At 41.6% G+C, this 144,179-nt stretch overlaps 1 protein-coding gene across 1 annotated transcript; it reads left to right on the top strand.

The window, feature by feature from the left end:
• Positions 1–40,012: 40,012 nt before the first annotated feature.
• On the top strand, positions 40,013–143,947 carry wdr36 (WD repeat domain 36). Its single transcript, XM_078214675.1, has 23 exons — positions 40,013–40,303; positions 44,015–44,042; positions 44,754–44,854; positions 54,396–54,513; positions 62,688–62,820; positions 66,131–66,185; positions 73,785–73,917; positions 74,288–74,463; positions 87,797–87,917; positions 89,350–89,415; positions 95,720–95,803; positions 96,083–96,237; positions 102,374–102,488; positions 108,351–108,516; positions 115,143–115,251; positions 116,972–117,051; positions 120,659–120,766; positions 124,471–124,568; positions 124,810–124,955; positions 125,435–125,554; positions 126,171–126,252; positions 126,712–126,899; positions 143,377–143,947. The coding sequence occupies exons 1-23, from the start codon at positions 40,154–40,156 to the stop codon at positions 143,524–143,526; spliced, it is 2,682 nt and encodes an 893-aa protein (XP_078070801.1). The 5' UTR covers positions 40,013–40,153; the 3' UTR covers positions 143,527–143,947.
• The last annotated feature ends 232 nt before the right edge of the window (positions 143,948–144,179 follow it).

Below are 144,179 nucleotides of genomic sequence, written 5' to 3'. Positions count from 1 at the left end.
CTCAGGCGGGGGATCCCTGGTTCTGAGATGGTCCAAGTGCTTCTTTAAGGTCTTACCCTGAACTTTGACCTTGTAAGGTACTGGTCCTGTTTTCTCCATAACGATCCCAGGGTCCCATCTGGGACCATCCCTGAAGTTCCTCAGGTGAACCAGATCATCTGTTGCAACAGTACATTCTGTCCTTGCAGAATCGTAGTTTCATTTTTGATTTTACTGTTGGGACTCTGCCCTCCTTAGTAGGTTCAATCTGAAAAATGTGAGGTGATGCATTTTAGGCGAACTAACAAGACAAGGGATTACACAACAAAAGGTAGGATGCTAGGGAGTACAGAGGACCAGATGGACCTTGGGTGCATGTTCATAGATCCCTGAAGGGAGCAGGAAAGGATAAGGTGGATAAGTGGTTAAGACCAGAGGCACATAAGAGCGACATCTGCGAAAAGCGGGGGAAGATGTCACACCCGATTGACAACACAGGAGGTATATACAAAAGGATGTGTGAAATGCGTGTGGTTCTTGTGAACACTAGATATATGTGTTTAACAACTTTGCCACAAATGTGATTCCACTATCCTTTTATCTTCCTAATCTACCACGTTTTGGTTCTTCCACAACATCCACAGCAGAGGTGGAGGCAGCCTGCTGACTGCTATGCTCTGTTGTCTGGGGTGACTTGGCGGCATCCTCTGGAAGGCCGAGATTTGGAAGGGCCCAGCCTGCTTTGGGACTTCAGCTGTGGGCAGGGGACACCCTCCTCCGGCTGATCAGGTCACAGGAAGAGGGGATTGGGATTGGCTGGTCACTCAAGGGTCACCCTTATCAGTGCCTGAGTGTTGCTGGCTGACTCCCTGGGAAGAAAGGTAAGCTAGAATGAGATTGAGGTGCCCCAGACCCATCTTGCGTAGCCACTGATGTATCCCAGCCAATACTGATGAAGTGCAGCTCTTGCCGCAGTGCAGGCTCATGTCGTGGACCAAGGTCTCCATGGCGACTGTCATTCTACCAGTGCTGACATCCGTGCATTGGCATGCCGGTGCTATTAACTAAGACTGAACGTGGACAGGCTCCTCCATCATGCATTGATATCTGAGGAATGCAGCTGACAATCATCCCATGATTGTCTCTGCAACTACACCAACTGAGATAGGACTGAGTACAGTCATGTCATATGTGTCGGACTCAGCAGAATTCTGGCCCCAGCAGTCCTCTGAGTGCCGGTGAGCTCAGATGTTCCTGCCTCTGCCAGCTGTGGACCAAATTGTGCTGTGCTCACCAGATTGTGACCCCAAGGCTGCTCTAGAATTAGGTCCCACCGAGGTGTGTGCCTCTGCACTGGTGAAGGGTGTGGATGAGCGCTATGATGGGTCTTCAATGGTACAATCCTCACTTTCCTCATGTAAGGTGTTGTCAGGGTTTGATCTGGTTAAGTGCCTTGGGTGCTTGGCAAAGGTAACTGTGGATGAAAGTAGAGGTAATTAGTGCATGGCATGCAACTTGAAAAAGGGTCAATGCACTCACAGTATGGTTTTCTGAGGGTTGCACTGATAAGGATCCTCACTAGGATGTTTGTCACTGGCTTCACATTCACCCAAGGCATGGTTCACATCCTCTTCAGCCAGCATGATGAGGACCTTGATCTCAGCACTCCACCCCTGGTCTGGGACCTCTCCTTCCCATTGTGTGACAGCTTGTGCTGTATGAAGACAGATGGAGAGAGTGTGAGCAGGACACGTGTCAGGGCAGATGATAAGGTACCTGGCATGTATGGTGCTGAGTGGAACCATGGAAGGTTTGAGGATGAGAGTTTCAGAGGATATGAGCCCAAATGGAGATGTGAATCTGTAATTGAGAGAACAAGTGATGAGTTCCCTTGAACTGGCAGCATGTGAGATGCTAGTGAATGTTTGATGAACTTGTAAGTGTGTGAGTTGAGAGTAATGCAGTTGATTACCCTGACGGAATGGATCAAATCATTCATTCTCTTTCTGTACTGGATGGCTGACCTCATCTGAACAGTGTTGGCACTGACCACCTCTGCCTTCACCTTCCAAGTCGGAATGGTGATGTTGGTGAATCTCCTCCAGCCAGGAAAGGAGTAGAGGACATCACAACGGTTCTCCGTGGCATTCAGTGTGTGGCTCCAGGATGCACCACTAAGCCCCTTCAAGGCCATGCCTTCAGTGGGGCAGTCTTGGGTTGCATGTAGTGAGACAGTTATGTGCAAGAGCTCTTTAAATATGGCACCCGAGAAAGGTACCGATAAGATTATGGTCGGTCGGGCGAATCAAAGCCCGTGATCCGACAACATTTTTCTCATGTTTGCATTATTAATGAGGTGGGAAGCATACAACACGGCGCATAAACCTGTCGTTGCAGCCAGCAGGAAGACACCAATTTTCACACTGCACGGAGCAGAAAATCTTGTCCTTGGAAAATCCTGCCCTTTGGAAAATCCTGCCTTTTGGAAAACTCAGCCCTTGGATGTGCAGAGCACACTTTCAAATTTGCTGATGACAACAAACTTGGAAGTAGTGTGAGCTGTGAGGGGGATAGTGATAAACTTCAAGAGGATGGAGGCAGGTTGATGGTATGGGCAGATACATGGCACCACTGCAGAAAAGTGTATACGTTTTGGTAGGAAGAATGAGAGAGGAAATAGAAAATGAAAGTAATAATTCTGAAAGGAGTGCAGGAGCATAGGGACCTGGGGGTGTATGTGCACAAATCATTGAAGGTGGCAGGACATGTTGGGAAAGTGGTCAATAAGGTATTTGGGATCCTGGATTTTATAAACAGAGGTACTAAAGAATGGACGTCATGGTGAACCTTTATAAACACTGGTTCAGCTGTTGTGGGAGTATAATCCTCGGCATCACACTTTAGGAAAGATGTGAAGGGTTTAGGGAGGATGCAGAAAGGATTTAAGAGAATGATTCCAGTGATAAGGGACTTCAGTTATGTGGATAGAAGGGGCAATTTGGAATTGGTCTCTTTACAGAAAAGAAAATTGAGAGGGGGTTTGGTAGAGGGGTTCAAAATTATGATGGGCTGGGACAGAAACTGTTCACATTGGCAGAAAGGGTTGAGAACCAGAGGACACTAATTTAAGAGGAATGACAAAAGAAGCAATGGTAACATAAGGCGAAGTTTTTTTAAAACAGTGAATGGTTAAGATCTGGAATGCATTGCCTGAGGGTGTGGTGGAGGCAGATTTGATTATAGCTTTCAAAAGGAAATTGGATATGTTATCAAAAGAGAAATAAACTTACAGGGCTACAGAGAAAAAGAGGGCGGCATGGTGACACAGTGGTTAGCACTGCTGCCTCACAGCGTCAGTGACCTGGGTTCAATACCAGACTCGGGTGACTGTGTGGAATTTTCACTTTCTCCCTGTGTCTGTATGAGTTTTCCCCGGATGCTCTGGTTTCCTCCCACAGTCCAATGATATGCAGGCTAGGTGGATTGGCAATGCTGAATAGCCCCTTAATGTCAGAGGGATTAGCAGGGTAAATATGTGGGGTTATAAGGATAGGGCCTGGGTGGGATTGTCATCGGTGCAGGCTTGATGGGCAGAATGGCCTCCTTCTGCCCTGTAGGGATTCTATAAAGAGTGGAACTAACTGAATTGCTCTTGCAGGAAGCCGTAACAGTCAGGAAAGGCCAAAATGTCTTGTTTTGTGCTGGAACCATTCTACGATTCTATAGTAAATAACCCATAAAAGGCCTCTATGCTCATGACTGTTTCAGCACTAAAACTAAAGTTTCATCTGAGCCCCATCTTCATCTGTCATTTTCAAGGTTTTCCTCCAACTGAAGAAATCCTTTTGGTCTCAGTAATTATCCATTACTCTTAAGCCAACTTGCCTTTTAAATTAGGTTAGCTCATTAAAACTTGACTTTGTTAATCATTCTTGATTTCAATTGGCATTGTCATGGTGGTCAACCACAAACTGCATCAATTCTCTAATCTTTTCTTCTCTTTCCTAACTGGTTTTGTTGTATGTTTCCTATCTGTAATGTGTTAGCGAATGTAAATGAGCTACATGACTGCTTGTGTTTAAATGTGACAGCATTCTATTATACCCCAGAGTTTGAAAAATCTATGAAGCCAAATTGGAAGAATCTTTCTGGCCACCCAATTCCAGAAGACATTATTTTAGTTCTACGAAGTGAATGTTGAGGCACCGAAGTAACTGCAGCAGATTAAAACTTCAGCATTCAAAGTTTCCTGTATGGGTGTGATAATTCCAGTTAGGTAAATAACAACTGCAACATTTATTACAAATAACTATAATAGAGGTTTGCAGCCTCATTGCTGCCAGTCAGCTCCCGAGAAAGTTCTGGAACAGAAACCTAAGCTTCCCAGGGTGATCCCCCAACCCTGTTGCCCAATTGGCTCCTCTGGTCATGTGTTCCTGACACTACAGATGGATCCTTAAAGGGACAGTTACCACAATGGGCTCGACTCTGTATCCTCACAGGGTCTCCTGTTCTTTCTACTGATTGATAGTATATTAGCCACCCAAAGAAAACACTGTTTTCACTGCCTTTTTTTTAACTCAGAGGATCAGCAGTATGTGTGGAATTCTAGATTTCTAACTCGCTGTCTGTGGCAAGGCTGCCATTAGATCATTTGGCGATTATGGGAATCACTGATATTTATTTGCCAATTTACATCACCAGTTTTGTGTCTGAGCGAGGAGCCTGTGAAGATGCCATGTCACAGTCCATTGAGGGAGGAAGCCAGGAAGGTCCTTCTGGGAGTTAACTAAACAAACAGTAAGGCATTAGGTACTTCACTTTACCTTGCGCTCAATCAGCCTCCAGCCAGGTCTGAAGTAAAGAAAGCGCCCTACAACACCCAAGTTCCAGTAACAGAACAGTCCATGAGGTAAGCACAAAGGAGGAACTGGGGAATGTGGTATGTCCTATTTGGCCAATGATTGTTGCTTTTGTGTCTTTATATGCCCTGTTTGTGAACAGAACTCCCACTTACCTGACAAAGGAGCAGCGCTCCGAAAGCTAGTGGATTTTGCTACCAAATAAACCTGTTGGACTGTAACCTGGTGTTGTGAGACTTCTTACTACACTTTTTAGAACAACAGGAATCAATCGTTGAGTAGCCTGTCAATTGGGATGGTCTTCAGATCAGATTGGCCACTTTAGACACTGACCATCTTGATTAACAGAGGAATTGACCAATTGACCTGAGCCTCCCTAGAGCTTGGGCCCCAATATTAAGCATCTTGTGCATCGCATGCCCTCCACCACATCCCATCCCAGAACCTGGCACAATGTATGCAGGTGACTGCAGCAGCATACCCTCATGATGGCTTGGTTGTGCTTCTCTACGTTTTTACATTCATCGCTTCATCAAAGTTCTTATTTGGCCCATGTTTACTGACATATTCGGGGGGAGGGGTGCGGTGATGTTAATATTGAGAGGGATCTACCGGCCTTAAACATGGCCTGAATTTCCTTTAATCCAACATGCACTGTTCTTCCTCATTCTCTGCCATATTAATGACATACAAGTCCATAGGGAATTCAATGCTCTTGAGAAGCCCTCTCTATAGGTCAGGTGACCAAAATCTTCAAATAGTCTCATGTTTTCAGAAGCAAGGCCAGGTGTGTATAGGTGGAATGCCAAGACATTGATATAAACAGTCAACCCCAGCCGCAGAAATCAATCTTGAAACTCCCAACTTCTTCAGGCTTAGAACCTCCACATTTCTGCCTGTCTCAGCTGATGCTGAACACAGCTGGGACTTATAATTCTCAGTCTAACTTCACTCGAACACAGGGTTGCCATCCTTCCATCTGCAAGAGATGATGGGATTGTAGATTCAGAATTTGGTGAGGTTAGATGAAATCACCAGCTGCATTTCTTTGATGGCTGAACAAGTCAATTTTGGAAAGGCAAAGTTTGCCATAAGTGCCATATATGGGGCTGGATTTTATTTGCCCCCTCCAGGCGTATTTTCAGCAGCAGAGCATGTAAGTAGATTGGGTGGAAATCCCACTGTCTTCCTGCTCACTCCCAAGCTGAACCCCATAATATGCTAGGTGGGTGCATACCGAAATTGGGAGCCCAACTGACATCTTTAAATAAATAATTAAAAGTCAATTAGTTTTTTAGTAAACCTGTTGAACTGATTAATATGTTTTCCATGCTATTGCATACGGACAGGCAGATGGGAGCAGGACGGCTACTTTTTGGGGCCCTACTAGAAAGGGCAGGAAGTGGGATGCGTCATTCAGGGGCACCCTGGATACATTTTAGGCACCCTCCTCAAGATGTCACCCCTTTTTCTTCTGCACCACCTGCCCTAAAAAAATCCTTCCCACCCTAAAATCCCAATACTTATCTATCCTGGGCACTCATGGTCCTTTTTGACCATTTTCCTGCTGCCCCAACAGCACCAACTACTGAGCTCTGGTGCTGGAGGTCTGATGGAGCTGCTGTACAAACAAATTTGGGGATCTGATTGGTCAGCAGTTGCGAAGGGTGAGAGTTCCTCCTACTGAGGGATGGAAATCTGACTCTCCACCAATTTAGCCTGCCCCCCGGCATGTTATGGCTGTGGGATAGGCTTCCCTGGCACGTGTCAGCTACAAGACAACTTCCAGGGGAATGAACAGGTCCACTCCTCCCCCATCCCGCTGCGCTCCACCTCACTGTAAAATGCAACCCATGACATTGTCCCTTGCTGGTGGTGCAGGATGATTTCTGCTGATGACTTGTGCGGGACTCGCATCTGCTTTGGAGTTCTTCAAACCAAATATCGTGCCCACAGCTGGTGTCATGAGATAATATTTGTCACTTGTCAGGATCCAGTGCATAGTGAGCATAAAAGCAGGAAGCTAAGAGCTTAATGCCAGAGGTCCTAATGATAATATATGCAAATAGGCTATTCATGAGACAGACCTTTAAGGAAAGAGAAATGCGGGGCATTGCTACAATGGACTACTGATGTAAATGAGATGCATGATTTGACCAACAACCATTACATGAGATTTCTTTAGCGCAATCGAAACTACCTACAGCCCCAAAAACTCAGTGCCCAACCCCACTGCTGGCCAAGAATAAGACCATAAGACCATAAGACATAGGAGCGGAAGTAAGGCCATTCGGCCCATCGAGTCCACTCCACCATTCAATCATGGTTGATTTCAACTCCATTTACCCGCTCTCTCCCCATAGCCCTTAATTCCTCGAGAAATCAAGAATTTATCAATTTCTGTCTTGAAGACGGTCAACGTCTCGGCCTCCACAGCCCTCTGTGGCAATGAATTCCACAGACCTACCACTCTCTGGCTGAAGAAATTTCTCCTCATCTCTGTTCTAAAGTGACTCCCTTTTATTCTAAGGCTGTGCCCCCGCGTCCTAGTCTCCCCTGCTAATGGAAACAACTTCCCTACGTCCATCCTATCTAAGCCGTTCATTATCTTGTAAGTTTCTATCAGATCTCCCCTCAACCTCCTAAACTCCAATGAATATAATCCCACGATCCTCAGACGTTCATCGTATGTCAGGCCTACCATTCCTGGGATCATCCGTGTGAATCTCCGCTGGACCCGCTCCAGTGCCAGTATGTCCTTCCTGAGGTGTGGGGCCCAAAATTGCTCACAGTACTCCAAATGGGGCCTAACCAGTGCTTTATAAAGCCTCAGAAGTACATCCCTGCTTTTGTATTCCAAGCCTCTTGAGATAAATGACAACATTACATTTGCTTTCTTAATTACGGACTCAACCTGCAAGTTTACCTTTAGAGAATCCTGGACTAGGACTCCCAAGTCCCTTTGCACTTTAGCATTATGAATTTTGTCACCATTTAGAAAATAGTCCATGCCTCTATTCTTTTTTCCAAAGTGCAAGACCTCGCACTTGCCCACGTTGAATTTCATCAGCCACTTCTTGGACCACTCTCCTAAACTGTCTAAATCTTTCTGCAGCCTCCCCACCTCCTCAATACTACCTGCCCCTCCACCTATCTTTGTATCATCGGCAAACTTGGCCAGAATGCCCCCAGTCCCGTCATCTAGATCGTTAATATATAAAGAGAACAGCTGTGGCCCCAACACTGAACCCTGCGGGACACCACTTGTCACCGGTTGCCATTCTGAGAAAGAACCTTTTATCCCAACTCTCTGCCTTCTGTCTGACAGCCAATCGTCAATCCATGTTAGTACCTTGCCTCGAATACCATGGGCCCTTATTTTACTCAGCAGTCTCCCGTGAGGCACCTTGTCAAAGGCCTTTTGGAAGTCAAGATAGATAACATCCATTGGCTCTCCTTGGTCTAACCTATTTGTTATCTCTTCAAAGAACTCTAACAGGTTTGTCAGGCAAGACCTCCCCTTACTAAATCCATGCTGACTTGTCCTAATCCGACCCTGCACTTCCAAGAATTTAGAAATCTCATCCTTAACGATGGATTCTAGAATTTTGCCAACAACTGAGGTTAGGCTAATTGGCCTATAATTTTCCATCTTTTTTCTTGTTCCCTTCTTGAACAGTGGGGTTACAACAGCGATTTTCCAATCCTCTGGGACTTTCCCTGACTCCAGTGACTTTTGAAAGATCATAACTAACGCCTCCACTATTTCTTCAGCTATCTCCTTTAGAACTCTAGGATGTAGCCCATCTGGGAAATTTATCAATTTTCAGACCTTTTAGTTTCTCTAGCACTTTCTCCTTTGTGATGGCAACCATATTCAACTCTGCCCCCTGACTTTCCTGAATTGTTGGGATATTACTCATGTCTTCTACTGTGAAGACTGACGCAAAGTACTTATTAAGTTCCTCAGCTATTTCCTTGTCTCCCATCACTAGATTACCAGCGTCATTTTGGAGCGGCCCAATGTCTACTTTTGCCTCCCGTTTGTTTTTAATGTATTTAAAGAAACTTTTACTATCATTCCTAATGTTACTGGCTGGCCTACCTTCATATTTGATCCTCTCCTTCCTTATTTCTCTCTTTGTTATCCTCTGTTTGTTTTTATAGCCTTCCCAATCTTCTGACTTCCCACTACTCTTTGCCACATTATAGGCTCTCTCTTTTGCCTTGATGCATTCCCTGACTTCCTTTGTCAGCCATGGCTGCCTAATCCCCCCTCTGATAACCTTTCTTTTGTTTGGGATGAACCTCTGCACTGTGTCCTCAATTACTCCCAGAAACTCCTGCCATTGCTGTTCTACTGTCTTTCCCACTAGGCTCTGCTTCCAGTCGATTTTTGTCAGTTCCTCCCTCATGCGCCTGTAATTACCTTTATTTAACTGTAGAACCTTCACATCTGATTCTGCCTTCCTTCTTTCAAATTGCAGACTGAATTCTACCATATTATGATCACTGCTTCCTAAGTGTTCCCTTACTTTAAGATCTTTTATCACGTCTGGCTCATTGCATAACACTAAGTCCAGAATAGCCTGTTCCCTCGTGGGCTCCATCACAAGCTGTTCCAAAAAGCCATCCTGTAAACATTCAATGAATTCCCTTTCTTTGGGTCCACTGGCAACATTATTTACCCAGTCCACCTGCATATTGAAATCCCCCATGATCACTGTGACCTTGCCTTTCTGACATGCCCTTTCTATTTCGTGGTGCATTTTGTGCCCCTGGTCCTGACCACTGTCAGGAGGCCTGTACATAACTCCCATTATGGTTTTTTTGCCTTTGTGGTTCCTCAATGGAATGGAGAGGTACTCATCAAGAACAGCGAGGCAGTCAGCGCCCACTGGAAGGAGCACTTTGAAGACCTCCTTAACAGAGACTCAATGCTGAATGTGACTGTCCTCAACTCTATCCCGCAGCATGTTACCCACCACCACCGCAGCACAACCTCAAACCGGCACGAGGTAGAAAAGACCATGTGACAGCTAAAGAACAACAAAAGATATCTGGAGCAGATGGAATTGCTGCCGAAGCACTACTGGTACAAACAGATTACCTAATTTCCCTTATCTGGAAGGAGGAAAATATGCCAAGAGATCTGAGATGCTATAATCATGGCCATCTTCAAGAAAGTTGATAAGTCCGACTGCAGTAACTATAGAGGAATTTCTGCTGTCGGCTGCAGGGAAGCTCATTGCGAGAGGCCTCCTTATGGTTGAAGAGCTTCTCCCAGGGTTGCAATGTGGATTCCGTGCACTAAGGGATATGATCCTCACTACAAGAGAAATTCAGAAAACAGCACAAACCCTTGTACGTGGCCTTCTTTGACCTCATAAAGGCCTTCCACAATGTCAACCACGAGGTATTATAGTGACCTTGTCCATTTTGGGTGCCACCAAAAGTTTGTCAATATCCTCCACTTGCTCCACAATGACATGTGTGATGATACTGTACCTTTAAGAAATGTGTTTGAATCATGTTTCTGTGCTGAATGTGTTTACTGGTCCCTTCCATTTTATCGGAGCCATTTTGTCTGTATATAGCAGCACTGTGTTGTTTCTGAAGCAATATATAATTGAACTTAATTGATACAATGTTTGTTTCGATCTGAACTAATGCAGAGTCCTGTTGTTGTGCATTTTCCCCTGGAATATTGCAGAGTAGGGCTTGATTTGGTTGATTAACGGGTAAGGTATAGCTAGGCATTCACAGAGAACTCAATGCAGCCTGCTTTTTGGGATCTTTAGAGAGAGGTGTCACTTTCTCTATATCTCTTGCTCTCTCTGATTTCTGGAGACTGGAATCTGCAAGGAAATAAATCTCTTTCTCGGAGATTCTACTGTCTGGGGGTGGAGCTTTCTTTGGAAGTTGCTGCATGAGAATTAGAAGACAAGTATCTGTCTGGATCACTCGCCAGAAGTGTTAAAAGGCCAAAAATTTAGTACCCACTTAAGCATCTTTAGTTTCTGTGCTAACTGGTTCTAAAGAATGGATTTATGTCTCTGGACGATACTGCTAAATTGGAACAATAGAGATAGCTAACTGTTAAAAAATATACCTTGTCATGTTTAAGTATTTTTATTGGTAAAAGTTATGCTAATTCTTTTTGTTAAATTCTGTGCTCATAAATAAAGTTTGTTTTGATAAAAGCTTCCTAGTGGGTCACTGGAATCATACCTGGAGTGAAACACTTTAGGGACGATGCTCCCAAAAAAGTTCTAAGTGTCAAATTTGTGGGAAAACTGGAGTAATTCACGTTTTTTTTCAGTGGGAGTTCACACTAGAATCTCCCACACTCTGTGCATTGCAGAGGCCGCCAGCGTGAAGATCATTAAATTTCAGGGCATGGGGCCTATTCCCACCCAGGAGGCTGAACGGGCCTCTGCACATGCCAGCCCCTCCACCCCCGCCATCCCAGAGCACCCCGATCTCCAGCCCCCACCCAAGCAGTGATGATCCCCACCCTACTCTCCTGCAAGCAGATTGCCCCCTAAGCCCCGCACCCCACCAGGCCCTGTCCCTTGGCACTGCCCGGCATCGGGCAGTGCCAAGGTGCCCCCTGGGCATTGGCAATTTGTCCCTTGGGCAGTGCCAGGGGCACAGCTGGCACTGACAGGGTGTCCATGCCCAGGGGACACCACTCCCCCCTTCACTCCAGCGGGGTCATCCCGATAGTTCCCCAAAAGTGGGGAGCTTTTGTAAACCCCACTAGAGTGAAATACTTTGGCGGGGTGGGAGAGGCTAGCGGGCCTGGAGAATTCAGTCCCGGGCCTGCTAATCACATTAAAAGAGACTCCCCTGATGAAGGAGCAGCACTCCAAAAGCTCTTGATTCCAAATAAACCTGGTGGATTTTAACCTGGTGTTGTGAGACTTCTTACTGTGCCCATTAAAAATAGATGCAAATAACTTACCGGGTGTTCCCGCTGGCTTCCAGCGCGGATCTGACGGTGCCAGAAATCCAGTGCTGGGAGATGCACGCACGACGGGAATACATGCACGAATGCTGCGCAGGCCAGGACACGAGATTCTCCCACCATGCTGCACCAGAAAACTAGCGTGGTGGGGTGGGAGAATCGCCCCCTTTATGCTCACCCTAATGCAAAATCAAATGTAAAAGTTAGGGTCTACACTAACTTCATAAAATGTTGGAGTTTCTGATCTGGTCCTTAGAACATGCGAGCCGTGATCCTAACCAATTGGTCCACCACAGATCCAGTTCACGTTTGGTCTGGGGTCTGGGATAGTTGGAGAATTTGGTGGGGGGATGGGAGGTGGTCATTGGGCGGGGGGGGGGGGGGGGGGGGGGGGGCGGGGGGTTGCTGGTGGGGTTGGTCATGGGGATCGGGATGGAGTTTTCATCCTTTGAACTATTCTGCTGAGAGACTCAGAACCATCAGAACTCTCCAATTTATATCAGAGTTTAGGATGGTTCCCAGTGCAGGGTATTTACTGAACAGAGGTCTGAACAGTCCTAGCGTGTGGGTCTCCAGGGGATCCCTCATAACATCTCCTGGGGTACCTCCAGGCTGTGACCCTTCTGAGGTCAGAGGTTCTGGGCCCTCGGTTTTAAAATACTCAGTATTGTTTTGAAATCTCTTGCTGGCCTCTCCCTACCTCTGCAATCTCCGATAGCTCCATAACCTTCTCAGATATTTGCCATGATATAATCCTGGCCAGTTGAGAATACCTGCTTAGAATTGCTCCACCACTAGTGGCTGTGCTCTTCAGCTGTCAAGGATATAAGTTGGGGAATTCCCTCCCTAAAACTCTCTCTTTCTCTCTCTTTCCTCCTTTAATGTGCTGCTTAGGACATAACTCTTTGAACAAGCTTTTGATCATCTGTCTTAATATCTCCTTGTAGGAAACTTTGATAATGTTCCTCTACCATCATGGTGTTTTACCACATTAAAAATGCTTTTTATACATAAGTTGTTGTAGTTAATTGATGCCAACAATCAGTGTTCTTTTAATGCCATACCATTTTTGATTACTTGTAAAAAAAAGATAAAGTCGCCATAGTCCCAGATTACCATTGGTTGCATTCCCCTTTGAGGTGGTAATTTAACCACACCTCATGAAAGGGGCAAGATTGAGAATGATAGAATCATAGAATCCCGACAGTGCAGAAGGAGGCCATGTGGCCCATCAAGTCTGCACCAACTCTCTGATAGAGCATCTTCTCCAGGCCCTTTCCCACCCTATCCCCATAACCCCATACATTTAATATGGCCAATCCAGAAAACTGGAGCACCCCAGGTAACCCATGCAGACAGAGGAAGAACATGCAACCTCCACACAGTCACCCAATGCCAGAATTGAATCCTGGTCTCTGGAGCTGTGAGGCAGCAGTGCTAACCACTGTGCCACCATGCCGCCCAGAGCTGAACTTTAGAATCCTCAGCAGTAACTACCCCAAAAATATTTCAAGTGGGGCGGGCGTGGTTAGCACTGCTTCCTCGCAGTGCCAGGGACCTGGTTTCAATTCTGACCTTGGGTTACTGTCTGTGTGGGTTTCCTCCGGGTGCTCCGGTTTCCTCCCACACACCAAAACATGTGCGGATTAGGTTGATTGGCAATTTAGCCCTTTAGTATCAGGGGGATTAGCAGGGTAAATATGTATGGTTACAGAGATAGGGACTGAATGGGATTGTTGTTAGTGAAGGCTCAAAGAACACACAATTACAGCACAGGAACAGGCCCTTCGGCCCTCCAAGCCTGCACTGACCATGCTGCCCGACTGAACTAAAATCCCCTACTCTTCTGGGGACCATATCCCTGTATTCCCATCCTATTCATGTATTTGTCAAGACGCCCCTTAAAAGTCACTATCGTATCTGCTTCCACTATCTCCCTCAGCAGCAGTTCTAGGCACCCACCACCCTCTGTGTAAAAAAAAACTTGCCTCGTACATCTCCTTTAAACCTTGCCCCTCGCAACTTAAACCTATTCCCCCTTGTAATTGACTCTTCCACCCTGGGAAAAAGACTATCCACTCTGTCCGTGCCCCTTATAATCTTGTAGACTTCTATCAGGTCACCCCTCAATCTCTGTCGTTCCAGTGAGAATAAACCAAGTTTCTCCAACCTCTCCTCATAGCTCGATGGGCCGAATGGCCTCCTTCTACACTGTAGGGATTCTGATTCTAAGTGTTTTGAACTTAAATAAATTCATTTGTTTACCTTTAAGGCAACAGTTCTCTAATTATTTGAGGAGGGACAGACATGGAATTTGCAAATTTCAGTATTCAAAAGCAGTAGCATCCTGATGGTCTCTAGCTGCCCTGGCAGTGGCTGGAACTTGGGCCTCCTCATATGCTCCAGAAGGCATCTGGCTGCACACTGCGCTCCTCCATTTCTGACACTAAATCATCTTCGGGGTGAAGTTTCAGTCCTTCCTGGAGGGCAAAGTTGTGCAATGCACAACATGCTACTACAATCTTGGAAACTCTCACAGGTGCCCCCTGACCCAGCTGTCAAGGCAACAGAAACATTTAATCCCCCGATTATCCTCTCCACTACCTGACGCATTTCCACATGTGCACATTAAAAACCACCATAAACACCCAAATGGCATGAAAAAGATATTTAAAAACATGATATTTCTAGCTTTTTTATAATCCTGCAGAGTTACAGATTATTAGAAAATCTATTAAACATCAAAAAATAATCTTCACCCACCTTCACAAGTTCTTGCTGATGTAGACTATGAAAAAGTCAAAGGAAATTCCTCTAATTACACTTTGTCGTCCAGGCATCCACCCAATGTCTGTGCTGCTGTATACTTTTAATGACTGTCTGTAAAAAGCTTGGGTACAATTGGGAAGTTTAAAAAGCCCAATTGGAAATTTAAAACTCACACAGATCTTTTGTGCATGCCTATGTACCAGGACTGACCAGAATAGAATATTGGCCTTTATAGCTAAAGGAATAGAATATAAAGGTAAGTGTAACCCCCTGCTGACCACTATATGGGGCTACTATTTAAATAGTCAATCAACAGGATCCCGAATTCCTAGCGGTTGATGTTGATTTGGCTAATTTCCTGTTTACCCATAAATGTCAGTACTGTAATCGGAATAACAAACAAATATAATCAACAGACATACAACGGGTAAAGAATCCCAAACCGAAGATCTTCCCACCAAACAGTTTCAATCCAAAAAAAAATGTTCAAAACATCACCAAGAGCTCTGATCTATAACCGTTGGGGCCCATCCATTGGTGCACACATGGGGAACCACGTCCTCAGTAGCACACTTCTAGATACTGTTCCAGTTGGATTGTATAGTCCCCACCAATTACTCATGACAAACACACACACACAGTCCAGAAGAGACACAGGTATGGAAGATGATGCCGCAGGAGGCAGAGGTGCCGCGAGCTATCCGTGCAGCAATGTAGGTCCAGTGCGCTGAAGGCTGTCCTCGGCAGTAATGAAAAGAGCAGGCAGGAGAACGCCTGGCTGCCTCTCACTCCAAACCGAATTCTCACCGCCTGGGAAAAGCTCCCCTTCAAAACGTGGCTATCTCTCTCTGCACACTCCCTGCCTAACTCTGCAGCTGCTTCACTTCCTGGCACTTTTTTTCTTCCCGCCCCCAGAGCAATCCGATTGGCCCAGCCCACATCACTCAACAAACAGCATCCTGTTCAGCAAACAGGACACTGAAAACCACAAGGGACAAAGAACACTTGTAAATGTCTTCCCCACAAATCCCCATTTTTCTCAGTCTCTTACATAAGGAAATACTGTCGCAACTACACAAGGCATTGGTGAGACCGCATCTGGAGTATTGTGCACAGGTTTGGTCCCCTTATTTGAGGAAAGATGTAGTGGCATTGGAGGCAGTTCAGAGGAGGTTCACTAGATTGATTCCAGAGATGAGCGGTTTGTTGTATGAAGAGAGATTGAACAGTTTAGGCCTATACTCTCTGGAATTTAGAAGAATGAAGAGAGATCAAATTGAGGTATATAAGATGATAAAAGGTATGGATAAAGTAGACATGGACCGCTGGTGGGGCATTCTAGGACGAGAGGTCACAGTCTTAGGAATAAGGGGTAGCAAATTTAAAACAGAGTTGAGGAGAAACTACTCCCAAAGGGTTGTGAATCTCTGGAATTCGCTACCCCAACGTGCGGTGGTTGCTGGGATAGTGAGTAAATTTAAGGAGGAGTTAGACAGATTTTTAATTGGTACTGGATTGAAGGGTTATGGGGAGAAGGCAGGAAAATGGGGATGAGGAGCATATCAGCCATGATCAAATGGCAGAGCAGACTTGATGAGCCGAATGCCCTAACTCTGCTCCTATATCTTATGAACTTCCGTAGGGTCCCAATGTGCAAGTTCAATGTACACTACTGGAATGATGATCTACCCATCAGGAGATCTGAGTCATTAACTCTTTCTCTATTCCACAGATGTTTCCTGACTTTCTGAGTATTCCCAGCATTTTCTGTTTTTCATTTCATGCTTAATGTGTGATTCTGTAAATGAATGATGGGTATAGATAGAGTGAATGCAAGCAGGCTTTTTCCGCTGAGGCTAGGGGAGAAAAAAACCAGAGGGCATGGGCTAAGGGTGAAAGGAGAAAAGTTTAAAGGGAATATTAGGGGGGGCTTCTTCACGCAGAGAGTGGTGGGAGTGTGGAATGAGCTGCCGGATAAAGTGGTAAATGCGGGGTCACTTTTAACATTTAAGAAAACCTTGGACGGGTTCATGGATGAGAGGGGTGTGGAAGGATATGGTCCAAGTGCAGGTCAGTGGGACTAGGCAAAAAATGGTTCGGCACAGACAAGAAGGGCCAAAAGGCCTGTTTCTGAGCTGTAATTTTCTATGGTTCTATGAATGCCAGATTGAGTAATGATCCTATCCAACAACCAGCTTTCTGTGTGAGAAAATCAGGGGATTGGATTGGATCAGCATCCCTGGAAGTGTCACCTTAATTTGATTAACTAAGTTTCCTTTAAATATTTTAATTATTTTGTTATATGTTACTGGCATCAAAGATTGGCAGGTAAGGCAATAAATGAGCAATGGCTGCCTTCTATTAGATGATACTTTAGGTACAGACTAGATGTATTCCCACAAGGTGGAAATGAGGAGCATTCAAAACTAAGGCTCACAGGATGAGACGTGTTCCATCCATTTTTGGTTAAAAAAAGGGACTATTTATTCAATGTGTATCCTTTCAGAGCAAAGTGAGTGCCAGATTATGCAATCCTGCTGGATGAATAGCATTCATGTGAAACATGCCTGGATCAGATTGGCTTTCACATCCATGCCATCCTGATGGGTGCTTCAACTCATAAAGTGGCTCCGGCCATGATGAAATCATCCCCACACTTTGCAGCGGTGTATAGTATTAGTGATCTCTGGCAGCAGCCACCCTAGATGTCACAATCCTGATGTACTGCTAGAGTAGGTCCTGGGTTGGTTTTGTCCATTAGGAGATGTATTCTTCCTGCAAGGCGAGTTCGCTTTAGTGCAGAAAGTGGGGAGATGTGATGGAAGTGTTCAAATTCTTAAAGGCTTTAAATAAGGAGAAACTGTTTCCAATGGCAGAAGACTTGGTAATCAATGATTGCATATTTAAAGTGATTGGCAAAAGAACCAGAGGCAACTTGCACACAGCAGGTTGTTATGCTCTGGAATGCTTTACCTGAAAGGGCCATGGAAGCAACGTTAATCATTTTCAAAAAATAATTGGATAAAGATCTGAAAAAGAAAACTCACCTATGGGGAAATACCAGAGTAAACTTGCAGGTAAACTTGCAGGTTGAGTCCGTAATTAAGAAAGCAAATGTAATGTTGTCATTTATCTCAAGAGGCTTGGAATACAAAAGCAGGGATGTACTTCTGAGGCTTTATAAAGCACTGGCTAGGCCCCATTTGGAGTACTGTGAGCAATTTTGGGCCCCACACCTCAGGAAGGACATACTGGCACTGGAGCGGGTCCAGCGGAGATTCACACGGATGATCCCAGGAATGGTAGGCCTGACATACGATGAACGTCTGAGGATCGTGGGATTATATTCATTGGAGTTTAGGAGGTTGAGGGGAGATCTGATAGAAACTTACAAGATAATGAACGGCTTAGATAGGATGGACGTAGGGAAGTTGTTTCCATTAACAGGGGAGACTAGGACGCGGGGGCACAGCCTTAGAATAAAAGGGAGTCACTTTAGAACAGAGATGAGGAGAAATTTCTTCAGCCAGAGAGTGGTGGGTCTGTGGAATTCATTGCCACAGAGGGCTGTGGAGGCCGAGACGTTGAGCGTCTTCAAGACAGAAATTGATAAATTCTTGATTTCTCGAGGAATTAAGGGCTATGGGGAGAGAGCGGGTAAATGGAGTTGAAATCAACCATGATTGAATGGTGGAGTGGACTCGATGGGCCGAATGGCCTTACTTCCGCTCCTATGTCTTATGGTCTTATGGTCTTATAAATTGGGTTATTTAGATACGTCTTTCAAAGTGCTGGCACAGGCATGTTGAGCTGTTTCATAATAAGATGGTCTGGTTAAGGCTCCTCCCAATGAGTCACCAGAACAAAGGAGGCATCCACTCCCTTTATATTCAACTGGTGATTGATCACTATCTGTGAGTCATGCAGGACTGTGTCAAGTTCCCTGGTTAATGTCTGCCTTGGCTCACTCTCTTCTGAATCAAAAGATTGTGGATTCAAGTCCCACTCCAATGACTGAGCACAGAATCTAGACTGACATTCCAATGCAGTACTGCAGCATTGGCAGAGGCATCATTATTTGAGGAGATGTTGAACTTATGTGAAATGTTTGGTGGACTAAAAAGGTCCCATGGGGTTATATTGGAGAACAGAGAAAGAATTCAAGAAAGGTGGTGGTGATGTAGTGTTGGGTGGCATTAGAATATAGGTGGAACCTGATATGTTTTGGATGATGATGCTGAGAGGCAGCATGTAGAAAGTGGCTCAGCAGCATTATTATTGGCTTTCTCTGGTAATCTAATACGTTTGGTCCTTTATTCTATTTATATCAACCTCGCATAAATCGCAATATTCAAAATCAGGTAATTATAAGAACATGCAAAACACTGTCATTTATCATTTACCAAAAAAATTTCAGCCCCAAAATAAAATTTTTATGGAAAGCACATAATGTTGTTTTAATTTCTAATCATATTGCATGATGTGGATTATTGAGAAGACCATGACTCATATGTAGAAAAGTACTGTTTGTATCAGTAATCTGATGGTTGCAAGTCCACACCCTCTTTTGTTCCTGTAGTAAGGACAGAATATTTTTTTGTTGCAGCGTCTAACTTGCTGCAGCATGACAAAGTCCATTTTGTTTAACTGTACACTTTCGTCTAAAACTACCTCAGTCCCAACTTGAAGCCCAAATCCAGAGGCAAATGGTAATCATTGTGCTAAAGTTGCTGGCATGATGAGAGTGCAACAGTCTGCTAGGAATGACAGTCATGCCTCATGAGGCAGCACGCTGGTTGTATATAAGAATGGCCGGCAGAGACACCAAACCAGAGTAACAGTGGAACCCAGGGGTGGATAGTAATAGATTGGGAATGGCTGGGTACTGATCAACAACTGGCCAGAGTTTTAATGCTCAGCCATGAGAATCATTCCTGCACCTCGTGGTTCACATCCAGATAGGTAACCCATAATCCAGAGGACTGATTGAAAAATGTAAATAGGTACTGCAGTGTAGTACTGATAGAGTGCTACACTATTGGAGCTGGCATGTTTTGGATGGAATGTCCAAACTGAGGCACAATCCACCCTCTCAATTAGATCTGAAAGATCATATGTGTAAATTGGCTGCTGCGTTTTGTACAACAGTGACCACATTGCAAAGACATTTAATTGTCTCTAAAGAACTTTGAGACATCCTATGGTCATGAAGGTGCTACATAAAGGCATGTCTTTCTTTCCTGAAGTACACATGACTCTGCCCTTGTCCTGGTGTGAAAATTAATTGCATTATATTGCATGTTCTCTGAACCAATTTTAACCCCTTCCAAAAATATATTAAAAAATGTATCAGGAAATTTCTGAAAAGGATATGAGCTGAAATTAACTTTCTAAAAGAACAAAGGACAGAGTTGACCCTGTTCTGAAATTTCTTCTTTAGTTAACATCTTGTGGAATCAATTTTATCAGTCTGTGCTGTCACTGGGTAGCTTCACCTGGCTGTATGAGCCTGCTCATGCATTTAAATGCTAAAATTGTGTGCAGCATACACCTGAATCTTTGGTATGTGATCCCACTGCGTGTGATCCCCTATCTGTAGCATAGATTTTTTTATGTCAGCATTTTGGAGCAAACTTACTTCTATGATTCCACCTTACAACAGGGAAGTCATGGCTGGTATCCCATGACTGTCAATAAATTATAACTAATGGAGGCAAAATCACTGGTTGTACAACTAATGGGTAGAATTTAACTGATCCACGGATGTCAGGTTGGGAGATGGTGTGGGTTGGTGAGACAGCAGGAGACTGGGTCAGGAGATTTCCACAACTCTGCCACCAGGACATTTCCCAGCAAAGGGCTGGGAGCTGGATCAGCTGCCCGCTCCAAGGGAGCAGACACCAATTTGCACAATTGGCCGCCGCCCCAGCTCCATGGAGGTGGGAGCCAAATGTTTGATGGCACCATGAGCCGGGAAGGCAGAGCCGCCACACCGTCCCTCAGCCCCCTGAGTTTTTAAATTTTTAAATCATATTTACCTGGGAATGCCGGACACTCCTGCAGGCTTCAGAGCTTGACAGCTGAGCCTGTCCCACTGCCAGCAACTGCAGACGTGACACCCGCTTTTTGCCCCTACTTTGGTCCCAAAGCCCACAATAAAATTCACTCCACTCACCTCCTATGTGAGGTGATGCAGTTTGGGAGGATAACAAGGGAAGGGAATACACAATGAACGGTAGGACGCTAGGAGGTACAGGTGACCAGAGAGGGATTTTGGGGTGCATGGCCAAAGATGCCTGACTGCAGTAAAACAGATAGATAAGGTGGGTAAGAAGGCATATGGGATACTTTCCTTTATTAGCAAAGCATAGAATATAAGAACAGGAGGGTTACAATGGAGATGTGTTGTGGGAAATCACCACTCGGAGTCAGATTTAAAGATTCAACATGCAGTTTATTGGACAAAGCTTTGGGAGAAGCGCTGGGCACTCCGCAGTGCTCACAGTCACCTTCTCAATTTTAAAATGGCAGCTGAGCTTCTTTTATACATTTCAAAGAGTCGACAAGTAAAGACATTAGCAGTTATCGCATCATTAGCCAATTTCGACAAGTACAGACATTAGCAGTTATCACATCATTAGCCAATTATGCCGCCCTAGCAACGACTGACCTCGTTAACAAAACTTATTGTTTCGGTTCTGCTTTATCTTAAGCTAAGTTGATCATCTGGACCTCAAGGTCTGGTTTTTTGTCTGTTCCGTAGTAATTAGACAATAACAGGTTTTAGCTCAAAGGTTAGTTCGTTGTGCAGTGTCTATGCCTAAATCAGCACATTTTAATGTCTTTCCACAGAGTCCATTTTGTACCAGGTAACCATCTTGTATCTTCTAATTTCGGGATTCCCTCTGGCAGCGTCTCACATTTACTCCAACAATTCCCCCTTTTGGTCAGGATTGTGCTCTAATAATCTGATGGACCAACAATAGCAGCATTGTGGGTCCGGCAATTGATATGCCTGATCCGTCACTAACAGGTCACGCGTTCACAGGTAAACATTCAGCTTCTTGCCCTTTCCTTCATTGTCGTCGTCTTCCTCGGCGTCTTTGGGTGTTCCCATTAGATGTTCTTCTTTGGTGACCACAATGGCCCCTAGCACGATCCGAGCCATCATGACTTTACAGCAGACACCAAAACATCCGATAATCAGGCAACAATTATTATTACAACGAGAATAATTAGTCCATGCATTAAATAAGACCCCCAGGATCCCCCCAATACCCATTAGAGCCAGCTATTCCCCTTCTTGGGGTCTTGTCTAAAGTCATCGAGCTGCTTTCTTATGTCATTAATGGCTTGGGTGATGTTGTAAGATTAATCTGTAACATGCGTTATACATTTGTCTCCTATTATTGTGCACACTCCCCCCTGCTGGGCTAACTGATAATCTACGGCATAGCGGGTCTGCTGCGTGTACAATCTTAATTCAGCCAGTTCTTGGTTGATGGCCTCCAGTCCCTTTGATGTGCTGTTTCCCAGAATGGTTAATCCGCAGATGAGATAGTTTCTATTTTTGGCACTAATTACTCCTGCTGCTCCCCCCAGAGACAGGACCCCAATGAACCTGTAGCCGAGTGACGATCCCAGTGTGACCGGGACCTCCCAATTGGCACAGAATTCCTTGCTGATGGCCCGGGTCACTATCTTTCTCCGGGTATGCCCTTTTTGGGGGCATGGAACAGTGAGTGGTCCTATTGTTCCTACGGCAAAGAGGATCGGGAAGGTTGATGTTGCCGTCGTGAAGGTGCCATTGAGGAGGAACACAAATCCCTTCTTGGCTTGGTAACATTAACATCCTGGTTATTGGTCTGTACGAACTGTATATACCGCCAATTGCTCGGTTCACTTGACTTTCCACCCGATCCTACCAATTGGTAAGTATCAAACGGGTATGTCCATGTGGCTGAGCTGACATGAGTCCCATTACACTGACCACAAATGAGTTGCCTTCCCGTGGTCACGTTCAGGCATCTTTGCTCGTTACAGGTACAAGTAAACTGGCCTCTGTTTACTTGACAGTGCTGACGGGCACACTGCGTCTGTACACAGGAAACATTCTTGGGGACCAAGGCATATGCACACCCCCATCCTTGCCCCGAAAAGCAAAGCGGGTAGCTTGTATCGTCTGAGCATACTCTTCCTCCCATTCCTGGAGCCCCCTGCACACAGGATCTGTGGAGTTTATTAGTTCCACACATCTTCCCTCTATACCCCTTTTATATTTGCCTGTATGTCCTTTACAGGGTGCGTCCGAGGTATCCGCCGTATATAAGTCATGGGGGGTCCACCCCAGGGGTGGCCACAAATAGGGCCTCTACAGATTTGGCTAGTGGGTAACACATGGTTCAATTACTGTGTAAATGTATATGGGTCTTGAAAAATAAGTTATCTTCTAACCCTGTCAACTTTACAATCGTGACAACATAGAGTGACGCAATTATATACGCTATCTTAGGCAAGTATTAGTCTTATTACTCTATATTAACAACTTTCCAAAGGCTGTATTGCCAACCCGAACGCTTCAGTTAATCTTGCTTGTTGCCGTCACCTATTTTGGGGAAAGCACTCTGATTACTTTATGGCTTACTTGTCAATATCACTCATTCGTTTCTTTGTATAATTTCAGCTGCGTCCAATGTTTCCATACACCTTTCCCCCTTATGTCCAGACAGGCACAGGTATCTCCACTGATTATGACCTCATATGGGCCATTCCATTTTGGTGCAAATCCTGGTTTTCCAGGTAATGTTTTTACCAAGACGCTACGTCCCGCCATCGGGACGTCGGGGAGCATTTCAAGCTCTCTCTGTGTGTCTCTTTCTTCCTGATTGTCTCTTGTTAATTTACGCATCCCTTTCAGTTGGGCGCTTAGTTCCAAAACATATCATTTAATTTTGTCTTTTAGTGAGCCTACATCGGCCCCACCCGTTATGATGTTTTCTGGTAATTGCATCGCCCTTTCTGTCATTAGTTCATAAGGGGTTAATCCGATTGTCCGGTTTGTGGTGGCTCTTAACCTCATTAATATAATAGGTAATACTTCTTCCACGTTTTTCCTGACGTTCGCATGGCCTTGGCCAGGGCATTCTTAAGGGTTCTGTTCATGCGTTCCACCATTCCAGAACTCTGTGGGTGGTAAGGGATGTGGAATTTTTGTTTTATTCCCATCAGTTGGCACACTGTTTTTACCACTTTCCGGTGAAGTGCGTCCCTTGATCTGAATCAATTTGTATGGGTATTCCCCATCTAGGGATTATCTCCTCCGCCAATATTCTAGCCACCGTGGTAGCAGTACAATTTCTGGTAGGGAACACTTCTACTCACCTGGTAAACTGGTCTATGATAACCAAACAATAGGTTTTGCCGTAGGATTGTGGTAATGGTCCTGTGAAATCTATTTGCGGATGTTCCCAGGGTCCCTTTGGTCGGGGCTGGTGTCCCATCTTAATTTTTATGGGTCGACCGGGGTTGTATTGCGCGCATGTCACGCATCGGTGACAATGTCGGGCTATGTCCCTCCCCATCTATTCCTCACAATCTTAACATTGCTATCCAATTTCCTCTCAGGTGAACAACCCTAACTTCCTCAATCTATCCATGTAACTGATTAACCTCTCAGGTAATCGCTGTCAATCTTCTCGGCAACTCCGCTCAACGCTTCAACGTCTTTCCCAGAGGGTGGTGCCCAGAATGGGCATGAGTTGAGACCAAGCTAGTGTTTATTAAAAGGTTTATCAAAACTTCAGCCATTACCTCACTGAATGGCAATACTGGCTTAAGGGGATAAATGACCATCTCAAATTCTTGTCTTCCTATTTGGAGATTTATATGCAAAACAGCAATAACCACATTGGTGTTCAAGGGGTTTAAGGTTGAAGCAGGTTTGGCTCTATACTTAACCCATCCTATATCTGACTAAAGTCCTCCATCGCCCATGACGAAACATACGCTTCCCTATTATCGTCTCCGATCTCACAAGTCCCTTGCCTCCCCCCCTCCATAGAAAGCCAACTTTTGACCTTAATGTGAAAATGCTAATTTAAAGTTGAGATAACATTTGCAAAAACAATGCAACAGGACAATTGTGAGATTACAAAAACAAACAGTTTAAGCTCCAGACTTCTAATATTTCTTAAACAATTTCCTCTGGAAGCAATTTTAAGGCATTGAAGCAATTTGGGGCAATGAATAATACAGACAAGATAGAATTCAAAGAAAATGTGTTTCCAAAGTCCCAACAGTACAGTTGTTCCAAAGCAATATGGGCTTTACCAACATAACCTTGCGTAAAGTCAATCTAGAATCAAGGTATGGATGAACACAAAATTGGAGCAAGAATTCTTCAAGCATTCTCACCCACTTCAATCTGGTGACAACTCAGGCCCAGGGACTGGATTCAGATTATTGCTCCAGTAATTGTTGTCTTAGTGTGAATTAAATAACACTTTGCACTGGCTTTTTGGCTGCAGCTGGACATCCATTCATTTGTATATAATCCTATCAAAAGACATCGCTTTCCCCATTAAAATCACATGCCATACAGCTCCAATCTTTATATGATGTACTCTTACATTATATCTAATTTGATCATTTGTTTGCGTGCAAGTGCCGCATTACAGTACTTCACAAAATGCCACTACCCTACCTACAAAGAAGTGCATTCAAATGCTCAGCACCAACATTTAGCAGCGTTGTGCAAGTTATCTGGGTGGGGCTCAAATTCTGAACAGACTTGTTGTCTAGCACTCATGATATCTAATCAGCAACTCAAAACGCTACACAAGTAATACAGTAGTTCCATGCATTTTTACAGAAAAAGATCTGCATGTAAGTAATAAAGCCAAGCCAATGTTTTAGAAACTATCCAACTGATGTTAAATAACGATACTGGTCTACTCAAATTAATTTTTAAACCTAGGTTAAATTCAGATTTTGCTGTACAGCACAATTCCACAAATTGAAAATCTGTTCAGTGAGAGTACTTCTGACCAGATTTATCCCTTAACTACATTCCCTTTGTCCACCAAGTAACAAGGTTGCACAACAGGATTAGAATAGTACCAAAGTGCAGGAGCTCCACATACTGCATTATACAATCGTAACTATATTTGAACCCACAATATGATCTTATTTCAGTTAGTTGTGCAAAGTAGACCCTCTCGAGCAATAAGATGAAGACAATTTGTGCTTAAATTTACAGAAAGAATTTTATTGGCCATAGAGACGTGGTTTGGGTTCACTAAGTAATATGGCAGAAAAAGTTGATTTGCCAACCCATCTCCTTTTATGGTTTTGACCTTTGAAGACTGTTAATCCATACTGCAAGGTCTCTAAGCAACACCAGGCCATAAACCTAAAAGGCAAAATATCAAATTCCATCAGCACAAATCCATGTCCATTCTGTGCTGTTCATATTTCTCCAATTGCTCAGTCATTATTTCAAAGACTCAAGTAACTATCCAACTGATGTTAAACGGACAGGCCTTGTTACATGGCTTTTGTACACAATGGAGTAAATTTCCCAACACTTGAACAGAACTCCTAAATCTAATGCTTTGGAACCTTTTTATTTCTTACTAGGGTAGAAACCATCTTAATGCAAATATATTTCCGTTTTTAATAATAAAAGATCCCCCTGGTGAATTTTAGAATTTACTGCACTTTTGATCCTCTTCCTCAACTGCGAAGTACAAAGTATTTATTTAATAAGTGTTCCACTTCCTTATTACCCAACTTGGATTTCTTGCATGTAATGGGTCTATTATTTATTAAATATCTATGAAAACCTTTGTTTTGATAGCAAAGTACTTTTATTTATGCTTTTTTAAAAACAAACTCTGCTTTTATTCTTACAGCTATTCCAATCTGCAGGATTTCCACTTTTCCCTGCCCTAACTAGTTGGTGTATATCCCTTAAGTGCAGTTGGTGTCCTACCCAGACTGTGTCTAGTTCTGCCCAGAATTTCGTATTTGCGCTTCTGGGTTGTAGTTTACCCAGGGAGGCCATTATCTGTTGTCTCTCGCCCGGGGTGAATGGTTTGTAATGTGCTGTTGGCTGCGTGACCGTCCCCCCCACCCCGGGTTACTGGCGCCAGGTTATGCTCTGGCGTTATTCCTTCTTCTGGGGGGGGCTGTCGCTTCCTGTTGAGTTGTCTCATAAGGGGGCAAAGGGCCCCATTGATTTTCTTCTAATAATTGATTCCTTTTCTCTAATTCTCTTACCCTAGATTCTAGTTTCTTAATTTTATCCTTATCTTCGTTCCACTTTTTAGTGAAAGCGGCTACTTGTCCAATTAGTCCAGCTAATTGATGTACTAATAATACCCCTGCCTTTTTTGTTTTGTCTTTCTTTTCCCCATCTACCCACTTTCTCTGTTGTTCTAAGGTCTGAGAAACATCCCAGCCATCCTTTTGCATCTTCTTAATCAACGAGTGTCTGTCTGTCATATATTTATCAATAAGGGAACCCGCAGGTCCTCACTTAGTTTCCTTACCTGCCATCTTGCAGACTTCTACGCCCCCTCGCTGGGGTTTCTGTTTATACTCACGGCCACGACTACTTTCTTAGTAACGTGTTTCCTCCACCGTTTCTGCTTATGCACACGGCCACGATTACCTTCTCAGCAACGTGTTTCCTCCACCAGAGTCCGGCTCTAGGTCAGGGTGATCAGTTCCTTACCGTACCGCTTTACAACTTAACCGACAGACTAACAAAATTACACAACTTTATGCAAGCGGATGGCAAACACTGCGTTTGTTCGCCACTACAGAGTTTGATGCTAGATGACCTCTATTGCTTGTGCTTCACGATCCTAAGTGTCTTGGTGCCTCTACGCCCACTTCAGGGTCCTGACCTTCGCGTGGGGGATTTCCCCTCTTAACAATCAGTCTAAGGCTGCACGTTTGAGACAGGCACTTCCTTGTCCTTAGTCGATCAGCACAAGCAATCAGTTCCTGTTTCTCTCCGATAGTCCCATAAATTCCCCTAGTTTTTACCCATTTTTAACTGCATTGTTGGCTCAGTCTGACTCCCACAGTTCAATAATCTCTACTCCAGTTTGTCGATCGAGGCCAACCGATCAACTCACCAGCAGTGAGATCCTGCCGACTACGCCAATTTGTTGTGGGAAATCACCACTCGGAGTCAGATTTAAAGATTCAACATGCAGTTTATTGGACAAAGCTTTGGGAGAAACGCTGGGCACTCCGCAGTGCTCGCAGTCATAAGAACATAAGAACATAAGAAATAGGAGCAGGAGTAGGCCATCTAGCCCCTCGAGCCTGCCCGCCATTCAATAAGATCATGGCTGATCTGAAGTGGATCAGTTCCACTTACCCGCCTGATCCCCATAACCCCTAATTCCCTTACCGATCAGGAATCCATCTATCCGTGATTTAAACATATTCAACGAGGTAGCCTCCACCACTTCAGTGGGCAGAGAATTCCAGAAATTCACCACCCTCTGAGAGAAGAAGTTCCTCCTCAACTCTGTCCTAAACTGACCCCCCTTTATTTTGAGGCTGTGCCCTCTAGTTCTAGCTTCCTTTCTAAGTGGAAAGAATCTTTCCACCTCTACCCTATCCAGCCCCTTCATTATCTTATAAGATCCCCCCTCAGCCTTCTAAATTCCAACGAGTACGAACCCAATCTGCTCAGTCTCTCCTCATAATCAACACCCCTCATCTCTGGTATCAACCTGGTGAACCTTCTCTGCACTCCCTCCAAGGCCAATATATCCTTCCGCAAATAAGGGGACCAATACTGCACACAGTATTCCAGGTGCAGCCTCACCAATGCCCTGTACAGATGCAGCAAGACATCTCTGCTTTTATATTCTATCCCCCTTCTCAATTTTAAAATGGCAGCTGAGCTTCTTTTATACATTTCAAAGAGTCGACAAGTAAAGACATTAGCAGTTATCGCATCATTAGCCAATTTCGACAAGTACAGACATTAGCAGTTATCACATCATTAGCCAATTATGCCCCCCTAGCAACGACTGACCTCGTTAACAAAACTTATTGTTTCGGTTCTGCTTTATCTTAAGCTAAGTTGATCATCTGGACCTCAAGGTTTGGTTTTTTGTCTGTTCCGTAGTAATTAGACAATAACAGGATTTAGCTCAAAGGCTAGTTCGTTGTGCAGTGTCTATGCCTAAATCAGCACATTTTAATGTCTTTCCACAGAGTCCATTTTGTACCAGGTAACCATCTTGTGTCTTCTAATTTTGGGATTCCCTCTGGCAACGTATCACTTTTACTCCAACAAGATGTATAAAACTCTTGTTAGGCAACAATTGGAGTGTTGTATGTAGTTCTGGTCGCCACACAATAGGAACGATGTGATTGCACTAGAAAGGGTGCAAAGGAGATTCACCAAAATATTGCCTGGGCTGGAGCGTTTCAGCTATGAAAAGAGGCAGGTTAGGCTGCAGTTGTTTTCCTCAGAGCAGAGAACGCTGAGGAGGGACATGATTAAGGTGTACAAAATTGAGGGGCATAGATAGGATAGAATAGAATAACCAGGGGGCATAGGCTTAAGGTGAGGGGCAGGAGATTTAGAGGGGATTTGAGGAAAAGCTTATTCACCCAGAGGGTGGTGGGAATCTGGAACGCACCTCCTGAAAAGGTGGTAGAGGTGGGAACCCTCACAATACTTAAGAAGCATTTAGATGAGCACTTAAAACGCTATAGCATACAAGTAGTTGAAAATAGGATTAGAATAGATAGGTGTTTCTTGGCCAACTCAGACACAATGGGCCAAGGGACTCTATTTGTGCTGTAAAACTCTATGATTCTACCTGCTACTTGCAAATGGCATATCACATTAGGGATACTTCATCCATTATTTGAGGGCCTACTCCATTATTTTTAGCCAAATGAATCAAACTGTTAATAATCACATACATATTTACTTGTGTCTGGCTGCTTTTTAATCCAATTTCTTGTTAATATTATTGGTCTTTATTAGTTTAAAAATTAAAAGTTTAAAAAAGATATACATTATTTTAGTTGTTTAAACATCCTTAACATTAAGATAAAAGCAACTTTACTGCGGATGCTGGAATCTGAAACAAAACCAGAAAATGCTGGAAAATCTCAGCAGGTCTGACAACCTCTGTGGAGAGAGAATAAAGCCAATGTTTTGAGTCTGGATGACCCTTTATCAGAGCGAAGGGCAAAGAAAATCAGAAAAGATTTATATTATGAAGATGGGGGGGGGGGGTAAAAGGACAAAGGGAATGTAAATGAGGATAAAGACGGCTGAGAGGGGTGCGAAAAGTGTCCATTAAGAGATCAGAATCTGTGAATGGCAGAACAGAGGTAGAAATGGTTAAGGCAGTTGGCTTGAAAGAAGGGGAGGGGGGGATGGTCAAGAAGGAGAGCAGGAATGGAGAAGTGGAAAAATAGAAGAGAGTAAATCTTTTCTGATTTTTTTTTTGCCTTTAGCTCTGACGAAGGCTCATCCAGACTCGAAATGTTGGTTCTATTCTCTCTCCACAGATGCTGTCAGACCTGCTGAGGTTTTCCAGCATTTTCTGTTTTCGATCCTTAACATTAAGTAGCTTTCCAATCTCAAATTATTTTCTTTGATTTTTTTAAAAATTCATTCATGGGATGTGGGTGTTGCTGGCTAGGCCATCATTTGTCCATCCCTAATGGCTCTTGAGAAGGTTACAGTGAACTGCCTTCTTGAACCGCTGCAGTCCACATAGTTTAGGTACATTTACAGAGCTGTTAGGGAGGGAATTCCAAGTTTTGACCCAGAGATGGTGAAGGAATGGTGATATATTTCCAAGTCAGGAATGTGAGTGGGTTGGAGGGTACTTCCAGGTGGTGGTGCTCCCATGTGTCTGCTGCCCCTTCTTGATGGCAGTGGTCGTGGGTTTGGAAGGTACTGGAATCATTGGTGAGTTCTTGCACTGCATCTTATAGATGGTACACACTGGTGTCAATCAAGCAGGCTGCTTTGTCCTCATGGTGTCAAGTTTCTTGAGTGTTGTTGGAGCTTCACTCATCCAGGAAAGTGGAGAGCATTCCACCACATTCTTGACTTGTGCCTTGTAGATGGTGGACAGTCTTTGGAGAGTTAGGAAGTGAGTTACTTGCCACAGGATTCCTAGCCTCTGGCCTGTTCTTGTAGCCACAACATTTATATGGCTAGTCTATTTCAGTTTAGTTTCAGTTCAATGGTAACTCCATGGAACATTAAAACTAGGAAATGCCTACGCCCACTATGGAGTCGGGCAATATGGGAGTAAAGGGAATGGTCTAGCAACTCGCACATTTATTCTGCGCTAGTGAAAATTGGGGGCACTGGGAATGGGGTCAGGAATTCCAGAATCAGGTTCCAGCAACAATTTTTAACAGTCTGTGGAGTCTCCCCTACTCTGCAAAAATCCAGTTCAATATTTCAGGTTGATAACCTTTCATCAGGAGCCTTCATCAGTCTGACAATTGACAGTCATGACTCTTTCATCCTGTGTCAGTCCTTTTTGCTGCATGTATTACTAGCAAGGATAGTCAATATATTAGCTGTATATCAAGCAACAGGGGCTATCAACTTGAAATGGTAACTTTTGTTTCTCTCCACAGATGCTGCCAGACCTGCTGAGCTTTCCCAGCATTTTCCATTTTTACTTCCATCAACTTCAGTCATGGCTTATGACTTTTGTCAGAAACCTGAGGATAGTGCAGAGCTGACCTATAATGAGAGCCATGCCACCACAAAAAAAACTTTACTGAACAAATAATTGATGTGCTTCCACTGCCTGGGTCATTGCAGAGAAGTCCTTAGACCAAGCCCCTCCAGTGCAGCTTTGGAGAATCTCAGACCAATTACCTGCAGTTCTAGCAGCCATTTCTCTCCATACAGGTGTTTCCCTGGTCCCTGAAGCAAGTATGCATTTCCCCTTTAAGAAGTTCGAACTGCTTTTAAGTGGTGTCAGAATCACTCACTCCATTTTTGGCCCCAATAAAATTTAAAGGTAAAGAGTAATGAAAGTGGCATTGGCTGCACTCCCTATGCATGACAATGAAAATGCAATGGGTAAATTATGTGGGATAACATAAACAGACACTAATAAATGTTTTTCACTCAATAAATGTGATAAATCATGCTGCCAGACCTGCTGAGATTTTCCAGCATTTTCTCTTTTGGTTTCAGATTCCAGCATCCGCAGTCATTTGTTTTTATCCAGTGATAAATTATCTATTTGCTTTGGGTTGACTTATCTATTTTCCAATAAAAATAAGAATAGCCCAGGACACAATGTTGCTCATTAACTTATATCATCCTGTTGGGAGATGCACCAAACAAAAGGTGAACATTTTTTGCATCTATTGCTACAAATCAGCTGACTAATGCTACCAGAATGGGGAGAGGTCAATAGCACTGAAATTTCTTGAATCAGACTATTTGCATTATGTTTTAGAAATCTGTTTGCAAATGTGGACAAGAGTCAGGGAGTGTACTAGTGGTAAGAACAGAAAATTGTATGCAAATTAAATTTGAGGTTTGGGATGATTTGGGATGATCTTAGGGCGGCACGGTAGCACAGTGGTTAGCACAGCTGCTTCACAGCTCCAGGGACCTGGGTCCGATTCCTGGCTTGGGTCACTGTCTGTGCGGAGTTTGCACATTCTCCTCGTGTCTGCGTGGGTTTCCTCCGGGTGATCCGGTTTCCTCCCACAGTCCAAAGATGTGCGGGTTAGGTTGATTGGCCATGCTAAATTGCCCTTAGTGTCCTGAGATGCGTAGGTTAGAGGGATTAGTGGGTGGGATATGAGGGTAGGGCCTGGGTGGGATTGTGGTCGGTGCAGACTCGATGGGCCGAATGGCCTCCTTCTGTACTGTAGGGTTTCTATGATTAAAAGAAAATGTAGAGTAATCAAAATTCATAGAAGTTTGGCATGTCTATGATTCGCATATGGAGGGGCGAGGGTCACAGGATGTTATTCTTGCAGCTGAATGGCTGTTCAAGACCTTGTGCTTTGGGTCTCACAGTACTGGACCTGGTATGGTTCATAAGGTAACGTTATCCACAGAAATAATAGTGAACATTGCAGGAGAAGAATTCAAACCAGTTCCTATCATAGAATCGATTTTGAGAAGGGTGAAATTTAACTGAAAGAAGCAAGCATAATAATATAAATAGTTCTTGTTAAAGTTCAAGTTAAAGTGCAAGTGTTTTCTCTGTTGAAACGTTTTATTGTAACTCTGCCTTTGATGCACTTGTGTGTAGACAATACTCATATTCTCTTGTTTATTAATTTCATGGATATAGATTGGTGTAGTAGTGACTGTAAAATTTTTAATTGTAGCTCAAAGTCTGGGTGTACCCACATTTACTATACAGTTATAAAAGCAGAAAATCTTAGAAATAGTGCCGGGGCGGCGGGGGTGGGGTGGGGGGGGGGATGCTGGTTTAGGTATCATTGGTGCACAGAGAAACGAGAATTAATGTTTGGTCAATGATCCATGTGCAGATACTTCCTGACCTGCATGTTCTGCTTTTATTCCCAATTTGCTGCATTTGCAGTAGTTTTACTTTGTGTTTAGTCATACACTAAAAATGATCTCAGTTGAAAACACTTTCTATTCTCCATTATCAGAAAGAAAAAATCTAAGCAAGATAAATGCAGTTTAAAACTATATTGACTGTAATCAGCTAGTATCTAAATTATATTACACAATATAACCCAGTTCCTTTAAAACTTCAAACGACCCATTAATACCAAAAATGCTGGCAAAACCCAGCAGATCTGGCAACATCTATGGAGTGAGAAACAGAGTTAATGGTTTGTGTCTGTATGACTTCTTCAGAGATATTTAGTTTTGGTATCCATCAATACTGTTGGATTTTGGGGTCGGTTTAGCTCAGTTGGCTGGACAGCTAGCTTATAATGTAGAGCAATGCCAACAGCGCGGGTTCAATTCCAGTATCAGCTGAGGTTATTCATGAAAGCCCCAGCTTCTAAAACTTGTCCCTCGCCGGAGGTTAAATCACCACCAGTCAGCTCTCCCCCTCAAAGGGGAGAGCAGCCTGTAGTCACAAGGGACTATGGTGACTTTACCTTACTGTTGGACAACTTCATCAATATGTGTACATGCACAAGAGGCTGGCTGCAGTAGTCCCCTTAATGGGAGAAAGATCTACAGAGAAATAATGGGAAACCACCTTATGGAAACCACATTACTCAGTGATACCAGCCTCAAATTGATGACTCATCCTGTTGCTGACATTGCTTGTCACTACTGGTCCAAAAGGAAGAAGGAAAACAGAACATGCTAAAAATATTCTGAATCCAGTGCACCATATGTGAAGGGGCCTGAATGTTATGCTTTTGAGACAGAGGGATTGTGAAATTGCATGGACAAGATGGCATCCTGCCCACTCCAACCAGGAATCAATTTTACAATGGGGCAGGCAGCGCTGTGGACGGGAAGCCTGCCCTTGCCCCAATAAAGGCCTTTCAGAGGCCACTTAATGGCCTTTTCTCATCCAGCCTCAATTTTTAGGCTGGCAGATGTCAGATCAGTCAGGATAGGAAACCGAAAAATTTACAATCCTAAACCCTGGGCTGGAAGGTGGAGGTTGGGGGAGGTGCCTCAATCAGAAGTTTCCTTCTGACTGGGGGCAGCCTCCCCCTCAGGGATTGGACATCCCTACCCTTGGCTTCCCCCTACCCAGCCCCAAGGTCTGTCCACTGATAACCCAACCACCCCTCCCTCCCCAGGAGTCCCCTCCCCTCTCCTCCCTGTATCCCTGACACTTACCTGGCCTCCATGTCTTGACACTTTGTCCCAGGCATGTTGCTGCAACGTCTTTTCCGGCCACTGCAGCACTCTACCTAGATGCCTAGAGTGCTGTCAGCCAATCTGGCCGCCAGTTCTCCAAGGCAGGATGGAAACCTGCTGCAATTAATACTCAATTAAGCATAAAATGGTAGTGGGCATGTCAAAGTTATATAGAGTAGAATCCCTACAGTGCAGAAGGACCTTACTGTCATGAACACTTCCTCACCTTTGACCCACCAGCCCTCACATTCAATGGATCATCTTTGACCATTTCTGTCCTGCCAGCACGATGCCACTGTTGCATCATGTTCAGCCTTTTAATTGATCACAATTTTTCATAGAATCCCTACAGTGCAGAAGGGTTAATTTAGCATGGCCAATCAACCTAATCCATACATCTTTGGAGTTGGTGGGGATGTTTTCCCTGCTGACTCTCTGAATGGAAAAATTCAGACCTGAGTTAACATTTCAGGTTCAGAACAAAGAACAAAGAACAATACAGCACAGGAACAGGCCCTTCGGCCCTCCAAGCCCGCACCGCTCCCTGGTCCAAACTAGACCATTCTTTTGTATCCCTCCATTCCCACTCCGTTCATATGGCTGTCTAGATAAGTCTTAAACGTTCCCAGTGTGTCCGCCTCCACCACCTTGCCTGGCAGCGCATTCCAGGCCCCCACCACCCTCTGTGTAAAATATGTCCTTCTGATCTCTGTGTTAAACCTCCCCCCCTTCACCTTGAACCTATGACCCCTCGTGAACGTCACCACCGACCTGGGGAAAAGCTTCCCACTGTTCACCCTATCTATGCCTTTCATAATTTTATACACCTCTATTAAGTCTCCCCTCATCCTCCGTCTTTCCAGGGAGAACAACCCCAGTTTACCCAATCTCTCCTCATAACTAAGCCCCTCCATACCAGGCAACATCCTGGTAAACCTCCTCTGTACTCTCTCCAAAGCCTCCACGTCCTTCTGGTAGTGTGGCGACCAGAACTGGACGCAGTATTCCAAATGCAGCCGAACCAACGTTCTATACATCTGCAACATCAGACCCCAACTTTTATACTCTATGCCCCGTCCTATAAAGGCAAGCATGCCATATGCCTTCTTCACCACCTTCTCCACCTGTGACGTCACTTTCAAGGATCTGTGGACTTGCACACTCAGGTCCCTCTGCGTATCTACATCCTTTATGGTTCTGCCATTTATCGTATAGCTCCTCCCTACATTATTTCTACCAAAATGCATCACTTCGCATTTATCAGGATTGAACTCCATCTGCCATTTCTTTGCCCAAATTTCCAGCCTATCTATATCCTTCTGTAGCTTCTGACAATGCTCCTCACTATCTGCAAGTCCTGCCAATTTTGTGTCGTCCGCAAACTTACTGATCACCCCAGTTACACCTTCTTCCAGATCATTTGTATAAATCACAAACAGCAGAGGTCCCAATACAGAGCCCTGCGGAACACCACTAGTCACAGGCCTCCAGCCGAAAAAAGACCCTTCCATTACCACCCTCTGTCTTCTGTGACCAAGCCAGTTCTCCACCCATCTAGCCACCTCCCCCTTTATCCCATGAGATCCAACCTTTTTCACCAGCCTACCATGAGGGACTTTGTCAAACGCTTTACTAAAGTCCATATAGACAACATCCACGGCCCTTCCCTCGTCAACCATTTTGGTCACTTCTTCAAAAAACTCCACCAGGTTAGTGAGGCATGACCTCCCTCTCACAAAACCATGCTGACTATCATTAATGAGTTTATTCCTTTCTAAATGCGCATACATCCTATCTCTAAGAATCTTCTCCAACAACTTCCCCACCACGGACGTCAAGCTCACCGGCCTATAATTACCCGGGTTATCCTTCCTACCCTTCTTAAATAACGGGACCACATTAGCTATCCTCCAATCCTCTGGGACCTCACCTGCGTCCAGTGACGAGACAAAGATTTGCGTCAGAGGCCCAGCGATTTCATTTCTCGTCTCCCTGAGCAGCCTTGGATAGATTCCATCAGGCCCTGGGGATTTGTCAGTCTTTATATTCTCTAACAAACCTAACACTTCCTCCTTTGTAATGGAGATTTTCTCCAACGGTTCAACACTCCCCTCCGAGACACTCCCAGTCAACACATCCCTCTCCTTTGTGAATACCGACGCAAAGTATTCATTTAGGATCTCCCCTACTTCTTTGGGCTCCAAGCATAATTCCCCACTTTTGTCCCTGAGAGGTCCGATTTTTTCCCTGACAACCCTTTTGTTCCTAACGTATGAATAAAATGCCTTGGGATTCTCCTTGATCCTGTCTGCCAAGAACATTTCGTGACCCCTTTTTGCTCTTCTAATTCCCCGTTTGAGTTCTTTCCTACTTTCTTTGTACTCCTCCAGAGCTCCCTCCGTTTTTAGCTGCCTGGACCTAACATACGCCTCTCTTTTCTTTTTGACCAGTCCCTCAATTTCCCTGGTTATCCACGGTTCTCGAATCCTACCCTTCCTATCCTTCTTTTTTACAGGCACATGCCTGTCCTGTAGCCCTAACAACTGTTCCTTAAAAGACTCCCACATGCCAGATGTGGATTTACCCTCAAACAGCCTCTCCCAATCAAGAGCTGCCAATTTCTGCCTAATCCCACTAAAGTTAGCCTTCCCCCAATCCAACACCTTACCCTTGGGACACCACTCATCCTTTTCCATCACTATCCTAAAGCTAACAGAATTGTGGTCACTATTTGCCACATGTTCCCCTACCGAAACTTTGAAGACCTGACCGGGCTCATTCCCCAGTACGAGGTCCAGTATAGCCCCCTCTCTAGTCGAGCTATCTACATATTGTTCCAAAGAACCCTCCTGTACGCATTTTACAAATTCCTCCCCATTCAGAGTCCCTGCTCTCAGCGATTTCCAGTCTATACCAGGGAAATTGAAGTCTCCCACTACAACAACACTATTTTTCCTGCACCTATCCAGTATCTCCTGACATATCCGTTCTTCCACTTCCCTTGGGCTGTTGGGGGGCCTGTAGTACACCCCCAACATAGTGACTGCGCCCTTCCTGTTTCTAAGCTCCACCCAGAGTGACTCGTTACACGACCCCTCTGAATTGTCCTCCCTCTGCACCGCTGTAATATGCTCTCCAACTAATACTGCTACTCCCCCACCTCTTTTGGCCCCTCCTCTGTCTCGCCTAAAACACTTGTACCCTGGAATATTCAGCTGCCAGTCCTGTCCCTCTTTCAACCAAGTCTCTGTCACCGCAACCACATCCAAATTCCTCGTGAGCATTAAGGCCCTAAGTTCGTCTGTCTTACCTGCTACGCTCCTTGCATTGAAGTATAAGCACTCCAGACCTCCAGGCCCAGTGAGGTCATCCTCCCCCAGAGTGCTCTTCATCTTTGCCAGCCTTGTCCCAGCCCCAAGCTCGTCCCCAGCCTCTACACTTGTAGACATAATATTTTGATCCCCTCCCCCCTGCCATACTAGTTTAAACCCCCCCGAACTGCACTAGCAAAACTCCCAGCCAGGATATTCGTGCCCTTCCAACTTAGTTGTGACCCGTCCTTCTTGTACAGGTGCCATCCTCTCCTGAAAACTTCCCATTGATCTAGGAAAATGAAGCCCTCCCTCCTAGACCAGTCCTTTAGCCAAGCATTCAATTGTACTAACTCCCTATTCTTAGCCTCACTGGCACGAGGCATTGGGAGCAGCCCAGAGATGGCCAACCTGGAGGCCCTACTTTTTAGCCTATTTCCCAACTCCCTGAATTGCTCTCGTAGGATCCCCCTGCTCTTCCTATCTACGTCATTTGCACCAATGTGTACAATGACATCCGTTTCTTTATCTTCCCCTTTTAATATGCCTCCAGACAAGTTCATGACCTTTCATCAGAAATCTGAAGACTAATTTGATTTTGCAAAGCCCTACATATCAAGGATGTTTGAAAGAATTTTTGACCCAAAGTTGGTCACCTAAAATAGACATTCAGCACCCAGCATATGCGTGTTTAATTACCCTTACAAGATTTTTAGGCTGCCCTGGCCATAGCACGTCTTGATCTCCCTCCTGTTGTCTCCCTTTACAACCCACCCAGGTTTTACCCGAGGCCTGCTGGTAGCAAGGCAGGTTGCCCAGTGTTGTACTTTGGCTTCCCCCTGCCCTCCGATGATGTGATCAGGTTCATGCCCAGGAATATATTATAGCATATATTTTAACATCATTAATGAGCTTAACACTGCTACTTCTGCCCCAATGTATCATTTCACCCAGCTGGCACAAATCTCTACTCGTTTTCGAAAACAAAACCAGTTGCTCTGACCACATTGGGAACGCACATGTCCGTATAGCACCCTGGAGTGGAGCGACATGCTTGGGCAGTGTCCGACACCGCAAACTGCCGGCTCCAAGTGGAGAGGATCTCCAAGAAGATCGCGCATATCGACACAGACATCAAGTTTCTACAAACATGCAAGAAAGCAGACAAGATACCGAAAGGTCTCAACTTGATTCTGTCTGTTTGCACTGTTTGAGAGCACATTTCCACTCCATCTGACGAAGGAGCAGTGCTCCGAAAGCTTATGGTATTTGCTACCAAATAAACCTGTTGGACTTTAACCTGGTGTTGTGAGACTTCTTACCGTGTTCACCCCAGTCCAACGCCGGCATCTCCACATCATGTCCTGGCATTGCCAGGGACAGGCCCTTTGGGGAGGAATGCCATTGGAGGGATTCCCCTTATGGTGCTAGAAGGGAGGGGTGCCCAATGCTTGAGCGGTGGTGAGGGGTGAGCGTGGAATCATTCCAGTGTTTGTGGAGGGGTCCTCCTTGTTTGAGGGAGGGGTGGGGGAAGCTTATTCTCAGTGCAGATTGGGGTGCCCTTCAAAGATGGCGCCCTGATTTGTGTGGAGCTGACCCCACCAGTTCCGCCCCATCAGAGTGACGCTGCAAACCACGTACCCAGCATTGTGCGCCAGAAAATCTGGAATGAAAATTTGGCTGTGTATCTAGAGGCACCCATGTTAGATTTTAGTCTGAGTCTGACAACATTTGGAAAAATTCCACCCATAGCTTTTATATATTGTGATCTCTGCTCAATCACAATTCATTACAATAGCTGGTAATGCTGACTACAACCTCGGAAAAGAAGAACTGCCAGCACCCAGTCTACTTCTTGCTCTTGGATACTATTTTTTTTTGTTTATTGCACTAATAGCTGGCACTTGCCATGTTGATTTTATGCTCCTGTTTGCCGACACTGGGACAATCAAAAAAGACCGATTATGCGATTGTTTTAACTTGTGCCCTGATCGCAATCCGTTACACTGGAATAATTAAAAAAGTACACCAGAAGAAATTATATCTATATCTATTCCTCATGTTTCAAAGCCTGTGTGCTTAAGCGGGTCATAATGGTTGCCCTCGGCTTGTCACTGCAGTTTTGTTTGATGGAAAGGTATAGAATTTACTATTTGTTGACTTGGAATACATTCCCTTTTCATGAGCTCTACTTGCCTCTCACAACGTCAAGCCAGGAGGAAAATGAAAAATGTAACACTGAGCGGAACTGTGGTGTTGCAGCAGGAGGGCCGGGGGAAGGTTTCCGCCGGCACACTTGCGGCGAGGCTCACTGCCAGGTGGAGACGGTTAGGGCCGTTGAGCGCGAGGGGGGCTCCGAGCCGCTAATTCACCAGGGTCTCAGCTTCCTGCTTCGCGGAGGAGGATGTCGCCTGCGAAAGGGAGCAACATATTCAGCGGATACCGGGCACTGGCGCTTTACTGCAACCAGGTCCCACACGTGGTCCGCTTCCACCAGAAGCACCGAGAGTTTTACCTGGTAACAGCGGTGGGAGCAGCTTTTCACACCTACAATGTGAGTGAGATCACTCCCTGTGTATTAATGACGATTTCACACCTACAATGTGAATAAGATCACTCCCTGTGTATTAATGACAATTCCACACCTACAATGTGAGTGAGATCACTCCCTGTGTATTAATGACAATTCCACACCTACAATGTCAGTGAGATCACTCCCTGTGTATTAATGACAATTCCACACCTACAATGTGAATAAGATCACTCCCTGTGTATTAATGACGATTCTACACCTACAATGTGAGTAAGATCACTCCCTGTGTATTAATGACGATTCCAAACCTACAATGTGAGTGAGATCACTCCCTATGTATTAATGACGATTCTACACCTACAATGTGAGTAAGATCACTCCCTGTGTATTAATGACGATTCCACACCTACAATGTGAGTGAGATCACTCCCTATGTATTAATGACGATTCTACACCTACAATGTGAGCAACATCACCACTCCCTGTGCACTAAAAACAATTCCACGCTTTCAAGGTGAGTAGCATCACTCCTTGCGTATTAGTAACAACTTCCATGGTATGTCCAAGCTGTTAGTGATTGCAAAATCTTCTTTGGGTCTTAACGACTGAAGAGTCTGATGCAGAATTGACATCAATGTCCATTGAACTAAGTTCATGTTGTAGTTATTTGGGATAGCCTCTGCAGTGGAATCACCACTGGACTTCCTCTGGGCAGGTCACATGTTGCGAGTTTGACCAGACAGTCCTCACAACATGCTGAACCAAATTTTAATGCTTTCCTCCTCGTGGACTACTTGGCTACAACAGTCAGACAGCTTATCAAACTTTGGTCTTAATTTCAGAATTGGAAACACTGATTTAATGTTTCAGCCAGCATCTGACATAATCTTTGATAGCATAAGTCTCAAGATTGTAGAAAATTGCTCATACCTTCACAGCATGCTCCCTAGGATGCAACTATTGATGAAGATATCCATGCATACATTGAGAAAGCAAGTTCTGCCTGCAGCTGTCTCCATGATTATGATTACACCCAAGAGACGTGGTCTGAAATGCAGAAGTTTGTAAGGCTCTTTTTTTAGGGTGTCCTCGCATCTTCATATTGACCACCTTGATACCCTAAGACAGTTCCCCATAGAAGATCCGCTTAGTCATCCATCCTTGGGAAACATAGCCTTCACAGCTTAGTTGAATTTTTTTGGAGGTGGTCTTTATGCTGTTGAGTCTAGCATGATGGAGGGCCTCATTATTTGTCATTTTGTCCTGAATTTTCACGATGAACCTTGGGTATCTTTGGTGGCAGCATTCCAGTGCTTTGATGTGACACCTTAGCAGACTCAGGATTCTGTGCAATGCAGCTGTGTGCTGAGGCAGAACTTGCTTTCTTGATGCCTGCATGGATATCTTCATCAATGGTTGTATCCAAGAGAACGTGTTACCAAGGTATGAGAATTTTTCTACAAATTGAGACTTATGCCATTGAGGATTGCGTCAGGTGCTTCATAGTGTGCCTGGTGCTAGCTGAAACATAACCTCAGTATTGGAGTTACTGATCTGAAGAACAAAGATCGATGTATTTCCTGACTGTTGCAGCTTGCAGTAAGGATGACCTTTTCCTACCAGTCATTGGAGGATTACCGTAATGCACATACTAGTAGATGGTCACCTGTGACAGAGTTAAAGAAAATTAAAATAAATTAAAGACCACCTTTCACATCTTTAAAATATCTTGAGGTACTTCACAACCAAGGAATTACTGTTATGTAGGCAACTGCAATTTGAACACAACAAAATCTCACAAAGAGTGAAGAATAACTGTTGGTCAGAGCACTACTTAACTTTGAATCACCCTTTTACCTTCAGCTTAAAAGGTAGATGGGGCTATTGACTTAATATTTCATCCAAAATTTGGCACCTCTGACAGTTCCGCACTGTTGGTCGTGCACTGAAGAATCGGTGAGATTATTTGCTCAGATTACAGGGGAAGGTTATCATCAGGATAGGGAGAAGAGATATGGGAGACAATGCTGGGAATCTGAAGAGCATTGAATTGGCAAATATGTATTCTATATTGGCGACTAAAAAAAGCAGCTATGAAGAATGTCGTTGCATTTGGGCATTCATAGCTGACAACAATAGACAACTTAAATTATAGGACAATGAATGTAGAAAAATTGGAGAACAGTATTGATGGAAATTATAGGGCTAAAATTTTGGGGAGGTTGCAGCGAGGAAGGATTTATAGACAAGGATTTTGCATTTGATACATTGGGGGAATGGGAACTGGTGAAGGTGAGGGGAATAGATGAATTAATAGAAGACCAGGCATGAGCAGCATGATTTTAAAAAATTATTTGCGTTTGGGGTGTGGTTACTGCAAACAAGGTTGCATTTATTGCCTGTCCAATGTTGCTGTTAAGTGATGATGTTGGGCTGCTGCCTTGAACCACTGCAGTTGTTGTCCTGATGCTGTTATGTAAGAAATCTAGGACTCCAGCAATGATGAAGGGGACAATAGGATGTCCAAGTCAGGATAATTTGTTACTTGTGGATGATGTATGTCACAGCAGCACCACTAGTGGCCAGCGCACTGCAATTATAGTATGATAAATGTTGACTTACTCAGTTGAAAAATGTTGAAAGTTCTGGTGGATTATTTATATTGGAAGTGTTGATTTCAAAGGGTGACAGAAAATAATCACTACTGAAAATGAGATTTGCAATCAGAAACTGCACCCCACACAATCTTTATTTTACACAGTTGTACTGTGCTTATGTTGCAGGACTACTAATACAGAGAATGTGAGTTCATATGCTACTGTAATGGTTTTAGATTTTGAATTCGAATGAACAAACAGGAGCCCAAGTAGGCCAGGTTAATTAAGTTTTTGAAATTTACAATAAAAAGCTGGTATCTGTACCATCATCAAATCCCCCACCATTAACATCCCGGAAATCACTAAAAACAGAACTTGGCCAGCCATACAAATGTCATGGTGATTAGAGCAAGTCAACAACTGGGTATTCTGTGACCAGTGCTTCACTTCATGACTCACCAAAACTTCAGCACCACCTACCAGGTACAGTCAGGAGAGTGATGGAGTAATCTTCACTTGACTGGATGTATGCAACTCCAACAACATTCAAAGGTCAACACTATCTGCAACAAAGCAGTCTACCTGGTCGATGATCCATCCACCAACACAGCAGTGTCGCCCAATGCTGTAATATCTACCATTTTGGATGAAGGTAGAAGCTGCATGGGAACACTGCCAAAATCCTCTCCAAGTCACTAGCTTGGACATGTGCTATTGTTTATTCCTTTTTTAAAGTTACAAAACCAATGTGCAGAGTGGACAAAGCAACTCCTTAATCCATCTCCTGGCCTGCTCCAAAAAAACAATTCAAACTCAAATTGAATCCGATTCATGGTCTCCACAAGAGAGACATACAAGATCCAAGCTAACAAGAAAAGGCATTGCACTTGATCTTGGGCTTAATCTTAGCCAAAATTCTGACTGTCTGACCAGCAACATTGGTACCTTCACCACATGAATTGTAGTAGTTTTTATGTAAGTCCAGCCCTTTGATTATTGTTCTGCATAAGTTAGTTTTCCATTCTGAAATACTTTGACAAGTTTCATTAGCATTCACCACTTCACTTATGCATCACTATTCGTGTTGAAATCAACATTAGGCTAATCACTAATGTAAAATTTTGTTATTTAACAGGTTAAAAAACTTGGGATAGTTGCAGTCAGTAAGTATGCAAATTTCTATTTGTATTCATATTCTGAAAATTTAAATTTTTGTTTGTTTGCACTTGTTGAACTCTCCTGTTTCATTTTGATAATTAGTGTGATCTAATTATAACACAAGTTCATTTTGCATCATAATTGAGGATATAAGTACAGGTAATTTGTTATACTTGCAAGATGAAAGTATCCCTCAAGGTAGCAATATTCAACTCAATATTTAAAAGAAATACAGACTATTCTTAAAAAACCGAATTTACTGCTCTTGGTTAACAGCAGTCTGAATGTGGGCATAGTTGGAACTGTTAACGAATTTGAAGATAGTTTGTAAATGGGGGATGGGTGTGTATATTGATCACCATAGTCTCCTGGACCTTCTTGCAAATGATGGGTTTCTTCACATTATGATGATCTCTGCTTGTTGTATGAGCTGGTCCAACTTTTGTGGCAGATTGTATTCTGTATGATTAACTTAAGTTTGCGGAGCTTTCAAGTCCATGGTTTAATATCGGAATCATTACATCTTGTATACCTTCCATGCCCTTAAATGGTACAGTGCAAATCGTAAGGCTGATTTTGTAAAACTTCACTTGCTGGAAAGGAGTGTGAGGAAGAAGACCTTGTGGTTATAACACCTTTCCTACCCAAATCTTCTAATTTAAGAAAAATTAATTTTGATGCAGTTCCAGTTTTAATGTTGAAATCTATCTTGTTAGGTAATGCACTTCCTGAAGACATCACTTGTTTGGCAGCAGACCGAATGCTTGTGTTTGCAGCTCATGGTAACTCAGTAAAAGCCTTTGCCAGAAACAAAGAGGTGAGTTTAAAATTGTTCAAAAGGTTGATCTATGTTTTTTGAGATGTTTCAAAGCTCTTGATACTCCTTTGTGACACTTGAACTTTAAAATTAACATTAACCGGCATTTTTCCCTGATTATGTATACATGTATGCATGGTGTTAATCTTGCATAAAACAATCAAAATATCTTCAAAGATGAAGCATAAAATAGATAGATGTTAAAATAAGTTGATAACTTTTTTAAAAAGTCACCTGGTCCCAATGGGATGCAGTCTAGATTGCTGAGAGAAGATAGGCTAGAAATTCCAGAAGCTCTGACCACAATTTTTCAATTCTCCTGAAGACTGAGGGATTGTGAATATTACACCCTGTTCAAAAAGGCATACAGATTAGCCACAGGTCTCACTGGTGGGAAACCTGCTACAGCTCACTGTCCTTGACACAGTTAATTCTCACTTGGAAAAGCATGGGTAAATAAGGGACAGCCAGCACTTCTCTGCAAAAAGTAAATTGTGTCTGAGTAACCTAATTGAGTTCTTTTGATAAAGTAACAAGAAGAGTGATACAAGTTGTTTTGTATATGAATTTTCAAAAGGCATTTGATAAAGTACCACATAATAGATTTGTTTGGAAAATCAAAGTCAATAGTATTTACGGGATAGCAAAGGTAATTGGCTGAGGGTGGGGAGACAGAGCAGTGGGAAATTGGTGTTTTTTTGACTGGGGAGAAATACAAATGTGTCTAAGACTAAAGAAGCAAACTGCAATTATGTAGGACCTTGGCGAGACCCCACCTGTGTACTGTGTGCAGTTTTGGCCTCTTCATCTAGGAGAGGATATTATTTTCATAGATTCGTAGAACATCGGAGCAGGAGGAGGCCATTTGGCCCTTCGAGTCTGCTTTGCCATTCATTACGATCATGGCTGATCGTCCAACTCAATAGCCTAATCCTGCTTTCTCTCCATAACCTTTAATCCCATTCGCCCCAAGTGCTGTATCCAGCCGCCTCTTGAATACATTCAATGTTTTGGCATCAACTACTTCCTCTGGAAATGCATTCCACAGGCTCACCTCCGTCCTAAATGGTCTGCCCTGAATTTTCAGACTGTGACCCCTGGTTCTGGACTCCCCCACCATCACGAATATCCTCCCTGCATCTATCCTGTGATCCCATCCTCATTCGTCTGAACTCCAGCGAAAACAATCCTAACCTAGTCAGTCTCTCCTTATACATCAGTCCCGCCATCCTCGGAATCAACCTGGTTGTGTTAGAGATTTCCTGAACCTGAATGAGGAATCGTTGAGCAGGCTAAACATATGTTCTCTAGTTTAGAAGAATGAGAGGTAATCGCACTGAAATATATAAATTTCTTATGGTACTTGATAGGGTAGATGCTAGCCTACCACATAATTCATTACCACAGGATGTTTTCCCCGGCTGGCAAGTCTAGAAATAGGCTTCCCTGTCTCAGTAAAGGTTGGCGATTTAGGGCTGAGATGAGGGGGAATTTCTTCAAGGGTTTGTGAATTTTCAGAACCTCTATCCCAGAGAGTCATGCACACTGTTACGATCCCCGTAGAGTTTGGATTGGTAACTTCTTTAAAAGAAGATTTTAATTTCCAGTGACTGAAAGGATCAGCTCATATGATTTCAAGTTGTAAGACTTTTACTGCAACAAATTAACTAAAAATGAGCTCTGGTAAAGCAGGTCTGATGGGCTCTTGACAAAGAGTCATCCAGACTCAATGTTAGCTCTGTTCTCTCTCCACATATGCTGTCAGACTTGCTGAGATTTTCCAGTATTTTGTTTTTTGTTTCAGATTCAAGTTTCCTCCGGGTGCTCCGGTTTCCTCCCACAGTCCAAAGATGTGCGGGTTAGGTTGATTGGCCAGGTTAAAAATTGCCCCTTAGAGTACTGTGATGCGTGGGTTAGTGGGATTAGCGGGTAAATATGTGGGGCTGGGGCCTGGGTGGGATTGTGGTTGGTGCAGACTCGATGGGCCGAATGGCCTCCTTCTGCACTGTAGGGTTGCTATGATTTCTATGAAGCACACACAGTAATTGGCTTTTAACTGAAAATAACATTTAACTAAATACTATTTAGTGTGAAATTTGTACTCTGTGCACAATACAGAACATGTATCTCTTATTAATGTCTTAATGAGACTGATAACACCACATCAAGGTTAATGCTACACTGTTCCTTAAGTAGACACTTCATTCTTCAAGAAGAAAAGTCAGTTTCTGCTCCTTATGGCTTGCTTTCCTTTTTCCTTCCCAACCACATAACTCCAATCCAGAACTGGCTTTCACAGTGAGGGGGAGACACTGTGGATTCATTCCTCTACTTAAACTTTGGTGAATCTTCAAACCTTCTTTAAAACCTAACTAACCTAGTCTCTTCAATCTAAGTGTTGATTTAACAGAGAACAGCAGTTTCATCAGTATCTGATTCTGCTGTCTCTTTCTCAAACTGCTGCAACTGCTTGTGTGTCTGAGAGTTTCTGTGACGTACTAGAAAAACTGCACCATGATACTACAAAGGCTTTTGGTTAACTCTTCCTTTTCCAAGGCACATCTTCATGGCAACATGAATCATGTGGGTCCTGTACCCAAGTAGAAATTCTAATTGACTACCTTCCCCAGACCCTATTCCATTCTATCTTCGAATTAAATAAGCAGTTTAAAGTAGTGAAGTTTGACATTCATACCAATGCTTAGTCATTAAGTAATGTGGATAAATGCGAAGTTATCCATTTTGGCTGGAAAGATAAAAGGGCAAATTACTGTTTAAATGGGGAAACCGACTCAAAAGGCGTCTGTGCAGAGCGATCTGGGTATCCTTGTGCATGAGTCTCAGAAAGTGGGTATGCAGGTGCAGAATGTAATAAGGAAGGCAAATGGAATCTTGGCATTTATTGCAAAGGGCCCAGAGTATAAAAGTGGAGAAATGTTGTTACAATTGTATAAGGCATTGGTGAGATCACACTTGGAGTATTGTGTTCAGTTTTGGTCACCTTTTGAGGAAGGGTGTGATGGCACTGGATTCGGTTCAGAAGCGGTTCACTAGATTGATTCCAGGTTTGAAGGGGCTATCATATGAGGAATGGTTGAGTAGCTTGGGCTTATGCTTGCTGGAGTACAGATGAATGAGGGGGGGATTTGATTGAGGTATATAAAATACTCAACGGGATTGATAAAGTATTAACCAAATGTTCCCCCTTCTGGAACAAGAGGTCATAGTTGAGAGTAAGAGGGGGAAGGTTCAAGGCAGAGAGAAGGAGCATCTACTTCTCACAGAGGGTTGTGAATCTATGGAACTCACTGCCCCAGAGTGCAGTGGATGCAGAATCAATCAATGGATTCAAAAAAGAAATAGATAAATATTTGATCAAAAGCAGGATAAAGGGCTATGGGGAAAAGGCAGGGAAGTGGAGTTAGGATGAGATGGAGATCCGCATATTCAACATGGGAGCCACTCAAAATCATGGCTGAACTTCTACCTTAACTTCACCTTCCCGCATTACCCATATTCCTTGATTCTCTTAATGCGGGAAGGTGAAGTTAAGGTAGAAGTTCAGCCATGATTTTGAGTGGCTCCCATGTTGAATATGCGGATCTCCATCTCATCCTAACTCCACTTCCCTGCCAGGGTTGATATTAGAACCTTAATTTATATGACTTATTTAAATGGAAGGACAGGCAGAAGGGGCTAAATGTATGTAATTGTGAAAACAGCTGAGAGCAATTTTGCCATTCGATGAATATGCAAATAGATTCATTTGCAGCATGTCTGTATTTGTGATACAGATGATAAAATTGAACATCTTAAGCAGCAGTATTGCTCCAGGACTAAATGTAATTGAAGTATCCATATTAACAGTAAAAAGAAACAAATACTGTTTTGGGTGCACGTGCTTCTCGGAAATGCTTTTGTGGTTGTGCAGTGATACCTTTGGCAGCTGTAACTTGAAAACTACATTATTTAAACTAGTTGATGATTATTTTTGTATTCTATTATTTTTAAAATAAATTAGTACTTGCTAACTCTAAAATCCGTTGGGGCATCAATGTTATAACAGGAAGTATCATTGAATCCCTACAGTGCAGCAGGAAACTATTCAGCCCATCAGGTCTGCACTGACTCTCCGACAGTGCATCCTACGCAGGCCCTGTTCCCGTAACCCCACATATTTACCTCGCTAATTCCCCTAACCTGCACATCTTGTGACACTAAGGGGCAATTTAGCCAATGCACCTAACCTGCACATCTTTGGACTGTGGAAGGAAACTGGAGCACCCGGAGGGAACCCACGCAGACATGGGGATCGTATGCAAACTCCATACAGACAATTACCCCAAGGCCGGAATAGAACCCAGGTCCCTGGCACTGTGAGGCAGCAGTGCTAACCACTTTGCCACCTTGCTGCCCAATCACAATTGATCATTCACTGGAAATTAAATTAAAATGTGCATTTATTTGCTGTGGTGCATTGAAATTTAGATTGTTTTGGGATGTGTAGAGTTCTTCCCCTACTCTTCCTTTTCTCAGTAGTGCATTTATAGGCGTATCAGATGTGGGACAATGCATTCCCGGTAAGCCAAATATGTAATCCAGTTAGACTTGGGTGCAGAGCAAATTGCACAGGGGAAATAGCAAAATAATGCAACTTAGTTGTTAAAATACTTTGAATTTAATGTTCCTGCATCTGCTTGTTGCCAGGCCACAACTAATGTATATGACACTTGTTGATGGTATAAAAGATAGAAACATTTGTAATATTTTACAACAGAATATCAAAGAACATATAAATATAAGAATTAGGAGCTGGAATAGGCCATTTGGTCCCTGGAGCCTGCTCCGCCATTTCTTATGGCTGATCTGATTTTGGCTTCAACACTACTTTCCTGCCTACCCCCGTTACCCTTTGACTCCCCTATTTGTCAAGAATCTGTCTATCACTGCCTTAAAAATATTCAATGACCCTGCCTCTACTGCTGCTCCTTGGGAAAGAGAGTTCCATGGACTCATGACCCTTTAAGAGAAAAAAATTCTCTTCTTCTGCGTCTTAAAGGGAGACCACTTATTTTTAAACTGTGTCCCCTACTTCTAGTCTCTCACACAACGGAAACGTCCTTTCTGAATCCATCCTGTCAAATACCCTCAAGATCTTGTATGTTTCATTGGTAGATACAGCAAAATACTACTTAGTAAAAGCTAAAATGAAACAACAATCACCAATATAACAATATAAAATTGAGCTGCAAATTTTTAATCATTGTGCGCATTAAGGCAACTCAACAGTATCTTCTTTCAACTCGAGCTCAATATGTCATTTCTCTCATAATTTTTGTTTGAATTAAATTATTTTATAATATAGTGCATGTTATGCAATTTATAAATACTTTAGTGACTGCCAGGCGCATCAAAAGATAATTAAATTGATGGAATTAACAGGCAATTTGGTGAGGAATTGGGTGATGTGAAATGGAATAAGAGCTGAGTTTCTCATCTACAAATATATCAGCCTGGTTGGACCTAATAACTTGTTACAGTTCAAAAAAAAAGGAATAATTTACTTTTATATTCTGTTAAGTAATATAAGAACCCACATTATATAGAATATATAACATACAGCATATAAACCCTTCTGCTTAACTTGTCCATAATGGCTTTTATATAGCATTGAGAGCCTCCTTCCATTCTTCCTCTCTAACTCCATCAGCAAAATCCTCTCTTCCCTTCTCAATATGTTTATTTAACCTCCCCTTAAATGTATCTATAATATTCACCTCAGCTACTCCCTAGGTAGTGATTTCCACTTTCTCACCACTCTCTGGGTAAAGACGTATTTTCTGAATTCCCAAGTTGATTTCTTGGTGACTATCTTATATGATTGCCCTCTGATTTTGCTCTTCTCCACAAGTGGAAACATTTTTTCTGTTCTTACTCTATCAATATCTTATAACTTTAAAGACCTCTATCAGACCAGCTCTCTGGCTTCTCATTTCACGAGAAAAGGGACCCAGGCTCTTAATCTTTTCCTCATGGATATAACCTTTCATTTCTGCTATCATTCTTGTAAATCTTTTTTGCACTTTGCTCCACATGCTTTGATATCCTTTCCACAATATAGCAACCAGCAATGTACAATTATCCAGGTGTGGTCCAGTCAAGGTTCAAATCAAATTTAGCGTAACTTCCCTACTTTTTGTAATTCTGTTACTCTGGAAATAAACCCTGGAACTTGATTTGTTTTAATTATGACCTTGCATAGGTTAAGTGAATGCGCATAAGATTTGGCAGATAGAGTATAATGTGCGAAAATATGAGATTGTCTATTTAGGCAGGAAGAATAGAAAAGCAGAATGTTATTTAATGGAGAGAGACTGCAGAATGTTTCTGCACATAAGGTGTCTTGTGCATGAATCACAAAGAGTTAGCATGTTGGTACGGCAAATGAAATGCTAACCTTTATTGCAGAGGGATGGAGTATAAATGTAGGAAAGTCTTGCTATAACTATACATGGCATTGATGAGACCACAGCTGGAGTATTATGTATAGTGCTGGTCTCCTTATTTAAGGAGGGATGGAATCATAGAGTTTTATAGCACAGAAAGAGGCCCTTCATTCAGCCCTTCGTGTCTGTGCCAGCCATCAGGCACCTATCTATTCTAATCCCATTTTTCATCACTTGGTCCATAGTCTTGTATACTTTGGAATTTCAAGCATCCGTCTAAATGCTTCATAAATTTTGTAAGGGTTCCCACCTCTACTACCCTTTCAGGTAGTGAGTTCCAGATTCACACCACCCTCAAGGTGAAAAGGTTTTTCCTCAAATTCCCTCTATGTTCCCTGGTTATTGACCCGCCTACTAAGGATCTACTTGCATTGAAAGCAGTTAAGAGCAGGTTCACTTGATTGATTCCTTGGATTGAAAGAGTTGTAATATGAAGACATGTTGAGCAGCTTGGGCCTATACTCATTGGAGTTTAGAAGAGTGAGAGGGGACCTTATTGAAACAGAAGTTTCTGAAGGGGTTTGACAGGATAGATGCTGAGTGGGTGTTTCCCCTGGTGAGGCAATTAATAACTAAGGAATAAAGTTTAAAAATAAGGGGTCTCCCAGTTAGGACAGAGATGAGCAAGAATTTCTTCCCTGAGGGTCTTTAGTCTTTGGAGTTCCCTTCCTCGGATGACAATGAAGACTGAGTACTTTCCCGACTTCCCAAAGCCTGTTCACCATCTACAAGGCACAAGTCAGGAGTGCGTTACAATACTCTCCACCTGACTGGGTGAGTGGAGCTCTAACAACACTCAGGAAGTTTGACTCCATCCAGGTTATGTTGGAGCTGCAAACAGCACTCGTTCGGTCACAGAGTAGTGTGTGTGGTTAGAGAATTAGAGGGACGAATGGGGTGGATGTGTGAGATTGTGGGGGTGAGATGGGAGGTGGGCCTGGCTGGGTGCTCTGTAAAGAGTTGGTGCGGACTTGATGGGCCGAATGGCCTCATCTTGAATTGTGGGAATTCTATGATTCTGGTCACCACACTGTAGGAAGGATGTGATTGCACTAGAAAGCGTGCAGTGGTGATTCACTAGGATGTTGCTTGGGTTGAAGCATTTCAGCTATGAAGAGAATCTGGATAGGCTGGGGTTGTTCTCAAAGCAGAGAAGTTGAGGGGGGACCTCATCAAGATGTACAAAATTATGAGGGATAAAGATAGGATAAATAGGAAGAAACTTTTCCCTTTATTAGACGGGTCAATAACAGGAAGCCTAGATTTAAAGTAAATAGCAAGAGATTTGGAGGGGATTTGAGGAAAATGTTCCATCCAGAGGGAAGTAGGACTCTGCAACTTGATGCCTGAAAGGGTGGTAGAGGTGGGGACCCTCGCAACATTTAAGAAACATTTAGATGAGCATTTGAAATGCCATAGCATACGAGGCTATAGACCAAGTGCTGAAAAATGGGAGTAGAGTAGGTAGGTGTTTGATGTCCAGCACAGATACAATGGGCTGAAGGGCGCCTTTTTGTGCTATGAAATTCTGTGACACTGAGGACAAAGGACCCTGCCTGATTGACACCCCTCACCACCTTAAACATTTACTCCTTTTATCTCCGACACACAGTACAAGGTACTATCTACAAGATGCAGTGCAGCAACTTACCAAGGTTCCTTCATCAGCATCTTCCAAATAACTTATTATTCAAGACTGCCCCCTGACAAAATTCAGCGGAAGGCTCAGAGCTCCTTTTACCCACTATGGTTAATGGAGCTGTTGCTTGGCTTGGTGATTATTGCACACGCTAAAAGAAAGCATGGCAAGCATGGTGGATACAGTGGTTAGCGCTGCTGCCTCACAGCGCCAGGGACCCGGGTTCGATTCCTGGCTTGGGTCACTGCGCGGAGTCTGCACGTTCTCCCCGTGGCAGTGTGGGTATCCTCCGGGTGCTCCAGTTTCCTCCCTCAGTCTGAAAAATGTGCTGGTTAGGTGCATTGGTCATGCTAAATTCTCCCTCAGTGTACCTGAACAGGCGCCGGAGTGTGACGACAAGGGGATTTTCACAGTAACTTAATTACAGTGTTAATGTAAGCCTACTTGTGACACTAATAATTTCATTTTTCTCAGTGAAAGTTTATTTATGGCTGAAATTTTACCGTCCCACCTGCCATGGGAATTGGAGCGGGTGAGGCGTGGACTATGGAAAGGTCTGTTGACTTCAGGTGGGATTTTACGGTTTCGGGATAAGCGAGGCAGTAAAATCCCGCTCTATAATCACTGTTCTTTCACCATTGCTGGGTGAAAATCCTTCCTCACCCTCCCTCCCTAACAGTATTGTGGGTGTACCTACTCCACATTGACCGCAGTGTTTCAGGAAGGCAGTTCACCACTACTTTCTCGAGGCAATTAGGGATGGGCAATAAATGCTGGCCTAGCTATCAACACTCACATCCTGCGAAAGAGCAAAATTAAAATGGAGTTAGGCCACAGATCAACCGTGACCTGATAGAATGGTGTTACCCACTTGAGGGGCTAAATGGCCTACTCCATTTCAGTGTATATATACTAAATTTCCTCATTGATCATTCAGTGTAATCATTTGGGGCGCCACGGTAGCACAGTGGTTAGCACTGCTGCTTCACAGCTCCAAGGACCTGGGTTCGATTCCCGGCTTGGGTCACTGTCTCTGTGGAGTTTGCACATTCTCCATGTGTCTGCGTGGGTTTCCTCCGGGTGCTCCGGTTTCCTCCCACAGTCCAAAGATGTGCGGGTTAGGTTGATTGGCCATGCTAAAATTGCCCCTTAGAGTCCTGAGATGCGTAGGTTAGAGGGATTAGTGGGTAAAATATGTAGGGATGGGGGTAGGGCCTGGGTGGGATTGTGGTCGGTGCAGACTCGATGAGCCGAATGGCCTCTTTCTGTACTGTAGGGTTTCTATGATTTCAATAGATAGAACTCATTCATTAAACTTATTAGTACAATATGTTTTTTTTAGTTTAGCAACAAAAAGTTGTTTTCTCGAATTAACCAATTTTCCACTTCATTTTAGATTGTGCATTCATATAAAGGACACAGTGCAGAAGTCCACCTCTTGTTGACCTTTGGTGATCATTTGATCTCCGTGGATCGAGATAACAGACTTATCGTTTGGGATGTGCAATCAGAGGGTGAGTTTGAGATTATGCGACATACTTGTTCTAGTACAATAAAATTGAATGTATTCAAACACTCTGTCATTTATAAGTATTGAGATTAGTAATTTAGCCCACATATAAAATAATACTCCTACATTATCAGGACAAGGGCGAAAAATCATGTCCCTTGAGACTTTTGTTTCTGGGCTCCTTCATCTCCCCTCAGTCATGCATGTTATTTTTTTCCCCTTTCAAGATTTGTCATTCAAATTTGCCTATCAATTACAGGAAGATCGAGTAAAATTACAGCACTCGTTGTTGGCATCTCATTGCAAATATTGTCCGATTTATATACACCGAAAGAGCAGCAACAACATAATGCAGTGTTAGTTTGTGTGTGCCCTATAGGTGATTACACGAGTTTACATGCTCAATGTAAATGCACAGCATCTGAACTGAAGTGCAGTAACAGCTGACTATGTGGTGGAGTCCCTAAACTTCATTTCCTTCCACCTACAATTTCTTTCAACTTTCAGACAAAACAAATAATTACAATAATCTCATTGAAAAGGATTTTTGACAAGTTACTGAGTCATCCGTTTAGCTTCGTAATTGTGATATTTCATGGCATTGTCCATTTCTAAGAGATGGTCTGTGAGGTATGGCTGCTCTCATTATAAAAGGTGCAAGAAGAATTTGTGGAGTTTGGAGCGAATTGGGTTGCTGAACCAACACATGGGACGATTTTGAGCCCGCACTCTCAGTCTGTGGGAATGGCAGCGTGTGCTCAAAATCCAGAAAACCCAATTTGCACCAGCAAGTTTCAGAGCTCTGATCCTCCAGGCCCCTTTCTGGTAGAGTGATGTGAAGCAAGCCATAGTACCCACAAAGCTAATTTTAATACTTTAGCACGTCATTAGTGGGCACTCTGTCCGCGACTTCCCCCTCTCACTGGATATTCAGCGGATGCTGGCATGACATCATGCCAGCACCATTTACAAAAGTTCAGCTAGATCTGAACCTGTCGTGGGGGTCTCCCTGGGGGCGTAAAGGTGACTAACCCTGCGGGAGAGGGACATGGCCAGTCAATGGCCTAGCATTGCCCCTTGGCACAGTTTGGTGACATCCCCATGCCAACCTGGCAGTGCAACCTGTGCCAAGGGGTAGGCCCCAGTGGAGGGGGTGGGGGATTAGAGTCATAGAGGTTTACAGCATGGAAACAGGCCCTTCGGCCCAACTTGTCCATGCTGCCCTTTTTTTAAAACCCCTAAACTAATCCCAATTGCCCGCATTTGGCCCATATCCCTCTATACCCATCTTACCAATGTAACTATCTAAATGCTTTTTAAAAGACAAAATTGTACCCACCTCTAATACTACCTCTGGCAGCTTGCTCCAGACACTCACCACCCTCTGTGAAAAAATTGCCCCTCTGGACACTTTTGTATCTCTCCCCTCTCACCTTAAACCTATACCCTCTAGTTTTAGACTCCCCTACCTTTGGGAAAATATGTTGACTATCTACCTTGTCTATGCCCCTCATTATTTTATAGACCTCTATAAGATCACCCCTCAGCCTCCTATGCTCCAGAGAAAAAAGTCCCAGTCTATCCAGCCTCTCCTTATAACTCAATCTATCAAGTCCAGGTAGCATCCTAGTAAATCTTTTCTGCACTCTTTCTAGTTTAGTAATATCCTTTCTATAATAGGGTGACCCGAATTGCACACAGTATTCCAAGTGTGGGCTTACCAATGTCTTGTACAACTTCAACAAGACATCCCAACTCCTGTATTCAATGTTCTGACCGATGAAACCAAGCATGCCGAATGCCTTCTTCACCACTCTGTCGACCTGTGACTCCACTTTCAAGGAGCTATGAACATGTACCCCTAGATCTCTTTGTTCTGTAACTCTCCCCAATGCCCTGTCCTGGTTGAATCTACCAAAATGCATCACCTTGCATTTGTCTAAATTAAACTCTATCTGCCATTCGTCAGCCCACTGGCCCAATTGATCAAGAACCCGTTGCAATTGGAGATAACCTTCCTCACTGTCCACTATGCCACCAATTTTAGTGCCATCTGCAAACTTACTAACCATGCCTCCTATATTCTCATCCAAATCATTAATATAAATGACAAATAACAGTGAACCCAGCACTGATCCCTGAGGCACGCCGCTGGTCACAGGCCTCCAGTTTGAAAAACAACCCTCTACAACCACCCTCTGGCTTCTGTCAAGAAGTCAGTTTTGTATCCATTTAGATACCTCCCCCGGATCCCGTGAGATTTAACCTTATGCAACAACCTACCATGTGGTACCTTGTCAAAGGCCTTGCTAAAGTCCATGTAGACAACATCAACTGCACTGCCCTCATCTACCTTCTTGGTTACCATTCGAAAAAACTCAATCAAATTTGTGAGACATGACTTTCCACTCCCAAAGCTACGCTGGCTGTCCCTAATCAGCGTCTCTAAATGCCTGTAGATCCTGTCTCTCAAAATACCTTCCAACAATTTACCCACTACAGGTGTGAGGCTCACTGGCCTGCAGTTCCCAGGCTTTTCCCTGCAGCCCTTTTTAAACAAAGGCACAACATTTGTCACTCTCCAATCTTCAGGCACCTCACCCGTGACTATCGATGATTCAAATATCTTGGCTAGGGGACCCGCAATTTCCTCCCTAGCCTCCCACAGTGTCCTGGGATACCCTTCATCAGGTCCCGGGGATTTATCTACCTTGATGCGTTTTAAGACTTTCAGCACCTCCTTCTCTGTAATATGTACACTCCTCAAGACACCACTATTTATTTCCACAAGTTCCCTAACATCCATGCTTTTCCCAACAGTAAATACTGATGAGAAATATTCATTTAGGATCTCACCCATCTCTTGTGGATCTGCACATAGATGACCTTGTTGATCCTCAGCCCTACTCTCTCCCTTGTTACTCTTTTGTCCTTTATGTATTTGTAGAAGCTCTTTGGATTCTCCTTTGCCTTATCTGCCAAAATCTCGTGTCCCCTTTTAGCCCTCCTGATTTCTCTCTTAACTCTACTCCTACACCCCTCTACACTCTTCAAGGGATTCACTTGACCCCAGCTGCCTATGCATGTCTTGGCAGGTTAAAAAATTGCCCCTTAGTGTCCTGGGATGTGTAGGTTAGAGGGATTAGTGGGTAAAATATGTGGGGGTAGGGCCTGGGTGGGATTGTGGTCGGTGCAGACTCGATGGGCCGAATGGCCTCCTTCTGCACTGTAGGGTTTCTATGATTTCTATGTCATGTGTCTCTTTCTTCTTCTTGACCAGGGCCTCAATATCCCAAGTCATCCAGGTTTCCCTACTTCTGCCAGCCTTGTCCTTCACTCTAAGAGGAATGTACTTACTCTGAACCCTAGTTAACACACTTTTGAAAGCGTGCCACTTATCAGATATCCCTTTGCCTTCCCACAGACTCCTCCAATTAACTTTTGAAAGTTTCTGCCTGATACCATCAAAATTGGCCTTGCTCCAATTTAGAATTTTAACTTTTGGGCCAGACCTATCATTCTCCATAGCTATCTTAAAACCAATAGAGTTATGGTCACTGGTCCCAAAGTGATCCCTCACTAACACTTCTGTCACCTGCCTTTCCTTATTTCCCAAGAGGAGGTCAAGTTTTACTCCCTTTCTAGTCGGGCCATCCACATACAGAATGAGAAATTCCTCCTGAATACACTCAACAAATTTCTCTCCATCCAACCCTCTAATACTATGGCTGTCCTAGTCAATGTTGGGAAAGTTAAAATCTCCGAATGTTACCACCCTATTTTTCTTGGAGTTATCTGTAATCTCCTTACATATTTGCTCCTCAATTTCCCGCCAACGATTTGGGGGCCTACAGTCCAACCCTATCAAAGTGATTTCCCCCTCCTTATTTCTCAATTCTACCCATATAGACTCAGTGGCCGAACCCTCGGATATATCCACTCTCAGTACAGCCGTGATGCTTTCCCTAATCAAAAGTGCAACTCCCCCTCCTCTCTTACCTCCTGTTCTATCTTTCCTCTCGCATTTGTACCCTGGGACATTGAGTTGCCAGTCCTGTCCCTCCCTTAGCCATGTTTCAGTAATTACTATAATATCCCAGTCCCATGTACCCATCCATGCCCTGAGTGTGGCCTTGCCCGTCAGGCCTCTTGCATTGAAATATATGCAGTTTAATCTGGTCTTCCCTTGCTCTCTGTCTTGCTTTTGCCTGATCTGTCTGGTACTAGGTTACTGACACTGCCTTTACTACTTATGTGCTCTCTTTAACTTCTCTTCTGTCTCCCTACTGCTTTGGATCCCACCCCCCTGCCAAACTAGTTTAAACCCTCCCGAGTGGCTCTAGCAAATTTCGCTGCCAGGATGTCAGTCCCCCTCCAGTTCAGGTGTAACCCATCCCTCTTGAACAGGTCACCCCTTCCCCAGAAAAGATCCCAATGATCCAAAAATCTAAATCCCTGCCCCCTGCACCAGCTCTGAAGCCAGGCATTCATCTGCCTAATCCTCCTATTCATACTTTCACTAGCACGTGGCAGCGGTAGTAGTCCTGAAATTACTATCTTCGAGTTCCTGCACTTTAGCCTTCTGCCTAACTCTATGTTCACATTTCAGGACCTCATCCCATTTCCTATCTATGCCATTGGTACCAATATGTACAGCGACCTCTGGCTGCTCACCCTCCCCCTTAAGAATGTCCTGCAATCGCTCAGAGACGTCCTTAACCCTGGCACCAGGGAGGCAACACCATTCTGGAGTCTCGATTGCGGCCACAGGAATGCCTGTCTGTGCCTCTAACTAGCGAGTCCCCTATTACTACTGCTGGCTTGCTCTTTGCCCGACCCTGTCCCACAGCAGAACCAGCTGTGGTGTCACAGGCCTGGTTTTTCATGCAGGTTTGGTTGCGGGCCGGGAGAAGATGGAGGAGCAAGGATTCCGGCTCACTTTGCCGGGGGGGGGGGGGGGGGGGGGGGGGGGAGTGCCAGCTCCGACTGGTGGGGTGAGCTGATGAAGAGGGGGAGTGTGGGAGAGAGGTGTGGGCACTTCTTTCCCACACCTACCAGGGGAGGGGAGCCCCTGAGATCTCTGTGGTGGGCTGGGGGTTTCTTCCTGTTATGATCGAGGTGCTTTTTAAACGTGGCTACTTGTAAGATCTAGAGAGAAAACAGGTATGCTTCTCACTCTGCCATTTCTTGGTAAGATTCCCTCCACAATCTTCCCTCCACAATACTTTGTTGCTGTTTGTAGGGGTGCAGCTGTTTCAACACGATTGGATGTCTAGGCTCTCAGCCAAAAATGTGCAATGAGGCTTGGCTGAGAGCCCAGAGATCCATTAGATTGTTGAAATAGCTAAGCCCCGGGGAAAACATTTGATTTGATTTATTATTGTCGCATGTATTGGCATAGAATGAAAAGTATTGTTTCTTGTGCAATAAGACAAACTATACCATTCATAAAGTACATAAGGGAGAGGGTGCAGAATGTAGTGTTACAGTCATAGTTAGGATGTAGGGAAAGATCAACTTGATATAAGGTAGGTCAATTCAAAAGTCTGATGGCAGCAGGGAAGAAGCTGTTCTTGAGTTGGTTGGTACACGACTTCAGATTTTTGTATCCTTTTCCAGACTGAAGAAAGTGGAAGAGAATATGCTTTTCCGAGGCAGTGGGAAGTGTAGACAGTGTCACTGGATGGGAGGCTTGTTTGCGTGATGCACTGGGCTATGTTCACAACGCTTTGTAGTTTCTTGTGGACTTGGTCAGAGCAGGAGCCATACCAGACTGTGATACAACTAGAAAGGATGCTTTCGGATTAACATCTCTGGCTCTATGATCTATTCTGTCAATTGAACAATATTTATTTGTACAAGGTAGAGGTTTTAAGTGCAGTTTCCACGGGTACATTAAATGATTTGGATGATTGCCACTTTTATTGCCAAGTATTAAAAGGAGAAAGTGGAAAGTGACGAATAAATTACTTTTTAAAATACATTTTATTGCCACTATAGGTTGCTTTTATACAGCGTGTATAGTGGGTGAATGGGTGTGGAAGTGCCATAGCTTGGCACGGAAGATATGACGGGCCATAGGGGATGAGTGGAGGGGCATAATGTGGCATTGGATAAACTTGAGTTTCAAAAGATTCCCTCATCTAAATATCTGAGGTACCCCATGAGACATGAGTCCTTAGCTGACCCAACCCCATGAAAATTGAAGAGGACTCAGATACACCTATCCCCAAAGTGGAGCCAGCCAGGCCAGGTGTACAGGGTGTGGGCTGGCAACCTACATGGCACAGTTGTTAGTACTGCTGCCTCACAGCGCCAGGGACCTGGGTTCAATTATGGCCTTGGGTGACTGTCTGTGTGGAGTTTGTACCTTCTCCCCATGTCTGTGTGCATTTCCTCCGGGTGCTCTGATTTCCTCCCAAAGTCCAAAGATGTGCAAAGTAGGTGGATTGGTCATGTTATTTGCCATTTATTGTAGATTAGTGGGATAAATGTGTGGGGTTACGGTGGGGGGGGGGGGGGGGGGGGGGGGGGGGGAGTTGGTGCAGACTCAATGGACTGAATGGCCTCCTTCTGCACTGTAATGATTCTATGCTTAACCTGCACTGGTGAACATTGAGGGTGCCAGGAATGAGTTTGGATACCCCCAGGATCTGGTCTCTGTCACCATTTTTGCACCTCCATGGAGTCTTCCCAAATCTATGAATGTCCGGCCCTTCAGCTCAGCCACGGAGCCTTAAAGTAACACTGCATGCAGATACGTCATCGCTGGATTTGGGAGGTTGTTACAGCACACAAAATAAAAGGAGATGCAATCTGAATGTTCATCAACAAAAAAACTTTTAATTTTTATATGATCTATTTTATAGTTTGTACAAGGAACATTGATTACTTCAGTGTGGGACTGGAATTTATATGGAGCAAATACAAATGAAATTGACATTTGGTAACTAATTATGTGTTGTTGAATTTTGACAAATTCGCCTTTGGTTACTGACAAGTAGGAATTAAATTCTTCATTGCAAACATGAATTATCCTCCACCAATCTCTTTAATTAGCCTATTTTTTAAGATTTACATTGTTTGCCAATATTCTACATTGTGGTTGATTCTGAAAGATAGTGCTGGGCTAGACTGAGGCAATGCTATTACCATAACCTTTCACCTCCTCTCCAGGATCTCAGTGACAACTCACTGCAGTGCGTATAGTTCACGCAGGTGAATACATTAGTAATATGCTGTTAAATAAATTAATTCCGTGTTAATTTTAGTCCTCTTGCCCTCCTATTTAACGTTTCCCTTTTAAGTAATTCAGCTAGCTTGGAGATCAATGTAAAGCTGGTCTTTCAGCTCTGACACTCTGGTTGCTCAGTCTGGACAATGATAAGAACTCCATTTATGACAATGAGCTCCCTGGGCCCCAATGTTTTGCACCTTGTGCTCCCCCCCCCCCCTTCATCATTATGATGTACACTATTTATTAGTTTATGTTTTTAGTGCTTTTCCATTATTTAATTTTAAACTCATGTCTGAAATTTGCGACTCATTTTGGATTCCATGCCATTTAGCCTTCAGAAACCTCATCCAGATGGACTTTCTTTGTGTTGTCAAGGATATTAGTTCATTATTCTACTAAGGAATATCGTGATTAAGCCATACTGGATAGTAATTGTAAGTGAGGGTACTGGTTGATTTTTCTCCTTGTCCCCACCCATAATCAAAGAGCATTGACAGCAGTTATCTTGTCCTACTGCTGCATCAGATGGTGATAATTGGATTTATGCCTGTGAATGTTTGAACCTAGGACCTTCTTGATGTACTATTTCATGTGTCGTTTTTAACGTCAGAGCCACACGGAATTCAGTGTTTCAATTTTCACCTAAAAGGTTCTGTGCATTTAACATCTTACAACACACCATAAGATATGTATGGAATGCACAGCAGGTATAACATAATGATATCACATTTATTGTTCTTTTTAAATATGCTAATTTTATGATGTAATGGTAACTTAAGTTCTAGATTCAATATGATGGGTTTGGCAAGAAAATGTAGATACCTCTATAGTCTTTGAAATATATTTTTCCATAAAGTACATTTACCATTGTAAAAATATCAGTAATTGTTGAAAAGAATGTACATTTAATAAGTTATTTGTTGCTTCTGTCTTATTTACAGAGGAATATCTTCAACTGAACTTTGATAAAATCGTGTTTACCGTTTCTGCCCTTTTGCACCCAAGCACCTATATCAACAAAATTCTTCTTGGCAGCCAGCAAGGGAGTCTTCAGCTATGGAATATCAAGTCCAAGTCAGTTCAGTTTCTTTAACAGTTTTTTGTAAAATTTTAAAGTGTTAAGGTTTCTACAAAGCTGTTGCTCCCATAATTAATTTTCACATAACTCTGATAAAACTAAAATCCATTTAAAACCTACAAAAAAATCCAACCGTTTTACCTTTATTAATGATGAAGGCCAATGAAATTTGATATTTTACTGTAGCTCCAATATATTGCATTATGTCCTGTTTTATTTAAGGCCGAGGTGGAATTCTACATTGCTTCGGCACAAGATTTGCATTTTATTGTGTTGACTTCAGCTCTTTCCTGGTTGAGTGGATATGGGATTGCAGGTTATGTCTTGAGATGGATAGAAAGCTGATTAGCAGAAAGGAAGCAAAGAGTTGGCATAAATGGGTCTTTTTCGGATTGGCAGTCAGTGACTAGTGGCATTCCAGAGGGATGTGCTAGGACTCCAATTGTTCAGATTATATATTAATGATTTGGAAGAGGGAGCCAAATGTATTATTTCCAGATTAGATGATACAAAGTTGGGTGGGAAGGTGAGTGGTGAGGAGGATGCAGAGATGCTTCAGTGTGATTTGGATAGGCTATGTGTATGGGTATCTGCATGGCAGATGCTGTATAATGTGGATAAATGTGAGGTTATCAATTTTCGTACCAATACTAGGAAGACAGATTATTATTTGAATGGGTGTAAATTGAGAGAGGTGAATACTCAACGAGGCCTTGGAGTCCTCTTGTAACAGTCGCTGAAAGTAAGCATGCAGGTACAGCAGGCAGTAAAGAAAGCAAATAGTATGTTAACCTTCATGTGGAATTCGCTTTCGGAAGTCGGATCAAAAACTGATGAGACACAGGTTTCTCCGCAAACCTTCTTTATTGCATCGGAGGAGAGATCGCTAGACCATGCGCATCAAGCATGGGTTCGTGAGTCTCTGTCTGACTTACAAAACAGTTTCAGTTATACACGACGGAGATACATCCACATACTTCTGTTAGCCAATAAGGGCATAGCTGTATTGTTACATTTTGACTAGATTACTTTCAAGAACAAAAGGCGATAGCCACGTAAGGACATGGCTATTAAAGTTTCTGATTAGATTACTTTCAAGAACAAAAGGCCAATCGATGAGGTCCTGCCCTCCGAAGCCAGAACCACAATTACCTATTAGCAGTTGCTTTAACGTGATCATTAGTTTCGGTGAGCCTTGTTGCCCTCGTCTCAGGCCCTTTCCAAAACCAGTTTATCCCTCAACTGATTCCTAGTTACGCATCCCAATTTTAACCCTTTCCTCTTCTCAATCTACCGTATACACATTCTCATCATAGTGAGAGGATTTGAGGATAGGGATGTTTTGCTGCAATTGTATAGGGTGTTGGCGAGGCCACACCTGGAGTATTGTGTGCAGTTTTGGTGTCCTTATCTGAGGAAGGATGTCCTTGCTACAGAGGGAGTACAGCGAAGGTTTGCCAGGCTGATTCCTGGGATGGCAGGTCTTTCATATGAAGAGAGATTAAGCTGGTTAGGATTATATTCACTGGAGTTTAGAGTGAGGGGGGAATCTCATAGAAACTTATAAAATTCTAACAGGGTTAGACAGGGTAGATTCAGAAAGAATGTTCCCAATGGTGGGGGAGTCCAGAACTAGGGGTCATAGTTTGAGGATAAGGGGTAAACCTTTTAGAACTGAGGGGAGGAGAAATTTCTTCACCCAGTGGGTGGTGAATGTGTGAAATTCATTACCACTGAATGTAGTTGAGGTCAAAACGTTGCCTGGTTTCAAGAAGAAATTAGATATAGCTCTTGGGGTTAAAGGGATCAAGGGATATGGAGGAAGGGGGGAATCAGATATTGAATTCGATGATCAGCCATGATCAAAATGAATGGTGGAGCAGGCTCAAAGAGCTGAATGGCCTACTCTTGCTTCTAGTTTCTATGTTTGACAAGAGGTGTTCAACATCATGATTGGTCTATAGATATAGCTCTTGGGGTTAAAGGGATCAAGGGATATGGAGGAAGGGGGGAATCAGATATTGAATTCGATGATCAGCCATGATCAAAATGAATGGTGGAGCAGGCTCAAAGAGCTGAATGGCCTACTCTTGCTTCTAGTTTCTATGTTTGACAAGAGGTGTTCAACATCATGATTGGTCTAAAGTGAACGTGTTCCTCTAAGGTTGTGAACCAGAGGACATAGATTAAAGTGATTGCCAAAAGAACAAAGGCGACATGAGGAAAATCTTTTTACATCGCCAGTATTAATCATTTGGAATGCATTGACTGAAAGAGTGGTAGAGGCAGATTAATTCGTAGCACTCAAAAGGGAATTGGATAAGTATCTGAAAGAAAATCTGCAGTGTCATGGGGAAAGAGCAGGGATGAGCTGAATTGCTCTTGCAGCAAACTGGTGAAGGCTCCATGGGTTGGATTGCTGCCTCCCATGCTGTGATCATTCTCTGTATCAGCTTTATGAAAGCAACCTTTTCTAAGGAAAAGATGCTGTAAGGCCAGAAGTATGTGATAACAAATGTTATATCAGACCAAATTTACTTTACTCTGTCACTTACAAAACTTTTTCAAATGTAGTAAAATTTATGGCATGTTCCAGAAACAGGAGGTGCCAGCCAACCAAAACTGCCGGTTAATTTTCTTCCCATCAAAAAGCCCCAAATATTCAGTGAGTGGTTGGGAGATTGCATGGTGATGTTGAGCTCTCTCAAGAGGCGCAGGAGTGCATGAATCTGGTGAATAGTGCTGCAGGAACATGAGCTGAGACCAGAGTGAGGGCGGATCATTGATGATAACTGCCTGTGAGTTTCATAATTATTAGCGGTTGTGCGAGAATGGAACTAATGGGAAATGGTGAACATAATCATTCAGCAGCAAGTGTTAACACCTGCTTCTGAAGAATGAGAGGCGTCCCCAGTCAAAAAACAGACCCAACACAGCAATTCCAATTGCTAGAGCATGCCAGATAACGCACATTTTTACTGTACATAACTTTTATTCAACTTTACAAATAGCTACTTTGCGTAATCTATTGAAATGGTTTCCCAAAATATTTTTTGATTTTTCCTCCAATAGAGGAAATCTTTTTGTGGAATTGTTTTGTCATATTCATTCCATTTAATAGATAGATAATGATTATATGAGAATTACTGTAATTTTTAATTACACTTGATAGTAATAGCAAGTAATTTCTCAAAAATGTAACTGAGGGATTTCCTTAACTGAACCATGCTGTTGAGAATTCAACAGTTATCATTGACTTTGTATCTCTCCAATGTGATTTTTTTCCCTTTTTTTCCCCTGTTCCAGCAAACTTGTATATACCTTTCAAGGTTGGGGCTCAGGAGTATCTGTGCTTCAACAGGTCAGTGGTATTTTGTTCTAATGTGTTCTGGTCAGTTTAAATGTTATAGCATTACAGTCTCCCGTTCCATTAAAACCATTGGACTCCTTCATTAATGTTTCATAGCATTTAAGTGACTCGTTGCAATCTTTTCAAAAATACTATGAATGCTGGCACTATAAATTTCAGAATCTCTCCGAGAAACAGACAGCACAGGTAGTGACCATTTATCACTATATGCACATTCCAGCTCTTTGAATAGCTTTTTCAATCAATTCAATCACTTCCCTACTAGCCATGCACATTTTACCTTTTCAAGCATTTATCCAATTTCCTTTTGAAAGGTATTATTGAATCTGCTTCTGTTACCCTTTCAGGTAGTACAATGCAAATCATATAACAACTTGCTGTTTGTAAAATTCTTATTTCCCTGTTGTTTCTTTTGCCCATTATCTTAAATATTTCTTTTGGTTATTGATTCCTCTCACAGTAGAAACAAATTCTTACGTGCTTTATCTAAAATGCTTCATAATCATAGAAATCATAGAAACCCTACAGTGCGGAAGGAGGCCATTCGGCCCATCGAGTCTGCACCGACCACAATCCCACCCAGGCCCTACCCCCACATATTTTACTTGCTAATCCCTCTAACCTACGCATCTCAGGACTCTAAGGGGCAATTTTTAACCTGGCCAATCAACCTAACCCGCACATCTTTGGACTGTGGGAGGAAACCGGAGCACCCGGAGGAAACCCACGCAGACACGAGGAGAATGTGCAAACTCCACACAGACAGTGACCCGAGCCGGGAATCGAACCCGGGACCCTGGAGCTGTGAAGCAGCAGTGCTAACCACTGTGCTACCGTGCCGCCCCAATAATGTTGAACACCACTATTAAACCTCCCTTTAAACTGCTCCGCTTTAAAGCGAATAATTTCAGCTTCTCTAGTCTCTCCACATTTCTGATGTGCCTCGTCTCTGGTATTGATCGAGTGAATCTCCTTTGCTCCCTCCCCAGGGCCATGACATCTTATCCTAAAGTGTGATACCCCATAATCGGACATAATACTTCAGTTGACATCTAACTAGTGACTTATAAGCGTTTAGCATAACTTCTTGATTTTGTTCTCAGTGGCACTATTGAACAAAGCTGAACATCCCATTTTAAAAAAAACATATCAATTTTGTTGCAATTAGTGACGATATGTGTTGGGAATTGGCCTTTCTTACCCACTCCTTGTTTGCTCAGGAGTTTCTTTGTAATTTTTAAGGATGTCTGCACATAATCACTTGCATGCTGATTGCAAAGAACTCAGTCTGACAGGCTTTCTTGAGTTTCAACACAAAGGGGTTAATTTTTATTGTGCTAACAATCCACTCAGGTAAAGATGTTTAAAAAGGTAAACTTGTGTCCTGACCTTCACAACACGCACACACAGGCATACAAATATGCAAAAATTACAAGTTATAGAGGATATTAATTTTTAGCCAAATTAAGATTCGGTGATAAAAGGGAAAAATAGAGAGTTCACTTTTTGATTTCTTTACCCCCCTCCCCCCCCCAAGTGTCCTTGTGATGTAAAGAGGCAGAGTTCCTTTGTATGAAAGAAATGGCTCTGAACTTGAGAGAGTGGGAAGAGTCATAGCGGTTTACAGCATGGGAACAGGCCCTTCAGCCCAACCTGTCCATGCCGCCCAGTTTTTATCACTAAGCTAGTCCTAATTGTCTGCATTTGACCCATATCCCTCTATACCCATCTTACCCATGTAACTGTCTAAATGCCTTTTAAAAGACAAACTTGCACCCACCTCTACTACTGCCTTTAGCAGCTCATTCCAGACACTCACCACCCTCTGAGTGAAAATAATTGCCCCTCTGAACCCTTTGTATCTCTCCCCTCTCACCTTAAACCTATGTCCTCTAGTTTTAGACTCCACTACCTTTGGGAAAATATGTTGTCTATCTACGTTATCTATGCCCCTTATTAATTTATAGATCTCTATAAGATCGCCCCTAAGTCTCCTAAGCTCCAGGGAAAAAAGTTCCAGTCTATCCAGCCCCTTTTTATAACTCAAACCAAGTCCCGGTAGCATCAAAGAACAAAGAAAATTACAGCACAGATACAGGCCCTTCGGCCCTCCAAGCCTGCACTGACCACACTGCCTGACTTAACTAAAACCCCCTATCCTTTCGGAGACCATATCCCTCTATTCCCATCCTATTCATGTACTTGTCAAGACGCCCCTTAAAAGTCACTACCGCATCCGCTTCCTCCCCGGCAACGAGTTCCAAACTTCCAAGTCTTGGGATTTGACTCACATTCCAATCATTATTTATGTAAATTGAGTTTGTGTCTTTGTGCCCTGTTTGTGATCAGAACTCCCACCCACCTGACGAAGGAACAGCCTGTTCCGAAAGCTAGTGGCTTTTGCTACCAAATAAACCTGTTGGACTTTAACCTGGTGTTGTTAGAGTTCTTACTGCGTTTACCCCAGTCCAACGCCGGCATCTCCATATCATGACGACTTTGACCGAGCCAGTTTTGTATCCACCTTGCTAACTCACCTCTGATCCCATGCGACTTCACCTTCTGCACCAGTCTGCCATGAGGGACCTTGTCAAAGGCCTTACTGAAGTCCATGTAGACAACATCCACTGCCCTACCCTCATCAATCATCTTCGTCACTTCCTCGAAAAACTCGATCAAGTTCGTGAGACACGACCTCCCCTTCACAAAACCATGTTGCCTCTCACTAATACGTCCACTTATTTTCAAGTGGGAATGAATCCTCTCCAATAATTTTCCTACCACTGATGTAAGGCTCACTGGCCTGTAATTACCTGGATTATTCTTGCTACCCTTCTTAAACAAAGGAACAACGCTGGCTATTCTCCAATCCTCTGGGACCTCCCCTGTAGCCAGTGAGGATACAAAGATTTCTCTCAAGGCCCCAGCAATTTTCTCCCTTGCCTTTCTCAGTATCCTGGGGTATATCCCATCCCTGGGGACTTGTCTACCTTAATGTTTCTCAAGAACCCCAATACCACCTCCTTTTTGATCTCAACATGACTCAAACTATCTACACATCCTTTCCCAGACTCATTATCCACCAAGTCCTTCTCTTTGGTGAATACTGATGCAAAGTACTCATTTAATACTTCGCCCATTTCCTCTGGCTCCACGCATAGATTCCCTCCCTTGTCCTTGAGTGGGCCAGCCCTTTCCCTGGCTACCCTCTTGCTCTTTATATATGTATAAAAAGCCTTGGGATTTTCCTTAATCCTGCTGGCCAGTGCTTTTTCATTACCCCTTTTAGTCCTCCTTACTCCTTGCTTAAGTTTCTTTCTACTTTCCTTGTATTCCACACTTGCTTCGTGTGTTCCCAGCCTCCTAGCTTTGGCAAATGCTTCCTTTTTCTCTTTGACTAGGCTCACAATATCTCTCGTTATCCAAGGTTCCCAAAACTTGCCATACTTATCCTTCATCCTTACAGGAATGTGCCGGTCCTGAATCCCTATCAACTTACACTTGAAAGCCTCCCACATGCCAGATGTTGATTTGCCCTCAAACACCTGCCCCCAATCTACATTCTTCAGTTCCTGCCTAATATTGTTGTAATTAGCCTTCCCCCAATTTAGCACCTTAACTTGAGGACTACACTTAGCTTTATCCATCAGTACCTTAAAGCTTACTGAATTGTGGTCACTGTTCCTGAACTGCTCCCCTACTGAAACATCGACCACCTGGCCAGGCTCATTCCCCAATACCAGGTCCAGTATGGCCCCTTCCCTAGTTGGACTATCTACATACTGTTTTAGGAAGCCCTCCTGGATGCTCCTTACAAACTGTGCCCCATCCACGCTCCTCGTACTAAATGAGTCCCAGTCAATATAGGGGAAATTAAAATCTCCCACCACAACAACCCTATTACTTTTACACCTTGCCAAAATCTGCCTACATATCTGTTCCTCAATCTCCCGCTAGCAGTTGGGTGGCCTATAGTAAAACCCCAAAATTGTGACTACACCTTTCCTATTCCTGAGCTCTACCCATATTGCCTCGCTGTATGAGCCCTCCGAGGTGTCCTCCCGGAGTACAGCTGTGATATTCTCCTTAACCAGTAGTGCAACTCCTCCACCCCTTTTACATCCCCCTCTATCCCACCTGAAACATCTGTATCCTGGAATGTTAAGTTGCCAATTCTGAATTTCCCTTAACCAAGTCTCTGTAATGGCAACAACATCGTAGTTCCTAGTACTAATCCAAGCTCTAAGTTCATCTGCCTTACCTGTTACACTTCTCGCATTGAAACAAATGCACTTCAGCCCACCAGACCCTCTCTGATTAACGATCCCACCCTGCCTGCTGTTTCTCTGAGTCTTACTGGCCCTACTCTCTGGTTCCCCTTCAGCTAATTCACCTTTGCTTTGGTTCCTACCCCCCTGCCAAACTAGTTTAAATCCTCCTGTGTGACACTAGCAAACCTCCTGGCCAGAATATTTGTGCCCTTCCAGTTTAGATGCAACCTGTCTTTCTTGTACAAGTCCCATCTGGCCCGGAAGAGACCCCAATGGTCCAGATATCTGAAACCCTCCCTCCTACACCAGCTGTTTAGCCACGTATTGAGCTGCACTATCTTCCTATTCCTCGCCTCACTAGCACGTGGCACAGGGAGTAATCCTGAGATTACAACCCTAGAGGTACTTACTGCTTTTTAACTTCCTACCTAACTCCCTAAACTGCTGCTGCAGGACCTCATCACTCTTCCTGCCTATGTCGTTAGTACCAATATGTACCACGACCTCTGGCTGTTCACCCTCTCCCTTCAGAATGCTTTCTGTCCGTTCAGAGACATCCTGGACCCTGGCACCAGGGAGGCAACGTACCATCCTGGAGTCTCTTTCACGTCCACAGAAACGCCTATCTGTACCCCTAACTATAGAATCCCCTATAACTATTGCTCGAGTCCTCTTTGTCCCTCCCTGCTTAACAACAGAGCCAGCTGTGGTGCTGCTGCTTTGGCTGCTGCTGCTGGTATCCCCTGATAGCCCATCTCCCCCAACAGTATCCAAAACAGTATACTTGTTAGAGAGGGAGATGACCACAGGGGACTCCTGCACTGACCCTTCTGGCGGTCATCTATCAGCCTGCACCTTCGGTGTGACCACGTCTCTAAAGCTCTTATCTATGACGCTTTCCGCCTCCTTCATGCTCCTAAGTGCATCCAACTGCTGCTCCAATCTATCCATGCGTTCTGTAAGGAGCTGCAATTGGGTGCACTTCCTGCACCCAATTGCAGCTACTTACTTTATTTTATCCTAGTAAATCTTTCCTGCACTCTTTCTAGTTTAATATATTTTCTATAAAAGGGTGACCAGAACTATACACAGTATTCCAACTGTGGCCTTACTAATGTCTTGTACAACTTCAACAAGACGTCCCATTCAGTGTTCCCACCAATGAAACCAAGCATGCCAAATGCTTTCTTCATCACCCTGTCCACCTGTGAATCCATTTTCAAGGAGCTATGAACCTGTACTCCTAGATCTCTTTGTTCTATAACTCTTTCCAACGTCCTACTATTAACTGAGTAGGTCCTATCCTGATTTAATCTACCAAAATGCATCACCTCACATTTATCTAAATTAAACTCCATCTGTCATTCATCGGCCCACTGGCCAAATTGATCAAGATCCCGTTACAATCTAAGATAACCTTCTTCGCTGTTTACAATGCCACCAATCTTTGTGTCATCAGCAAAGAGAGGGAGATAAGAATACTGCTCCATTTGTAGACTTGCCTGAAAGCAGCCAGGGTGTTGTAATAAAAGACTTTCAATGTGGTTATTCTGGTCTCATAGCCCCTCCACCAATAATGAGTTGGGTATTCCACAGAAGGTAATTGATTAGCTCATGTCTGGACAGAGCCTGACTATTGTTATGGCCTAGGTGATTAAGTTATTTATTGTCCCAGCCAACACTTCTGAGTAGACTATTCCTCCCTGTGATGAACTAAGAAGAACATATCAACACCAATATAGCTACTGTTTGGGTAGACTTTCTGTCTCTGTCCAAAAGGTTGCTGTATAGAAATACAAATGGTCAGAGTCGGTTACAAATTTCAGTTCATCTTTGAAGTAATTGTTGACATCAGGTGTGAAATTCCATGGCATTTCCTACCTGTAATTCACATTGGAAACTTTCAGAAAGCAATTTGTCATACAAGATATCAAGTGACCTGTAGCAACCATCTGAAGTTGTGTCTTTGCTTGCTTTAAAAAGTCATTTTAAAGTTTAATATATATTTGACCAGCTGATGAAATTAAAGATTAATGTTCCACGTTGTCACAACTTGCCATTTACTTTTTATTAGTACTCATTTCTTCCTTCCAGAATGACATCACTCTCTCTCTTTCCATGGTCCTTTATCATCTAAATGTTCAACCACATGACAGCTTTTGAATAAATTAACTTTTTATGAGAGAGATTATATTATCCAACACTGCTGGAGTGATGATCTGAACCATCCTTTAGAGTGCTATTGATCGGCAAGTCCCAGACTGAAACTTAAAATCTGCCAGCTCTGCATTACTTTAGTCGGAACTTCATTCACTTCTGTCTAGATACCATTTACATTTTAATTTTGAGTCAGCGGCAAAGTCAGTATATGATCAACCTGTTATGAATTATACATCTGTCACACACACCTGTTGTTTCATTTATGGAACAATAAACTCTTCCTTCCACTTGTTTGACAAGGATCAAACGTTGTTAATATTGCAGTAACCCACAGTGTGAATGCGATGCAAATGCAGTATTGTATATTGGAGATATTTGCACAATGGCATGAGGATGTAATTATATGCTAATTAATTGGAAATAATCTGACCCAGTTTCACGGCACTTTCAGTTTACATTATTAAAGATATTTTACACTTTCTTTAAGATGCTAGATATCACAATAAATACTGGTTATACAAATGGAAAAGCAAGAAATTTCCTCATTCCTATGCCCACGTTTCTTATGTAAACCTCTTAAACCTCTTACACATTCAACAAAGTTTGCAGTTACAATGAGTCCAAGTTAATTTGTTGTATTAATTTGGTCATGGGATGTGGGTGTCATTGGTTAGGCCAGCATTTATTGCCTGACCCTAAATGACTTTGATCACCTTCTTGAACTGACGCAGTCCTTGTAGTATCATATACCCACAGTGCTGAGTAAGCTATACACTCATTAGTAATTTTCATGGTTCCTTTATTTAAAGTATAATTTAAGCAATGGCATTAATTTGGTTAAGTGAGCTCAAAGGAAAGATATTTCCTACTTCAGTACTGGCATTTCATCTGTAACTGTGTAAGTACGTGAGGAAAGGAATTCTATAATCTAGGCCACTGATTTGTGGAGAAATGCACAGAATTTTAGAATATGAGCCTCAAAACATAAATGAAAAATTTCATCTAATAAAATGAATTCAGTTTACTTAATTGCAGTGAATCGATAGTAATGTGTATAATCCTTTTAGAAAATGTTATTTTTCAAATGGTAAAGATACAATAATTATTGCGTAAAGATTTTCATTTCCCAGGTTTTATTTTGTTTTGTTCTGTTGTTTAGGCCCCAGCTGTGGATGTAGCTGCTGTAGGACTCGCATCTGGTCAGATAATTATTCATAATCTGAAATATGATGAGACATTGATGAAATTTCAACAAGACTGGGGACCAATTACAGCAATATCATTTCGCACAGGTAATTGGATTATATTTAAGTGAAGTTTAAGATAGGAAGAAAGCATTAGCCATATTGTATATTAAGTTAAAGATTAGGAATTGTTGAAGTGCAGCTGTAATGTCATTGTTTAAACACACCAATCCATTCTATAGCCTGTTTATTAACTGGTTGACTATTTCATTGCATGAAGTCAAACTTTGATCATTATACAACCTGCTGTGGATGGTTTGAAAGTAAGTTCATTTTTCAATTGTTGACGCATTGCAAAGTAGCAGCTCACTATCTATTATGTCTTATTTATCAAGCATACATCGAACTGCACTGCTTATAACTTATTTTGCACATGGTTACTAGAACAATTTTTACTCTTTCACGTTTTACTTTCTAGATGGTTATCCAGTGATGGCTGCTGGGAGTCCTATGGGTCATGTTGGACTTTGGGATTTGGAGGAGAAGAAGCTGATTAGCCAAATGAGGGAAATCCATACAACGGCGATTTCAGGACTAACATTTGTTCACGGAGAACCACTTCTCATTACCACTGGTGAAGACAATGCAATCCGGGTATGATCATGTGCTCCTAATGGCATCAGATTGGTGCAAGTTTAGAAAATATTGGGTGGGAAGGGATTGGGGTTTCCTATTAATCGGGCACTTAGGGACCCATGGAGGAGCATACACAATAGTCCAGTGAAGCCTGACTCCATACCTGCACTACCATCTGGCTGTTGCAGGGCCTGCTGCAGGTGCAGCAGTGGCCACCGCTCCATGTGGTGCTGGAGAGCTGCCGTCTCACTAATTGATCAGCAGGTCTTGGAGAGAGGGCATCCTCTCAAAGTGCGGAAGCTGTGACAGCAGACAACTACTTGCCATAAAATCTGGTTATGCTATGGTCGATGGAGGCGGGGTTGCACCTGACTTTCTGACTGGTGGGTGGGGCCACTGACTCCACATAAAAACCTAGCAATTGTTTTCTAGGCAAATTGAGTTAAAGATCAGTAAAATAGATAATACTGAGGTGATTATAATATGTTATTTGTGTACTGTGCAATAACCACTGTTGATGTTTGTTTGCTGTTCTGTTTTCTGTTCGTCACCTAAGTTGTTTGCAGGAACTGCCTGTTATGAATTCCTTCTCAAAGGAAAAAAAGAAAGATTGCATTACAAAGAAAATTTGATCAGGGCAGTAAAGCTCATCATTATTGTGGTTCGTGCAGCTGTCTCCAACCTGTGGTGTAGCTATCTTATAATGGCATGGTCTCTGCTCTTAGCTGACACTGCCTTTTAGCTGACTGTACTGACTTGTCTGAAATAAAATGTGGATTGAATTTTTAGATTCAATATTTTTTGCATTGTGCTGTGTAGAACTGTGATTGAGGACTGTAACCTTATTGTCCAGTGACACATGGTTGGCACTGCTGCCTCACAGCGCCAGGGACCCGGGTTCGATTCCTGGCTTGGGTCACTGTCTGTGTGGAGTCAGCATGTTCTCCCCGTGTCTGCGTGGGTTTGTTCTGGGTGCTCCGGTTTCCTCCCACAGGCTGAAAGATGTGTTGGTTAGGTGCATTAACCCGAACAGGTGCCAAAGTGTGGCGACTAGGGGAATTTCATAGTAACTTCATTGCAGTGTTAATGTAAATCTTTCTTGTGACTAATAAATAAACTTTAAACTTAAACAAAGCATTGACCATTTGGTTTCAACCTTGCTACTGGAGGAAGCACTGCACAGAGGCTGGACAATTTTGGGAGTGGGTAATTCACATGCCAGTTTTGCATATCATCTACTGCCTAAGGATTTAATATCAAGCAAGCTTAGGGAAATAATGAATAAAAATATGCTGCCTTATATGAAAGCAAAGTATTTGGAATGCTGGAAATGTTTAGGTCTGTCAGATCCCTGCGTAGAGAAACAAAGTTAATATTTCAGCTTGCAACATTAATCAGAACTGGAAAGCAGTACTAGGAGAGAGGGTTTAAATTTGAATTAATGAAGTCCTGAGAGGAAGTCATTCATCACATCCTTGCCCAGAATGAGAGGGGAAGAGGGGACATGAAGTAGGGTAAATTGTGAAAACATTTTTGAAAAAATATTATTGAACATATTGATCTCAACAAACTTTGCCAATACCATCATATCACTGTGACAGATGGCATATACATTGGTAACTCCTTTGCTGTTGTACCGATGGCAACTTGGTCACTATGGAGGGATTCACTGGTAACATCAATTTTAAAACTGAACACTACCCATCCAGTCGATATTGATTTGGGTATCTGTTTCTCCTCTTCCATTTACCCCAAATTATTATGCAGTGCTGCTACTCTGACAAAAATCCGCAAATGCTGTGATATTGCACAATAAAAATGTTTAAAATAAATCTGATACATAGGTTGCAACACTTGGGAGGGACTGACTAATAGTTCTGTTTAAATATTAGTATGATTTCCTGGGGCTAATGGAGTGATTCATGGATTGAAAAGTTAGTCATTGTTCTTGTTTTTTTTCAGATTTTAAATGGTTCATTACCAAATATCAAATCAAAAGGGAAAGTGTCTGGAATTATGTCATGTTACTTGTGTGGTGGTGCATGTAGGACGCAAAAATAAAGAATAGTTTTCAGATGAAGGCAGGTCAAATAATTTGATGAAGATATGCAGATTTAAGATTATTAAGATATGGGCTACTCACATGTGATATGTCCGAGACTAATATTTGCTTCTGGAGTAGGCCTAGGCCATCCGCCCTCCTGCGCCTTTTCGGTTATTCGGTAGGATTAAGCTTGATCTTCAACCTCAGTTCCACTTTCCCTCCTAATTGCCATATTCCTTGATTCCAATTCAGTCTATAGACTGCATTGGAATCCCTTTTGCTGGTTTTAGGCTTGACTGACTGCCGACTGCCCTTGAGGTAGAGAATTCTCAAGTTTCACAATCCTCTGAGTGAAGTATTTAATATTAAGCAAGCTTAGGGAAATAATGAATAATAATGAGCTGCATTATATAAAAGCAAAATTTTGAGAATGCTGGAAATCTGAAATAAAACACACAAAAATGGTGGAAATGTTTAGTCTGGCAGAATCCTGTGGAGAGAGAAACAGAGTTAATGTTTCAGGTTGTGACTTTTCATCAGAACTGGGAAGTAGTGTTTCAGTACATAGTTTAAAATTGAAATGATGAATTTGATTTATTTTTGTCACATGTATTAGTATACAATGAAAAGTATTGTTTCTTGCGCGCTATACAGACAAAGCATACCGTTCATAGAGAAGGAAAGGAGAGAGTGCAAAATGTAGTGTTACAGTCACAGGGTGTAGAGAAAGATTAACTTCAAAAGTCTGATGGCAGCAGGGAAGAAACTATTCTTGAGTCGGTTGGTATCTGTCCACAGACTTTTGTATCTTTTTCCTGAAGGAAGAAGGTAGAGAGTTTGTCCGGGGTGTGTGGGGTCCTTAATTATGCTGGCTGCTTTGCAGAGGCGGCAGGAATTGTAGACAATGTCAATGTTTGGGAGGCTGGTTTGAGTGATGGATTGGGCTTTGCTCACGACACTTTGTAGTTTCTTGTGGTCTTGGACAGAGCAGGAGCCATACCAAGCTGTGATACAGCCAGAAAGAATGCTTTCCATGGTGTATCTGTAAATGTTGGTGAGAGTTGTAGCGGAAATGCAAAAGTCTTTCCTTAGTCTTCTGAGAAAGTAGAGGTGTTGGTAGGCTTTCTTAACGGTAGCGTCAGCATGTGGGACCGGGACAGGTTGTTGGTGATCTGGACACCTAAAAACTTGAAGCTCTCAAGCATTTCGACTTCCTTCCCATTGATGTAGATGGGCATGTCCTCTACTACGCTTCCTGAAATTGATGATTACCTCTTTCGTTTTGTTGACATTGAGAGATTGTCATCGCACCAGTTCACCAGAAGGAGCAGTTGTCCTGAGAGGAAGTCATTTGTCATGTCCTTGACCAGGATATGAGGGGACCTGAAGTAATTTTTCCTCATCTCAGCCCTAAATGGCTGACCTTGAGTCTGTGCTTCTTGGTTCTAGATTCTGCAGACAGATGAAACAGCCTCTCCATATCTATCTGTCAAGTCCCCTCAGAAGCTTGTATTTCAATTAGGTCAGCAATTGGTAATTATATAGTGCCTTTAACATTAAAAAAAGGCCCCAAAGTGCTTCCCAGAAGCATTATAAAGCAATATTTGATACCAAGCCACAAGAGAAGATAGGTCAAATGACCAAAAGCATGGTCAAAGAGGTTTTAAGAAGTTTCATAAAGAAGGAAAATTAGGTAGAGAGGTGAAGAAGTTTAGGGAGAAAATTCTAGGGCTCAGGGCCTAGGAGACTGAAGGCACAGCCATCAAAGGTAGAGCAATTAAAATATGGGGTATTCAAGAAGCTAGAATTGGATGAACAATAGTATGACAGTGGATTGTGGGGCTGGAGAAAGTTACACAGATAGAGGAGGATGAAACCCTTTTGCATTTGAAAACCATTTTAAAATTGGGCTGTTGTTTGACTGGGACCCAGTGTAAGGTTACTGAGCACAGTGTAGTTGGTTGAATGGGAATTGGTGTGAGTGAGGAGACTTACAACAGGGTTTTGGATGACTTTTAAGTTTAAAGGGAAGAATGTGAGAGGCCAGCTCAGGCACTTTGAAATAATCAATCATGAGGTAACAAAGGCAGGGATGAGGGTTTTAGCAGCAGGTGAGCTGAGGCAAGGGTGAAGTTGGGCAACATTACAGAATAGACAGTGATCATCTCATTATTCTTAAATATAGAATTTAAAGGTCCATTTCTGCACAAAGGTGTTGGGAAATAGAAAAGCAGAATATTATTTAAATCGAGCAAAACTTCAAACTGCAGCAGGGTTTTGTACCTGAATCATAAGTTAACGTACAGGTACAGTGAGTAATTAGGAAGGCAAATTAAATGTTCTACTTTAATGTATGGGGATGGCATATAAAAGCAAGGGAGTCTTACTGCAACTGCACAGGATATTGGTGAGACTAAACCTGGAGTACTGTGACCAGTTTTAGTTTTACTTGAGGAAGGATATACTTCCATTGAAAGTAGGATGCAGTTCAAGGTTCGCTAAGCTGATTCCTGGGATGAAAGTGTTGTCTTATGAGAAAAGGATGATCACGTTCATTGTTTACTCATTGGGTTTTAGAAGAATGAAAAGTGAACTTATTAAAACGTAAAGATTCTGAGGGCGATTGATCGATGTTGTCTACGTGGACTTTAGCAAGGTAACGCATGGTCGGTTGTTGCATAAGGTTAAATCTCACGGGATCCAGGGTGAGGTATCTAAATGGATACAAAATTGGCTTCTTGACAGAAGCCAGAGGACGGTTGCAGAGGGTTGTTTTTCAAACTGGAGGCCTGTGACCAGCGGTGTGCCTCAGGGACCAGTGCTGGGTCCACTGTTATTTGTCATTTATATTAATGATTTGGATGCGAATATAGGAAGCATGGTTAGTAAGTTTGCAAATGACACTAAGATTGGTGGCATAGTGGACAGTGAAGAAAGTTATCTCCAATTGCAAAGGAATCTTGATCAATTGGGCCAGTGGGCTGACGAATGGCAGATGGAGTTTAATTTAGACAAATGCGAGGTGATACATTTTGGTAGATTGAACCAGGGCAGGACCTATTCAGTTAATGGTAGGGCGTTGGGGAGAGTTACAGAACAAAGAGATCTAGGGGTGCATGTTCATAGCTCCTTGAAAGTGGAGTCACAGGTGGACAGAGTGGTGAAGAAGGCATTTAGCATGCTTGGTTTCATCAGTCAGAACATTGAATACAGGAGTTGGGACGTCTTGTTGAAGTTGTACAAGACATTGGTAAGGCCACACTTGGAATACTGTGTGCAATTCTGGTCACCCTATTATAGAAAGGATATTACTAAACTAGAAAGAGTGCAGAAAAGATTTACTAGGATGCCACCGGGACTTGATGGATTGAGTTATAAGGAGAGGCTGGATAGACTGGGACTTTTTTCTCTGGAGCATAGGAGGCTGAGGGGTGACCTTATAGAGGTATATAAAATAATGAGGGGCACAGATCAGCTAGATAGTCAATATCTTTTCCCAAAGGTAGGGGAGTCTAAAACTAGAGGACATAGGTTTAAGGTGAGAGGGGAGAAATTCAAAAGTGTCCAGAGGGGCAATTTTTTCACAGAGGGTGGTGAGTGTCTGGAACAAGCTGCCAGAGGTGGTAGTAGAGGCAGGTACAATTTTGTCTTTTAAAAAGCATTTAGATAGATACATGGGTAAGATGGGTACAGAGGGATATGGGCCAAATGCGGGCAATTGGGATTAGCTTAGGGGTTTTAAAAAAGAAAGGGTGGCGTGGACAAGTTGGGCCACAGGGCCTGTTTCCATGCTGTAAACCTCTATGACTCTATGGTAGCTGGGAGGGTTTTTTGTGAGGGAAGCGAATAAAAATAAGCAGTGTCCCATTTAAGATGGAGATGAAGAGGGATTTAGATCACCTTTCATTCTTAATTACAGGGAATATAGGTCTAATCCACTCAATTGGGGAAGCGGCGCCATTAGTGGTATCACTGGACTAGTAATCCAATGACCCAAGGTATTGCTCTGGGGACCGGGGTTCAAATCCCACCATGGCGGGTGGCAAATTTTGAATTCAGTAAAAACCTAAAATTAAAAGTTTAATGATTTCCACAACTGTCATAAAAACCCATCAGTTCTTTAGAGAGCAAAATCTGTCGTCCTAACCTGGTCTGGCCTATATGTGACTCCAGATCTACAGCAATGTGGTTTTGCAATAGATGAGCAATAAATGCTGGCCCAGCCAGCAACACCCAAATCACATGAATAAATAAAAATCTTCAATCCCCTTATTATATATATAATTTTGGCAAAATCTCTTTATCCTCCAAGCCTTTCTAATTGCTCATTGGATCTGAATGTTATTAATGTGCTGTGATTTATGTGCAAGGACACTCAAGTCCTCTGGATACAAATATTTCTTAGTTATGTTTTATTTCATTTTTCCTATCGAAGGTGGATAATTTCACACTTCACAACATTGTATGCTATCTACCATATTCTAGTCCATACACCCAACTGTTTTTCTGGAGCCTCTCACTGCTTTACTTCCTCACTTTTCTTTGTATTGTCAGCACACTTGGATTTGTTGCATTCAGCCCGCTCAGCTGAAAAAAAAGATTGCATTTACAAAATGCCTTTCTGGATTACCAGGCATTTCAAAGCACTGTTATAATGTTGAAAACATGGCAGCTAACTTACACACCATAAGCTCCCACAAACAATAATGTAATTATGACCAGATAACCTGTTTTTACAATGTATATTGAGGGATAAATATTGACCAGGACACCAGGAATAACTCCCATGCTGCTCTTCAGAATAGTGAAATGGGATATTTTACATACACCTTAGAAAAAGACCAAGCCTCAGTTTAATATTCATCTAAAAGATAGCACCTCCGATAGTGAAACTGTTGCTCTGTGCTGGATTTTTGTGCTCCAGATCTGGAATGGAATTTGAGCCCAGAAACCTTTGATCCAGAGGCAGGGGTTCAACCAACTTTGCCATGCAAGTTGTCTAAGTCAAAGATTGTAAACAGCTGAGGCCCAAGTACAGACCCTTGCGTTGTCTAACTTGTTACAGCTTCCCAACCCAAAAATGTCCTATTTATTCTTACTCGCTGTTTTCTGTCTGTTAACCAATCATCAGTACGTGCTAGTATATTACTTACATCCCATGGGTCCTAACTTTGTGTGGTACCTATCAAATGATGTTTGAAAATTCAAAGACATTACATCAACCAGTTCTCCTTGCAATACAGAATGTATATTATCAATGTTTGCTGATGATGTGATTATAGTAACCATTGAGGCAAATAGTAGGAAATTTCAGGAGGACATAGCCTGGTGAAATAAGCAGACACATGGTGGGTGAAGTGTAAGGCAGAGGAATCTGAAGAGTGCCCCCTGCCTGCCAAACTTCATGGACACCTCATGCTCCTCCCCTAATTTGTCACCTTGTTGCCCACTCCCTGAATCTATCTATATCTCTTTGCAACCTCTTTGTGTACTCCTCACAGCTTACATTTTCACCTAGTTTTGTATTGTCAGCAAACCTGGATACTCTGGTCTGTTCATCTAAGTCATCAATATGGATAGTAAATAGTTGAGACCCCAACACAGACCCTTGTAATACTTCTCTAGTTACAACCTACCTACTTGAAAACACCCCATTCATCCTTACTCTGTCCATCATGTGATTGCACGTGTCATTCCTGCCCCATGCTGCACTCCATGAGCCATAACTTGTGGAATTTTATGGAATGCCTTTTGGAAATCCAAGTATATTACATCTATTAGCTCCCTCTATCTCCCTAGCTACATCCTCAAAAAACTGAAATTTATCAAACAGGATTTCCCTTTCGTAAAACCATGTTGACTTTCTCTGATCATACTCTGATTTTCTAAGTGCATAGTTAAGACTTCCTGAATAGATTTTAGCATTTTCCCAACAACCGACATCAGACTGGCTGACCTGAGTTCACTATCATTTCTTTTCCTCCTTTCTTGAAACGTGATGTTACATTTGCTAACTTTCAATCTGCTGGACTGCTCCAGAATCTAAGGAATTTAAAATAAAATCATAATCAGTATATCCACTGTTGCTGCACCTACCTCCTCGAATCCTAGAATGTAGGCCATCAGGTTTTGAGGTTTTATGGGTTTTAGTCCTCAAGTTACTCTCTGAATTTTCTCTCTGCTAATATTAATTATTTTGCATTCATCATGCTTATTGGCCCCTTGATTATCCTCTAGTTTAGGTATGTAATTTGTGTTCTACCCTGAAAATGGACACACAATTTTGTTAATTATCCATCATGTCCTCATTACTTTAGCTACTCTCCTTTCTCTATGCTAATAAAAACTGTAACAATCTGTTTTTATATTAAGTAGCTTTCTCTCATCCTATTTTTCCCCTTTTTATCAGATTTTTGGTGATGCTCTCCTGGTTATTAAAATTCTCCCAATCACCAGCCTTACTAATTTAATTTGCAACATTATGAGCCTATTCATAGTCAATAATTCTCTTTGTAACTTCAATGGATGGATTGTAACGATGGATGGATCTTTCTTGCTGAGTTTTTGTTTTTTAATGGAATTTATTTTTGTTGAGCATTTTGAATTGTTTGTTTAATGTTTCCCATTGTTTATTTACTGGTATACTGTCAACCATAGCCAGCTCTCTCCTCATACCTGTGTATTTGGTTTTGTTTAAGTTCAAAGTTCTTTTTTTTGCACTCCAGTATTTCACTTTCAAACTTGATATTGTATAATATTTTTTTTTACACAGGATCGTTAAATATGAGATTAGTAAATAGCCCTGCCTCATTACACAATCCTAAATCTACAATCATTTTTTCTGCAACATGTTATTCCAAGAATGTATCTCAATAATATTCCACAAATTCATCTTCCATACCATCTTTGGCAACTTAGAATCATAGTTACAGATTCTTAACTCTGAGATTGACACGTCCCTAGCTTAAAGAGCAAACAAAAACTGGAATACTCACCAACTAATTACTTACCTACTGTCCTGTGGGGCTGCTCTTTAATTTTTTTCTGAATTTGAGCTTTGGCTCCTGACTTTGCTCTCATATGTCCACTCGTGGGTCTTGCTTTATCTCCACCTGTTCCTCACTTGCTCACTAGCCGCTCTACTCTCAGGCATGGCTTTAACTCCCAAATTCTCCTCTCGTTCTCTTCAGGTTCGTCCTCAGACCTTGGTTTATCTCCAGCTGCTCCTCTTGCTCTATTTATGTTAAAACATTAAAATTAAAATTCATGCTGTACTGTTCTATATTGTTGTTACAGCTCAGTGAGGAATTTTACTATGGATGTTGTAGGACTTGACTCTAGCCATTGGGTGGCACTCTAATTTATTTTTAAACAAATTTCTAACCTGTGGATGGCGCTGCGTAGGAAATAGCATGTTGCAGTGTTTGCATTAACACCGCAGGATCAAACCTTGAAAAAGGAAGGAACAATTAAGTCTTGAGCTATCTACTTTTTCCTCGACAATTTTCTTTCCCTTCAATGATTCACAATATAATAGAATATTACAACACAATGAGGCTATTATGCCCATTTGATTGCTCTGAATAATTCACATAGCTTCATTTCCTTGAAGCCATTTTTAAAGTTTTTCTATTATTTATCCACTTCATTTTTAAAGGCCATTAATGATCTCGCTTCCATAAGTTTTGCTGGGTAATTCCATGTTCTAATATTGTTCTACTTTAAAAACAAACTCTTAAAATTTCTCTTCATATGTTTTGCTGTTGAACTCAGCTTTTAGGTGCCACCTCCTGAACCAAGGACAACAGTTTTCCCCATCTAAGTACCTCTAAATTTTGAAAATTTCTCTCCAATCTCTTCCTAACCTCTTATCTGATTGAAAATATTTCTACTCTAAATGCTCGTTAATGTTGGTATCATCTTGTTAACCTCCTTCTGCACTGTCTTATGGACTTAGCAGCCTTTCTGAAGCAGGGTAAAAAATTGGACAATTTCCCACTGTAATCTCTTTGCTTTAATTATTAAACCTAAGATCATATTTGCTTTATTTTGCAGCTTTATTAGCATGCCCTCCAGCTTTTAAAGATTTGGCTAGCTAAATCATTTTTAAGGTTTGTGCATCTAATTTGAACTAAACTTAATATCTTGCTTAGAATATACTTCAACAAATTGGACACACACCAGTACCCTGTGATTGTATTCGTTATTTTGTATTGTTATGATCTGGTTAAGGATTGATGCTATGAGCTAGCATTTAAAGAAAAACCCAAACATCCTGTTTTAATCAATAGAACTATGCCCCAAGATTTCACTTTCTTTAAACAAAGCAAACCCTATTGTATATAAAAGAAATAAAGGAAACAAACGCTGTTAACAATATGGTTTATAACTACATATGATGTACTTTGGTTTACTTCCCCAAGAATTTCCTTGTAAGACACATTTATCTTAAAGTTATTGACTTCTGTAGGGATCACCCATTGGTATGCCACATTCCTCTGGAAAATTCTGGCAGTTTCAGCTATTCTCGGAGAGTAAAATCTCATTTACTATCTCTTGACTATGGATGCTCCAGTACTCTTTCTTGTTACTCTTCAATACTTGCAAGCTAATCTGTTTATTGCTTTCCTTGCTGCAAGCTGCTGTGGAAGACCACTGTGGATTCTTCCACTAGTTTCAAACTAGGAAATCTTCCAGCTTCTATTCAATCACAAATTTCAAACTCATCTGCAAGTGATGAAGAGTTTTTTTTACTCTGATAACAGTGTAGGTCTAGCTAACTGTCAGTTACTTTGGTTGTCTCTTAGTAAGCTGCAAACTACACAAGATCCAAACTGTAACAAATGAACCGTTTCCAGCAACACCTAGATAAATTGAAACAAGAGAGCTTTCCTAAGCATCCAACTCTATGGCAAAGGCCTGCACTGGGCTTTCCTCAAGCTGAACTTCAAACTAAATATCCTAATTTACAATGTATTTTTTGATATGAAGTAAATGGGTTTTATAACCTTACAGGATTAACTGAATACTTTTAAATCAATTAAGTTCCAGCTCCCAAAGCAGAAACAACTCTCTGGACTGCAAGCCTTATAGATATCACCTTTTCAGTTCTCGAGCTGAGTAAGCCGACCCGCTGTTTTATAGCTCTCTCTCTTCTATTCTAATCTTTTACATCTACAGCCTAAAAATTTTCTTCCTAAAACTACAAGTTATTTTCTAAAGCTAAAAGGTATATCCAAAAACACATGTACCATGAAGTAAATATTCACAACATAATGATTCCTAGAGATGGCTGTTGATAGGTTATTTGACTGTGAGGGAAAATCACAACCAAGTACTCTGAAGTTGTTATATGTAGGAATCACTAAGATTAGGAAAAGTAGACTGCAACTCTTTCAGAGACACTTGTAGGAATAAGTTTTGGATTAGAGTGCAGGATCTCAAGGGTGGCAGTCTCACAATTACTTTTGGGTGGTCCTGCTAAAGATGTTGAGGGGGGAACAGATTAAATATGCCAGTGCATGAGTGGAAAATTGTTTAGAAGGAAGAGTTTCTGATTCCTAGAATATTTGTACAAGTTCGAAGGATTGTGGAAGGACAGGTTTTATTGTGAATTAAGTTTGCAGAGAGTATAAATAAGCCGGTGAGGAAGAATTTAAACTAATAATATGGGGGAAGTCAAATAGGCAACCTAATAAAAATAAAGGTGATAAAAAAAAGAACTTTTTATCATCTTTCCAACTCAAGATGTTGCAAAGCACTCTACAACCAATTGGGCACCTTTTTAAGTGTAGTCACTAGTATAGGGAAATACAGCAGTCAATTTCTACGTAGCAAAGTGCTACAAACATCTCTTGATCTATTTTTGGGCTTAAAATGTTGATCAGGGACAGGTGAGAACTCACCTGCTGTTCAGGTAGTACCATGGAGCTTTTATGTTCATCTGAGACAATAGATAGGGCATTGTTTTAATATCCCATCAGATAGACAGCACTCCTGACAGTAAAGCAACAAAGTACTACATTGGCAGCCTAGGTTATGTGCTAAAGTCTCTGAAGAAGGGCTTAAACCTCTGACTGACTGTCAAGCTGGCTTCCTATATTTCAGCAAATATCTGGTCTGAGTGTGCGTAGGTGAAAACTGTGGGCAAAGATGAGGGTCTGCAAGCTATCAACAGATAAAATAAATTGAATCAAAAACCAAACACTTTGCAATCAAATAAAGGAAATGTGTATCTGGACAGATGTTACTGTTAAGGGTGGCCTCAGTTTACCAGGAGGAAATTAGGAAATCAATAAAATATGCAGTAGGTGGGAAAACATGATCTCAGACACAATATCAGGTTGTATTAAAAGGAAATAGGAGCAGGAGTAGGCCATTTGGTCTTTCAAGTCTGCTCCGCCATTCGTAGAATCATAGAATTCCGACAGTGCAGAAGGAGGCCATTTGGCCCATTGAGTCTGCATGGACAACAATCCCATTCAGGCTCTATCTCCGTAACCCCTCGTATTTACCCTGCAAATCTCCCTGACACGGAGGAACAATTTAGCATGGCCAATCCACCTAACTTGCACATCTGTGGAGTGTGGGAGGAAAGTGGAGCACCAACACAGTCACCCAAGGCTGAAATAGGACTGTGAGGCAGCAGTGCTAAGCACTGTGCCACCGTATCACCCGTTCATTATGATCATAGCTGATCATCCAACTCAATAACCTGTTCTCACCTCAGCCGCCCTCCCCATGTCCTTTGATCTCTTTTGCTCTAACAGCTATATCTAACTCCTTGAAAACATAACAATGTTTTGGCCTTAGCTGCTTTCTGTTGAAGTGAATACCACAGGCTTACCACTTTCTGGGTGAAGAAATTTCTCCTCATCTCAGACCTAAATGGTTTACCGCTTATCCTTAGACACTATGACCCCTGGACTCCCCCAGTATCCGGAATATCCTTCCTTCAGCTACCCTGTCTAGTCCTGTTAGAATTTTATAGGTTTCTATGAGATCCTCCCCATAATTCTTCTGAACTCCAGCAAATATTATCCTAACTGATTCCATCTCTCCTCATATGTCATTCCCAAGAATCAGTCTGGTAAACCTTCATTGCAATCCCTCCATAGCAAGAACATCCTTCCTCAGACAAAAAGCAATTAATCACAAAGGCTTGCATGAATTTGTCACTAGTTGACCTGGTTGATAGGCAGGAAACAATAGGAAAGGTCAGAGTTGGCAAATGCATCTGATGGAGGAAAGCCTTGCTTAAGAGTAATTTATCCCTGTTTAAAATTATGTATTCTATTTCTTGAGCAGGTCTGGATTTTTGATGCCCCAGAAGGTGGAGGTCGCCTTTTACGATGCCGTTTAGGACACAGTGCCCCTCCAACCAAAGTAAAATATCATGGATCTGATGGACAAAACATCCTTAGCTCTGGTAAGAACAGATTTTTCTTGTATGTCATTGCTTGGTCTTCGGTTACTTTATAATATGGAAATAAATCTCCACTCTGTAGAAAGATACCTTGTTTTGATCAGGTTACACCTCCTTGAAATGTAATAAAAATAAAATTGCTGTATATGTCACAAAGGAAAATTCTGTTGACTTAATGTTCATTACCCATGCCAGTGCAAGTTGTTTTGCATGCATCTACATTTTCTGGTGAATTGCAAACTTACTTTCCTACTGGTATGAGTTAAGTGATATGCCCCTGAGGCAAGGACAGTTAAGTGCCTGATGTAGAATGGGCAGTGCCAAGGTGCTGCCTGGACATCGGCACTTTGCCCCTTGGGCAGTGCCAGGGGGTGCAGGCTGGCACTGTCAGGGTTCCCATGCCCAGGGGGCACCACCCCCCACCGCCCGACCCCCTGGGGGGCCCCAGTTGTCCCCCCCCTTCATTCTGGCAGGATCTCCTGCTCGTTCTCCGGATGTGGGGAGCTACTTTAAACCTCACCTAAATAAAGTACTCCTGGTGGGGTGGGAGATACAATTGGGCCCGGCAAGTTCCCGATAATCACATGCAAAACATATTTTAAAAAGATTCAAATCACTTACCTGTCTTCCCGCCGGTTTCCAGCGTGGTCTGGACTCTAACTGTTCTCCGGCTCTGGGAGATGCGCATGCATTCCCGGCGCATGCGCAAATCCTGGAAAAAGGCTTCGACATGATTCTTCCGACTGAACCCGCCAGAAAAGTTGCGGATCGCGATGAGAGAATCGGGGCCCCACATCTTTGCGATTGGGGAAATCTAATCTCCGCAGCAACCGGTGCATTGTATTAATTTTTTAATGACTCAATAGTATAAAACGTCTAATTTTTCTGGTGTGCTCACAGTCCAACATATTAAGTCCTAGTAAGCAACACCTTGAATTTGGTTAGCAGGTTTTCTTGTTTTCAAATCCCACCAAGGCTTCATTCGTCCTTTCACAACCCTCCCAAGATATCGGCTTTAATTCTGGCTTCTTGAGCATCACAGATTTTCGGTAGCCATGCCTTCAGCTGCCATATGCTAAGCTTTGGCATTCCCTTTGTGCTTCTCTACCTCTTTCTTTAAGGTGCTCCTTAAAATCTATCTCTGACTAAACTTTTGCCAATCTACTCTGGTATATCCTTATGTGGCTTGGTGTGAAGATTTGTTTTATAATGCGCTTGTGAAACACCTTGAAATATTTATTTTGTCACAGGTATTATTTAAGTACAAATTGTTGGTGTTGCTGTATGGTGGTTTGAAGTAGTAATTTGGCTATTTACATGAAGCAATTTAGTAACGGTATTGATTCATACCCATGTTTTAGTGCCCCTTGACATTTTTCAAAATCTAATTTTATTATGAAACTCCATTCACTTGTGTTTGTTTTTGTTAATATAGGACAGGATGGAACTTTGCAGTCATTTTCCACTATTCATGAACGTTTTAATAAGAGTTTGGGACGGGGTAAGTTTGATTGAAAAGTATAATGAATATATGTTACATTTTTTGAAATGTGCATAAATTTATTAGGTAGTGACAAAGATATTTCATTTTTATAACAAAGTATTTTTCTGAAATTATTTTTAACTTTTGTTTTTGAAATAACACCAGTAAAGGGCCACAATGTGTTTCTTCCTGCTCTTTCACCCTCCTCACTTCAGGCTTGACTAGATTTTTCGGCTGAGGGTGAGAAAATATCGCTTAAGAGTGAGAAAGGTAGAATGTAATGTCAAATCTTTTAAACATCTTACCGTCTAGCTCAAGAGGAAGTTATAATTGGGATTCAAACAAATCCTGAGGGACAGAGGGTATTTATTAACCGTTATTGGGAAAGACGAGGGACATGCTTTGTGAAGTACCATTGGGATTTCTCGATTGGAACGATGTACCACAGTCAAGCAACTAAGTAAGCACACATCGATGCAGAATAAAAAAAAACAACTATTGGGTATAATCTTGATTATTTATTTTTTGAAGATTCTAGCCAACATTAATTCTGGATGGAGGAATTTTGCCTGGCTAGTCTCATTATCTTTACTAAGTGCCATCCCAAGTGGACTTTAAACATAGAACAGTACAGCACAGAACAGGCCCACGATGTTGTGCCGAGCTTTGTCTGAAACCAAGATCAAGCTATCCCACTCCCTATCATCCTGGTGTGCTCCATGTGCTTATCCAATAACCGCTTAAATGTTCCTAAAGTGTCTGACTCCACTATCACTGCAGGCAGTCCATTCCACACCCCAACCACTCTCTGCATAAAGAACTTACCTCTGATATCCTTCCTATATCTCCCACCACGAACCCTATAGTTATGCCCCCTTGTAATAGCTCCATCCACCTGAGGAAATAGTCTTTGAACGTTCACTCTATCTATCCCCTTCATCATTTTATAAACCTCTATTAAGTCTCCCCTCAGCCTCCTCCGCTCCAGAGAGAACAGCCCTAGCTCCCTCAACCTTTTCTCATAAGACCTACCCTCCAAACCAGGCAGCATCCTGGTAAATCTCCTCTGCACTCTTTCCAGCACTTCCACATCCTTCTTATAGTGAGGTGACCAGAACTGCACACAATATTCCAAATGTGGTCTCACCAAGGTCCTGTACAGTTGCAGCTCTTAAACTCCAACCCCCTGTTAATAAAAGCTAACACACTATAGGCCTTCTTTACAGCTCTATCCATTTGAGTGGCAACCTTTAGAGATCTGTGGATCTCTGTTCCTCCACAGTCTTCAGAACCCTACCTTTGACCCTGTAGTCCACATTTAAATTAGTCCTACCAAAATGAATCACCTCACATTTATCAGGGTTAAACTCCATTTGCCATTTTTCAGCCCAGCTTTGCATCCTATCTATGTCTCTTTGCAGCCTACAACAGCCCTCCACCTCATCCACTACTCCACCAATCTTGGTGTCATCAGAAAATTTACTGATCCACCCTTCAGCCCCCTCCTCTAAGTCATTCATAAAAATCACAAAGAGCAGAGGACCAAGCACTGATCCCTGCGGCACTCCGCTAGCAACCTGCCTCCAGTCTGAAAATTTTCCATCCACCACCACCCTCCGTCTTCGATCAGATAGCCAGTTACCTATCCAATCGGCCAACTTTCCCTCTATCCCACACCTCCTTACTTTCATCATAAGCCGACCATGGGGGACCTTATCAAACGCCTTACTAAAATCCATGTATATGACATCAACTGCCCTACCTTCATCAACACACTTAGTTACCTCCTCAAAAAATTCAATCAAATTTGTGAGGCACGACTTGCCCTTCACGAATCCGTGCTGACTATCCCGGATTAATCCGCATCTTTCTAAATGGTCGTAAATCCCATCCCTAAGGACCTTTTCCATCAATTTACCAACCACCGAAGTAAGACTAACCGGTCTATAATTACCAGGGTCATTTCTATTCCCTTTCTTAAACAGAGGAACAACATTCGCCACTCTCCAGCCCTCTGGCACCATCCCCGTGGACAGTGAGGACCCAAAGATCAAAGCCAAAGGCTCTGCAATCTCATCCCTTGCCTCCCAAAGAATCCTAGGATATATTTCATCAGGCCCAGGGGACTTATCGACCTTCAGTTTATTCAAAACTGCCAGGACATCCTCCCTCCGAACATCTATTTCCTCCAGCCTATTAGCCTGTAACACCTCCTCTTCCTCAAAAACATGGCCCCTCTCCTTGGTGAACACTGAAGAAAAGTATTCATTCATCACCTCGCCTATCTCTACTGACTCCATACACAAGTTCCCACTACTGTCCTTGACCGGCCCTAACCTCACCCTGGTCATTCTTTTATTCCTCACATAAGAGTAAAAAGCCTTGGGATTTTCCTTGATCCGACCCACCAAGGACTTCTCATGTCCCCTCCTAGCTCTCCTGAGCCCCTTTTCAGCTCATTCCTTGCTAACTTGTAACCCTCAAATCGAGCCATCTGAACCTTGTTTCCTCATCCCCACATAAGCTTCCCTCTTCCTTTTCACAAGACATTCCACCTCTTTCGTGAACTATGGTTCCCTCACTCGGCCATTTCCTCCCTGCCTGACAGAGACATACCTATCAAGGACACCCAGTATTTGTTCCTTGAAAAAGTTCCACTTTTCATTAGTGCCTTTCCCTGACAGTTTCTGCCAGATGTCCAAAGCAACTGATATTGAATCAATCCACGCCCCAAGTTCATCTACCTTGTTCCGGATGCTCCTTGCATTGAAGTAGACACACTTCAACCCACCTTCCTGTCTACCGGTACCCACCCTTGACCTTGATACCTTCCCCAATACCTCACCACCCTCAACACTGACTTCTGGACTACAACACCTTTTCCCACTCCCCTGACAAATTAGTTTAAACCCCCCTGAAGAGCCATATCAAATTTCCCTCCCAGGATATTGGTACCCCTCTGGTTCAGGTGCACCCCATCCTGTTTATACAGGTCCCACCTTTGGCCCCCTCAACCGTATCCAAAGTGGAATACTTGTTGCTAAGGGGAACGACCACCGGGGATCCCTGCACCGACTGCTTCCTCCCAGCCCCTCTCACCGTCACCCATCTATTTTCATTCCTCGGAGTAACTGTATCCCTAAAGCTTCTGTCTATGGCCACCTCTGCGTCCCTAATGATCATAAGTTCATCCAATTCTAGCTCCAGTTCCCTAACACGGTTTTGGAGGAGCTGCAGATGGGTGCACTTCCCGCAGGTGTAATCAGCAGGGACACTGATGTCGTCCCTCACCTCAAACATAGTGCAAGAGGAACATAGCACTGCCTGCACACCCATCCCCTCTAGATACCTTGCCAATACCAGGTAGAAACAGCAAAAATGAATTAAACTCACCCCTGATCGCCCTGTCTCCCAAAGCCCTGTGAGCCAAAGCCCTTATAGCTCACACTCTGCTTCCCACACACTCCACTGCCCACTCCCGACGCTGCCCGCTGTATACTGCAGCCTACCTTTTATACTTCGCGCGCTTAAAAAACCCTTCCCAGACTCCTTAGCAGCCCACTTCCGGTTTTCACTTTAAACTTAAGAAAAATACTACTACAAAAGTAAAGGCCAAAAAATAAACACACACTAACTGACTAATTAAATAAATAATTAATTCAATCAAGCTCTCACCAGCACTCCTGCCTCAAATCACTCCCTCTCTGCTTGCTCCAGTGGAACAATGAATCAACAAAAATCCTAGAGTTTATTCAAAAACACCTAATTCCTAAATTTCTGGCTCTTTGTGCATCCTTGATTTCTTTTGCTACCATGCCTTTAGCTGTGGGCCCCAAGCACTGGAATTTCTCTGCTGAATCTCTCCAGCTCTTTCTCCTCCATTGCAACACACTTCAGGTCCAACTACTTTGACCAAGCTTTTGATCATTTGTCCTAACTTTCTCCTTTCAGTTCCCCAGTGTTAAATTTGGTTTGATAATGCTCCAAGCACCTTAAAACACTTCAATATGCCAAAGGCATATTGTGCATATTGTTCCTTTGGCAATATTCTGTGCACAAATATGCTATTTCAGCTTAAAAATAAAATAATTTTGCATCTTCGATTTTAATTATTTTTCAAACAAAATTTTGTGCCCACCGCTATAATGTAAAACTTGCAACTGAATAAAAGTTGATAGCGTGCAGCTAGTAGGATTTATTATTGGAATGTACTTGAATGATGCGGGGGTATTTAAATTGGTGGATGGAGTGCTGATCAAGCAGGTTCCTTTGTCCTGGAGAATATTAGTCAACTGGTGAGAGACTGCAGAATGCTGTGGTACAGGATCTGAATACCCTCATACGTGAATCACAAGAAATTAACATGCAGGTTCAGAAAGTAATTAGGAAGGCAAATGAAATGTTAACCTTGTTGCAAGGTGGCTGGAGTATAAAAGAAGGGAAGTCATGTTACGACTGTACTGGGCATTGGTGAGCACACCTGGAGCACTCCGTGCAGTTTTGACCTTATTTAAAGAGGGATATACTTGCATTAGAGGTAGCTCAGAGAAGGTTTTTTTAGGTTGATTCCTGAAATAAATGGGTTTGTCTTATGAAGAAATGTGGAATAAGTTGTGCTTGTACTAATTTGGAGGTGATAATTTCAGAACATACAAGATTCTGATGGGCTTGACAAAGAGATTGCGAGAATGCTTCTCATGGGGGAATCTAGAACTAGGATCTGGCCTGCAAATAAGTGACATTATTTAAAATAGAGCTGGAGAGGAAGTTCTTCTCAGAGGGTCGTTATCCTTAGGAATTCAGTGCTCCAGAGAGCAATGGAGGCTGGGTTAGATGGATATTTGATCTGTAGGGAATCGACAGGAAAGTGGAGTTAAGGCCACAATCAGCCATGATTTTATTGAATGGCGAGAGACCAAATGGTCTAGTGCGCTTATTTCTTATGGATGGTGTTAAGCTTCTTGAGTGTTGAAGCTAAGCTCAAGAGTATTTCATCGTTATCTTGCTTTGTGCCTTTTAGATCTTTAGGGAGTCAAGTGGTGAGTTATTCATAATTCTCAGCCACTGACCAACTCTTGTATCCACGTTATTTATGTGGCTGATTCTGTTAAGTTTCTAGTTGATGGTCTGTCCGTCCCCCAGTTCAATAATATTTGCGACATTGACACTTCTGTGGTATGAATATTACTTGCCAGCCCAAGATTGAATGTTGTCCAGGTCTTGCTGCATGTGGGTCGGGATTGCTTCACTATCTGAGGAGTTGCAAATGGTATTGAACATTGCAATCATTGATGAACATCTCCACTTCTGACTTAATGTTGGAGGGAAGGTCAATGGTGAAGAAGCTGAAGATGATTGGATCTAGGGTACTGTCTTGAGCTCCTGCAGCATTGATTTGGACCAAATATTTTTATTTGTTTAAGAAAAGGTACTTCCTGATGGCTGTTGGTTTCTGGAAGTCGAGCTCTCTAAAATCTGCAAATATATGACAATATTTGTACTCCTTGAAATATGTAATGGATGAAATTTAATGCTGTCAAATCTAAAGATGGATGAATGTAAAGTGCAACACAATTGGAAGGACCTGCAAAGTACTGATAAAATAGCAATAGAGATCAAGAATTGAAGGCTGTTAATAAAAAAAGGACTCTAAATCAGGATGGTGCAACTGAAAATGGGTAGTGTGTTTCACATGTAATATGTGCGTCATGACCAGTACTGTCATACATTCATCTTGAACAAAATGGGTTTAGGGTTTTAACAGACTGTCCTCAAGGTTTTCAATCGCTGGAGGACTCCAATCAAATAGAAGTTGGAAGAAATTGTGTTTAAATGACATTGTGCTCTGGTCAGCCATATCTTGAATATTGTCAATTCTGGTAACTAAGGCACTGAAAGTGTTAAAGTCAAGGAGACAGAGAACAGTTGCTAGACTGTTACTGGTATTGGTACACCCAAATTGTGTGGTAATTTGAAGCAACTTTGTCTTTACAACCTCGAAATTAAGCTATTAAGCACTGGTGCCATCGAGCTGTATGTAATAATAAACCAATATGGAAAAGTCAAATCCAAAAGTACCACAAATTAAGTTGTGATTAGGCCAAGGGTAGAAATTTAACCAGCAAACAAATTTAGGAGAAATTAACCAAAACAGTTAATGGATGGATGGAAAGAAGAATGGCTTATAGAGGCCCAATACATACACGCCTATTTAATCTATTAAATGTAAAGCACAAATTGTACTCACTTTTTTGTTTCTTTAGAAATATGTACCAAATTGTTGTTTTTGGTAAAAAAAATCAGATGTGTTTCTTGTTTTAAGGTTCCATTAATAAAAAGAAATCCAAAAAGAAGGGATTGAAGTATGATACATTGAAACTACCTCCAATTACTACATTTACTTCAGGTAATGGTACATCTACACCAATTCTGATTTTCTACTTTAGAATGAATGGAATGGAACATTACCCGGTTTAAACACAGAAAATTTAATTAAACTATTACATTTTCCAGCTTTATTTAGGCAGGCAGTTACAATATCATGTTTGTCCTTAACTTAAATATTTGAACGTGTCATATTGTAATGTTTTTTGAATCTTAAATATAGATTTCTATTCTAAATTATCTCAATGTATTTCTGGTTTCTAATGCTGCTGATTAATCTGGTTTTGATCTGTTATGATAGAATCAGCACGCCAGAGTGATTGGGATGGAATTGTTGCCTGCCATCAAGGGTATCTAATCAGTACAACATGGAACTACCAGAAAACCTCAATGGGAGCACACAAACTTGAACCTCAGAGATTTGTTAAAGATTATTCCCTGGATATATATTCCACAGTATGTACATTGCACTGTTTGCTTGAACAACTTCTTGAGCTTATAAAGCCATAACATCACTATTTCTGTGTTTGCCTGTCTGTCAGTATAGAAAAGATAGATTAAAATTTACTGAATAGAAAGACATTCCGATCAAGAAACTAGTTTCCATCATAACTGATGGTACACAGTCAATGCTGGGTGTCAGTGCATGCTTTGTTGCACTTTGTAGGAATGGTCCTCAATTCTCCTCCTTTAACAGTCACCACTGTGTAATTCACAAGCAAGCGCCAGTCACCACATTTATTGACTTTTTTCATGCAATGACAGATCATCAACTCAATTCATGCCAGAGCTCTACAACATTGTTTGTTCAAATTGTTACTCAGTTGGTTTGATGCCACCTATGATGAGCTGATCCTTCATGCAGATGTGAGGTGGTTGAGTTGATGAAAAGTCCCCCAGAAATTTTTAGATCATCTCCCTGAAATTGTCATCTTAAATCAAGAAATTAGGTGTACAGCAAGCTGTCAGATAATGCATGGTTGCTAGACTTAGTGTTTTACGGACATATGTGCAAGCTTGAATGAGCTGAACTGGGAACTGCAGGGGTAGGACAGAGGCTTATCACACACGATCAGAATGTGTTCAAGCTGAAACTGAGCCTCTGGTCCTCCCAGTTAAAGAATAAAATTACTGAACATTCCCAAATCTGGAGAAAATCCAACAACAGGTCAAACAGAGAAGGTTCCATCCAAATAAATTCTCTGACTATCTGAACAAATTTGAAAAAGAATTCAACAGACAATTTCAAGAGTTAGACAAGATGGAACAAATCATTGTTTGTCTCGCATCCTTTTCTTCAAGTGGACATTGGACAACTGACAGCAAAGTTTCAGCAGGTGTTTGAAGAAAGCAGTGGACTTGGCATGGAAATAATCACCTTGCAAGATGACACAGAGCTGAAAGCTAACTCAAGAGATAGAGACTTTTGGGGACTTGTAAACTGAGAGAAGTACTCTCTTCTGACATTGTGTGCACTCAAGGTGAAAACCTACTTTGATTCCACATACCTCTGTGAGATGGCTTTTTCCAAGATGAAAATCATCAAGTCAGGTATCACACTTGCCCATCTCAGATGCCCATCTAAAAGACCGTATGAGACTGGTCATCTCAAACTACAACCCAGACTTCACAGCCCTCCCAGATAGTGTGCAAACACAGGCGTCACACTAAGAATAGATGAGTGTTATGCATAAGTTACATTTTGGGGGGTTTTAATAAAGTCAAATTTTTAAGTAGATCTCCTGCTCCATTCTGATGCTAAAAGTGATCTTGTGCTTAAAAACATGGAGACCACTGTTCTAGATGGTAGCAGTCATGAATTTGCAGATGGTACACATTGCTATCACTGTGTCAGTGATGATGGGAATGAATGTTTGTGGATGGGGTGCCAAGCAGCACATCTATACATATTTCTAACATTGCTTATTTTTGGGTTGGATTTGCAGGATTTTTAATTCATCATTTGTTTATATTGTAGTTAAACTTTAAAAATATTTGAAGAAGCTAATGGTTTGAATGTTTTCATGAATGAAAAATATGTAATTTCAAAATGTCTAAATATTTTAAATGTTGAGACTCAGCCTTGGCTCCAGTAGCATAGTCACCTCCTGAGTCAGAAAGTTGAGGATTCAAGCCATACTTCAGGACAGGTCACATAAATTCAGCTGACATCTCTGTTCACCAGGAGAGCTGCACTGTTGGGAATGTCATCTTTTTAATGAAATGTTAAACCGAAATACTGTATGGTCTTTCAGGTGGATATATTCTGTGATGGTATTTGAAGAGCTGGCCAACCTTTACCTCTCAGCCATTGCCACTTAAAATATTTTAACTGATTGCTTTTGTATTTTCTATATTTTCCCACATTGCACTGATCTTGTATTGAAAGCAGTTTGTCTTTGAAGTACTTTTCTCCGTTCTGGGGCCATGCTATATAAATCCAAGCCTTTTCTATTTTACTCCTCTTAAACACATTTGCAGATTGTTATTTATGGATTTAAAATGGAATAGTATGAAGTAAATATTAAGATGTAACAAGTGTAATTTATATTTCCTTGGATATTGATGATGAACAGCATGTGCAAATATCTGACCATTCTCTCCTATTTCTCTTGCGTACAATAAATGCTCCATACATTTATTTGTACGTTGCCCAATGATCTGCTCTGTACAAAGCTTACTTATAACTGCACCTAATCTAGCAAGAATATAGAAGCACCACTGAAGTAGAAAAGTTTGGATATTTTACAATCTTAAATAGACGCTTCAATTATATATCCTATACTCTTAATGTAGGAAGTCAGACAAAACATAAGGAGATGCTCTGAAATAAAAGCAAAGAGTCAGAGTTAGGTGTATGGAAGGAGGCTATTCTGCCCATCAAACCCAGGCTGAGTCTCGAGCAATTGAGTCCGACCCATTCCAACTCACTATCCATGTAGCTCAGTAAGTTTACTTCCTCAGGTGCCCATCCAATTTCATTTTGAAATCACTAATTGCCTCCCCTTTCACCACTCTTGTAGGCAAAGAGTTCCAGATCATTAGCACTCGTTGTATAAAAATAGCCCTCCCCAATATAGCTTGTCTTCAGCTGTGACGAAGGGTTATCCTGACCTGAAATGTTGGCTCCATTCTCCCTGCACAGATATCAGACCTGTTGAGATTTTTCAGCATCCTTTTGTTTTTCCTTCAGAATCTTGTTTGTTTCAATGAGATAATGTCACGTTCTTAAGTCGAGAGAATACAGGCCTGATTTATTCAGTGTCTTAAAAGACACTATTCCCATGTCGGGGTACTATCTAGTAAACCTTTGCTGTACCACATTCAACGCAAGTATGTCCTTCCTTAAATAAGGACATAAAACTGAGCACAGTATTTCAGATGTGGTCTTAACCCTGCAGTGTATTCCAATCACCTTACAAGAAAGTTCAACTCGCCATTTACCTTGTTAATTACAGTGCTATACAGCATGCTAACTTTTGACATTCCTTATGTAACTACATCCAAGCCCCTCTGAACATCAACATTTGGAAGTTTCATGCTTTTTAATAAAACATTCTGCTTTTTTTATTAGTACCAAAGTGAATAACATCAGTTTCCCACACTATACTCCATCTGTCACTTTGGCCATTCATTTACCTTGCCTATATCTCTCTGCTGTCCCCTTGTGTCCTCTTTAGAGCTTGCATTCCTACCTGGCTTTGTATTGTCAGCGCACTTAATTACATTATTCTAACCTTTTGCCTAAGACCCTAATATCGATTGTAAACAGCTGAGGCCTTATCACTGATCTTTTCAGCATTCCACTGATTACAACTATCAACTTGAAAACACTTGTTTATCCTGACCCTTTCCTCTGTCAGTTAACCAGTCCTCTCCATGCTAATATATACTCCAACTTCTTGAGTCCTTATCTTGTGTATTAACTTTCTCTGGCATCTTATCAAATGCCTTTTGGAAATTCAAGTATACTGGATCTACTGGTTCCCCTTTATCTACCCTATTAGTTACACCCTCAAAAAACTCTCTTAAATTTATCAAACTTGATTTCCCCTTTGCTAAACCTTGTTGACTTTGTCTGATTATACTATGATTTTCTAAGTGCATTGTTAAGACTTCCTTAATAATAGATTCCAGCATTTTCCCTATGATTGATGTCAGGCTGACTGGCTTGGAGTTCCCTGTTTTCTCTCTCTGTTCTTGAATAGCAATGTTATAATTGCTAACTTCCAACCCACTGGGGCTATACTAGAATCTAGGCAATTGTGGAAAATTGGAAATAATGCATTCACCATCTCTGTAGCTATTCCTTTTAGAACACCAGAATATAGAATTCTAAACCCCCACTCCAACTTCATTTACGGCCATGAGGAGATAACCTAAGTACTGAGCAGGTGACACAAGTTTTGGAGCTCCCAGTCACGGCTGCAGAGGACAGTGTGTATCTACCCACCCCTGACAATACTGGACCTTATAACTGCTGCGTTACTTTTTGCTTTGAATGGCATCGTGAACCATGGTGCTATGCATTGGTTTGCCCATCCACCCTGCAGTCCTTGTTCTCATTCACACAAGTAACTAGTGCTCCATCCATACCTGTTGGTCAAAGGCTGGGGCTCCTCCATTACTACATGTTCGACCCCCATATCTGCCAGAATCTCAGTCACATCCTCCTGTCTCTGACTAAAAGTCCTCTTTAACCTAAGGGGTATGACTGCCTCCAGGAACAAAGTGTCCAGGTACCACTCCTTCCCGATGCCCCGCAGTGTTTGCAACTTGAACTCAAACTCAGCAACTCTGCATCAGAGTCCCTTATGCCGTAGCCACTTACCATGGATATGGTCATCCAGGAGTGCAATGTTGCAGTCACTGCACACCCCAAATCCAGCCATGTCTGTCTAATTGTACTTATTTAATTTGCCAATTAGTTACTAATTTTAGATAACTAAAGTAATAGCAAGTTATGCTCTTTGAGCTGTGCAACAAGGGAAGAACACTCACCGACTTCTAGAAGTCATTGTTGTCTAAATGCCATGCTGTGTGACATAGGTGACCGTGGTCTTCCAAGATTACTTTGTTGTTGGAGTTATGGGTTAAGTCAGCCTTTAACGTAGTCTAGTTGCTTTCATAGCTGCAAGAATAACATTTCCAAATAACTCCTTTTGTTGCCTTTTGATATTTAACAGTTTTCGTATACTTCAACCTCATTTGGTCCTACTTGTAAGTTTTTTTTTCTCCACCCAGCAAGCATACCCTTATGATCTATAAACATCACATTTTGGTGCTGTTGATTTTTTTTTCTTCCTACCAAAATGTGCACTCGCGTTTATCTGTGTTGAACTTCATTTGCCAATTCTGCAAGTTGTGTCCTGAAATTTGTTGTAGTCCTCCACAAAAATGACTATACCCCCACTCCTCTACAAATTTAGAATTTGTGATTTTGATTCTGGAGCTCGAATTGTTAATGTAAATAATGAACAGCATGTTCCCAGCACTGATCCTTGTTGAACACTACTTTCCACCTTCTGACACTTCGAACGTCTACCCTCTGTTCCTATTCTGCTTTCTATCTTGAAGCCAGCCCATTCTGTCATTTGTCCCCTGACTGTGACTTTATGCTTCCCCACATTATCCCAGTAGATTTCCTTCATGCTTTCATTCTTCCAATGCTGTTTTTTCCTAGCTCTTTTCAGGCAAAAAAAGTTAAAGATGTTGTGGCAGAGGACTGGTGGATAGCTGATGTAATTCCTATATCTAAGATATAAAGAACATGTCCAGGGAATTGTAGACCAGTTACCTTAACAACAGTGGCAAGAAAATTCATGGAATACGTATTAGAGAGAATCAAAGAAAATCTAGAAATTAGAAAAATAATACTGAATAGTCAGCATGAGGAGATAACAACCTAAGTACTGTTAGTCTATTTTGGGACACATTATCAAAGGCCTTTTGATAATCCAGTTAAATTGCATCTACTTCATTACCATTGTCTACTTTCTCTGTTACCTCAAAAAATTGAAGCAAGATTTTCCCTTTCAAAATCCTTGCTGACTATATTCAGTATTATTTTTCTAATTTCTAGATTTTCTTTTATTCTCTCTAATACGGATTCCATGAATTTTCTTGCCACTGATGTTAATGCAGCTGGTCTACAATTCCCTGGACAAGTTCTTTATCCCTTCTGAAATATAGGAATTACATCAGCTATCCACCAGTCCTCTGCCACTACATCTTTAACTTTTTTTGCCTGAAAAGGGCTAGGAAAAAACAGCATTGGAAGAATGAAAGCATGAAGGAAAGCTACTGGGATAATGTGGGGAAGAAAATTAAAGATGTAGGAATTCACAAGAAAGATCAAATGCAGAAGTAATTAAATTGAAAGGAGAACAGAAAGGGATGACGATAACAAAGTCAATGTCAAGTGCCTCCACGCTGCATGCTTAACCTCTAGACCCAGGAAAGAAGTGATGAAAGTTTTTCTATCCTGCATCACTTCATTAGCTGTTTGTGTTTATGGAGTTTATTTTGCTGCTGAGTTGATGCACCTAAAAATATATCAAACACTTATGAAATAATTTTGTTGCATTCTTAGGCTGTGGATATAACATCTTGTGGAAATTTTGCTATTGTTGGCCTTTCTTCAGGCCATGTGGACGTGTATAACCTGCAATCGGGCATCCACAGAGGGCAGTATGGCAAAGACAAAGGTAAGTAAAAGCTCATGATAATATTTGAAATCATTTGCTTGCTTTAATAGTCTTGTGCAGATAATTGGATGCAGAAACTGAAGAGAATTATCATGCTAAGTTTCACAAAACACCTTAGTTTTTTAAGTTTGGGAACATAAGTACTAACGATCATCAAAATTGTGGCCTACTCATTGATGTGGCAGCATCATGCAAAATATTTGCCAGCAATTAATTATCTTTGACGCAAGCTGTAATAGGAATTGAATCATATATGAAAAAACTTCTGGAAAGCACTATCCATATTAAAAGGCCTATTTTCTCTATTGTAGCTTTGTAATCTATTTGTGATTATAGTATAATTTTAGAAATGCCAGTAATCTATTTATGGTAGTATAATTTTAAAACTGAAGTAAACGATGCAGTTTGAATTGTGTGTAGTCAGCGTTATGATTTTAGAATCTCAATAATAAAAACAAAGTGCTGGATAAACTCAGCAAGTCTGGTGGCACTTGTGGAGTTCTGTGGAAGTATCATATGGACTTGAAATATGAACTATGTTTCTTTCTCCACAGATGCTGCCAGACCAGCTAGGTTTGTCCAGCAATTTTTGTTTTTATTTCAGATTTCCAGCATCTGCAGTATTTTACTTTTATATGATTTTATAATTCTCAGTTGTAAGACTTGTTTGTGGACTGTAAACCTGAGACATTTTTAACATATAAATAAACAGTGAACTAAACAATGTTTTCCTTTCCATTTAAAGTAGAGATTTTTTTCTAAAAGTTCAGTGTTTCCTTGTAACATATGCAACATATTAGTTTTACTTGGAGGGGACAGATTCTTTTCTCCCAATTTCCTCCCTCTCTTGAAGGTTCTGATCCTTCTCCAGTTCCACAGGGGACGATAGTCCTCCTAAATCTTGTTCAAATCGTAATTTGGTTGATCTTAAATGCTGAGGATGAGCAGGCAGTTTGACTGCAGAGGATGACACAGTAAATCATGATTCTGTTCTTCTTCCAAAGAGTAATCATTGGTAAATAATTTTAAATAAAAAAGTTTAAAGCCAATCTTAGCATCCCAATTGCTGCCTTGGTAGAGATCAGCTAAATCATATAGGCTCAGAATCAAACTGGAACTAATTTGTATCATTTAACGCCACGCCGCGTTTACATATTATTCATGACTTTGTAGTTACTGTCAGGTACTTGAGGGCCACTCTTCCCAGCCCAGAATTGTTGAGTCTCTGCCTGTTCTTTTACATGTTGGGTAAAATAGAGTCATAGAGGTTTACAGCATGGAAACAGGCCCTTCGGCCCAACTTGTCCGTGCCGCCCTTTTTTTTTAAACCCCTAAGCTATTCCCAATTGCCCCCACGTGGCCCATATCCCTCCATTCCCATCGTACCCATGTAACTATCTAAATGCTTTTTAAAAGATAAAATTGTACCCGCCTCTACTACCACCTTTGGCAGCTTGTTCCAGACACTCGCCACCCTGTGTGTGAAAAAGTTGCCCCTCTGGACACTTTTGTATCTCTCCCCTCTCACCTTAAACCTATGCCCTCTAGTTTTAGACTCCCCTACCTTTGGGAAAAGATATTGACTATCTAGCTGATCTGTGCCCCTCATTATTTTATAAACCTCTATAAGATCACCCCTTAGCCTCCTACGCTCCAGAGAAAAAAGTCCCAGTCTATTCAGCCCCTCCTTATAACTCAATCCATCAAGTCTCGGTAGCATCCTAGTAAATCTTTTCTGCACTCTTTCTAGTTTAATAATATCTTTTCTATAATGGGGTGACCAGAATTGCACACAGTATTCCAAGTGTGGCCTTACCAATGTCTTGTACAACTTCAACAAGATGTCCCAACTCCTGTATTCAATGTTCTGACTGATGAAACCAAGCATGCTGAATGCCTTCTTCACCACTCTGTCGACCTGTGACTCCACTTTCAAGGAGCTATGAACATGTACCCCCAGATCTCTTTGTTCTGTAACTCTCCCCAACACCCTACCATTAACTGAGTAAGTCCTGCCCTGGTTCAATCTACCAAAATGATCTGAAAATTGTGTGGAGAATGTCAGATTGGAAACCAAATTATTTGAATTACTTGTCTCATGTAGTTAGTAAATAATGTTTCTTCGGAATTTATTTAGATGTGTGCTCATTTCATCGATGGCTCATTAATTGTTTTAATCTAATTATGATTATCCTTAGTACTCAGTTGCATAGTGATATGGTTTGCAGTGCAGAACTGAAACCTTTTGATTTTGATGCATGTACTTTCATTTCTCTTTAAATGTTTGCTTTCAAAATCTAAGTATTTTTGGAAGAAGTCAAATCTGGATTCACACATGAATCATGCTCACTTGGACACTGGAACTAGACTCCAACAAACAATGTTTGCAACAATCACAATTTTAAAATGTTCAAAATAAATTTTAACTATAAATTCTAAATGCTGGTGTTTGGGAGAAAAATGTGAAGATATGGAAGGTTAAATAATGAGTTTGTAATGGAGGTTCCTCTGGAAGATCTAAAGCTATACAGTCTTTGGGAGGATTTTCTCAGTAAGAAGTTTAACAACACTAGGTTAAAGTCCAACAGGTTTATTTGGTAGCAAAAGCCACAAGCTTTCGGAGCGTTAAGCCCCTTCTGGTGAGTGGGAATTCTCTTCACAAACAGGGCGTATAAAGACACAAACTCAATTTACATGAATAATGGTTGGAATGCGAATACTTACAGCTAATCAAGTCTTTAAGATTCAAACAATGTGAGTGGAGAGAGCATCAAGACAGGCTAAAGAGATGTGTATTGTCTCCAGACAGGACAGCCAGTGAGACTCTGCAGGTCCAGGCAAACTGTGGGGATTACAAATAGTGTGACATGAACCCAATATCCCGGTTGAGGCCGTCCTCATGTGTGCGGAACTTGGCTATCAGTTTCTGCTCAGCGACTCTGCACCGTCGTGTGTCGTGAAGGCCGCCTTGGAGAGCGCTTACCCGAATATCAGAGGCCGAATGCCCGTGACCACTGAAGTGCTCCCCAACAGGAAGAGAACAGTCTTGCCTGGTGATTGTCGAGCGGTGTTCATTCACCCATTGTCGCAGCGTCTGCATGGTTTCCCCAATGTACCATGCCTCGGGACATACTTTCCTGCAGCGTATCAGGTAGACAACGTTGGCCGAGTTGCAAGAGTATGTACCGTGTACCTGGTGAGATGCCATCATCTCACGTGAGAACACCATCCACTTTTTATCTTCTGGATTTGTCTTTGGCTGTCAACGTTAACTGTTGGAATGTTATCATCTTGACTTGTGACCTTGGGTTGTTCTACCAGGAAATGAAGGCGACTAGTTTCTGTTTGACGAGGTCACATTTCAGCATCAAATTACCTTTGTTGCCAGAAAAATCCAAGAAAATGTTGGAGAACCACACCAGGTACTATGCATTCAGTGACCTGACCAAAGCGTTTGACTCTAAATCACAAAACTTTGTGAATTATGCTGCAGGAATGTGAATGTTCAAGAAACCGTCACAATCCCGCAACTGTTTCATGATGTATGCCTGCAACTGTTTTGAGTGGGAGATCTGAAACAGTCCCGTCAAAGTTTGGACTGGCTTCAAGGAAGGCTGTATGATAGCCCCCCTACTATTTACAATCCATCTGACAGTGGCTATTCACCGTACCAACTGATGTGATGAACTACCTTCTGGTGCGGGTAGATGGAAATTTCTTAACTTAGTTACACCTGTGCCAAACCTAAAGTGACCATAGATGTACATCATCTACAACGTGTGTGGATGACTGCAGTCCTTGTTGTCTACTCTGTACCAGATTTGCAAGCCATTCTCAATCTCTTCAATTTTGCGCACAAAAAATGTTGCCTGTCTTTGAATGTTGCCAAAACAAAACTCGAACATCGATCTACACCTGTTCAGCCAAATATTCTACCCCCATGTATATTGAAGGAGAAACTCTGGAATATGTTGAGCACTTCTCATACCTTGGCAGCCATCATCAATGAGGACATCTAACACAGGATCAGCTGTGCCAGCTCAGCCTTCTATAAACTACAGCAGAGAATGTTTGGCAACAAAGACCACAGTGAGACCTGGACTGTGTACTGGTGGCACATAAGAGCACTAGAGAAATTCCATCAGCAGTGAATCTGCCGCATCTCCAGATTCAACGGGAGGGGCGTTGAACAAATGCAAGCGCGTCCTTCAAGACCGATCCACAGACATTCAGGCAAAACACCTACAAAGTCAACCATGATGACTGGACTGGATGTGACCGAATGGCTGAAAAGCGTCTCCCCTGCCAGTTGTTGTTTTCTTAATTCTCAAATGACCAATGTTCTGGGGAGGACAAAGGAAATGCTAAAAAGGCACTCTCCTTGCTCCTTGAAGCATGGCACAATAGACATTAATGACTGGGAGAAGCTTGCTATCATTCGTTCAAAACGGCGACTATTTGTCCATCATCAGCATCGTGTTTAGAGTCCAAATGCCTTAACGCTGAGGCCAAGTGGCAGCAGGGACAGAAAGAAAAGGAAGTAGATCCTGCATTTTGGTTCCCAATACCTCATGTGATGTCCTGCCCCACGTGCCAAAAGATCTACGGATCACGAATCAGCCTGTAAAGGCACACAAAGTCCCATGGCAGAAAGACATGATCGTGTGTAGATACCATCCTAGAATTGAGGGACAACCAACTATGATGTCATGGAAGGTCGTATATTGTTGGCAATTAGAATTATTTTGCCTAGTTCGTGCCATCTAACCTGTATACTGATGATCTAAGTTTGTGGATATGGCTGTTACCAATTCATAGGAAGATGAAAGCATGCAGAGGAACCAGGGAAATTCTATTTAATTTCTTGATAATGGGTATGGAAGGTGGACATGAGCCTCTACCAAGTTTTTATTCCAGGCTTAAATCATATCAAAGGTTTTTTTAGACTTGGGAAGTAAGGAATCCTCTTCTGTTGGTTGAGTGACTCCCCTTTGTATCCCAAAAGAGAATAATTCACCTAAATCCTCTGATCACAATTATCTGAATTCTGTCTCCTTCTCGGAGATATCATCCAAAATCATTAATCATATTTGCTCCTCGGTAATTTATGTCCTTTTTTTTCCATCTTCCTCTTATGGAAATTTAGTTCCATGAAAACTGATATTGATCTTGTTCAAGTGAATATTCTTCATGCGTGAACCCAGATTGGTGGATTCAATTTTTCAGCATCATCATAAAACCTGATTTTTCCCCTACATAGATTCTTATGTGTGCATTTCCAGCAGGGTATTATTGAAAATGACACCAAGTATGACTCCTGTTTTTTTGTTCCTGCTCCTTTATCCTCTCTTTAGCGCTAGAAAAAAAACAAGCTAATTGCGGGCTAGGGGGTGAAACCAAGGAGCCTATTGATGTGTCTTAACACAACACATGGAGCATTGATTTATTGAACTATTGTGACAGTCCTTGGTGAAATTGAAGTTGCATTTGCACCTTATCTGAAAGTGCTTTGGTAAATTACTTGGAAATGCAGTGACTTGTTGTATTGACAAACACCGTAGTTATTGTGTGTCCATCTGCCTGCACCCCCTTTCCCCCTGCACATTGTGATAATTGATATGTTTCTAATGGTGTTGACTGAGCAAGAAACTTTGCAAAGAATATTCAGAGAAGTAGAATGGTGAATGAGGCCATGGTTTAAATTCTCATCTGGAGGATGGTACATTCAGCAATACTGCAGTCCCACGTGGCATTGTCTTATAATTTGCTAGATTTAGGCACGGGAAATTATTTCAGTTTAAATAATTGAAAACATGGCTCTGGTCAATATACTAATTATGATTATTTACTTAATTTTCTAAGCTCATGAAGGCCAAATCCGAGGGGTTGCTGTTGATGGACTGAATCAGCTCACAATTACTGCTGGTGGAGACAAAATGATCAAGTTTTGGAAGTTTAAATCAAAGGAATTGATGTATACCACAACACTAGATGCATCACCAGCTAGCATTTTGCTACATAGAGACAGGTGGGAAATGTTGTGAAATAGTCTTTTTAAATTGAAGTTTTGCATTCTTGCTGTTTGGAATGGTTTTATACATAGAGGGCGGCATAGTAGCATAGTGGTTAGCACTGCTGCTTCACAGCTCCAGGGGCCTGGGTTCGATTCCCGGCTCGGGTCACTGTCTGTGCGGAATTTGCACATTCTCCCCGTGTCTGTGTGGGTTTCCTCAGGGTGCTCCGGTTTCTTCCCACAGTCCAAAGATGTGCGGGTTAGGTTGATTGGCCAAGCTAAATTGCCCCTTAGTGTCCCGGGATGTGTAGATTAGAGGGATTAGTGGGTAAATATGAGGATTAGAGGGATTAGCAGGTAAATATGTAGGGATACGGGGATAAGGCCTGGGTGGGATTGTTGTCTGTGCAGACTTGATGGGCCGAATGGCCTCTTTCTGCACTGTAGGGTTTCTATGGTAGAGTCATGGAGTCATAGAGGTTTACAGCATGGAAACAGGCCCTTTGGCCCAACTTGTCCATGCCGCCCTTTTTTTTAATTCCCTAAACTAATCCCAATTGCCTGCATTTGGCCCATATCCCGCTATACCCATTTTACCCTTGTAACTATCTAAATGCTTTTTAAAAGACAACATTGTACCCGCCTCTACTACTACCTCTGGCAGCTTGTTTCAGACACTCACCACCACCCTCTGTGAAAAAATTGCTCCTCTGGACTCTTTTGTATCTCTCCCCTTTCACTTTAAACCTATGTCCTCTAGTTTTAGACTCCCCTACTTTTGGGAAAAGCTATTGACTAGCTGATCTGTGCCCCTCCTCTTGACATGCATGTCCAAGTGCTTTTATGAGCAGAAATGACATGAAATTGAAAAGTCATATTTAGCACAGACTTCAATGATTTTATAATTGTTGTTGATATAAAATCATGCTACAAAAGTGAAGGATAAAACTATACTTTTGATTAACTTCTGTTGGGAATGACCGATCATATACTTGCTTACAAAGTGTGTATGTATTATCCAAATGGCAGTTATGACATCCACACATCCTAAATAGTTGCTACTGTTGCTCCTGACAGCTTTGTAGAATCACCAGTTAGCCTGGAAATTTCTGAATTACCATAGCAATGGTATTATAGATGCTAACAGATAAGCATGTGCGTTAAGGATCTGCACAGCCTCTCCTAAGATGTAGGATAGTAGTGGAGTCCGTTGCCACCTGAGAAGTTTTCAGCTCATTATGAGCAGCCTGGAAAAAATGGCAGTAGCAGGCACACCTGCAAACTTTCATACAGGCTCAGTTGACTCTCAGGCATTTAAGGATTGTTCTAATTCTGTAAGGTACTTCTATCATTGATCACTGGTGGCCAGAATCTGTTTCTCTACTGGCATAGCTGGTGTGGATGCCTCAGATGTAGCTTGCATTACAGAAGCAGCATCCTGCCTTAGCCTTCATCTGTGCAGGACCAGACCAAAGTCCATGATTGAGTTCGCCTGGTTCAAGAACTTTGAGGCCCTGATAGAAGATCCATCTTAAGTATAAAGTTTTATTAGTGTCACAAGTAGGCTTACATTAACACTGCAATGAAGTTACTGTGAAAATCCCCCAGCCGCCACAATCTGCCACCTGTTCGGGTACACTGAGGGAGAATTTAGCATGGCCAATGCACCTAACCAGCACGTCTTTCGGACTATGGGAGGAAACTGGAGCACCAGAGGAAACTCACGCTGACACAGGAAGAACGTGCAGACTCCTCACAGACAGTGACCCAAGCCAGGAATCGAACCTGGGTCCCTGGTGCTGTGAGGCAGCAGTGCCAACCACTATGCCACCTTCATCTCAAGAACTCATAATATTTTGCAGCTGCTGTCTACATTTCACGCATAGAATTATGTGGAAATAACAAAACTGAAATAAACCGTTCAGCTCGACAGTAGTCATAGTTCCATGTGCCCATTATTAAATATGGCAGTGCTCCCTACTTCAATCACTAACTTACAACTCTGTTAAAAAAGGGGAAAAAAATTCTCCTGCTCTGTGTTCTCATCCTAGACTTTTGAGTATTGGAAACTACTTTGTTCTCTGTCTCATCCTCTCATAATTTTAAATGCATATCAAATCACCAAGTAGTTTTCTCTGCACTGATGAAGGAAATCCTAGTTTTTCCCATCTCTCTTGTGTAATCTGAATTCCCTCTGTTCATGCACCTTTGTGTTTAGATTTCTTGGTCCCTCTCCTTTGCTGTTTTTCACTTAGCCATGCTATCTTTCATTCCTCACCTTCTCCTACTACCGCCATTTCCTAGTCCAGGGGTCAGCAACCTTAATAACAAAAAAAACCACACAATGTCATGCTGTTACTCAAATGCCAATACAATGCAAACAAGGCAAATACTTTTCAGGAAAGGTAGTGTGTTTTTTAGTAAAATGCCTCCCGGGGTTTGATTTTTTTTTGAGCTGTTGGCGAATTTCCCATTGCCAGCCAAATTTGGGTGAATGTAAATGAATTATTGCATTCATTTTGAAATCTCGATTTTACTCCTCTGTGTAATCATTTCAACCTATCTAATTATGTCAGTCCTTTTCAAATTAAATACATACTCTAATCAGTTTTTAAAAATTGTCTGTTGATCTTAATATTCTGCACAAATACTACTGATGAATGTCATAACCGTAATTAAATTTTCTTTGTAGCAAAACGACCTCAAAATAAGGGTCACAGTTCATTTTTCAGTATATGCTTCTCTGCTTGAAAGGGACTTGTGATCAGCTACCGGGTGATACATTGGCCAATGTCGCAAGATGTCATTTTGCTTGGCAAAACAGTGCAATTCTAACTTATATAATTTTTAATAGAATTTTATTGGGCAGAATTTAACAGCACAGTTGCAGGCACATGATGCTCCCAATGTGCTGTGAAACAAAGCATGATGACATCAGGAGGAATTCCTGACTCTATCGCATCGCATCACAATGTTTTCCGGGGCAGATATTGCTGAATGTTGGCATCCCACCTTGCATCAATTAAAGGAGTGACTCATCCAATTAGAAAGGCAATGCACTGTTATTTTTAAGCCGGCCCTGTGTTTTAACAGTCAGCTGGATGGGCAAGCAGCGAATTAATGATTCAGACTTTCTAAATCCAGAGCGGGATGGAAGGCAAGGGTGAGCAAAGTGTGTGGCACCACCTGCCTTGGTGGGATTCAAACTGGGTCCCCAGAGCATTATCATGGATTTCTGAATTATTAGTCCAGTGACAATAACACTACGCCACTGCCTCCCCCTATTCAACAGTTCATCTAGGTATCGGAACAATATAACAGTGTGGATAAAGGTAGGCAAAGTGGGACAGGAAGAAACAGAGTGTAACAAAAATGTACATCAACAAATAAGGTAATTGTAGGGAATAGAAGCAAAAAAAAATGAAATTAAGGATTTTTTTATCTGAATGCACAAAACATCTGCAATAAGAACTCGCAGAACAAATAGAGGTAAATGATTTAGATCTAATCACCATTATAGAGACATGATTGCAAAGAATTCAAAGTTGGTAAATAAATATTCCAGGTACACAATATTTCGGAAAGAGAAACAATGGCAAAGGAGGAGGGATATCCCTGAGTGTAATTGGCTGACATAAGGATTTTGGTGAGTGAGGATCTGCCTCAGAAGATCATGAAGTTGAATCTGTATGGATGGAAATTTGGAATAGCAAGAGTCAGAAAACGTTGGTGGGACTAGTTGCTAGATTCCCTAACAGTAGTTTAACCATTGGACAGAGCAATTAAACAAGAATTATTGGAGTTTGCAACGAAGGTAATGGAATAATCATGGGAAACTTTATTCTCCAAATAGACTGGGATAATCAAATTAGCAGGAGTGGTCTAGAAATGAATTTACAGAATGTTTTTGTGGCAGTTTCCTGGAGCAATATGTTATGGAACCGACTAAGGATAACGCATTCTTAGATCTAGTACCGTGCAATGAAGCAAGAGTTAATTGGTTATGTCATGACAAAGGACTGTGAAATAATGATCATGATACCATTGAATTCCATGTTGCGTTTAAAAGTGACATACTCCAATCACAAACCAGAATCTTAACAAAGCCAATTACATAACAAGAAGAGAGAACAGGGCAGGTTTATTGGATAAATAGACCTAAAGATATGGAGGTAAATGGGTAGTGAAAAACATTTAAAGAAACAAAGGGAAAAAAGAGAACATGAGCAAGCTGACCAGATATACAAAAAACAGATTGTAAGAGCATTTATAGCTACATAAAAATAAAGAAGGTAGCTGAACTAAAATAAAAGTAAAATTAGAAGCAGGGACAGGAGGCATTGTCATGGGGAATGATGAAATGGCAGAGGCATTGCCTCTGTCATCGCAGTAGAGTACACAAGTTTCATACTGTAAATTGACAGTAACCTAGGGCTAAAACAAGTGAGCAAATTGAGAAAATTAATATCAGCAGAGAAAATGTTTTGAGGAAACTTAAGAGACTAAAATCCGACTACGGCTGGAGACCTAATGGCCTATACCATGGGATTCCAAAAGAGATAACTGCAGAGTTAGTGGATACACTGTCAATGATTTTCCAAAATTCTTTGAGTTTGGAAAATGGAAGAATGGATGTTGGCAAACGTTGCGCTGCTTTTCAAGGGGGCAGAGAACAAATTGTAACTAAAGGCCAGTTCGCCTAATGTTAGTTTTTTTGAAAATTCTGGAATTTGTTATTAAGGAAGTCTTAATGCACTTTTAAAAAAAACATAGTATGATTAGAACATATCAGCATAGTTTTACTGAGGGGAAATCTTGTTAGACAAACTTATTTGAGTTTTTTGAGGATGTATGTAAAAGGATAGATAGAGGGGAACAAGTAGATGTAGTGTACATTGATTTCCAAAAGATAAATGTTTGTTAGGTTCCTCACAAAAGGTTAATAAGAAAGATAAAGTCACATGGAGCTGGAAAGTAATATATCAGCATGAGAGTTGATTTACGGATAGAAAGCAGAGAGTGGACATAAACAGGGCTTTTTCACGTTGGCAGGCAGTGAATGGAACAGGGCCACAAGGATCAGTGCTGGGGCCTCAGCTATTTGTAATTTATATTAATGGCTTAGCTGAACAGACAGAGACTAATTACCTTACGTTTGCTGATGATACCAAACTAGGTGGAAAAATGAGCTGTGGGAGGATACGAGAGGTTACAAAGAGATATAAATATATTAAATGAGTGGGCAACAAATGGCAGATGGAGTATAATGTAGGAAAGTGTGAAGTTATTCACTTCAGTTGCACAAATAGAAAAGCAGAATATTTTTTATAAGATGTGAAATTTGTTAGTGTTGATGTTCAGAGAGATTTGGGTGCGTTCATAAAGGACTGCAGAAAGTTACCATACAGGATCAACCAGCAATTGGAAAGGCAAATGGCCTTTACTGGAAGTGGATTGGAATACAGGAATAAACAAGCCTTGCTACAATTGCACAGGGTTTTGGTGAGATCACATCTGCAATACTGTGCAGTTTTGGTCTCCAAGCCCAAGATCAGCCATGAATGCATTGGATGGCGGAACAGACTCAACAGACCATGTGGTGGTCTTTATTTGTTATGTTCTTCTGATCAGATTAAGAGAGAAAAAAGACAGAGGATGTTAGAAAAAAAAATGTTGATACTTGAAACCTCAGTGAATCATTTACAACTTGCAGGGCAGAGATTCCACCTTTTCAAGTTCTTTTTCTAGGCCGGAGAGATTAAGTGGCATTATAGGAACAAATCTCATGGGGAAAAAAGGCCCTTACTAAGTACCAGCCCTAACTTTCTGCAACGAGTTTCGTTTGTTCTAAAAACGGAAATACTGCAATTTCTTAAAACTCACGGATGTCGGTGATGAGCTCACCTTTGAGGCTAACAGTGGTGGAGCAATTTATTGAAATGAGATCAGATGGGTGAAGGGGTCAATGGGACATCCAGACCAAATCACCTAGCAATTTGTGAGGATTTGTAATTCGTGATGTAACTTTCTGGCTACAAATTTCCAGGTTCTTCGCACACTTTTATCAGGGTGTGTAGATTAAAATTGCTGTTGTGTTGTTAACAAATACTGGGCCAATGTCCCTCCATGAAAGAAAAAACCCAACTAATGATTTGAGTATCGTATCTCCATGATTAATTTCAAAGCTAAGAATAGCTGTATATATCTTTTAAACATAAGTTACAAGTCAGGATCAATAATTGACAAGACCAAAAAACACGATTTAGAATTTAGTTCATCATCTTGCCTTGATACAAAGCCTAAGAACCCACCTCACATGAATGAACTAAACTCCTATATTTACTCAGGGTAATTTTAATATTGTATTTTTTTAAATGCACAGACAGCAGTGCTTTAGGGTAACTTAGAATTGCAGGATCACAGATCTATCATTACTGCATTTTACCGTTGGATGCGCTGTTTGGTAAGGTTACACATCTATTAGTAGTCAAGAATTTTTGTGTAAAAAGCCATAATATCTCAAGTTCCGAATGTGCTTTTCATTCTGTTTATAAGAATTCTAGATTTCATTATGGCACAAAATGTTACTATTTTCACAAATTACCCCATAGAAATTAATGCATCTATATAATTTTCACCAGTGGCATGTTGGCTGTTGCTGTGGATGACTTCAGGATAGCAATCCTGGACAGTGAAACAAGAAAATTTGTGAGGCGATTCACTGGACATCAGAATCAAATAAATGATATGGTATGATATTTTGTACAAGAAATGCTATACTTGGTCCTTGCTACAAGAATATTGTCTAGCATTGAGAGGTTCGTTTATGTCTTGAAGTATTTTGGTCCTGTTTATCAAGCAAATGCTTACTTTGAATTTGACTGATACAGTATTGCACTGGAGGGTCTGAAGACTAATGCAATTATTTTGCCAGTTATGTTTTGCTTGTGGATGTATGCAACTGCAGCTTATTAGGGAAATAGCTGGCGTCCGACATTTAATAGTCTTAAAAGAATCCACATAGAGTGTAAATGCACCCTTGTGCTTTACTCTTTCAGGATTCCTTTAGTATTTCAGCAATAAAGTTTAATAATTAAGGTAGAACTGAAAAATTGATCCAGTACTTTCATTTGAAATTTTAAAAACCCTGAATCAAACCTAATGCCCCAAATTAATGGATAATACTGAAACATTAATAAGCAGTTCATTGGAATGGGGGAATCACAATCAATGCTCTATTTTGCTTGCAACTTACTAAGGAAAGCACAGGAGATGCAATGCTTACCACTTCACTTCCAGTTTTTGAAATGTCCAGCACATAAGTTCTTCCCGGTGCAATTCAATTGTTCCAATTGGTATTCTGTATTTGCTGCTCACAATACAGCCTCCTGTATAATGGGAGGGTAATCATAGATTGGATGATTGCTTTGATGAACATCTTTGTTCAGTCCACAAGCATTATCCTGAGATTCCAGTTGCTTGCAACTTTGATTCTCCATCGCATCTGCCATCTCCAGTGATGTCCAACACAAACCTGAGGAGCAGAACCTTATGCTACTGTTGGGCATTTTACCACCTTCCAGACTAACCATGAGTCTAACAACTTCAGATTTTAACCACCACTGCCATTGCTGTGGGCAGATGCTAATAAAGTAGGATAACTGCGCCAGAACCACTGGGCGTGAAGAAAGTTTGTTCAATGGGATTGTGCTTAGGCTGGGGATTCTGTATTGATACATGGTTGGTGGGGTGGTCTACACTCTTAGGTTAACCTACCCACATAATTAGCAAATTTTCTTTTACTTACCTTCCCCTCTGCTATTCGGTTGTAACAATTTACACTGCTGGACCTATCTCTTGTTTTTTTACTTGTCCCCTTCCCATCCCTTTTGTAATTTAATTTTCCCTGTGCTCCATCTTAATCGCAGACAGTTTTGTTCTTTCCCTTTTCCCTGGCTTTGTACCTTGCTTAAAGACTATTAAATCTCTAACTTCTACCAAATCTGGGAAAAAGTTATTAAACTGAAATATTGGTGGGAATTTTACACACCTTTTGGAGGCAAAGTGAGGGGTGTGAGTTGGGTCCACACCCGTGGCATCCCTTTGGGAACTGCCTGTTGCACTGTAGACACTAGAGAGTTGCTGGCAGCCCTGAGTTGGGGCTTTCTCTCCAATGGTGGAGGTCCTATGTTGAGCCAAGAGCCAGGGAGATCCGAGAGGCAAGCTCTCCCTTAACTTTTCAGCTATGGGGTGGGGCCACCACCGCCATATGAAATTCTAACAATTAGAGCTGCCTCTCTCAATAGACAAGTTGACAAGTATTTACCAGCGTTTATAAGTTGTAGCTCTATTTAAAACTAATAAAGGCGCTTTAAAAAAGGTAGACTATCGACAATATAACGCCAACTATTGAATGAAACTCTATATCCTAGAACTACGACCTATAAACTTTTTTCTTTTTTCTTTGAAGACTTTTAGTCCAGATGGTCGTTGGCTGATTTCTGCTTCAATGGACTGTACCGTTAGGACCTGGGATCTTCCATCAGGGTGGTAAGTTGAAATAAAAGGCCACACGCTCATAATGTTGGAAGAGATTCTGCTTCTACTTTATGCTCTTGTGCTATAAACCGTTAATTATGGCATAATGCTTTGCATTTATTTTAGTGAACCCACAAATCTGTTGTGGAGATATTCACAGACAAGACCTTGAAATAAAGAATTCAAGGGCAAAGAAGATATTAAAAATCACAAAAGGCAACTTATTGGTTAAATTTATTATTTTATTGTGAAATACATAAATGTTGAAACCTAATATTAGACATCGATGTTCAATCACGAATAACAAAAAGAAAATATATTTTTAAAGAATTGCATGTCATTTGAACAATTACTCAACTAATCATGGTGGGCAACTATTTACATTGGAAATTCATATCATAATTTATATTGGTAGTTTGTGTTAAATATTGGCACAAGTGTGTGGCCACATATTGTGACAAAAGGTAAAGTTTATGATTAGTTAGTGTGTGTGCAAGTACAAGATTTGTTTTAATTTATAGTAACTATTTCTGTCTGTGTCTGTCAAAATTTACAACTGAAAATATCTATGTAAACTTTTATAACAGATAAACTCTTCCTAACCTTTTAAAACCATAGAATCTCTAGAGTGCAGAAGGCAGCCATTCGGCCCGTCGAGTCTGCACCTACTCTCTGAAAGAGCAACTTATCCAGGCCCACACCCTCGCCATCCAACGCCTGTAACTCCACGTATTTACCATGACCAATCCACCTAACCTGCACTTCTTTGGACATTTGTAATAAGGGGAAATATGTAAACACACCGACATTTTAAAACCTGAAAACCCTGTATAAACAGGTGTTAATATGAGACACAGGCAGTGAAAGATAATGGCTGGTGATGGTGGTAGAGATGTACTCCCAGAGACCAAGCCCCCTGTGAAGCTCAAGTCCGCTTCACTAACACATGTTGGTGAAATACCAAATATCTACCTCCAACTGATAGTATTTTGCTTTTCATCCAGTTCTGTATTCTCAGCTTCAGTAGTACCGGGTGTTGCAGTATTATCCATATATAACGTATTAATTTCTGTATGTAACATGTTAGTATGGCAAAACAAATGCCGATCTGTTCAGTTCCCTCAGAAACTTTGGATTTTAGGTACTGATTCCATTCCTGGCCTTGTTTGCTGAACCTGATGGTATTTTAGTCTCAAGTTGAGTTTAAAAACTCACATCAGATTCATTGCAATCTCTCACCATAATTAAAATCACCAAGCACACCTTCCTGAGCTCAATATTCACTTTTATCTGGCCATCAGTCTACATAAACGCCAGATAATTCAGGAATTTTCTGCTTGTGTCATCTTTGATCTTACAGACCACCATTGACTCCTCATACTCAATTCATCTACTTTATTTGCCTCCCAATTTTCAAATCCCTCCATTATCTAGCTCCAACATACCTGCACCCCACTGACAGACCGTTTCTGCCTTCTCCCCTCATCAAAGGAAGAGCCTAAAGGCGCTCTGAAGCAATATGCTACAGAAATCTCTCTCCCATCTTGCCACTTCTCTCCCTGTCTTCATAACTTTCCTCAAAAGCTAGGTCTTTGGCACACTTTAGGGCCATTGTTTTCTTTATTACTGTTATTTTGCATATTATATTAAATTTGATGAATGCCCATCCCTGATTCAATATCAGTTGCTTTGGACATCTGCATACTGACCTCTTCCTCTATCGGGTGCGAAGTAATTATTCAGAAGTTGCCATTTTCACCTAGTCATTATCAATTTTCAAGGAGCCCACATTATTTCTGACCAAATATCGGTTTTGATATCTGTTGCAAGTTTGTTTTCATACTTTATTTAGCTCTTGCCATCTGTTCTGTTGCCTTTGCTGTTCTTTGTAATTCCCAATTGCCAGGATCTGTGCAGTTTCTTGCATTTTAGTATGCTTTTTGGTTTAATTCAGTGTAATCCCTTACCACTTTATTTGTCCATGACTGTCATTTTTGGCAAGTAGAGATCTCACTCCTTCAAGAAATCACCTTGAATTCTTCTTTTTGACACTTCCCATTGATCATCTGTCATTTTGCTAATTAACATATTGCCCACTTTACTGTGGACAGTTTCTGCTGCATCCCATTAATGTCAACCTTACCTAAATCTAATGTCTTAGTAGTTGCTGCACATTTCTCCCATTCAACACTATGCTGAACTTGATGGCATTACAAAAAGAAAGACTTACTATCCTATTGTGCCTTTCACAACCACCAGATGTCTCAAACTCTTTTATAGCCAATCAAGTATTTTCGAGGTGTCACTGTTGTAATGTAGGAAATGCAGCTGCCAATTTGCGCGCAGTGAGGTCCCAAGAACTAATACAATAACGACCAGATAATCTGGTGTTCATTGATGGATAGATAATTGCCAGGACACATCTGGAGTATTCTGTGTGCTTTTGGTCTCCTTATCTAAGAAAGGATATATTTGCCATAGAAGGAATGCAGAAAGGTTCACTAGGCTGACTTCTGAGATGGCAAGATTGTTGTATGAGGAGAGATTGGGTCGACTAGGCTTGAATTCACTAGAAATTAGAGGAGATTTCATTGAAGCGTATAAAATTCTAACTAGACAGGGCAGTCTGAATGCAGGGATGTTGTTTCCTCTGGCTGGGTGTCTGGAACATGGTCTTGGGATGTAATATAGACCATTTAGGATGAGAAATTTCTTCACTCAGAGGGTGGGGAACATGTGGAGTTCTCGACCAAATAAAGCTGTGCAGGCCAAGTCACTGCACATATTTAAGAAAGAAATAGATTTCTAGACACTAAAGGCACCAAGGGGCATGGGGAGACAGTGGGAATGTGGTGTTGAGATAGAGGATCAGCTATGATTACATTGAATGATGGAGCAGGTACAACATGCCCGTTGGTCTTACTCCTGCTCCAATTTTCTATGTTTCTATGACTATGATAATATGCTAATTGCTCATTACTAAATCAAATACAACATGAACCCTTGTAGATTCCAGGACATGTTGCTGCAGAACACTATTCTGAACACGTTCAAGAAATTCACTACCTTTCTGATAAGTTACTCCTCTTGTCCCAATCTATGTGAAAGCTAGTAATATACTGCAGTAAAACCATTCTGCTTTGCCTCATGCTTGTCTCATCTTAGCATTTATGTAAATTACCACATCACAGCTGCTACCAGATGTACATGTACTCTACAGTCTTGATCCTTTTTTATTTCTTAATTCTACCTATAGTAAAGTCTCCTGCTTGATTATTTTTTATTATACCATCTCTTACCATTGAAATGTTCTTATCCTTGACTACGAAAGCTGCTCCTCCCCGTGTACAATTTTCCCAATGTTATCAGTTGATCTTATAGCCTGATATATTTGGTTCCCAATCCTCTCCATCCTACAGTCATGTCTCAGTCATGGTTACTTTGTCACACACTCCAGGTTGCATTGTGCTTGCTGTTCATTCAATGTGTTCCTTATATTCCTTGCATTTGACTTGAGCACCTTGGAGCACTTAAGTGGAAGGAGCTGTGAATGATTAGAATTAAATTGTTATTTTTAAAGTTTGTATTTGAAATTCTGTTTTTTTTTTTCTCCCCACAGCCTAATAGACTGCTTCTTGCTTAACTCGGCAGCTGTTAGTATCACCATGTCCCCCACTGGAGACTTCTTGGCTTCTGCTCATGTAGATGATTTGGGAATTTACCTTTGGTATGTGTAATTTTTACAAAATAAAATTATTGTATTAATTATTTCTTAATACATTTCTTCAAATCTATTTTCCAATGCAAAAGTGAAATGTTTAACTTTTTTCCAGTGATTGTTGATTGCATTCTCGTTGATCATTCATTCAAAGGTTACATGAGAGATTGTTAGTATTTTGAATGTTGTAAAGCACTTTCTGTATTAAAAAGCCCATTTAACTTCTTGCATAATGCCATTGTAAATAGGTATCAGTAGGCATAATTAGTAATTGAAATGGCTGCTGCCAGTGTACTCTAAGGAAAAAGAAAATGCAACATTATCAGCTCTCATAAGAGATATCTGAAACCAAACGAATTGCACAAAACACGGACATTACAATACAAATTTTCATTTGTATAGCACTGTTAAAGTAGTAAACAATGACCCAAGTTACTTCCCAGGAGCATTAAACAAAATTGACAGAGCCACAATGGATATCAGAATAGGTGACCAAAATTTGGTGCAAAAGGTGGTTTTAAAGATAAAGTGGAGATAGAAAAACAGAAAATAGAAATTAGAAAAGTTTACAGAGGATATTTCAGATCATTGAGCTGAGGCAGCTAAAGGCATGGCCAACGGTGGAGAGATTAAAATCAGAGATGCATTTGTCTTAGCAGCAGGAGTAGGCGGTTTGACTTCTTGAGCCTGCTCTGCCATTCAATAAGATCATGGCTGATCTGATTGTGGCTTCAACTCCACATTCTGCCCATCCATGATAATCTTTGCCTGCTTTGTTAGTGAAGAATCTATCCTCCGCTGCCTTAAAAATATACATTGACCCTGCCTCCATTGCTCTCAGGGGAAGAGAGTTCCAAAGAATCACAACCCACTAAAAGAAACAAATTCTTCTCACCTCCATTTTAATGAGAGCTCTTACTTTAAGCTGTGTCCCCTAGTTCTAGTCTCTTCCACAAGGAGAAGCATCCTGTCAGCATCCACCCTGCCAAGATTCATCTCCTCAGCATCTTATTTTTTTTATTATCATTTTATAGGCTGTGGGTGTCACTGGCTAAGCCCTTGAGAAGGTGGTGGTGCCTTCTTGAACTGCTGCAGTCCCTGTGGTGTAGGTATACCCACCATGCTGTTAGGCAGTTCCAGAATTTTAACCCAGCAGCAGTGAAGGAATGGTGATATATTTCCAAGTCAAGATGGTGCATGACTTGGAGGGGAACTTCAAGTGGTGGTGTTCCCATGTGTCTGTTGCCCTTGACTTTCTATACGATAGCAGTTGTGTGTTTTGAAGCTACTGTCCTAAGGAGCTTTGGTGAGTTCCTGCGGTTCATCTTGTAGATGGTGCACCCTGCTGCCACTGTTCATCACTGGTGGAGGGATTTAATGATTATGTAAGGGGTGCCAATCAAGCAAGCTGCTTTGTTCTGGAGGGTGTCTTGCTTTTTAAGTGTTGTTGGAGCTGCACTCATACAGGCAAGTGGAGAGAATTCCACCACACTCCTGACTTGTGTCCTGGAGATGGTGGACAGACTTTGGAAAGTCAGGCGGTGAATTACTTGCTGCATGATTTCTAGCCTCTGACCTGCTCTTATAGCCTTTTATTTGTATGGTGTGTCCAGTTCAGTTGCTGCTTTTTTTTTTCATAAAGATTACCTCTCAACCTTCTAAACTCCAATGGATAACCCAATCTTCTCTCATAAGAGATCTCTCTTCCCCTCCTGCCTGCCACCATCCCAAGTGTCGTTTGAACTGCTAACACCTTTGGAGGCTAGGGTTGGAGGAGTACAGAGATCTTGGAGGGTTGTGGGGCTTGAGGTTACTCAGAAAGGATGGGGTAAGGCCATAGAAGGTATACCCACCATGCTGTTAGGCAGTTAGGCAGTTCCAGAATTTTTAAATTTGAGATATTTCTGGGTCAGGTACCAATGTAGGTCAATGAGCACAGACATGATGGCTGCCTAGGACTAGATGGATCTGGACAGGAGAGCTCAGGTTCATGGAGGATGGGAGACTGGCCAGCAGAGCACTGGAATAGTCAAGTGCAGAGGAAGCAAAAGCATGGATGAAGATTTATCATCAGATGAATTGAAGCAGGGAAGATGGTACAAGTAGGTGCCTTTGTGATGCAGTGGATGTGTGGTTAGAAGCTCATATTGGGGTCAGGTGCAACCCAAGTTGGCGAGGAAATTGAGTTTGTGGTTGGGACTCAATACAATAGCTTCAGTCTTCCCAATATTCGTTGGAGCAAATTCTTGCTCTTCCAGGAGTGGATGGTGAACAGTATTGATAGTAGAGGTCGTGATGAGGTAGAACTGAGTGTTGTCAGCATATATGTGGAGCCTGACATATTTTCAGGTGATGTCGCCAAAGGTCAGCATGTGGATGAGAAATACGAGGGAGACCAAGCAAACATCTTGTGAAACTTCAGAGATAATAGAAAGAGAAGCCTTTGCAGGTCATTCTACGTCTACGCTTGGGTAGGTAACAATGGATCCAAGTATGTGCTGTCCCAACCAGCTGGACATTGGTCTCTTTCTATTCAACTATGTCAAAGGCTGCAGACAAGTGGAGGAGGTCAAGAAGCAATGATTTATTTTTGTCACAGATACACAAGATATGAACTGAGAGTTTGATCAGGACTCTCCAAGGTTATGACATGTTTCCCAAAATTTGGTACTCTTGCTATGACCTAACCGGTTATTTATAAAGGTTCACATAACTTCTTTGTTTTTGTGATCGATGCTATTATTTTTAAAGTCAGATATCCATTATGTATTTCATAGAATCCCTACAATGCAGAAGGAGGCCATTCGGCCCATCAGATCTGCACTGACTCTCCGACAGAGCATCTTACCCAGGCCGACTCCTTGCCATATCCCTATTACCCAACACATTTATCCCACTAATCCCCCTAACCTACACATCTCTGGACATTCCAATTAGCATGGCCAATCCTGCACATCTTTGGACTGTGGGAGGAAACAGGAGCACCCAGAGGAAACTCACGCAGATACAGGGAGAACATGCAAATTCCACATAAGCAGTCACCCAAGGCTGGAATCAAACCCGGGTCACTGGCACTATGAGGCAGCAGTGCTAACCACTGCTAACAACCTTCTTAAATTGTTTTACTGTCATCAAAGATTTGTTTGTGAGCCCTGAGGAGTCTCTGTTTCACCTTTCCTATTTTTGTCTTTCCAAAATGTATCATTTCACACTTCTCTGTCGTATGTCATTTGCCGATGTCAGAAGTCTATGTCCGCCTGACATCTACGACTATCCCCTTTTTAAACCATTTCAAAACTTTGTCCCCATTGCAAACTTTGAAAATTTGTTTGTGTTTCTTGTATCTTATGCATAGAATATCATGAAAAAAGCAGGAGGTTATAGTTGAAGACCCATTTGTGCTCTTAAGTTTGCTGCCATGTTTGTCAACAAAATAAAGATGTCTATACTTCAAAAGAAATTAATTCACTATGACACACTTTGAGACACCCTAAAAGATATGAAAATTCTCTTACAACTTCATATCATCATAATTGAGTAGGAATAGTAAGAGTCATAAATCAATGCACTGCCAAGGAATTTGAATTGGGAAAATATATGTTTCCTTTCAAAAAATAAGTGTTTGGATGGGGTTACCATGAAATGTATGCCAACAGCTATGATAATTGGAATGAGCAGCAAATTGTAATAAGCCCCTTTCTCCTTTTGTTTAGGTCCAATAAGACGCTGTATAATATTATTTCCCTTCGGCCACTGCCTGCTGATTATCAACCTTCTTTTGTAATGCTTCCTGGAGTGTGCCAGCAACAAGGTTTTTATTTTAAAACTGAACTTTCCAGAAATTGCATTTAAATTTTAGTTTTTCAGGCTGCTTAATATTGTATACATGTCAAGTTGATTATTTTGCTTTCTTTGGTTCTCTCTAAATGGAATATGCATTGCTCGTGCAAATTTAATTACACATTCTTTAATAATCTGCATGTTTTCTGTTAAGTTCATTACAGCTTTTTGCCATAGTTTTAAAGATATGAAAAGTGCTTGTTTTATTTTAGAGCTGGAGTCTTCAGACAATGAAGAGGAAGTAGAGGACCAGATGATAGAATATGATTCATCCGAACAGCTCGGAGAGCAGTTGGTAACACTCTCTTTGCTTCCAGAATCACGCTGGAAAAATCTCCTCAACCTTGATGTTATCAAGGTAGTAAATTGTGCTTTATGCTCTTGTAAACTAAATTTTCTTAACTGAGTACTTTTAGGATATTTATCGTGGTACATGAAATTAGCACATTTTTTTTAAAAAAGTCAAAATGGTTGTCAATATTTTGCTTTCTTTGCACAAAATATTGCTATTTATCCATATTCTGACAGGTGGTTTACGGTATGTGGTCTTGTTCACACGTTCTTGCTTTTAAGTGTTGGAAATTGCATACTGCCGAAATTTCTGTTGAATGTTGACGTGATTTTTGAATATTTATCAAATAACTTTACCATAAAGTCATACTTTTACTATCCGTAATTTATTTGAGACCTCGGGGATAGTTTTAATTGGCTACAAAGTTATATGTTGGCATCTTTAGTTTGATATATTTTAATAAAACTTATTTATCATTTTAAAATCACGCTTTGTACATCTCTTGTGTTCTGATCACTAATCTGTTTTGTTTGGCTGATCTACAGAAAAGAAATAAACCCAAGGAACCACCTAAAGTGCCCAAATCTGTTCCCTTCTTCATTCCAACTGTTCCTGGCCTTGTGCCTCACTTCGCTGCTGTGGAACAACAAACTGCTGAAGACCAGGTAGGAGGAAAACCAGTAATGTCTGATTTCTGCCCATGGCAATACTGACATTCATGCCAGGCCACATAAATGTGTTTTGAGCCTTTTGAAAGTTTATGACATTTATGTTGTTTTGTCTATTTGGTTTTCTTGGTTTGGAAATGTTACTGATGTGGGAGAGGAGTCAAAGGTAAAATTAGATGGCTCATAAAGATATACACCCAATTGGTTCTGTCATCATTAAATCTACCTTAATTACACCATGATAAAAGGAAAACAAGATATTTCCTTCAGAAGTTGTATCAAAAATGTAATTTGTTTGAATTGATGATGATGCAGTTATGTAATATATCTGATGTGGTACAATGGAGAATTCTTAAGAATAAATGTAATCTGAATGATGGTTCTCTACATGGATTCAGAAACTAATAAGCATCAAGACCTTTGTAACATGTTTCAAAATAGATGTGTATTCTAAATCTTGTTTCCAAGACTCAAAAAAGGCTGTTTCTTTATATTTGAATTCATTTCTATAATATTGAAAAATATAGATGTATAGTGTAAAGGAAGTTTTGAATTCAGTAATAGATGCTGAAATCTTGATTATTTCTACTGCATCTTTTTATTCTATTTTCAGTCAAAAGTGGTAAATCTGGGCATATTGGCACAGAAAACAGAATTGTATATGCAGCTGGAGGGTGCTCTAAACACCAACAATTGTAAGTAACTTGTACAGTTTTTTCCACTTTGAGTGTGCTTGATATCCCTTTTATTGATCAAAAATAATACTTCCAGTATTCTACATTTCTGCTAACTTTGGCCTATGCAAGTTTGGGGGAGGGGGTGGCGGGACACATTTCCATTTTTGCATGGGGGGGAAATGGAGACACACCTTGGGAAAGGAACAACCTGTTGATTGGGGGAGCAGCTGCTTGCAAAATCTTGAATTTAATTGCTTGTCTTACTGGCATTTTGAACTGTGGCTCTAGGGGCCACAAAGAGGAGTTTCGCAGGCCACAATGCTGCCCACATGCCACCAGTTGGATAAGCCTGGCTTGTGTCATATAAGAATAGTAAGTTGGTGGTTCTCTAGAAGGTCAAATCAGCATGAAACAATCAGATGCTTTGAAATTTTGTCTTGAATGTTATCAAAGGAAGTTATTTCTGGTTCCTTGCAGATGACCATGCAATTAAGCTTCTGAAAGGAATGGGACCATCGAATATTGACATTGAGCTGAGGGGCTTGGCCCCAGAAGGAGGTGGATCTGTGGATGTGATGTTGAGCTTTCTGAAAATGATCAGCTACATGCTTGATAGCAAACGAGAATTTGAGCTGACACAGGCCTACCTGGCATTGTACCTAAAGGTAATTGGGGTTTTCCAGTGAAAGCAAAAAAGTTAGTTTTTACTTTGCGTCCTCCACACACTAAAGAGTATAACCCATAATTTATTAGTAAGTAAAGTTGCCACAGTCCCAGATGACCATAGGCTGCTCTCCCCTTTGAGAGAGAGAGCTGACTGGTAATGATTTAACCTGAGGATCACCACACTTCAGGTGAGGGGCAAGGTTGAGAAGGCGAGGCCTTCATAAATAATCTCAGCCGATACGGGAATTGAACCTATGCTGTTGGCATTGCTCCACATCACAAACCAGCTGTCCAACCGACTGAGCTAACTGACTCTGGAAAGACACATGTTAAGAATGCACAATGAAGGGTCATGATGATGTTGCATAGAAAATAGAAGCAGGAGCGGACCATTCGGCCTTTAAGCCTGCTTCGCCATTCATTTTGATCATTGACTTATGGTCTTATTTCTCGAGGAATTAAGGGCTATGGGGAGAGCGCGGGTAAATGGAGTTGAAATCAACCATGATTGAATGGTGGAGTGGACTCGATGGGCCGAATGGCCTTACTTCCGCTCCTATGTCTTATGGTCTTATGGCTGATCATATTCAAAATCCTGATTTCTGCCCCCCCCCCCCCATGCCCTTTGATCCCTTATTCCCCAAGAGCTGTATCTCATTTCTTCTTGAAATCACGCAACATTTTGGTCTCAACTACTTTCTGTGGTAATGAATTCTACAGATTCACTGCTCTCTGGGTGAAGAAATTTCTCCTCACCTCAGTCCTCCAACTATGACACCTAGTTGCAATAGTTGGTTTACCGATCCCATTGTACATAAAAACCCCAGGATCTAAGCCTGCTTATTTCCTTCCAGAAAAAGTTCTTTGCTTTTCATATTAGGCCATTTATTGTCAAAAGCCAGCATGAAAGTTCCCAGCTTTTTAAGGAGTAGGTTCAGGTACATAGGCAGAGTTTTATTTTGTGTCGGAAGTATTTCATTTGAAGAATAATAATGACATATCCCAATAGATCATCTACCTTTTTATTCTGCAAATGTTCTAAAATTCTCCATTGTGATTTGTACATGTGTTTTTGTGATTCATACAATGGGAGATACAATTACTAGTTGGATATTGACTTTAAATCATTTGAATAACAGTGTAATTTAATGTAATGGAAAAAATTGTCACCCATGGGCCTAGCAAGATCAGCAGTAATACACAGATGACTGTGTTTTGGATGCATCACCTCTGCACAAGAATCATATTAAAATGAAAAGCAGTGATAAGAAATAGGAGCAGGAGAAGGCCGTTGGACCTCCTGATTTGATTTATTATTATCACATGTATCAGTGATAATAATCAATTAAAACATGCTACCGTGCAATTAAAACATGCTACCGTGCAAAGGGACCTGGGGGTCCTTGTGCATGAGACGCAAAAGCCCAGTCTGCAGGTACAACAGGTGATCAAGAAGGCAAATGGGATGTTGGCCTATATCGCGAGGGGGATAGAATATAAAAGCAGGGATGTCTTGATGCACCTGTACAGGGCATTGGTGAGGCCGCAGCTGGAATACTGTGTGCAGTATTGGTCCCCTTATATGAGGAAGGATATATTGGCATTGGAGGGAGTGCAGAGAAGGTTCACCAGGTTGATACCGGAGATGAGGGGTTTGGATTATGAGGAGAGGCTGAGGAGATTGGGTTTGTACTCGTTGGAGTTTAGAAGGATGAGGGGGGATCTTATGGAGACTTATAAGATAATGCGGGGGCTGGATAGGGTGGAGGCGGAGAGATTCTTTCCACTTAGTAAGGAAGATAAAACTAGAGGACATAGCCTCAAAATAAAGGGGGGTCGGTTTAAGACAGAGTTGAGGAGGAACTTCTTCTCCCAGAGGGTGGTGAATCTCTGGAATTCTCTGCCCACTGAGGTGGTGGAGGCTACCTCGCTGAATATGTTTAAAGTGCGGATGGATGGATTCCTGAGCGGTAAGGGAATTAAGGGTTATGGGGATCAGGCGGGTAAGTGGTACTGATCCACGTCAGATCAGCCATGATCTTATTGAATGGCGGGGCAGGCTCGAGGGGCTAGATGGCCTACTCCTGCTCCTATTTCTTATGTTCTTATCAGCATACAGTGAAAAGTATTATTTCTTGCATGCTATATAGACAAAGCATACCGTTCATAGAGAAGGAAACGAGAGTGCGCAGAATGTAGTGTTACAATCATAGCTAGGTGTAGCGAAAGATCAACTTAATGCAAGGTAGGTCCATTGAAAAATCTGACAGCAGCAGGGAAGAAGCTGTTCTTGAGTCAGTTGGTACGTGACCTCAGACTTTTGTATCTTCTTTTGAGCCTGTTCCAGTGAAAAGTATTATTTCTTGCATGCTATATAGACAAAGCATACCGTTCATAGAGAAGGAAACGAGAGTGCGCAGAATGTAGTGTTACAATCATAGCTAGGTGTAGAGAAAGATCAACTTAATGCAAGGTAGGTCCATTGAAAAATCTGACAGCAGCAGGGAAGAAGCTGTTCTTGAGTCAGTTGGTACGTGACCTCAGACTTTTGTATCTTTTCTTTTGAGCCTGTTCCATCATTCAATTAGATCATGGCTGATCAAATTTTGGCCTTAATTACACATTCCTGATGTCCCTGCCCATAACCCTTCTCTCTCTCGTCAAAGATCTGTCTAGCTGTGGCCCTCATTCTAGTTTTCCCATGAGAGGAAGCATCCTCTCTACCTGGTCAAACCCTTTCAGAATCTTCTATGTTTCAATGAAATCACCCCTCATTCTTCTCAACTCTAACATGTATAAGCCCAATCTGCTGAACATGTCCTCGTAAGACAAATCTTTTATCCTAGGGATCAGCCTAGTGAACCTTCTCTGAACTGCTTTCAATTCAAGTATGTACCCTCTTAAGTAAGGTAACCAAAACTGTACAGTACTCTAGGTGTGGTTTCACTAATGCCCGGTAGAGTTGTAGTAAAACTTCCCAACTTTCATACCCCATACCCCTTGAAATAACGGCCAACTTTCCATTTGCCTTCCTAATTACTTGCTGTACTGCATGCTGATCTTCTGTGATTCATGTACAAGGATTCCCAAATTCCTCTGTACTGCAGCATTCTCTAGTCTCGCTCCAAGTAAATAATATTCTGCTTTTCTTTCCTTCCTGCCAACGTTGACAACCGTGCATTTTCCCACATATTCCATCTGCCAATGTTTTGCCCTTCAATTAACCTATCTCTATATCTTTGAAGACTTTGTTTCCTCCTCACAACAAACTTGTCAAAAAAATAATGAATCATTGAAAGATAATCTGGTTAATAGCACATTTGGTAACAGCTATATTTAGTTTGACTTTAGCATTGATTGATACTCCATCCACAAGCATTCATTCCCTCCGCCACCGAGACATAGTGGCAGCAGAGTATACCATCTACAAGATGCACTGCAGGAACTCTTGACAACTCTTTGACAGCATCTTCCAAACCCATAGCCTCTACCATATAGAAGGACAGACACATGGGAACATCAACACATATATTTCCAAGCCACTCACCATCCTGACTTGGAAATATATGCCTTTCCTTCATTGTCTCTAGGTCAAAATCCTGGAACTTCCTCCCTAACAGCACTGTGGATGTACCTACATCACATGGACTGTAGCTGTTTGAGAAGGCAGCTCACCACTACCTTCTCGAGGGCAATTGTGGATGGGCAATAAATGCTGGCCTAGCCAGTGACACCTACATCCCTGGAATAAATACACCAAATTAAGCATTATTGGTCCAGTAATTGTTTAAGGGCATCCCAACTTGAATATTTAAAAAATAATCTTATTGACCTGTCCATGTTTGATCCATTGTAGCCTCATTGTGAGAGTGAAATGAGGGTTTAATAACTATTGGTGGAGTTTCACTTGTCCCTTTCCTATTGTACCTTATTTCATAAATTTAAGCATAGGAAGCAGGCATTTCTTTCAAACGTAGACTGGTCCCTTTTTCTGATTTGCTGTCAGCATTTCGCATTGGTTATTCAAAAGGCATTTTCCCAAACCATGAATTATTTTTAAAGCCCAAGTAATATGCTGATTATCAGCATACTGGTAGCTAATTACAATCGCCATGACCCTATCTTTAACTGGGAATCTAGACCACTGAAGCATTTGATCTCTTATTTGACTAGATTCAGTGCTTATTCAGTAAATGCAGCAATCTTTTCAGCATGTATGGAACACTGCTGCTTGTATCAACATTGGGCAGCATGGTGGCACAATAGTTAGTACAGCTGCCTCACAGTACCAGGGACCCGGATTTTATTCCAGCCTTGGGTGACTATGTGGAGTCTGCATCTTCTCGTGTCTGCGTGGGTTTCCTCCAGGTGCTCCTGTTTCCTCCCACAGTCCAAAGATGTGCGGGTTAGGTGGATTGGCGAAATTGCCCCTTAGTGTCCAAAGAATTGTAGGTTAAGTGGATTAACCATGGTAAGTGTGCGGGGTTACAGGGATAGGGCCAGGGGGGGTAGGCCTGGGTAAGGATGCTCTTTTGGAGAGTCGTTGTGGACTCGATTGGTCAAATGGCCGCTTCTGGCACTGTAGGGGTTCTATGATTCTGAAGAGTAATGACCACCAGTAGGAAACTGCTGAAGGCACTGTCATATAGCTGTTATAAGGCATTAGTGATGGATTGGTCCAGAAAGTATTTAAGATAACCATGGATATGTTAAAGGTGAATATGGCTCAGTTTTTCAGAGATTGAAAGCAACCTGACTGAATTGTGGAAATGTCCACAGTTGATACTCCATCCAAAATTACATAAGTCCCTGGTGGTTTCTAAAATAATTTGCAAATTGATTCCCTAAAATCATTAAAAACGTGTAAATGTATTGTAATTGGAGATGGTCAGCAGTCGTGTTGATCAATACATCCAGAAGCAAAACTTAGTGGAATTAGAAGGGGAACAGGAGTACTTCTCTGGCCTCCCAAACCCCAGACCTATTTGTTTTATTTGTATGTGGTAAGTCCTCAACAAGCAAACTGCATTGGAGTAACTGTTTAGGGCCCACAATTCAGATTTATTCCACTGAGACCCTATTCCAAGGAGTGTTTTGGCCTCCTTCAATGTATAAATTGAATGGGCAATGAATGCTGGCCCAGCCAGTGAAGCCCACATCCCTTGAATTTAAAACAATCTAGCCCTCAGAAGTTAATTTTTTCAATATCACTATCAACTATAGTAGAAGTCTCACAACTCCAGGTTAAAGTCCAACAGGTTTGTTTGGTAGCACAAGCTTTCGGTGCGCTGCTCCTCCTTCAGGTGAGTGAAGAGTTGGGTTCACAAACGGGACATATAGGCACAGACTCAATTTACAAGATAATGGTTGGAATGCGAGTCTTAATAGGTAATCAGGTCTTTACAGGTACAGATGTGGAGAGAGGGTTAAGCACAGGTTACAGAGGTGTAAATTGTCTCAAACCAGGACAGTTAGTGAGATTTTGCAAGCCCAGCTCAGGTAAAGACCTGATTGCCTGTTAAGACTCACATTCCAACCATTATCTTGTAAATTGAGTCTGTGCCTATATGTACCCTGTTTGTGAACCCAACTCTTTACTCACCTGATGAAGGAGCAGCACTCCGAAAGCTTGTGCTACCAAATAAACCTGTTGGACTTTAGCCTGGTGTTGTGAGACGACTTACTGTGCCTACAATGCCGGCATCTCCACATCATGACTATCGACTATGCAATGCCACATGGATTTCACCTGAGGACTAATTAATGCACATTTTTGTAAACATGATTTTAAAATAAAAATCTGTGTATTGTGTCATTGACTGTTCTTAGCCAAACCCTTAACTCTCTTGAAAACCACAATTGAATCTGTTTGCACCACATATTGAGACAGTATATTCTATATTTGAACCACTTGCTTCATAAATAAGTTTTTCCTCATGCACCATTGGTGCTTTTGCCAATCACCTTGAATTGGTCCTCTGATTCTCAATCCTTCCACCAATAAGAACAATTTCTCTCATTTACTCTGTCCAGAGGTATTTATGATTTTGAATACCTCTGCCAAATCTCCTCAACTTTCTTCAAGGAATACAGTCCCAGCTTCTTCAGTCTCACTATGTAACTGGAAGTTCCTCATCTCAGCTCCTTCAGATTGTTGTAGCTTTCATTGAGGTCTGTTCTAATCCTTCTAAACCCCAGCAAATATGAGCCCAATTTACTCAGCCTCTCATCATAGGACAACGTTTCACCCCAGGGTCCAATTTAGTGAATCTTAGGTGCAATGCTTCCAATGCAAGTATATCCTTTCTTAAATATAAAAGCCAAAACTGCACACATTATTCCACATTTGGTCTCATCAAAACTTTGTGCAATTGTAGCAAGACTTATTCATTATTGTGCTCCAATCCCCTTATGATAAAGGCCAACTTTGCTGTTTGCCGCCTCAATTGCTTGTTGAATTTGCATGCCAGCTTTCTGTATTCTTTGTATGAGCATGCACAATGACCATTAACATTTACAAGTTTTACACCTTTTAAAAAATATTCTGCTTTTCTATTTTTACTATCAAAGTGAATAACCTCACACTTCCCTACATAATGCTCCTTCTGCCATCTTGTTGTCCTCTCACTTAACCTGTGTATATCTGCTTGCAGCCTTCTGTGACAGCTCTACAGCTTATCTTTCCAGCTACCTTGACGTATCATCAGCAAAATTAGATACTTTATTCTCTATTTCTTCAATAAGTCATTAATATAGATTGTAAATAGCTGATGTCCCAGCACTTATCCTTGAGGCACTCCTCTATTCACTGCTTGCCAATTTAAAAAGCTCAGTTCATGCCACACTCTGCTTTCCGTTAACTAATCCTCCATCCATGCTAATATATTACCCCCAACTCCTAATGTTGCCTATTAATCTTTTGAGTGGCATCTTAATTAGTGCCTTTTGAAATCTAGGTATATTACATCTACTTTGTCCCCTAAATTTATCCTAATTGATACATGCTCAAAAAAACTCAAGTTGCCAAACAGGACTTCCCTTTAGGAAAACCATGTTGACTTTTCTAAGTGCATTGTTAAGACTTCCTGAATAATACATTCCAGCATTTTCCCAACAACTGATATTAAACTAACTGACTTGTTGCCCCGTCCCCGCTTGTGAAAAGCAGTGTGACATTTGCCAATTTCCAGTCTAGTGAGACCTTTCCTGAATCTAAGGAATTTTGGAAATAATAGCTAGCTTATCATTATCTCTGTAGCTATGTCTTTCAGAATCCTAGGGCGTAAACTATCAGGTCTCAGGGAGTTGTCAGATTTTAGTCGCTCAATTTCATCCAATTATTTTTCTCTACTGGTTTTAATTTCCTTAATTTCCTCACTCTTTTTAGCCCCTAGGTTACAGTCTATTTCTGGTATGAAACTTGTGTCTTCTACTGTGAAGACAGACACACAATATTTATTCAATGCCTCTGTCATTTCCTTGTTCCCTAGTGATAATTTATCCAGCCTTTGCTTCTAAAGGTCCAACATTTACTTTAGCTACTGCCTTCCTTTTTTATTCAGTAAACAAAATTCTTGCAATCTCTTGTGTTTCCAGCTAGTTTACTCTCATTATATTTTCTCATTTTTTTAATCAACTTCTTGGGCCCTTTACTGGCTTCTAAAACACCCACTTCTCAAGCTTGCAACTGTTTTTTGCAACATGGTAAATCTCTTTTAATTGAATACTATCCATAAATACTTCTGTAAGCCACAGATGGGTCTTTCTTATGGACTTTTTTTCAAGGCAATGTATTTTGTTGAACATTTTGAATTGTTTACTTGAAGGTTTCCGACTGTTCATTTATCTCCATACCTTTTAAGTCTATTTACCCAACCAACTTTAGCCTGTTCTCCCATCATGCCTATGTAATTTGCTTTGTTTAAGTTTTAAGATTCTTGGTTGTGATGGGAGTTTATCACTTTCAAATTTAACATGGAATTCATGTTATTATGGTATTATGATTTTGTGCATAGTGGATCTTTTACTGTGACATTACTACAAAACCTTGCTTCATTACACAATACTGAATTTAAGATAGCTTTATCCGCAGTCACATACACAGCATATTGCTCCAAGAAACTGTCACAGAAACATTTTATAAACTCATCTTCCAGACCACCCTTGCAAATTTGATTAACCCAGCCTATATGAAGATTAAAGTCCCACACAATTATTACAGTTCCTTTGTTATAAGCTCCAATAATTCCTGTTCAATGCTCTGTCCATTTTTTGTAGCATCCTATTTTGAAATCGTGCCCTCGCCCTCTAGGTGATTAATACGTATCATGAAGAGCAGTGGTCCTAACACCGGCCCCTGCGGAACACCACTGTAAACCTTCCTCCAGTCTGAAAAGCAACTATTCACCACTATTCTGCCTTGTGGCACTTAATCAAACACCTTTAGGAAGGCCATGTGCACCACATCGACTGCATTATCCTTATCCAACCCCTCTCTTATCGCATCAAAAAACTCAAGCAAGTTAGTTAATCATCATTTACCCTTAACAGATCCATGCAGACTTTCCTTAACTAACCCACATTTGCTGAAGTGACCGTTAATTTTGTACTGAATTATCGCTTCTTAAAAACTTCCCTACCACCAAGGTTTAAGTGACAGGCCTCTAGTTACTGGGCTTATCTTTACACCTTTTTCTGAACAAGATTATAACATTTGCAATTCTCCAGTCCTCTGGCATCTCTCAGTGTAAGGAAGACTGGAAAATTATGGCCTGTACCTCTGCAGTTTCCATCCTTCATTCCGTCTGTGTCCTTGAATGCATTTCGTCTGACTCTGGCCCAGTCAGTTTATTCAATGCCAACTTTTGGTCAATTTTTAACCATCAAATATTTTAAGGTCGTTGTATTTCACATGACATGGGCAGCATCTTCCTTGGTACATACAGATGGAAAATTCTCATTTAGCACCTCAACCATGCCTTCTGCCTCCATGCATAAATCCCCTTTTAAGCCCCCAATTGGCCCCATTAGTCCTTTTCCCACTCTTTACAATTCATATGCCGAGAAGACCTTCGGATTTCCTTTAATGTTGGCAACTCTTTCTTTGCTTCTCTTATTTTTTTTTCAATTCACATATGAATCAATTCCTGTACGGAGAGATATTGACTTTAACAGCTCTCTGAATTTTCTTGTTCTGCCCACAATGATGCTGGCAGGTGTTGGGGCCAGAAAATCCCATCTGATGTTTCAGCTCTGTGACCTTTCGTCAGAATTGGGAAAAGTTATAAATGTACTAAGTTTTCCACAAAGGTTGGCTGAGCCTAGGACAAAAGGAAGGCCGATGATAGGTTGAAAGATGAGAGATTGAATGAATGACAGAAGAGGTCAGAAGTCTTTCAAGGCCAAAGGAAATAGAGGTTGATCAACAAAATAAGCAAAAAAGTGAAAGAGCTGGTGTGCGACTGACTAAAAATAGAAATTAGATGAAAAAAAGACAAAACAAGCAAAAGAAACAAAACAGGGAAAGAGTTTTTGGGGAAACGGGCGGTACGGTAGCACAGTGGTTAGCACTGCTGCTTCACAGCTCCAGGGACCTGGGTTCGATTCCTGGCTTGGGTCACTGTCTGTATGGAGTTCGCACATTCTCCTCGTGTCTGCCTGGGTTTCCTCCGTGTGCTCCGGTTTCCTCCCATAGTCCAAAGATGTGCGGGTTAGGTTGATTGGCCATGCTAAAAATTGCCCCTTAGTGTCCTGAGATACGTAGGTTAGAGGGATTAGCGGGTAAATATGTGGGGTGGGGCCTGGGTGGGATTGTGGTTGGTGCAGACTCGATGGGCCAAATGGCCTCTTTCTGCACTGTAGGGTTTCTATGATTCTACGAGTTAGTGGTCTGAAACTGTTGAACTCAGAGTCCACAAGCTGTCATGTTCCTAATTGAAAGATGAGGTGTTGTTCCTCAAGTGTATGTTGAGCTTCATTGCAGCAGTGTAGGAGACCAAGGACAGAGTTCAATGTAAGCGCAAGGTGAAGAATTAAAATGATTGGGGAAGTTTGAGGTCATACCTATGGACTGAATAGAAAATACACTTCACAACCTTCCAGACTGAATGGGGAATACAGCTCTTGTTCATGTAATCTCTTCTCGTAATTTAATCCTTGGACTCCAGTTATTATTCTGGTAAATATACACTGCACTTCCACCAAGGCCAGTCTATTCTCTAGGTAGTATTTCACTTTGACTTTGTATTGCTGTAGCCTAAAACATATTCTCTTGTATTTTGATTGTCTAGACATAAAGACCAGCGTTCCATGAGATTTTTTGATTGTTTTCTGTTCTTGTCCATGACATTTTAATGATCTATAGGCCCAAAAAGCTATTTGGAGCATTGCTGTTTCCAGCTTTTCATCATTTAGAGAGTATTCTGATCTATCCCTTTCAGGTCCAAAGTAGATGACTTCACATTTGGCTATTTTGAAAGTTATTTGCCCATTAGTTTTGCCCATTCACTTAATTTATTAGTATGTTGTATTTTATTTTTGCTTTCAGCAATACTACTTACAATGCTGCTTATCTTTGTATCATTGGAAAACTTAATATATGGTTTTCTTTTCTATCATCCAAGTTGTCAATAAATATGGTGACTAGTTGAGGCCCTAAGAAAGATCCCTGTGGGACACCACTAGTAAAACCCTACTGCCTGTTTCCTACTATTTAATCAGTTTCTTAGCTGGGTCAATAACGTGCCTTCAATTCCAAGATTCTGCAGATGCCCTGGTTAACCATATGTGCAGGAAGTGTAGTAAGTTGCAGTAGCTTGAGCTCTGGGTTTCAGAGCTTGAACAGCAGCTGGCTTCATTGCGGTGCATCGGTAAGGATGAGAACTTTATGGAAAGCATGTTTATAGACGACATCACCCTGCAGTTTAAGAATATGCAAGGACAATGGGTATGTGTGACCACCAGAAAGTCAAGAAAAATAGGCATGTAGTGCAGGAGTCCCCTGGGAGCATTTCGCTCTCCAACCGGTATTCAGTTTTGAATACTGATGAAATTGGCGGTTCATCTGGGGAGTGCAGTCAGAGCCAAGTCCATGGCACCACGGCTGAATCAGGATGCTGTGCTGCCTCCCTGGTGTCAGGGTCAAGGATGTCATAGATTGCAAAGCACTATGGGGGGAGGGTGAAAAGCCAGTGGTCATGGTCCACATTGGTTCCAAAGACAGACAAAAAGAGGAATGTGAGAGCTAGGTAAAGAATTTGCAAAATGGACCTCAAAAGTGGTCATTTCTGGATTATATCTAGTTCCACATGCAGATAAGTAGAATGCATGGTTGGAAAGATGGTGCAGGAAGGAAGGTTTTAGATTCCTGGGTCATTTTTTCCAGCTCTGGGATCTGTAAAGGTCTGACTGGTTGCATGTAAACAGACAGAAACGGGACTGATTTCCTTGAGAGATGATTTGCTCGTGCTATTGGGGAGGATTTAAACATAAGGGCAGGGTTGTGGGAACAAGGAGGTCATATGAAAGAGGAATACCAAGGTGCATAGATTACTGGGAGAGGCAGATAGCACTAGAGTAGGAAATATTAAATTATTAGGTAGGTTCAGAGAAAGCGGTACATAATAATGTCTAAATTAGGGTTAATGTGCACATATGTGGATATATGGAGTATGGTAAATAAGACTGAGTTACTGGCACAGATTGCTATGTGAAGATATGATGCTGTGGCTATAACATACATGACTGAAAGGCAGGACTGCATATTAAATATGCCAATCTGTGCCATCGCCTGATGAAGGAGCAGCACTCCTAAAGCTTCTGATTCCAAATAAACTGTTGGACTTTAACCTGGTGTTGTGACACATTAACCCTAATTTAGACATTATTACGTTATCCCTTACTCTGAACCCACCTAATAATTTAATATTTCCTACTCTATTGCTATCTGCCTCTCCCAATAATCTATGCACCCTGGTATTCCTCTTTCATAAGGATGAAATAATATAAGGATGTTCAGGAAAGATAGGAAAGGGAGAGGAGTGGGAGTGGCAGCAGTGTTGATTAAGGAGGATATTGTAGTGCAGGAGAGAGAGGATGCCCCAGAGGGATCAAGGACAGAATCTATCTGGCTGGAGCTAAGGAACAATAATGGTGCAGTTACATTGCTCAGTGTAATCTATAAGCTACCAACTAATGGAAAGGATGTAGGGGAACAAATCTGCAAGGAAATTACAGAGAATGCAAGCATTGTAGTGTAGTTATAATGGGGCTTTTTAATTATTCAGATATAGATTGGGGTAATAAAAGCATAGCATAAAGAGCAGTGAAGGGCAAGAATTCCTAGAGTGTGATCAGAAACATTTTCTACAGCTGTATGTTTCCAGTTCAATGGGAAAGGAGACACTGTTGAACTTGGGTTCTTAGGGATGCGGTGGGCCAAGGGGTCAGGTTTTTGAGTATGAGAGCATTTCGAGAACAATGATCATTGTATCATAAGGCTTGCAATGGAAAAAGAAAAGAAAAACAATCCAGACTAAGAATAATTCACTGGAGGAAAGCCACCTTAAGTGGGATAAGAATTAATCTGGATCAGATAAATTGGAATGAAAGGTCAGCAGACAAAACAGTAATTGAAGAGAAAGTTGGGCAGAGTCTAGGTATATTTCCATGAAGGGGAGAGGTAGGGCAAAAAAATTCAGAGCTCCCTGGGCCTGGATGATGGATGATCAGCAATGATCATAATGAATGGCAAAGCAGGCTTGAAGGGCCAAATGGCCTCCTTCTGCTCCTTTTTTCTATGTCTCTGTGGAAGAGATAGAGATTAAGATGGAGAAAAAGTGTGTTTGTGACAAGATGTCAGATGGATAATACAACCAAAAACCAAACTGAATATAATGTATGGATGTATATAGAAGGTTCAGAGGGGAAGTGAAAAAGCAAATAGGAAAAGCAATGACAGAGTATAAGAAGAGCCTGGTAGCTAACATCAAAGGGAATCCCAAAGCCTTCTATAGCCATATAAATAATAAAAGATTGATAAAAGGAAGGACCAAAAAGGGGATTTAAGCATCGAGGATGGCGGGTGGGAGGGGCAGTTGCTATTAATTGTCTATGCCAAGGAACAAGATGCTGTGTAGGTCATGGTGAGAGGAGGGGTCATTCAGACACTTGAAGGGTTTGAAATTGAAATGCGGTATTAGATAGGCTGTCACTACTTAGATTTAATAAGATGACATATATCCAAGGATACTGAGGTAAGTTTATTTTTTATTCATTATGGGATGTGCGCATCACTGGCCAGCCTTTATTGCCCAGCCGCAGTTGCCCTTCAGAAGGTGATGGTGAGCTGCCTTCTTGAACTGTTGCAGTCTCTGAGGTGTAAGTACACCCACAGTGCTGTTAGGGAGGGTATTCCAGGGTTTTTGACCCAGCGACAGTGAAGGAACAGCAATATATCTGCAAGGCAGGATGGCTAGTGACTTGGAGGGGAACCTTCAGGTGATGATGCTCCCATGTATCTGCTGTTCTTGTTCTATATGTAGTGGTTGTGGGTTTAGAAAGTGCTGCCTAACACAGTTGCCACTATTCACCGTTGGTGGAGGGATTAAGTGTTTTTGGAAGAGGTAGCTATCAGTGGGCTACTTTGTCCTGATGGTGTTGATTATCTTGTGTTTTTGGAGCTGCACTCATTCCAGCAAGTGTGTGTGAAAACTGAGGAGGCACAGTCTTCCTTAGAATCGGGTGGTGCCAGACAACTGGAGAACCTGCAAATTTGATTTGATTTGTAATGTCACACGTTATTCAAAAAAAGTGTGTAAAAATGAGCCCAGCAATTACCGATCAGTCAGTTTAACTTTAATGGTGGGGAAACTTCTAGAAACAATCATTTAGGTCAAAACTAATTTGCCTTGGGCAAATGTAGGTTAGCAGAAGCATACCCATTTGGATTAGTTTGGGGCAAATAGTGTTTAACTAACCTAGTTGAGTTTTTTGATGAGGTAATGGAGTGTAGACGAAGATAATTCTGTTGACATATATGTGGACTTCTAAAAGTGTCACACAATAGACATGTGAGAAATGTTATAACTCATGGAATAAGAGGGACACTAGCAATGTGTACCCAAAATTGGCTGAGTGACAGGAAACATAAGAGTAGTAGTTAATAGATGGTTTTGGACTGGAGGAAGGTTTGTAATGAAGTTCTCTAGAGGCCAGTGTTAGCACGCTGTTCTTCCTCATGTATATTAATGGCCTAGACCTTTGTACAGAGCACAATTTTGAAATTTGTCGGTGATAGAAAACTTGGAAACATTATGAACTATGAGGGGAATAGTGCAGAACTTCAAAAGGATATAGGTTGGTGGAATGGGTGGGCAAGTGACAGATTCAATTTAATATACAAAAAACATGTACAATAAAGGGTGCGGCACGGTGGCACAGTAGTTAGTACTGCTACCTCACAACACCAGGGACCTGGGTTTAATTCCGGCCATGGGTGGCTGTTTGTGTGAAGTCTGCACGTTCTCTTTGCATCTGCATGGGTTTCCTCTGGGTGCTCTGGTTTCCTCCCACAGTCCAAAAATGTGCAGGTTAAGTGGGTTAGCCATGATCAATGTGTGGGGTTATGGTGTGGGGGAGCGGGCCTAGTTAGAGTGCTCTTTCAAAGGAACGGTGCAAACTTGATATGCTGAATGGCCTCCTTTTGTACTGTTGGGATTCTGTTATAATATGTATAAATCATTGAAGGTGACGGGACAGGTTGAGAGAGAATGATTAATAACGCATACAGCATCCTAGACTTTATTACCAAGTGCATAAGTGCATAAAAGCAAGGAAGTTGTATTAAACTTGTACAGCACTGGTTCGGCCTCAGCTGTAGTACTGTGCCCAGTTCTAGGCACTAGAAGGATGTGAAGGCATTAGAGAGAGTGCAGAAAAGATTCACAAGAATGGTTCCAGGGATGAGGAACCTCAATTACGTAGATAAATTGGAGAGGTTGAAACTGTTGAGGTTGAGAACAAAAGGTTGAGAGGATATTTGATAGAGGCATTGAAAATTATGAGGAATCTGGACAGATGGGGAAAAACTGTTCTATTGGTGGAAGAATTGTGAACAAGAGGAGACAGATTTAAGGTAATTGGCGAAAGAAGCAATGGTGACATGAGGTCAATCTTTTTGAAGTAGTGAATGATTGGTATCTGGAATACATTGCCAAAGTGTGTGTTGGAGACAGGTTCAATCAAGGCATTCGAGAAGGAATTGGATTATTATCTTAAAAGAAAGAACTTGCAAGGCTACAGGGAGAAGGCGGCAAGTGGCACTATGTAAATCATTCCTTCGAAGAGCTGGCACAGACACAACAGGTCGTGTGGCCTGTTATGTAACAATTCTGTTAATTCATTCATGGGATATGAAGTCGCAGGTTGACGAGCATTTATTGCCCATCCCTAGTTGCCCAGGGATGCAACTAGGCAACCACATTGCTGTGGCTCTGGAACACATGCAGGCCAGACCAGGTAAGGACAGCAGATTTCCTTCCCTAAAGGACATTAGTGAACCAGATGGGTTTTTCTGACAATCGACAATGGTTTCATGGCCATCAATAGATTCTTAATTCCAGATTTTTTAAAAATTAAATTCAAATTCCACCATCTGCCGTAGCAGGATTCAAACCTGCGTCCCCAGGACATTAGCTGAGTGATTCTGTGAACTTCCAATCTCTTATTCTGGATTTAAATGCTTTCTAGAAATACAAATAAATAAAATCCTCCTCTATAGTAACCTCTTCAAAACATTTAAATCAGGATCGTCAGATATAATGTACCAGAAGTCCAGGCTGACTGTCTCTGATCTGTGGAAAGATTTCAAGGTGTTCAATCATCCTTAATTATAGACTCTGCTAATTTCTGAAAATGGATATTGGGCTAACTAATCTACAATTCCCTCATTATTTTTTCCTAATGGATTGAAGTGCAACCATCCGAGCTGAAGGAACAGTCCCTGAATCAGCAAATTTTGTTGAATTAGAACTAGGACGTTTACAGTTATCTCATCTACCGCATTTAAAACTAGTGAAGGAAACCATCTCATCCTATTAGTTTAGTATTAAAATAAGTGGCAATGTTGGTATTTTTCAAATTTAAAAAAAGGACTTTTTGGGAAGGGAAGTAGGGAGCTGTCTCATTAGCTGCTTTCCTCATACTGCATTTTAGTTTGCTTCATTGTTACAATTGTATTTTGCAATAAAGCTGATCTTCCATTTTTATGTTGTAGCTACTTATATGCTTAATAATTATGTGGTTACTAAAGAAAAATACATTCCATTCTTAATAATTGTCATTCCTTTGAATTCAAACAGTAAGAACTTAGGTATTTCTAAGTGTCATACATTGTGCTGGGTCAAAAAGTCTTTCCCGTTTTACAAATCTGTTAACATGTTTTCTTTTCTCCTCTGCCATTCTCCCTACACCCTGCAGCTCCATCTCAAGATTATTGCTGTTGAACCAGTGCTCTTAGAAGAAATGTCTAAAATATCAGTGTTGCTAGAAGAAACATGGACACGTATGCAGTTACTTTTCAACCAAAGCATGTGCCTGCTGGGATACATGAAGAGTGCTTTATTGTAAGCTGAAATCTAGTATTGTCCAGTGATTCAGTGTACACTCTAAATAGACTGGATAACTTAATTCACCCAATAAGTCATTGTGCTACTTTTTATGTTACATTATAGACTGAGTGTATGCTTTGTCATGGATGGAAATTACATTTTAGGGTTAATTCCTTTATTTTCAAGTTTTCTGTTGAGTTTAATTTCTTAAAAGGAATGTCATACTGATGGTACATTTGAGTACGCCTGTAATAGGTTGAATGTAAAAGAGAAAATGGCTCAGAACCTGTTAGAAAAACATTGTTGTGGATCATGTTCTTTATTCATGCTGGCTCTCCGATTTACCTCGGTTTACATCACTGTAAATAGAAATGGTTTTATTTTGCAATTGTACCATCTGTATGATACAAATAAACTATTTTGTAGAATATACAATTTAATATCTTGTACTTTACTTTTTGTAGCTAGTTGAAATAGTACACACCTGAAGTCTTTGCATTAAGAATGTACATTTCATAGAATCAAATTACTTTATTTCCTCACACCGTTTTTGTTTTTACCTATTTGCATCTTTAAATTGATTTTGGTGGAATGGATTAAACTTGGTGGTATCTGTTTTTAGCGTACTTCAAAAGGGATGTTTTACTGTAATTCTTAGGTTTAAGATGTTAA

Source organism: Mustelus asterias, chromosome 6 (genome assembly GCF_964213995.1).
Source record: "Mustelus asterias chromosome 6, sMusAst1.hap1.1, whole genome shotgun sequence".
Classification (NCBI taxonomy): Eukaryota; Metazoa; Chordata; class Chondrichthyes; order Carcharhiniformes; family Triakidae; genus Mustelus; species Mustelus asterias.
The sequence above is the reverse complement of the archived record's forward strand: the minus strand, read 5'-3'. Positions and strand labels throughout refer to the sequence as shown.

What these genes read in the sequence shown, in the direction of transcription:
- wdr36 (XM_078214675.1), top strand. Translation starts at nt 40,154, where the DNA reads ATGTCGCCTGCGAAAGGGAGCAACATATTCAGCGGATACCGGGCACTG. An exon ending in CCTTTGCCAGAAACAAAGAG is followed by an intron (nt 44,855 to 54,395) that starts GTGAGTTTAAAA and finishes ACTTCATTTTAG; the next exon opens with ATTGTGCATTCATATAAAGG. An exon ending in CCCTGGATATATATTCCACA is followed by an intron (nt 96,238 to 102,373) that starts GTATGTACATTG and finishes TTGCATTCTTAG; the next exon opens with GCTGTGGATATAACATCTTG.